The 141,833-nt window shown below is 31.0% G+C and overlaps 1 protein-coding gene across 2 annotated transcripts; it reads right to left on the bottom strand.

Annotated features, from left to right (window-relative positions):
* Positions 1-20,980: 20,980 nt before the first annotated feature.
* On the bottom strand, positions 20,981-85,939 carry LOC143190903 (very long chain fatty acid elongase AAEL008004). 2 transcript variants are annotated; one of them, XM_076395495.1, is made up of 9 exons: positions 85,702-85,869; positions 69,701-69,885; positions 54,377-54,434; positions 48,819-49,009; positions 44,362-44,442; positions 44,194-44,250; positions 38,262-38,504; positions 24,128-24,301; positions 20,981-21,701 (listed from the first exon to the last, which is right to left on the bottom strand). In XM_076395495.1, the coding sequence occupies exons 3-9, from the start codon at positions 54,432-54,434 to the stop codon at positions 21,513-21,515; spliced, it is 993 nt and encodes a 330-aa protein (XP_076251610.1). In that variant the 5' UTR covers positions 69,701-69,885; positions 85,702-85,869; the 3' UTR covers positions 20,981-21,512. The 2 variants fall into 2 exon arrangements, with proteins under 2 accessions (XP_076251610.1, XP_076251609.1); XM_076395494.1 differs by lacking the exon at positions 69,701-69,885 and having other exon boundaries at positions 85,702-85,939.
* Between the last annotated feature and the right edge of the window lie 55,894 nt (positions 85,940-141,833).

The following is a 141,833-nucleotide window of genomic DNA, read 5'->3' as shown; positions in this document are numbered from 1 at the left end:
TCCACTATGTAAAATTCGACATTCCTCAAGGTCGCTACAATACTCCCGTGCCAGAATTTTACATACAATTATTTTAAGCAAATAAAATTACAAAAATGTATAGAAAAAAAATCAAATACAAAATACTGATATACCAAACAAAATGTGCTGCATGAAAAGGGTTTTGAAACATATTATAAATCGAAACGGTTATGGTTGGTACGGTTGCGATCTGGTACGGCTGTGGATATTTTCCGGTCCTACAGATACCGTCGCTTCATCGTCGTTTATCATCGCTATTCATCTCCAGGTAATACCGCTGCCATCCGTTTTATCTATTCTGTATTTTCCACATTTTTATATTACTTCAATAAATAACGTTCACATAATGTAAACACCACTGTTTTATTTCGTTTTACCTTCATTCACTGAGCCATATCATTTACCCTAAATAGTTTTACATTAACCTTAAATAAAAATCTTACTATAATATAATTTTATGAAATAAATTCAAATGATTTAATTGTTTTTAGTCTTGATTCGCTTTCAATAAATGAGAAATTACTTTCTTCTTTCAATGTAATGTCATAGTATTACATCAGTACAATACCAATCCTTATATGTTAGTTACGCAACAAAAGGCATAGTTTCCTTAAAAAATATTTATTTTAATAAAACGTAGATCACATTCTTACGCACGTGATATATTCGTGTTTATAGTAAAAGGGAATATGAATTAATAATAATCTATTAGAGATCAGGCTCAGGGTCTAAATATACCAAATTAATTGACATCTTATTTTAGTATCAATGTCGTATATAAAACTTCCTTGGCATTTTGTTAGTAATTACATTGTCAATATCTGTTTTGCAAGGAAACTTTCTACGTCATTGTATTTTACATGTATTAACAATTATTATAAATTGAACTCTAAGTTTATCCATATTCAGTAACTACAACAGAGGTCTTGGAATATTTTGCCCGTTGAACTTGACACTGCGTTCATCATTCATATCTAATGACGAAACAGTTGTCCTTCATCTTTCACCTTGTCCAATTCCTTAGCAATGGAAATCTTTCTGGAGGCCTAGTAAATGGCTACAACTTGTGTATAAGGTGCCATTATTTTCGTCGTATTTTGTGTGTTTATTATACAGAGTGGGCTATTTACTCGATTATTTATGATGATGATGTTGAAACTAAATAATTTTACAGTTTTTTTCAATTTAATTATATTGTATAATTCCTGTGCTCACTGTGCTAAATAATCGAAGAAAAATAATATTATCAAATATAATTTATTTATTTTTTATCGTGATTATTAGATTTAATGTCGAATGTATTAAGCAAATAAATAGGTTCAGGAAGTAAATAAGAATATTAAAATTTGGGAAATAACACATTTTATTTAAAAAATATTAAATAAAACGAAATAATAAAAATATAATTAATATATGTCAAGCCATTTTTATAAAAACATCATATTACAGATCACCATTATGTTTCATAAATAAAAATACCCAAATATGATAAATAATTGATTTAATGTTGTAACTATATATAAGGAGGAAAATGAACTTTGATATTTTCTTGACATAACACGTTTTATTTAAAAAATTATTGAATAAAATTAGATAATAAAAATAATTTCTATATGCCTTCCTATTCTTATTAAAGCACCATATTTAAATAAATTTACATATTGGAACAATTAACAAGAACTACAAGAACCATATAAATAAACATTGCCATGAAAAAGACTAAATCGTTTAGATCAAACACCACCGATATAGTTAAAACCAAACGATAAAGCGACCGCTATATATGAAAATAGTAAAATTTTCCTAAAAATTTCCAATTATTATCGCAACTATTCTTGATCCAGAAACCTCATTAATGAACTGACTACCTCGAGCTTTTGATTAACATTATTTCATTGTTTTTACAAAACAATAATATTATAATAATGTATTGTATTTTCCTTGTCATTGGATCATATATTGATTTTCGTTGATTGAGCTTTACATTTTGTTTATTTGATCCAGGTCTGCTTTTGTTAGCAAATTTAATTATTTCAAAGTATCATTGTACACTGTTACTACATCTTAGCAAAAATAATTTCTTTTCTGATTCTCTGAATATCACATTCTTCCACTTTTACTCTCAACAAATTCTAGCTAGATCTTAGCTGTAAAATAAAATTTAAATCATTACTAAAATATATTATGTTTAAAATAAATATTTAATTATTAGCAGTTACTACAATTTTTGCTACTACTATGATGGACAATCTCCTTAATGACTTGACTGCTTCCAACACAACAAGAATCATTTTATAATCTGTTCTTGTTATCATTAAATTTTGGGACATGTTGATACCAAATTCCAGGTGGTTGCAATTGATGTGGAGCGGGGCTTGCGCGACCATCCGCTCCCTCTACCTGTACTGGGTTTCCGAGTCCCTGTACCGTAACTAAATTCTCTCTATGGTGTACTTGCATATTGTAAAGCGAGGAAAGACAAAAAAGACGCAGGCGACATCACAGGACTACACAAAACTGGGGCCCCGGGATCATTACACCCGTACTATGGCCGCGGACCATAGATCAAAGTCTACACCCCGCAACCACAGTTGACTGGGCCTATTGAAGATGATCGCCGGTTAAGGATCAAAGAAATCTCATCAGAATTGGGTATCAGCTATGGAAGTGTTCAATCCAATTATGTCTCCAAATTATCGTTTATATTTGATTCCCCCCGTATAAGAATTTTTATGTTTTATAACATTTTAATCTTTCACTCAGTTATAATCATGATATGGCTGAATATGGTTTATAGAAATTAAAATAAGGCTTCATTAAGAGTAACATATATTTTAACATATTTAAGATATCTTATAGAAACGCAATTTGACCTCAAGACGAATAACTCAAGCGTTCACCATTCCGCGATTCTGATTATGAATAATACGTTAATACGAGTATTCTCCAAATTAATTTCTTATTATATAAACTTGCATTTTAAGCTCTTAAAGTAATATGATAGATGTGCACACAACATTATGTTTTCACGAGCTGAATACATAAAATGTATTTATATTTAATATGTGTGAGGAAGCCAAAATAACAATTCTTAATCTTTGGTTCCTTAACTGCCTGTTACAAGCTCCATTGAAAGTTTATTTTTAAATGGTCGATGACGTCGATCCAATATTGTCCACATTAAATATACGGCGTAAAAATTACCTTAATTATACGAAAATAATGTGAATAAATGAGGAGATACATTATAAAATGGACATCGGTTCGAATATTAATACATAAGATAAGATTTTTGACGTAGGTTCTAGTGACGTACATTATTTTTACATAAAATATAAGAACTGCGAATGTTTTAAATTATTTCATTACCACTTTTGTAAATTCAAGGTTTTCCACATCGTTATCATCAACCCAATGGCGATTCTTGGAGGGAGTATTCGTCCTTGGCCGCGACCTTGGATAGTCCCAATAAATATTTCTTGTGGATGATCTCTCTTCCTGTCAAAAGGTCGATTTTGCTACAGAAGCCTGCGGGAGACTCGTTAGCCTTTTATTGAACTGGCGCACAATTGGTTATATTGCGCTCTCTCTTTGTCTACCTCTAGTGTATAATCGGCCATTAAAAAATGAACCGAGAATCATCTAGAATATTTAGATTTTGTGATGCATTAGCAACTCTATAATATTAATAATTAAATTAATGTGTTATTATTAGTGTTGTGAAAGGAACGGCAATAGCTAAGAACTGAAGAAAATAAGAGAAAATTTAATAAAGCTATAAAAGAGCTGAAAGAGTTGATTCAATAGGGATAAAACCAAGGCATTGAGGAATACTTACATTAGAAAATATGACACCAACTGACACTACAGCTATCTACAGCGTCTGAGCTATCTCAAGATGACGAAAATAAAATTGCTAGCTTCCTAAAAAATTCACAATCAAAGAAGCTCAACAAATAATAATCATAGAGATCAATTGTAAAAAAGCAACTGGATATGATCTAATAACCGGAAAAATATAACAGGAACTATCAGAAAAGGGGGTAAATTACTAACATTCATATTTATAATGATTCGCAAACAAGGAAAAACACCAGACGATGTCCTACCGGCCTAGAAGTATATTACCGATAATCTCGAAAGTTTTGAGAAAGTGTACATAAAGAGGTTCATTTGTATATTAGAAAAAAAAAAGATAAATCCGGAATATCAGACTTGTTAACAAAATAAATATGGACTTAAACGCCAAAAGATATTGTTTAGCTGCCTTCCTAGATATGTCTCAGACCTTTAACAAAGTATGACTTACAGGATTACAGGTTAAATTAAAGAAACTTCTCCCTCATCTGGATTATGAGCTACTAAATTTTTACCCCCACAGATCGATATTCTACAGTAAAACAAGGCGATGAACATACCGAATTACATGCAATATATAGTTCTGCCAGGTAGTGTACTGGGTCCGGTACTATATTTTCTGTACACAGCTGATCTACCTACAACAAAAGAAACCACTGTGGCAACATACGCAGACGACACTGCAGTCTTAATCCCTCATGAAGATTCATTCATCATTGAATGATGCATCATTGAATCTAAAACACACCTAAATCAAATACAAATATGGCTGAAGAGATGGGGTATAAAAGCCAACGAAACAAAATTCAGTCTTTTAACTTTTACGTTGCGTAGAAGAATATGTTCACCAGTCTATATCAATAATTGTCATCTTCCGCAAGTAAAGGATGCTACACCTTGGTATTAATCTAGATCGACACTCGCCAAACGGAAACAACTCGGACTTAAACTTTACCAAATGATAATAGCATTAGATAATAAGATGTTATTGTACAAATGTATAGTCAAGCCTATTAAGTTATCTGGAATCAAACTATGGGGAACAGCTAGCGAGTCTAATATATCTATCATACAACGGTTCCAAAATAAAGTGTTGCGTGCCATTGTCGATGCTCCGTTTATGTTTCAAATGAAGTAATTCAACGCGATATTCCTCTAGTTCACCAATAACGAGTGTATTTCAACGTGTTTGTGTGAATTATTTCGAGAGAGTTTCAGTGCTTCCCACTGTAATCGCTAATCAGCTAAATATGCGAAGTGACGGTGAAGTGAGTGGACTAAAATGTCTAACACCATTCGATCTGATTATTGGACATATATAAACTTTAGAATCAGCTTTAAAATAAGATTAATTAATTAAAATAGTATTTTAGTCATTAATAGATCACATAATGAAGTGATTTTCTACATACCATGTATACATATTACAAACATAATATAAAAAAAAGAGTAATAATAAAAAATATGTACATAAAATATATATTAGTTTTAAAATATGGAAGAACAAAGATAAGTACGGAATGTAAGATTAAGTTTTATAAAGTTAAAATATCCAAACAGCATCAATTTTGTTTTTAGTGGATCTCTCTGGTTAATAGAATAACCAATTGGATAGGTTTTTGAGTAGTATTAGAAGAAAAAATCAACTTGAGAGACCAGATATAGACTGAGGAAGAATTTGCTTTTGAGGTGGAGAAATTAAGCATATTCAGCATTCAGTGTGAAAAATATCCCAGAAATCCTAGAACTAATATCAAAAAAAAAAGAGCGAGATATCATGTCATTTCGTAAATTATTCCAGGGCTCAGTAAGATAAAACTAAGTTGAATTATCTTATATTTTAACTGAGGCATGAAATTAAATAACTAAAAAATGACACCCTGAGTGAATTTCTGCGTTAACTTGTTAATAATGCTAGTGCTGAGTATTGGCTATGGAAAGATACCAGAAACATAAAGCAAATATCATGCAAACGCGTTTGATAATAAATTGGGAAAGGAGCTGGGCAAGAGACAATCAGAAGAAGGCTACACGATTTGCAAACTACCTCGAGAGATTGTTTCAACTCCATATAGTGGACGAGATTAAACTACTTCCCTGTGCTACTGAACAGGAAAGGATTAAAATTTCATTTGTCACTTTGACCGAGGTAAAGAAAGCAATAAAAAATTGCATTTGCAAAGAAAGGCTCCTGGTGTTGACATTATTACTGGGAAAATATTAAAAGATAAGAAGAGCACTAATCAAGATCATCAACCTAATAAATACTTCATTCAGATTATAATATGTGCCAAAACTGTGGAAGGTGGTTGAAGTAAATATGATTCCTGAACCAGGAAAGCCACCTTATTAGACAGCGTCAAACCGGCTAATATCAGCATTGCCTATAGTGTCCAGATTATTTGAAAAACTTCTACTGAAACGGATAAAACCAATCATTAAGGAATATCATCTTATTCCAAATCATTATGTACTATTAAATCGATTATATAATATAATTTTATTTGTTATTGACAAGTTCGCGTATGCGACTTTTGATCTGTCTTTGCAATTTTTGCCAATGTTTAAACGTAAAAAGATGTTTATGTCTGCTAAAATGTGACTTTACGGTCACAACAATGTATTATGTTTATGTATTATGTATACTCTATTCACCTTTTCAAAAAAACTTTTTGGTGGAATATTTTTGTTTTTAATTTAAATAATTGTTTTTAAGTATAAAATCTAATATTCAATGACAAAATAATATTATATAAAACAGGTTATTTATAGGTTTGTAAATATAATCTGTTGAAATTTCATTAAGCTAATATTATTATTGGATTTTTGTTTTCATTTTATAAGAAAATATAGAAACCTTTATGTATCAAGCAAAGTGTCAAAAATCCTTATAAATGAAGTTGTAGCGACCTTGAGGCATGTCGAATTTTACATTATGGAATAACTGTCTACAAAATACCCAGAAATATAATCCCAGATGTTGAACACGGGCGGGGTGCCAGCAGCGCCAACTAGAACCCGATAACGAATAGCTGGCAACCCCGAGACGTTTATCTGGGATGTTATTGAAGGGTATTTCGATTCATTCAGTACTCGATTATCGTTTGGTTTAGACTTGCCACCATTGAGTGCCCAACAGGTAACTCCGCTGCCATCCGTTTTATCATTTGTATTTTTTATCAATATTAAGCTGACTTTTGACTTAACTTTACTATATCCACTGCATATATTTAATTATGAGCCTCCCAACACGCCACGTGTATGCAGAGGAAGATCTTCCATAAGAAGCTGTTCGCGGTTTTACTTATCCAGTTTCAAACAGATAACGACAAGTTTGTTCGTATAATTGTAAAAAATTGTTTGATTATTATATTAAAATTGTTACATTATTATATTGAAGCTAGAGATGAGAAACTAATAAGAACGGTTTAGCAGAATGATTTTTTTTATTATTTGATTCATACAATTGTAAGTGCATAAGTAACCACACTTAAACAACTGTTAAAATTATTTAAAGGTCCATTTTTAACAAAGCTGGTGATGATTGTTTAAAATCTTTTAAAGGAATCCTTACTTTGAAGGATGACCAAAGTAGGACATGAGTGCATGACAAAAGATCAGCAAGACATTTCCGGAATATGTGGAGAGAGTTTTTTCATGTATAAAATCACTTCATTAAGTTATCTCGTGTCTATATATGACCAATAATCAGATCGGATGGTGTTAGACGTTTTAGTCTACGCACTTCACTGTCACTTCGCATATTTAGCTGGTTAGCGAGTACATTAGTATGTACTGACACTTTTTCGAAGTATTTCACACAAACACGTTGAGTTACACTCGTTATTGGTTCTAGAGAAATATCGCGTTGTATCACTTCTTTTGAAACATAGTACGGAGCATAGGCAATGGCACGCAACACTTTATTTTGGAACCGTTGTATGATGGATATATTAGACTTGCTAGCCGTTCCCCATAGTTGGATTTAATATGACCAAATAGGAGTATAGATTTATACAGTAATATCTTGTTATCTAATAATAACTCGGATTTTCGCTGTGCTTGCGGAAGTTGACAATTATTGATCTATGTTCTTCTACGGTGTGTAAAATTATATGAGTGGATTTTGTTTCGTTGGCTGTAATACGCTATGGTTTCAGCCACATTTGTATTTAATTTAATTACTGGACCCAGTACAGTACCTTACGGAATTCCTGAATATATTGCATGCAATTCTGTATGTTCAGCGCCTTGTTTTGCAGTAAAATGAAATTTTTGCAGTAATCTGTTAATAGGTAAGATTTTAGTAGCTCATACTCCGGATGAGGGAGAAATTTCTTTGATTTAACCTGCAATCTCGTATGCCATACTTTATCAAAGGCCTGATATATGTGTAGAAATGGAGCTGAACTATATCTCTTGGAGCTTAAGTCCATATTTATTTTGTTTACAAGTTGTACTTGTTCAACTGTTCCATGCTTATTGTGAAACCCAAATTGGTGTTCTGGAATGATATTTCTGCTTTCTATTATATAATTGAGCCCATTTATATATAGTTTCTCAAAAATTTTCGAGATTATCGATAATAAATATATGAACAACTCTTTTTATATCAACTTTGTGTAATCTTATCGACATACCTACTACAGGACTTTAAAATTCAACAGAAAACTGACAAGAATGAACTTATAATATTCATATTCATATTCCTCAAATAACATTAAGCAATAAAAAAGTAAAGTTAAAAATGTATTTATTAATATATTTATTAATTACAAGATTATCCAGTATCAAAAACGTTCAAATTTACGTGCTGCTAATTTACGTTATCTTAAAAAAAACAAATTGAAAATTGCAAACCTGAAATATATTAAAAAGGACGAAAACAAGGTATTTAACATCGTCATGATTAACGTCAACCAGTGTTAGTTTCTTGTTAAACAGGAAAAGGCTCATTTCAATTTAACATTTTTTTGACAAATAGTCAACATGGCGTTCTTCACGTATGCAAATTATGTTATAACAACATAAAATAGCGTAAAACTGATTATATTATTATTATTATGGGTAGGTGGAAAACTAATTTAAATTTTTAATGCTAGAGCACAATACATCATATATTTATTCAAAACGTAGCCTTTATTTGAAAAGGTTACTACTTTTGTAATGAGTTAGTAGTGATTATAAAATTAGTAATCGGTTATTGGTAGAGATTCATTGAATTCATTCATTATTTTTCGTTCATAAAACAGTAATAATCATTGAATATATATGGTTAAGCAAAAAGTAATTTCTGTTTTTCTTGTATATCTTCAGTAATACTTGAAGGAACACTGCATTAGATATTAAAGTAGCGTAATTCGTTTCATCAAATAACAGTTATTGCCTTTTGATAATGTATATTATGGAAGCTAATTTTTCATCATATTCTCTTTTTATGATTTCCGACATCTGAAGAATACAGAGGTAAAAAATTGTTGAAAATTGTATGGTGTTAAAGAACGTGTGGCAAAACTCTCACTACCATTTTGATTGCCTATAACTTTGCTCAAAGGAAAGATATGTAAATATGGTTTCCATAAAAAGTTTACTTGACCTTTACATTTTTCTTTCCTTATGGTGACCGCTATTCGCTATTTAAGGCTTTTTTCATTACATGATGCAACATCTGAGGCTGAATTTCTTTAATTTCGTGACGAATATAGTCTTTAAGATGCTGAATCGTTTGGAGCTAATTCATATACATTTAAAAAAAAACCTATAAGAAAAAGTTTGGTGCTGTTGAATCCGGAGATCTGGCTGGCAATGCTAAATCGCCACATCGCAAAATTAGTCTTCGTGGAAAAATGTCATTCAATAATTGAATTGTTGAACGAGCTTTGTGTGCTGTGGTTCCATCTTGCTGAAACCACATGTCTTTTAGTCCTTGCTCTTCCATTTCAGACAAAAGAAAATCATGTCTTGGTACCGTTCAGCAGTAACTGCAACACCAAACCTGTCCAAATCAATTTTTTGTTACGGCAAATCACTTGGCAGATGCCCAATTTAGAATTTTGTTTGAGAAGAATGAGTCAAATACCTCGACATTTAAATTAGAAACATGACGTTTGAAAAAACCAGGGCATATCAGATTCACAAATTGTTATGGTTAGGCTGAAGATACTCCCAACATGAATTTCGAAGTGATTGGTTTATCAATGTATTATAAAGCTTATTTGGACTTGGGGACTGGGACTCAAACTTGGGGCTGTACTAAAACAAAAGTTCTTTGATTAATTAACAATGCTCATCGCTGCATAACCAATGAAGAATACCATGACAAAGTTATCCAAAATTTCGTCTTAAAACATGAAATAACGTTACTAAATCAGATCAACGTGGAAGCAATACAGCTACTGGAAAACAGGTCGTAAATAAGAAGATTGAACCGAACCAAATCACACAAAGTTAACTTTATCTTAAGTAGTCTCATTTAGTTTTAATTTTAAAAATACACACTAATTTACTCATCTGTTATAACAGGTCAATTGAAACAATTCGAATCCCCGACCTGACACATAGATGGCGTTACTAGAATTAAATCCATATGTTTTTTAGTACTCAATATCCATATGTTTTTTTTAACACTCAAAAGAGGCGTGCATAAATTTGAGAGCTGTCGGATTTATGTAGCTTGTGAATTATAGCATTTTCAGTGAAGCAACTATTGTTATTGTGATAAAAATGGAAAAAATTTTGCGTGTGGATAAAATATTGCTTTTTGAAGGGAAAAAATACACTTGAAGCAAAAACTTGGCTCGATGCCGAGTTTCCGGACACTGCCCCAGGAAAATCAACCATCAAGGATTGTTAAGTTGTTAGTGATGAAAATATTTACAAAATCTACAAAATGATTTTGAATTATTGTAAATTGAAATTTAATGAAATAGCAGACGCTCTAAAGATATCAACTGAACGTGTATATTATATCATTCACGAATATTTGGGTGTGGGAAAGCTCTGTGCAAAGTGGGTGCCGCGCGAGCTCACTTTTGACCGAAAACAACGACGAGTTGATGATTCGGAGTAGTGTTTGAAGATTTTTTCGTCGATATGTGACAATGGATGAAACATGACTCCATCATTTCACTCCGAAGTCCAATTGACAGTCATTCCAATTGTACTGCACACGACGAACCCGCTCTAAAGCGTGCGAAAACGCAACAGTCGGCTGGCTAGGTTATGGCGTCTGTATTTTGGGATGCGCATGGAATAATTTTCATTGACTACCTTGAAAAAGGAAGGACCATCAACAGCGACTATTACATAGCGTTATTTGACCCTTTCAAGGACGAAATGGAAGAACCGGAAATCCGAATGAAAACGGCCGCATTTGAAGAAAAAGAAAGTGCTGCTTCACCAAGACTATTTATCTCTCTTAGCATCAGAAGAATACAGCGAAGTAACCAAACCAAATTTTAACTTTAACTAGTCTAATTTAATTTTAATTTAGAAAATAAATGCAGATATATTTATCCCACACTTGTCCAGTTTGTACATTGATATAAGTACAACAGAATAATATGTTAGAAATATATTAATTTTATAACTAGTAAGCAGGACTGTACTAAGCAGGACTGTACTAAGCATGTCAAATGTAAGATGCAATAAAAAAAAGTATAATTATAAGTTATACAGTTTTATGACATTACAATATCAATAATATACATAATGGCGACATTGGCTGTGAAACAAGAACTGAACTTTAAAATTTAGACCAATTTTTAAAAGTAATTTCATGTATTGTAATATTGACGTCACTACTACAGTAACCAATGCATACTAGAGAGAACCCATTTCGTTCCCAAACAGCTAATTTAAGAGACAATTTTACGCAAATTACTGTTTAAAATACTTTATTGAACATAATAGGGATATAATCATATCCATGTGTAACTGGTAATATGCAAATTGTATTAGTTATGTTACGTCTGTCTAAAAATGTCGCAATTTAATGGCGTTAAAATCGTACCTGTCAAGTAGTTTGATCATTGTTAATTGGTGAAATAAAATTCTAGTAAAACGTTTTATTTACTTAACCGTCTGTTGATGTTTGAGGAGTACCATTAATCTTAAGAATATATTACATATTAACGAGTGTTTTATTTAAACGAACACATTGTCTCAGATATTCTTGGTATAACTGGCAATAAATCACTTTTTGAGCAAATATCACATTATAAATAAATATGCTGAGAATTCCTGATGGGTTTATAATCTACGTATAAGGTTGGTGAAAAATAATGTCGGTTTTCCCTAATAGTTGGTTTTAACACAGCAAGTCATGGAATATCTCTAGTAATACTTATTCAATGACGCCGTGATGGTAGCTCGTTTGAAACGTCTTCTCCGATATATTGTATTACTTTTCTATTTGTTGTTTATCGCCTCTTATGTAGGTACGTTGGTGAAGGCTGATACCACATCAAAGCAAAATCATTTTGATATTGATTTGGTTTCACATTGATATTTTCTATGTCTTTCTGTAAGATGCAATCAAAAAAAGTATAATTATAAGTTATACAGTTTTATGACATTGCAATATCAATAATATGCACAATGGCGACATTGGCTGTGAAACAAGAACTGAACTTTAAAATTTAGACCAATTTTTAAAAGTAATTTCATGTACTGTAATATTGACGTCACTACTACAGTAACCAATGCGTACTAGAGAGAACCCATTTCGTTTCCAAACAGCTAATTTAAGAGACAATTTTACGCAAATTACAGTTTAAAATACTTTATTGAACGTAATAGGGATATAATGATATCCATGTGTAACTGGTAATATGCAAATTGTATTAGTTATGTTACGTCTGTCTAAAATGTCGCAATTTAATGGCGTTAAAATCGTACCTGTCAAGTAGTTTGATCATTGTTAATTGGTGAAATAAAATTCTAGTAAAACGTTTTATTTACTTAACCATCTGTTGTTGTTTGAGGAGTACCATTAATCTTTAGAAAATATTACATATTAACGAGTGTTTTATTTAAACTAACACATTGTCACATATAGTCTTGGTATAACTGGCAATAAATCACTTTTTGAGCAAATATCACATTATAAATAAATATGCTGAGAATTCCTGATGGGTTTATAATCTACGTATAAGGTTGGTGAAAAATAATGTCGGTTTTCCCTAATAGTTGGTTTTAACACAGCAAGTCGTGGAATATCTCTAGCAATACTTATTCAATGACGCCGTGATGGTAGCTCGTTTGAAACGTCTTCTCCGATATATTGTATTACTTTTGTGTTTGTTGTTTATTGCCTCTTATGTAGATACGTTGGTGAAGGCTGATGCCACATCAAAGCAAAATCTTGGTTTCACATTGATATTTTCTATGTCTTCGATAAAGTTGCTTAAATTCTTAACAAAAGATCTGCTTCGTTGGCATAGGAATTTAGTAGGATTTAAGAATTGTTCTATTTTCCACTATAATCTTTTCTTTGGCGTCAAATTTGATCGTCACTAAAACCACTATACTTTCTATAGACATTGAACGTATCTCATCCAGATGTTCCTTTAAAATAAAGAAGTAAAATATAGTTGAAAGATTATTTTAACAAAACGTAGAGAGTAGTGTTGGGAACAATCGACGGTTTAGTAATTGACTACTTTTTACTATCGATTGTTTCAGTCGCTATTTTTGGTTCGACTGATTTTGTTACTATTTATTATCGACTATTTCAGTCGTTTACTTTTAGTTAATATTTTTGATTCTACTAGTTCATTCGACTGATTTTTAACAATGTGGCTGTGTCGTCTTAGACGCGACCTTGAAAGTAATGTGTCAAATTTATGCTTATATAGATTTATATGTAATATACGTGGTTTTATGTTTTTTGTAGTTTGCTTATATATAACTATATATAACTATATATTGAATAACTATATATTGTAAATTAATATAGCAGCATTTGAGAACGCTAATTCTCAATAGTAATATATAAAAATAGTAATAGAGATAAATAGTAATATACTTTTGACTACATAATAGGTAATACTTTGGACTGGTATAATAGGTAATACTTTTTTGATAAACTTTCACAATTTTTGGCCAAGCCTTTTGTTTGTCAAAACTTTTCTCCTAAAATCTTGAAAACTAAAATTAGGTTCCAAAGGTTTGAGAAAATGCGTTAAATCCAAAAGATTTGAAGAAGTTTTTGCAGTAGCAGTTCTTAAATTTCTTTTAAAAATATTAACGGTAAAGAGGTGAATAAAATATATTAAATATTTGTAATAAATGCATTTTCTGATAGGAAAACTCTACTTTAATATTCAACAATTTATTTTGATACTTGGCTATTCAGAAGAGCACCACAGTTTTTATTTGTTGACGAATGGACTATCTTAACAGAATATGTTCATCTTTTAAAGCCCATTGAAGTAATAACCACCGAGTTTTCTAGTGAAAGATATCCCACGATGTCTTTAATTATACCGTTAATAAGAGGACTGCAACATTTCATCAAATCCAGGATTTTAACAAGTGAATGGGGAAAAAACTTACAAAATTGTATATTAGATGTCATCAATAAAAGACTGGCAATTTTAGAAATGAACATGATAAGCGCGAAATCCACATTTTTATTTCCTAGATTTAAAAAGCAGGATTTGGTATTGCAAATAATGCTGAGGTGATACCAAAAGTTATCACAAAAGGGGTATCTTCCATTCTAACTTCAAAAAATATAAATATAGCTCCACAATTCTAAATTCAAGACACAACTATTGATCAAGAATTTATTGATATCTAGAGATATTTTGATAAAAAAAATGGCTAGAATGAAAGAAGTAATTACTCCAAATACTGCAGCAACTTTACAGATCAAGCAGTATTTGGAAATGCCATTTATTGGGCGTTTAGAAAACCCATTGGATTTTTGGCAAGCCCATCAAATGACACTACCTGAATTATATCAGTAAAATATTCTTCTATACATTATATATATATATATATATATATATATATATATTATATATATATTTTCTGTGCAAATAATTAACGATCGTAGAAATCGCCTCACTGGAGAAAAGTTGAACATGACAATATTCCTGAACAAAAATTCAACGTTGAAAAATAAATAAAACTTTTATTTAAAAAGGGTCTGGTAGTTATTGTACGATAATTTTTAGGTTCGCCATGGATTTTTAAAGTAAGAGACAGATGTATATATTACATCTGTCTCGCTTATACTACTGTTGGAAAATATAAATACATTCCAAGAATTCCTACATCTTGGTCTGACATCACGAATGGAAAAAGTACATTCGAACCGTGCATTTGACTGAAAATAGTAATTACTATTTTCATTCGCTATTTTTTTGACTATCGACTGTTTCGACTTTTTTTTCGACTGTCGACTTTTTTCAGTCGATAGTTCCCAACGCTAGTAGAGAGTATTGAAGGGAATTTCCCATGAATTAATTGTGAGAACGTTTAGCTCTCTTTTTATACTACAGGGCGTGACAGTCACCATTATGAACCCGGAGAAATTTAAAATATATTAATAATAGGGGAAAGATAAAAATATCATAAAAGTAAAATCTTTAATATTTGAAGTAAATAACTGGGAAATACATGAAACATTTTAGAATTTTTATATATTAGAAATATGAAAAATGTTTATGACAATAGTAATAAAATTTTAAATGGGAATATATCCAATTTTCAATTTTTAGAGACATTAAATATATTAGTATTCAATAAGTTCGCTTTCATTGAACAGGAATGAAAAATGGCGTATCTCTATAATAAAAATTCATATGAATGTAAGTGTAATAATACTTTTTGGTGATCTCCTAGATACTATCAAATACAAAATGGACATAATATAAAAACTATCAAATATTATAATTTTTTTTTTCAGCAAATATGAAAAATTTTGCATTATCATAATCTTTAAATGTTTTGTTTAAGACCATTTATTTTTTAATATTTTTTTTGATATATAGGGTGGGGCAAAAGTCCAGTTACCATTTTGATTGCGCGCCATTTTGGTTATGTGACGTTTAGTTCAGTTTCACTTTAACCATTGTGTTGTGTAGACGTCCAAATTTTATTATGGATAAATATACGCCACAAGAATGAGTAGAATTAGTGACAATGTTTATTGAATTATTATTGATATTATTATTAATTAATTATTGATTATATTATTAATTATTGCATTCCATTATTGCCATGCAGCGGAAATTGCGTCAATGGTAGCGGATCAAAAAGCAGAAGCATTTGCTGAATATCTAGAAAAAACTTTCTGTTCAAACCAAACGAAACTAATATTAAACATAATTTGCCTGACATAGAAGCTGAAAATTTTTTGATGAATGAATTTTCATAGTCACATCGAAAGAGTTAACCAAAGTTATTAGAACTGACATTAACCCCAGGAAATCAACAGGCTGGGATTTAATAACAGGAGAATTACTGCAAAAACTACCAAGAAAGGGAATTATAAAACTCACCAACTTGATCAATATAGCATTTAGATTAAAACATGTCCTAGACATTTGGAAGATGGCGGAAATTATAATGATCTCAAAACCTGGGGAGTCACCAAACGAAATAAAATCCTATAGACCTATATCACTGCTGCCAGTAATATCTAAGGTTTTTGAAAAACTCCTGATGAAAAGATTAAAACTGATCATAGAGAGAAAAAAACCTAATACCAACACAAGTTTGGGTTTATTAGCAAGCACTCAACAAATGACCAGGTCCACAGAATAATATATGTTATTGAAAAAGTATACGAAAGTAAATAAGTTTCCTCAGCTATACTCTTAGATGTAGCATAAGTCTTCGATAAGGTGTGGCATGAAGGCCTTGTTCCTAAACTACAGAAAATGCTACCAAAACAACACACCAAACTATTAAAATCATACGTTTCAACCAGAATGTTTAGAGTCAAACAAGAAGGAAGTGTACTGGGACCAATGCTTTATCTACTCTACACTTGTGATATATCACAAACAGAAAATATTACGATGGCTACATTTGCTGATGATACTGCGATTATAGCTGTCGGAGACAATAGTGAAGAAGCCCCACAAAAATTACAACAGACAGGTGACATTATAAATAATTGGACACAAGCTTGTAAAATAAGAATTAATGAAAGTAAATCTGTACATGTGCAGTTCACCTATAAACAGACCGTACAAGCACCAATAACATTAAATAATACTATCATTCCATATAGTAACAACCCTAAATATTTCGGAATGAATCTCGATGCAAAACTTCGCTGGAAGGAACATATAAAGAAGAAAGGAAAAGAACTGGAATTGAAATATAGGAAAATGTACTAGCTAATTGGAAGAAAATCACAATTATCAGTACATAATAAATTGCTATTATATAAGCTAATACTGAAACCTATATGAACATACGGAGTTCAATTATGGGTATGTTCTGTAAAGAGTAACGTACACATTTTTCAGAACAAAGTCCTGATAGGTATTGTGGGTGCATCCAAATACTATTGGGCTGATTACCTACATGGGGACCTTCAGATACCCACAGTCAGTCAAGAAATCAAGAGAATTGCAAAGGGGCATGAGGAAAGGCTCCATTCTCATACGAATATTGAAGTTTGCAACTTTTGGATCCCACCAGAACAGGACACATACTCAGAAGACTCAAACCATCTGATCTTCTGTAGTGTAGTGAGGTGCATATATTAAAAAATTCAGCAGTGACATGTATAAGCATTATTTCACTAGAGACTGAGATAGGGCCGATGGATCCTCCTAGTTATATACCTAGATTTACGTTATCATAAAGACACACAAAAATGGTAGCGGGACTTTTGCGCCACCCTATATATTTATTATAAGTATATGATTGTACATTATTCATATAAAAATATATATAAGTGTTTTATCCTTTACAATTATATGGACCTTCGTAATCCACCAAAACAAATAATTAATTATTCCTAAGTACAATATCTTGTTGTATAGAATACTTTATAGCCACCTTGTCTAAAATGCAAATTATGAACCTATTGGATATTATTATTTAATTAATTAAGTTTCTTCTAATATAGAGCAGGACACCTTGAGAAATAATGCATTTTATTTAAACAACTTTAACTTAGAACACAAGAAGAAATGCATTAAGAAAGCATTTAAACATTTTAGTGAATACTACGGAATACATGTAATTACCAAATTTTCCAGTATTTCTGCATTCTAATGAACGGAAATTTATTTATTTCAGCATTCTCTTTTGCTTTTAAAATGCTGGCCACTTAAGTATAAAATAAAAAACTGAAACTCCGTTTCACAAGGGCCCATTTAACATATCCTTCTATACTGTCTATATTTTGTGTTTATGTTATAATTAATAAATAATAATTGAAGGTTATGTTGCTGAATAATTCTTTTCATACATGATCAAACGGCTTTCAATGTTTCTAGGCTTCATTTTATACAATAACACCATCTTTTGTTAATTCTTTAAAATCAATTTATATGCCTAATTCAAGCAGGAAGGGTTTCGAACATTACGACAATGACATACCCATTGTTATGTCATTTCACAACTTTTCCAAAACGACTTTGGATCGATTATTGCTTTTCGAATATAAACCAGTGGATATCTTGTACTATATATAGAAAAGTGGATTATTTTTTATTAATATTTATAGAAACATAAAAAACAATTTAAAAAAATATATAATACAGTGCATTAATATAATGTTAATAGTGATAGATGCAAATTAACTTGTTGTAAATATATTCATTGAATATAGCTAATGGGCGATTAAGTATAGTTAAAAAAAATATATTTAAATATTAGTTAACAGTAATTTGTTGTACTAGCGCATTCGTCAATTTAACAGCATTTGTTTTCTGACGAGACATTTTTTTGTTCTAATTAATCTCTAATTCTGTTCAATAATTTTTATATTCTTATTTTTCGCTATTTTTATTCTTTATAGTTTGTAGAAAAGTTCATGCCAATATAATCTTTGTTACTGTTGATTCAATTCAATATTAGTTTTAAAAATTAACACGTACATTAAACAAACCTTTTAAAATCGTTTTTCTATGAAATTATTAATAAATAAATGCGAACTGAAGCTTAATTAAATATTGAACATGTTAATGAACGTCATTTATTAGGAAAATCTACATTTTTGCATTTATTTAGACAATAATTAGTTAATACAAACCTATTATATGTTCGTATGTTAATATTTTAAAATTCGCCATTATATACGTCAATGAAGGTTTGTCAAAATATGCAATATATGAATTGTTTATAAATGGATAGGTAAAATGGTAAAACATCCAATGTCAGAAATATAGAGATGAATAGAGAAATTGTCAAATTTACCTTTTTTTGTTAACCTGTCCTTTTTTACCAACTAGAATGTTTCTTGGTTATAACTTCTACTTAACGTGGACTTTGAACCACGGTCCTCGACATTAAACTTCTTTCTTTCTTTCTTTCTTGTCTTATGGACAATCGCAACTATAAACAATCTCAAACATAAAATTATAAACCATGCCCTAGCGGGATTCGAACCCGCGACTATCGCAGCATTAGGAGGACTATCCCATCGCCTTTATCATTGCACCAACCAAGCCAGCAAATTTAGCTTTTGATCCTTGATAGAGTAGGACTACTGACTGGGTAAGACCGGATGTCTTCTGGGATGGTATCTAAGTTGGTTACTCGCCAGTCGGTAAGCTTAATGCCGAGGATCATGGTTCGGAGTCCACGTTAAACTGTAGGTTCAGTCCAGGTAAGCCCTGGTTGGTAAAAAGGGGACTTTTTATATTCTCTTCCATACCTACTATCTTTCGAAAGTTCTTGCAGCTTGGCGAGGTTGCTTATTACTTTAGCGGTAGATGCCACTTTTTTTTCCTGTATTTTTGATTACAAATAGTTGAACTTCTGTCCTTACTCTGGTTCCCGTTAAGATATACAATAGCAGGCGATTCGGCAGTTGTCAGTCAATACTTTGGTTTTTTGTTTATTAGTTCTCAAGCCATATGGATCTTCAGTGCGAATTATATTATGAAGAATGAAGAAGCCTCAGTGTCTGTATCGGCGAATATAGCATTATCACCAGCGAATATAAAAGGAGTTTGTAGCATCATATTAAACGCCATGTCTATTTTCATAAAAACTTTTCGCACTATTGTATCCAATGTTATGAGGAAAAACAAAGGAGAGACATCTTCTAGGTAACAATGGTTCGGACCTCACATAGATTTGGCGAATCATTTTGAACTGTCACATAGCTGACGGAACCATCCTAAGACGTCTGAAGATGTTTAATTTTTAATAACATGTTGAGCTTTCAAAGCTCTCCAAAAATGAGTGCCATTGTGGGTAGTCTAAAGCAGAGCGAAAATCAATAAAAACGACAATCCATGCTAGCGTAGCGATAAAATCTTATCGACACAACCTCGATTGAATCTAAATTCCGCTTGCTCTTCCCGGCTTGTACCTCAATAGTTCTTAGACTGTTTGCTCTTCATATCCTCTTTTCAGTAGGATACAATTTTTAGTGGAGTTTGACATAGCTTCTTTCTGAAACGAAAAATAGGTCTTCAGGTCTGGGGTATTCTCAATCTGTCTGCTTGGTGCCAATAGGAATGTTTAGATCTAAATCCAAACTTCTTGTTTGGCAGAATGTTTTGATCTTTGAAAGACGGTGGAAAGGGATGAAGAATGGCTCTTTCAGCAATTTCCTAAGGGACTAAGCAAACTAATTGGCACATGCCTCCTATGACTCCTAAATCATCCCCTATGACTACATAGTCATAGGGAATGATTTAGCTCCTTTTTAGGGATTTTAGTGATGTGAGTGTAGTGATTTTAGGTATGCTTCCAAGAAGCTGGTAAGTACTATAATATTAAGATGGCGTTGATTATATTGGATAACTCTGCTAGTTTTTTGTTTTATGCTCTGCTAGTTATAAGTCTTTTTGGATTAATATGCATAAAGAAGAATAATAAACTTGTATATTCTAACACAAAGTCTATCCTCTCCTACTATATTTAAACAGAGGTCAACGAAAAAAAACAAGTATTTGTATAGAATATAATTTATTATAAAATTATTGGTTCTATAAGTAAATAAAAATATTGAGCAGTTCATTTAAGTTACCAATACAATAAGAATATCGTGATGTAGAGGTCCTACCTATGTTTTTTCCAAAACAATATGTACAACAATATGTATAATCTAATTTTCTGGTATCAACACTATCGAAATATTCTGATAATTTTTCGTGATACGAAAAAATTAAATCCTTAAATGCATGTTTGAGTTAATATAATAAGTCAAATATACAAATCGATAATATAGATAACATCCTACTACCAAAATTTACCCTTTGTAAAACTAATATATTGCACAAACTAACTTTTTAGCATAAAACATAAACTCACTAAAAGAGTATTTATACAATATATGACCAGAAGCACTATGTAAAGACAAATCCATCTTTCCACGAACCTTCTTGAAGGCCACTGTGTAAAAATTGATAACACCATATTGAAAATATAGTAGTCTTTGGGGCTAGCCACTATTTTTTAAACTTTTACTATATAAAACACGTTCATTTTAACTTAACACGATCTAGAAACGCTCTGTTCCTGAGTTTGTTGTCGGAATTGGTAGTGTAGCCGTTATATATCTTGTCTGAATCCATGTCTTCGTACAGGGCTGTTTGTGATATGAAGCAGATGCCTGTTTTGGAACTTTGGGTCTTCTTCGTTGTCGATGTAGTTTCAACATTTCCATTTGACTGAAACAAGTTATATATTATATTAATCATAATACACAAGAAGTATATAAATATAAAATATAAATAAATATAAATATTAAAAAATAAAAAGGCTGTAATATTAATTAGGTTGATAGACAATGTAAGCCCTTAGTTTTTTAAATCTATTTATTTATTTAGTCGCCTCAACTTATATATCTTATATATTATAAATTATTTGGTGACGACAACGAGTCTTGGGTTAACAGTTACATTATGCTAAAATATCAGGTCAGTTGAAAAGTTCCCTGCCTGACACATAGATGGCGCTACTAGAATTAAATCCATATGTTTTTTTAGTTAGCTTTAACTCTCAAAATATGCGTGTATAAATTTAACAGCTGTCGGATCATTAGTTTTATAGCATTTTGAGTGAAGCAAGCAAGCTTTTCTTATTATGAAAAAAATGGATAAAAAGAAATTTCGCATGTTGATAAAATATTGCTTTTTGAAATTGCTATTGAATATAGCCGATATTATTTATCATAACGCAAAAAAAAATATGAAGACCACATAAACCTTTTATGAAAATAAAACTTACTTATCATTTTTTTTTGAGCAAAGTTATAGGCAATCAAAACGGTAGCAAGGTGTCCAACAGAACAATAGTAATAAATTATATTGTAAACTAAGATTGCATTAAGCCTATCTATGTAATATGTAATTCATTTTAAAAAAATTGCATGATTATTGATGAAAAGTGGATTACGTATGGCAATACTGTGCAAAAAGTTGGGGATGAAGCCAAGTGAAGCTTCATGAACGGTTACAAAACCCATACTGACGCCAAGGAAGATGATACTAAGCTTTTGGTGGGATCGTCAAGGAATTCTTCATCATAAGCTTCTTAAATATGTCTAATTAAAAATTAAATATAATTATTTACTGTCAACAACTAGTGCGGCCGAAGTAGAGGTTAAAAGGATCGATCAGAATTGATCAGTAGAAAAGGCGATATTTTCATGAGATCAATAGACATGACAACATTGTCTTGGCATTGGTAAAATTTGATAGAGATGCTGATTCCTCGCACGTTCTGATACATTCACCGTGTAGACTGAACCTTACCCCTTCCATCATATCATTTATTATCATTTATGCAAAACTCTGTTAATGAAGCCATAATATACTTTATACCTGAATAGGCTTTAAATGTGTGAAAAATCGTATATAACCTGTTTTTCGTTGAAGTCGTTCTTAATAATCTTTTAAATTATTATAATAATTCATATTAATTTTTTCTAAAATATGTACTACATGTTTATTTAGATTAAAAGTTCAGGTGACTGATGATTTCGATAACTTTGGATTAGATCGATTTCAATATGACGATGAAGGCCTGACAAATGAGTCATGTGTTCAACATCCTATAGCTTTTTATAATGCGCAAAAAGGTGGACAATTAATTAAAGAAAATAAGAAAATACGCAAAATTATTTGACCAATAATAAAAATAACTGTGTTTTCTATTTACTTCAAATTTGACTTAAATTTCCCCACACCCTATATAATAGGATTGTAATTGGAATTCTATATAAGGGGATGCATAATATTTCATTCAAGGTAGTTCTTTTTTGGCATTTTGGCTGATTTAATTGTAAACTTGGCCTATTTGACGTAAGTAATATGAATTAATATAGTGAGCTATAGACTAACTAATATGGATTAATAATGGCAAAGGTTATCTACTATCTCATGCATCTTCGGCAACGCCATCTTTCAAATCATATGGCGCATAAAGTAAAGACGCTTTCACAAGATCGTAAATGGACGTTCCAAGGATTTATTCTTTATTGGTAATCATGATTCTTATTAAATATTTTTGGATTTTTGTTTATAACAGAACTATTGAGATATTTCTTGCTTCTCCAATGTATCTTCTCAGTAAAGTGAATAAATTAATATTGGATTTAGGTAAAAATATGTGTCGTATAATTTTTGATTGATCAAATCAAATGACGCTACCTGTATATTTGGAATGTTCTATAGACTGTTACCTTTCAAATGCTCTATAGTGTGGTTCAATTGACTCAGTGTTACTAGAGATATACTACTATCAACCATTTATAAGGGAAAATATAATTTACTATACGAACCTATTTTATTGTTGTTATTACTAAGTGCTAAAATGTATAAAACATTTAACAGATGACACGAACCATTATATCAATTATATCATTATTTCATTTAATAATTTTTAAATGAATTATAACTTTTATACCACAAAAAAAGTACCGATTAAATTATGCCAGTAAAAACATTAAATATATAATAAGTGATATAAAAAAATACACGTTCTAAAATACCGTGAGCATAAATAAATTACATATCTGTCCACGATTTATGATATCAGATCATAATAATACCTTTTAGTTGCGATGGTGGCGCATCTATATATTATTACTTACCTCTACCTTAACTTTTTTGTCTTTCGACTTCATGTAATTCTCCTTGTAGAAGTTCGAGAACAAGAAGTAGAACATCACGGCGTGCATACCGATCCACCATACGAACGCTTTGGGGTAGTCGCAGTTAATGAACAATAGTTGGAAGGCATGCAGCATAACTAGAACGAATTGGACCTGAAAAGTTCGATAACTGTTAGTAAGCTTATAGCACGTTAATTTACTTAGTACTATGCTAATTTTTTACCGATATTGTAGAAAAATTCTGTAGCATCGAGATTCCATGATTTTTAGTAGACCTATTACCGCTTCAAACTTGAAGCCTTTTGAAATAAGAATTATGATAGCCAAAAAGAAACCGTCCTCATATGAAGCAGGTGAAAACAGTGAGTAATTTTTTCCGTATTAACATAATTTAATACAATTATTTAATACATTTAATACAACTATTTATTTTATTACATATATAGCTAAAAGCTATGAGATATGGTCTTTGAGGCATGTAGAACATTTCATCGTACACTGTTAGGCAATATAGGATTTAAATAGTATAATACCACGAAGCCACGAAGAGGTCCAATGGAAATTCTAGACATTGCTTTTAAAATAATTCAGTTTTTAAAAGCATGTAATAAAATCAAGGAAGACGTATTATTTCAATTTGTGTATTTAGATGAGAAATGGATATTTCAGAATGGGACATTGGGTAACCCGTGGTAAGATGATAATAAAAATAGTGATGAGACAACAAAATTTGATGGAAAATAATAAATGTTGGAATAACAATTGATTAGACTTTATTAGTCATAACATTTATTAATAATTCATCGCAGATATATTGAAGAATAATGTTTCAAGTTTTCACAAAACAAGCTAGAGAGAGTTTGAGAACATCTTCGGTTTGGGTAAACTAGATCAAACACATTGAACAAGTAACTGACAAATGATGGAATTGTGAAGAAATGTTTGTTGTTGGTGTTGAAAATAAATTAATAGCTTAGTTATTCACTTGAATGAAACTTTTCGAATGTGGGATTATGATTCAATGTTGACAATTTCCAACACAGAGTGATGAGAATGGAAACAAGTAAAGGTGAGTATATACTTAATATATGAACTGTTGGAAGTTGTATTGTCGAGTGTGAACGGTTTATGTGTATAGATGTGTGTAATTGTTCAGAATTATATATGAGCATTAGGTTATAATATATGAGGAGAGTATGAATACTAACTGTTTTGTACAAATGGTAAATTCATTAGGGAGAATTCAGTGATTAATTTTATCAAGAATGGTGTACACCGGCAGTAACAGAAGAAACAAAAAAATATAGTGATATCAAAATGACTTGACACACGGAGGAAACACACCATTGAAAGAAACAATAACTAAACGTAAAAGGTAAATCTGTAAATAATGAAAGTAAAATTTACTACTTGGACATACAATTGTTAATTAGGTGGATTAGGCATCCAGAGGATACCACTACATAAAACGTCCCTAGAACTTTAACCTCTAAACATTTTTGTTTCATTATTTGTTGTGTTCTACTTGTATCGACTATGTAAAATTAACATTTTGGCGGCCCTGTTTTATATATATACTAGCGACCCGCCCCGGCTTCGCACGGGTGCAATGCTGATACTAAATTAAATACACTACAGAAAAAATATGAACGTTGTATATAAAAACATAGCGGCCCGCTCCGACTTTGCACGGGCATAAAATATATATGCCTATGTCACTCAATGAAAACATGATTAAAATCGATCCAGTATTTTTGGTTCATTCATTACTGCCCTTGGCCTGCACGCATTAAATTTGGAGTAAAACAATTCCTCTTCCCCTATACTTACTATGAAGATTTCCTGCTATCTTTGGAATATCTAAATTCATACAATTTTTATTACATTACACATTTTTAAACGCAAATTTTAAATTTGTAATATCTCCGAAAATATTTGTTTAATTTACATGCTGTAAGGAACCATATTGATCTATATTAATTGCACACTGTATTTAAGGTACTTAATTCGATAAGGATTAATGCCGTATTGCTTAAAATAGCTTCGTAAATAAGCCATTTTCTCACGTAAAAAGTAAACAATAAAAATGGTTAATGTGGGTTATCCCTAAAAGATAAACATATACCATCGCGGACTTTTTTGTAGACCTTTTTATGGTGTACAATACTGTAGTACATTAATTTGATCTAACTCGTAGGGTTAGGCAGCGTTTTTGCTAATTGCTAAATAAGCCTAAAAATAGGTTAATTTACGACATCACGTTAGAAACCTCTAAAATTAGCAATGTTGCCTTAGTATATTATGCATGTATTATACATATAAACCTTCCTCTTGAATCACTCTATCTATTGAAAAAAACCGCATCAAAATCCGTTGCGTAGTTTTAAAGATTTAAGCGCACATAGGGATATAGGGACAGAAAAGGCGACTTTGTTTTATACTATGTAGTGATATATGCATCTGTATATAAATCTTGAATAATTTTTTTTCACAACTCGGTCGAAAGTACGTACTTTCATCACTAGTAACAGGGAAGAAAGTTAAACATTTATTCCCTGTAAGAAATACACCCGTGCTCTTTATAACGGCGGGAGGAAAGAATTTCTTATGCGTGTTTATACTAGTAACTATTTATTCTGTCGGTTCGCTACAACAAATTGTTTACCACTGTCATTAACGTTGCTACCTCTAACATTAAAAATAATGATCAATGTTGTTTTGTCGTCACTCGATTCAATAATCCAGAAAAAATGAACAATACTTTATCATCTAATGAATCTACGGACGAGGAAGATGTTATACGAAATGTTGATGCAGAAGCGCGATTGATAACAATTACTGATACGTTGCCGAAGAAGTCTATCGATGTCGGGGGCAAGCATCAAAAACATGCTCATCAAAATTTAAAGTTAAATTAATAAAGTACTTTTGACGGGCTATGAAAAAAAAATCACGTACACCACACGGGCCAAAAGTTGAAATCTTGGTCTTGCTCGTCATTATGCCGAAAATTCAACTTTCGGCCCTTGTGGTGTAATATACTATTTGCTGGATGAAAAGTATTTGTAGATGGGGAAACCAGTGACATGAGCATGAGACAATCAGAATTCCCAGGGAGATATATCGGGCCATTAAGATGGATATTGAAACAATTCATACTTTGGGCTTTTTCAACTGCAAAAGCAACAATAATTTGAGACCATTGTTTTCTATAAACATTAGTTTGTGTTATTCTTTAATTGTCTCTGAGCCACCTTGTATTATATGGAAGATGTTTTATAAATATTAGTGCCATCTACCGACCAGACCGGGAACTTTTTATTCATCTTTTGAATATGATTTAGAGGAAATCAGAAAATACCTGATGCCTATTTATTAACGAGGATTAAAATTATCCAGTTAATGTGATGGCGATGAAAAGCAAAAAGCGTATTTAAAATCACTAATTATTTCGTTTCCATATTAATTAAGAGGTAAATGGCTGGACTGCTAATATATGTTTAAAGTCGTTTGGGCTTCTCAGTGCTTAATGAAAATATTTTATGCAATATCATAAATGGAATCATTATGAAATACCAATGTTTATACAGAAATAAATATAGTTTAACATGGAAATTGGTTTAATTTCAATTCGTTTAGCATAAATATATGGAAATCATTTGGAAATACTATAATATAAAAATTTTTACGCTTAAGACGTTCGTTGCCAATAACGCTCTAACGCGTAATCTATATCTTTCATGGGACATACAGTTATGTCGGCATTATATGAAGACTATCGACGAGTCATTTATGTGCTTGGATCCGATTTTTCCTTTTTGATTCAAATGTATTTTAGAATTGCATATGGCGGGAAAATTATTGATATCCCTCTCGCTCTAAAAGTGGGAAAATAATATGAAACGTGCCTTAACTTTATAATAAATATTCAGGCAAACGTATTCCAATTTACGCCATTTTTGTATGAAGTGCATGTCCTGGATATCCTGGTTACTGTTTAGACTTGCCAGCCGACTGTTGCGTTTTCCCACGCTTTGAAGCGGGTTCATCGTGTGCAGTCCACTCGGATGACCTTCGATTGGACTTCGGAGTAAAGTGATGGAACCATGTTTCATCCATTGTCACATATCTACGCTCGGTCTTGTATCTCAATCGAGTATCTCGATTTTTAGAGTGTCTGCTATTTAATTCAATTTTAATTTACAGTCATTCAAAATCATTTTGTGGATTTTTTTAATGTTTTCGTCGGTAACAACCTCTTTTGGGCGTCCACTGCATTCATCGTCTTCGGTGCTCATTTCACCACGTCTAAACTTAGCATACCAATCCTTGATGGTTGATTTTCCTGGGGCAGTGTCCCAGAACTCGGCATCAAGCCAAGTTTTTGCTTCAACTCTATTTTTTCCCCTCAAAAAGCAATATTTTATCAACATGCGAAATTTCTTTTTATACATTTTTTTCACAATAACAAAAGTTGGTTCATTCAAAAGCTGTCAAATTTATATACGCATATTTTGAGGGTTAGGGCTAACTAAAGAACATATGGATTTAATTCTAGTAGCACCATCTATGTGTCAAGCCGGGGACCTTTCAATTGACCTGTTATATTTAGCTTTGCTACTTATATTCCTCGTATAGAGAGATAGTAACCAATACACTCATCTTGAAAATTTTTTCTCCTATATTATTGATACCAAATACTTGAGATTCAACACTTGTTTTAACTAGATTTCGTTTAGATTTATAATAGCGCTAATAGCTTTGATATTCTCTTTATTAATTATGAGTCCATATGATTCCACGTTGCGAACTATATCATGAAGAATTCTTAGAAGATAAATGGTGGCGAATTGCATACATTTTGAGAAATAAACACCTGCGTATATTTTAACACAACCTTGGATTTCAAATGAATCGATGATGTACTTTTCGAATTTTTGGATTTTGCACCTGCGAATATTTTTATTTAGATAGATATTGATGCTGAATATTATTAAATATTTTTAAAATCAATCAATGTGTAAATATGTGGTAATATGCGTTACATAATATTTTAACATTTATCTGCGATCTTACTATATTTGCTTAATATTACAAAATCAATTTAAACAAAATGGTTTGTTGTTCCCATTTTAAAATATCCACTGTCAAGGCAATACAACACTTGTTTTTTGTAAGAAATTTTTACAAACATATTTTCACATGTATACTGGCAAGAGGTTATTGATAGTTATAGTAATATTTTATAATATATACGGAGCGTTACATTAACATTTTTTATCAATAAATATTTTTAATTTGTATAATTTTAACATCTTCTAATTTATTTGTTAAACCGTTAGTATGTTTTAATTAAAATATGGATTATATATATTTTTTGAAATAATCTTTCGTTTTAGGTAATTTTTTTTATATTGATGTTAATAGTGCTCAAAAAAGAGTCGGTTTATTCTTAGACAACGTAGGAAGAAAACCTTTGAACTTCTCTTTGAGATTGATTAAAAAAATAATATTATCGAATATTGCTGTCAGAAAGCAATGGGATTACATTCAATGTCAAACAAAATGGGATTAGTTATGTTTGACGAAAAACTATGAAAATTATTGCAGTGTTCTGGAGGATAGAGTTTTGGTACACATACATTTTATGTCATACTTGTATTCTTTACAGATGTTTTAATAAGCTAAGTAGAAATTAACAAGTATTTTCTGATTCTTTGTTTGATCATCCTCTCAAAATCATTATTATTACCCAAATTTCAGTTTAGTTTAAGAGAAAACCCAAAGTTTTCCTTACTCTAAATTTCAATAGTCTACGGCTGCAAAAATATATTCAAATTCTATTCAAATTCCAGTAGACTATGTTATCTCTTTGGTGGTCACGCATGTTGTTCTAACACCAAGGAATTCGAATCTAACGTCAACCTTTCTTGATGTCTTCTTTTCATGATAAATAATTTAATTACGGTTAGCTAATTAAATGTATTTTAAAGAAAATAGCCTTACGTTATCGCCGGAATCCTACCGACTGTGCAACTTTCAGTAGTAATTCATAAATGCAAACTTGGTATATTAAATTTTTCACTGTTGACTCACGTAAAGTGCAATTATCGAGCTTCTTTTGTTATACAGTAATACTGAGCGATGTATTGATATTTTAGAGAATTTTATCAACAATTGGCTGGTCAGCATGAGGATCATCTTTAAGATAGAAATTTCAGAAAAAAAAAGAGCAAATAACTCAGATGGTGAGATTGACTAAACCACTCGTCTGTATAGAAACCGCATAATTTCGATGAATCTACAGTGATTTATACGCTCTTTTGGTAAGTAAAAAAAGCAATATAACGATGAAATTACCTACTAGAATGCCCATTTTTTTCTGAGTAAATGAATGATTTTTTATATTCAGAAATTTAATAAATGTTTCAAATGTCCAACTTGCTAATGAACTTGAAGTTCATTTATTAGAAAATTCGACAGATTTATCAGGCTATGTTAATCCGTTAAAAGAAATGGTTTCTGCATAAATAATTTTGTAACTAACATTCATATAGTTTCCGAATCAAACCTTCTTACTGCACGACCAAATATTACAGAATATTTCCTAATAATCCTTCAGTATATTTCTAGGATCTAAATCTAGGATATAATCGAAATGGAGCTAAAGATTTCTATTAATAATAAAGGTCATAACTGATGTCGGTCATCTCAGTATGAATCCTCAGTCAAGGTTATTTATTTTCACACTATTTAGATCGATGAAGACATCGGCTTGAAAATAACTTTTAGCCTAATAAAGGCCATAACATTCTAATTATGGGGCTTTCAAATTTAAACCGATTGGCAAATATGAGATTATTCAATATGTTTTATCCGTATTACTTTAATTTGTTTTTTAACGGTACTAATGTTTGTTGAACAGGCGTGAGGCTTGGCATAAATCTGTCACTGTATTTTTTGCAATGGAACTCACTAATGAAGAAATTCATATTTTTGAAAGGTATATCACCAAAGTTCATGAAAGAATATTAAAGTAAACCAATATATTTAGTTTTAAACACGGTTGTACAAGTATTGATGTGCATTAAATGCAACAATAAGTTTGTTTCCTTCCTTTTCCTTCCTTTTCCCATGACATATTGATTAACATCTTTAAATGTATATATATATATATATATATATATATATATATATATATACATGTATCATATTATAATTATTAATTAAATAACTCATTTTTCGGTATTAATTTACTTAAAGGAAAGAGAAAATAAACTGTATTCAATTTACAATTAAATAAAATAACTGCGTAATTTATTGAGTAAATATTCTAATACTAAAACGAGAAAAATAAAATATTTTTATTCAGTTATCATAACGATTATTATGTACATATTTTATTTTAAAATGTTTTTTTTTGTTCAAAATCCAAGTTTGATTATTTTTTAATTTTTACTGAATTCATAATCGGTTCATTTTTTTTGTTAACAATATTTTAATTAGTACTCGTCTTGATTATGTGGTGATAAATACAGATCAGTAGTAATAAATTAATTTGTAAATTAAGATTGTACTAAGCACCTATAATATAAGATATAATTAAAATTAATACTGATTAATCAACTTAGAAAAAGTTATACTAGTTGAGATACTTTTTGGCTTAAAACTGAGTCTTCATTTTATACCATTCAGCTTAATTTTTCTTTATATTCCCTGTTAGCTCGTGGTTGGAAGTTAACAAATATCCGGCCCAACAAAATTCCATTTCTTTCAGTTAATTTGGGATAATTCTATGGCAAATGATACATTTTTCTATTTAAATATTTAAAACAGTCGCCATATTTGGGCACAGCCTTTATATAATGTTTTATTAAGCCTAAACTTATATATAAACTGGTAGAAAAATCTTTACTAAAGAGTTTTTTGTATATTTTAGAGTCTCCTTTTACCAATGAGGGCTTATTTAGACTAGACCTACAGTCTAACGTGGGCTCCGAACCACGGTCCTCGGCATTAAGCCTACCGACCAGCGAGTGACCATCCGGTCTTACCCAGCCTGGTTACTGGCGTAACTGGGATCATTTTCCTTGTCGGATTTTGCACTTTTGCCTATGGACAGCCACAAATGTTAAACAATCACAACAACATAAATTTATGACCACGCCCCAGCAGAATTCGAACAGTAGGAGGGCTGTCCTGTCGCCTTTACCAATGCGCCAACCAAGCCGGCTAAATCCCTTTTGTCGAACAATGGTGCACAGCATGGTGACAACTTTTCTTCACGACAGTCTCCACTCCTGAGCTGGGTAACTAATATGGGGTAAGTTTTTCTTTGAATGTACCGAATGCAATTGGCTAGGGAACATAAGTACATCTAATGTGTAATATATATAAAACTAGTTTTTGATATCACTGCATAGTATAAAACAAAGTCGCCTTTTCTGTCCCTATATCCCTATGTGCGCTTAAATCTTTAAAACTACGCAACGGATTTTGATGCGGTTTTTTTCAATAGATAGAGTGATTCAAGAGGAAGGTTTATATGTATAATACATGCATAATATACTAAGGCAACATTGCTAATTTTAGAGGTTTCTAACATGATGTCGTAAATTAACCTATTTTTAGGCTTATTTAGCAATTAGCAAAAACGCTGCCTAACCCTACGAGTTAGATCAAATTAATGTACTACAGTATTGTACACCATAAAAAGGTCTACAAAAAAGTCCGCGATGGTATATGTTTATCTTTTAGGGATAACCCACATTAACCATTTTTATTGTTTACTTTTTACGTGAGAAAATGGCTTATTTACGAAGCTATTTTAAGCAATACGGCATTAATCCTTATCGAATTAAGTACCTTAAATACAGTGTGCAATTAATATAGATCAATATGGTTCCTTACAGCATGTAAATTAAACAAATATTTTCGGAGATATTACAAATTTAAAATTTGCGTTTAAAAATGTGTAATGTAATAAAAATTGTATGAATTTAGATATTCCAAAGATAGCAGGAAATCTTCATAGTAAGTATAGGGGAAGAGGAATTGTTTTACTCCAAATTTAATGCGTGCAGGCCAAGGGCAGTAATGAATGAACCAAAAATACTGGATCGATTTTAATCATGTTTTCATTGAGTGACATAGGCATATATATTTTATGCCCGTGCAAAGTCGGAGCGGGCCGCTATGTTTTTATATACAACGTTCATATTTTTTCTGTAGTGTATTTAATTTAGTATCAGCATTGCACCCGTGCGAAGCCGGGGCGGGTCGCTAGTAGTAGCATAAAAATGGGAGAAATTTATGGATAATACGACATTTTATTATTATTTTTGGACTCAGTCTTATTGTTTTGTCTTTCATGACTTTTTCGATCAATAACATTTTAGTGATAGATCTCTCATGGTAAGTGAATGTTAAAATGTTACTTTGATTTCAATGTAATGAATACCATCGCTCGATACACAGAGATATATGGGGATTTGTTTATTATTGAAGCCCTATATATATTTTTTTTTTATTATTACTCTTCGTGAGTCCACAATCTGCCCTATTGGCAATAAGTATTTCTTCTGTTTATATTATATATACATGGCATGTAGAAAATCACTTCATTAAGCAATCTTCTGTATAAAATATTATCTTAATTAATTAGTCTTATTCTAATGCTTATTCTAAACTCTACATATGTCCAGTAATCAGATCAGATGGTGTTAAACGTTTTAGTCTACGCACTTCACTATCACGTCGCATATTTAGCTGATTAGCGAGTACATTGGGATGCACTGACACTCTTTCGAAGTACTTCACACAAACACGTTGGATTACACTCGTTATAGGTTCTAGAGGAATATCGCGTTGTATCACTTTATTTGAAATATAGTACGGAGCATCAACAATGGCACGCAACACCTTATTTTGGAACCGTTGAATGATGGATATATTGGATTTGCTAGCGGTACCCCATAGTTGAATTCCATATGTCCAAATGGGCTTGAGTATAGACTCATACAGCAATACCTTGTTATCTAATGATAACTTGGATTTGCGCCCAATGAGCCAATACATTTGATATAATTTTAGTCCTAGTTGTTTCCGTTTAGAGAGTATGTGCTTCTTCCAGGTTAGGCGTCGATCTAAATGCATACCAAGATATTTAACATGGTCTGCTTGGGGGAGTTGGCGATGATTGATATTTACTGGTGGACATGTTCTTCTACGCAGGGTAAACGTTATATGCGTGGATTTTGATTCATTGGCTTTAATGCGCCATGTCTTCAACCATAATTGGATTTGCTCCAGGTGGGTTTGTAGGTTTATTGATGCTGTGACTGGATCTTCATGGGATGCTAAGATTGCTGTATCGTCTGCATATGTTGCCACAGTAGTTATTTTTGTGGTGGGCAGATCAGCCGTATACAGAAGATACAGTACTGGACCCAGTACACTACCTTGCGGAACTCCTGAATATATGGGATTTAATTCGGTATGTTCATCGCCTTGATTTACAATAAAATGTCTGTCAGTGAGATACGATTTTAGTAGCTGATAGTCCGGATGAGGGAGAAGTTTCTTTAGTTTAACCTGCAAGCCCGTATGCCATACTTTGTCAAAAGCCTGAGATATGTCTAGGAAAGCAGCCGAACAATATCTTTTGGCATTTAGGTCAGCGTTTATTTGGTTTACAAGTCTATGCACTTGTTCTATAGTCCCATGCTTATTGCGAAAGCCAAACTGATGTTCTGGAATAATTTTTCTTTTTTCTATTATATAGTTTAGTTTTTTTATGTATAACTTCTCGAAAACTTTCGAGATTATTGGTAATAAACTTATAGGTCGGTAGGAGGTCACATCTTCTGGTATTTTTCCTGGTTTAAGTATCATTAATATTTTAGCTACTTTCCAGATACTAGGGAAGTAATTAATTCGTAGCATAGCATTAAATATATATGTTAATAGTTTTATAGCCTTTTCTGATAGTTCTTTTAAAATTTTGCCAGTAATTAAGTCATAACCAGGAGCTTTTTTAATATTAATCTCTCTCATTATTGTATGTTTAACTTTTTTGACCGTTAATTTCTCGTGCGGTAAATCCATTTGAAATGGCGAATCTAGAAAGCTAGTAATTTTATTTTCGTCATCTTTATGTAGCTGAGACTGGAAAGGTTTAAAAACATTTTTTAAGTGTTTTGAGAAAATGTCGGCCTTCTCTTTATTGCTTCTCGCCCAATTATTTTCGCTTGTTTTAATAGGTGGGTTATGCTGCTGGGATCTCCTAAGCTTTTTTGTTGCTTTCCACAACGAATAGTCTGTAGCCTCAGTTGATGTCAAGTTTTCTAGGTATTCTTGAATGCCTTGGTTCTGTTCGATTTGGATTAGATCTCTCAGCTCTTTTATGGCCCTATTAAATTTTCTTTTATTCTCTTCAGTCCTTTGCTGTTGCCAATTTCGTCGTAACTTTCTTTTTTCTGCTATCTTTTTCTGTATTGTACATGATATATGTGTATTTTTTCTTGGAAATGTTTCAATGTTGGGAGTCGCGGAATATGCTGCCTCCTGTATATTTTTTGTAAGATTTATTGCTGCTATTTCTATATCCATTTCAGTTTGTAACGGTAAGTTTAGAGAGATATTTTGGTCTAAGTTTTCTCTAAATGAGGGCCAGTTAGTTCTATTATTGCACAGAGAAGGGGGTTTATCTTTGATGGTAATTTTTGAAGAAATTGTTACTATTATTGGTGAATGATCAGAAGACAGGTCGAAACATGATTCTGCTTGACACTTTTTTGGATCAATATTTTTTGTAATACAGAAATCTATTGTATCTGGTTTTTTATTTCTGTCTGAAGGCCAATATGTTGGTTCACCAGTAGAGATATGTTGTAAGTTATCTATCCTTATGGCTTTGAGCAGTTCTCTACCTTTTGACGTTATTATTCTTGAGCCCCACATTAAATGTTTTGCATTATAATCTCCTCCTGCTATAAATCTATTACCTAGCGTACGGAAGAATTCTTGAAATTGTTCTGCCTTGTTGTTATGTTTGGGTGGGCAATAAATCGCAGAAATTGTTAATGGTCCATGGGCTTCCTCTATGGTTATACTGGTGGCTTGCAGGTAGTCTTTGCGGAATTTTTCTTTTTCGAAATGCTTTATATCATCTCGAATTATTATGGCTGTACCTCCATGTGCTTTATCATCAGGGTGATTTGTATGATAAAGCTTATATTTAGGAACTTTCAAATAATTTTTGTCCGTAAAGTGTGTTTCGGAAACCATCATAACGTCAATATTTTGTTCAATTACGAACATTTTTAGTTCCCTGGCATGTTGTTGGAGCCCATTGGCATTCCAGACGGCGATTTTGTAGCTATTGGTTTCAGGCATTAGGCAAGTTTGCTTACGACGGTTGTGAGTAGACCAAGCATCGTACTCATTTGATCCATTAGTTTGGCCATCATATTTTCCAATCTTGAGATGTTGCTAGTTTCAGTAGGTTGAGATATTGTCTCTCGTTTTTGTGCTGAACCATTTTCAACTATTTGGGCATAAGTTATGTCTGGTTGACTTGTTCTGGTGGGTAGTGGTAAATTGGTAGTAGTGGATTGTTTTTGTTGATGCCTTTTTTCCCTTAAGGCAGGATAGAGTTTCTGCTGTAGTTGCTTGTGAACTGCGCAACCCTTGTAGTTCGCTGGATGATTTCCGTTACAGTTGACACATTTCACTTTTTCATCGCGAACTTTACGAGTACAATCTCCTGTCTTATGTTCTCCTGCACATTTTACGCATCTATATGATTTGCGACAGTAAGTCTTTGTGTGCCCGTGCGCTTGACACCTTGTGCATTGTGGTATAATTCTTTTTATATGTGGTGGTTCGCATTTAATAATATTATTTTCCAATTTGGTGATTTCATACACCGCCTTATTGTTTCCATTAGGTTTTATGTCTATATAAAACATAGGCAGAGGTTTTTTTGTCGTGTGATGTCGTATATTGTGAATATTTACGACCTCGTGGCCTTTTTCAGCTAGTGCTACCTTGATGGTGTTAAAGTCCGTCCCGTGATGTAATCCTTTTAGTACGAATTTAAATGTTCTCTCGGATTTTGGCCTGAATGTATGGTATTGGGTGTTTCTTTCATCTAATTCTTTTATAAGAACTTTAAAGTGATCCGCTTCGAACAATTGGATTTTAATTGTTTCATAGCTCACTGTTTTAATTGTATAGTTCGTAGTAATGGTTTTTAATAAATCATGGATGTTTTTTATTATTCCTACCTTATAGACTGTTATTGGTGGTGGTTTGGGAACAACTTTTTCAGGGCTTGGTTGTATGTTCTCTTCAATTTCTTCCGACAGGTTGCTAAAACTGTTTTTTGTCTCTATCGGTTTCTGCAACCAATAGTCACTGATTCTTGTTTGTTTCCTCGCGATTTCTTCTTCTGGACTTCTCAATCGTTTTTTGTTAACGACTGTAGTCCATTCTGATGGTGGAGTTTGCGTTATTGCTGTTTGTTCTAATCTTATATCAAAGTGTGCAGGTGATTTGGTTGAATCGCTATTGTTTGCCATTTTTTAATTTTTAATATTTTATTTAATTTACTTCCAGAGGATAAAAAAAATAAAATAAATACATTGTTTATTTCACGCACTTCATTTTTCACTTACGTTATTTTAGCACTAGTTTTTTTACTATAAATAATATAAATGAATTTCAAAAGGACTGTTGTAAAATAAGATGAAATTATTTTAAACACTAATAAAAATGAGATGCAGTCCTTTTGTCTGGTCACGTAAACACGTATTCACTACACTTTAGGTCCACTGAGAGACGGATAGCCGCATCTGTTATGCGTTTTTAACACTCACTTAAAAAACCGTAATAAAATACTGGGTTTTTTTAAAGAAAGGTATCTTTTTATAGCTTGGACCGTATTGAAAATACGTCTTCACCCTACGAAGGTTGGAACTGAACTAAGCCCTATATTAAAAATCCTGTAGGTGTAAATTTATGAATAATTATTTCTATATAAAAAAATGTAATATAATTAATAAATAAAGAACAACGTATAATAAATAACAGAGTGGACCATTCAACTTACCATTTGAATTGCTGTCAAATATTTTTTCCACCAAAGATACTTTTGGTATTGGGGTCCCAAGGCTGCGATGAAATAGTAGGTGTACATAATAATATGAACGAAGGTGTTGAGGAATCCGAAGAAAGTCGAGTGACCGCCTGGGGTAAACTTGACACCGAACCATACCGACAGTGGCATAATTCCGTGATGTATAACGTGCAGCGTAGAAACTTGAGCAAACTTTTTCCTCATAACGAAGAAGAACTGTAAAAAAATTAGTTTAAATTAGAAATACGATACATATAAAAAAATATCAAATTTAATATGGCAATAAAATATGTATTAGGTTGGTAATAATGTAAATCCTTCAATTTTATACTAATATATTTCTTTTTAGTACAGCTTTTATCTATAGGCCTATAACTTAATTTTAAAGGATTTGCTAACAAATCATTTAAAATAAAAAAACCTTTTAAAGGATAGACTAAAACTTCATGCCGCTAAGGTTTCCGTATGAGTCATTTCGTCAATTTTTTGTAGTGTATTGAAAGTCTCTGAATTTGGTTTGAATTGTGAATTGTGGTTGAAAGGTTGGCAACGCTGGTGGATTGGTACCATGCGGTTCGCAGCTATAAAAGATCACCACGACGATGTCTCGCTCACTTTTCTTTTCTCTACCCCCTTGTAACAGTACCACTTCCACAGCGCTACCGTACTTTCTTTACCTTAACATAATATCCTGTCTATTTTCCCGTCGACCACATGTATCATTCAATATCGAAATAAACAAGTTTTTATTCAACTAGTGTTTTCAGTTCCTGTGCGAATTCCTTCCAAAAATAGTAGTGAGTATTCCGATAAACGACCGCATCGACAGCCACACATTCCGACCGACCGACCAGACTAACATTCCTACAATTGGTGACCTCGACCTGATCGAAGTGCCTAACGGCTAAACCAGCTCAACATAAGCCATTTTGAAACGTAAAAGTGGTAATTCTGACACCGAATACAAAATGCGTTCTGGACAGACAAAAACACGAGGATTTGAAGATATTAATCCATGATTATTGTGAAACGCATGAAGAACATACAGTATTGTTGGGAGTAACATATGGAGAATTTCTAATTACTTGAGGAACATGGGAATGATCCTAAAGCTTAGATATTTTGTGCCATATGAATTAAAGTTACGAGACATTGAAAGGGCTTGGTGATGTGTAATATGCTCCTTCAAAGTAAAAATCAGGACAGGTTTTTTGCATCGTGTTGTCATTGGTGACGAAAAATGGATCTATTACGATAATCCGAAGCGAAAAAATCGTGAGGGTCATCTGGTCATGCATGAACAACAATGACAAAGCCAAATATCCAGCTAATCGAAGCTAATGCTCGGTATTGGTGGGATCAAATTGGTGTGGTATACTATCAGCTGCTAAGATATGATGAAATCTTCTACAACTCAACTTATCACACTCGACCACATGTTGCAAAACCGGCGAAAACACACTTAAAATAGGAGATACTACCCTATCCGCCATATTATCCAAACCTTGTTCCCTCTGGTTACTAATTGTCTTGACATATAAATCGTGACCTCTCTGAGTAGCGCTATATATATATATATATATATATATAATAATAATAAAATCAATTTGGTGTGGTATACTATCAGCTGCTAAGATATGATGAAATCTTCTACAACTCTTCAACTTATCAAGCTTGACAACACTCGACCACATATTGTAAAACCGGCGAAAACACACTTAAAATAGGAGATACTACCCTATCCGCCATATTATCCAAACCTTGTTCCTTCTGGTTACTACTTGTCTTGACATATAAATCGTGACCTCTCTGAGTAGCGCTATATATATATATATATATATATATATATATATATATATATATATATATATATATATATATATATATATATATATATATATATATATATATATATATGAATCGAATTTCTGCGCATCTTAAGTTTGTTTTCTGATAATAAAAAGTAGTTTAATTCTTATTGCCTTATGCTAATATAACATCCTTTTTATTTAGCATCAACATCAGTATGAACTAACGTGATAGAATTGGACTTCCGAACCTCTTTGACACATTAGTCATTAGCATATTTTAATATATATTATATATAATATTGCATATTGAATGTATTTAAATAATAACATTAGAAATTTAAATTAAATTAATTATTATAATCATACTTGTGATTTATAGTTTTTAGTTTATTGAAAGTATTGAGTTTATTGGGCCTTGATGATGCACTTGGACCATTCCTATGTTTATATTTATTGACCAAATTTTGATCGATCAAGTTTTTTCTTCATTTTACGTAAGAAACCAAGAATAGAACGTTATTAATCAACAATCCAACCATTTTGATGTCGTTAAATTTGATGTTCTTGAAGTCGTTTGTTTTCTTTTGTGGTCATTATACTTACTAATGCAGTTTAACATATTTATATGAAATTTCAATATTCCTAATTTCTATGGTTCAAAGGTGGGAAAACACCAAACAGGTTATTATTTTCGATTTATCTTAATATCTACCAGTTCAAGATATACTTAAATATTATATTGCAATTAATTATTTTATTTGTTTATATTGGAAATAGGAATGTGAATTTTGATGTGTGTTTGTTTGTTTGTGTACTTCCGAGGTGGTCCCATGGAGGAAAACCTTAAATTTCAAAGGAACGTACAAAGTTTTCACATATGTTTTTATCTGAAATAATTAGATATTTGTGTATAATGTTATTGCCTTATTGATATAGCGAAAGCCATTCAGTTTGTTTTTAAGCAGTAACCATATCATTTGAGATATCGTAGAAACATAACATGCTACTATTTCTGTGGTGTAAATGTTCGAAAGCTAAGCTCACACGCGGAAGTCGCGGCTTCGATTCCCAACGTGAGCAAAAACTTTTTTGTTCCATTTTGGTTAAAAAATTTGTCAAATAAGACTAGGTAGCGGACCCCGGGACCTGAAGTGTTCCTTTATATTATGTTATACACATTATATATATTAGACATATACACATAATTAAATTACGAACAAAACAAATCTAAATTGTCCAATGTATCATTGTTATGATATACAGAGAAACTAGAGATTTAACCTTAAAATATTTCGCGACGTTCAATATCTAGATGTCACTACTATGAACTAATTATTTAATCGTTATACTAAGAATCGCGAAAGCATTTGATTGGTTGATTCGTTCCTATGGTGCGTTGTTTTTCTTATTTTGGGCGTCGTTTTCTGAGTGATGAAGTATAGAACAAAGCTTTTAATGATTTCCTACGTTTTTCTGCTCGTTTAATGCATATTCGTTCTGGTGTATAGAAAACCAAACAATGAGATATCGTTATCCTTTCAAGAACTTGCCGACTCTTATTTAAAAATTAGATAGGTCATGTAATACTCCCAAATTATCTGGATCAAGCATGTGTGGTGTGTAACTTAGCATTGTATATATATATATATATATATATATATATATATATATATATATATATATATATATAAATTCTAATTTAAATAATATATTTGAATAAAAATGTTATCAAATATAATTTATTTTAACATTATAGTACATCTAAAAAATACAGTTAATTATACAGCCACAATAGTTTATAGGTTAGAATTATAACCTCTTATCACTTTGCATTTGTCTGACAACTGGACTACTTTGACAAGCTCATTCGTTTACGCGTTCCAACCAATCAGAAAAAATTGCTTCTCTTTTTAACTGAAATAAAATGAGAAGGAAAATAATGTCCGATTCTAAAACGAATTTACAAATTGCGACAGGCAATACATTAAACATCTTGATGACGTATGTACTTTGAATAGACCATATGTGTATATATTGGCCAGAGTATAAACCAAAAATCTGTTCAAATGGAACAATATCAAAAATATGAAGGTAAATGTGACTACACTGGAAAAAGGTGTGTATCGCAAAGTCAACCAATATATGTATAGTGTCAAACTGCTTTTTAAGAGATTAATTTATTTAAAAAAATATGTTTTGGCTACATATCCAAATCATTATAATGTTGCGTGAGGCTATGTAACCAAGACAGTTTGGGTTTTCGTTTTGGATCTATTAGAAAATATATGCCCCAAAAATTATGTAAATTGTTTTTATTGAAATGTTTGTGTCTAATCTGTTTACTCGTCGGTAAATTCTGTAGACCAAGCTGAGATAAAGTTTATAAAAGCAAATCAAGAACCACACTTAGCAACTCCGTTAAGATTTATTTCGTATGTGGGTCTTTAATGTATTTTTTTCTGTTAAAAATCTGTTTTTAAATTTTAGTGAGTTCCTTATTTATTTTCTGAAGTCGGTTCTATTTTACTGTTAAAAATATTTTTTTTTTCAACTTATTGTGCAATGTTAACTAACCGAATAGTTTAAATGTTTATTTAATTCGGTACAGTATTTAAATTTCATTTAACGAATTATGTGAGAATATCACATCGGCAATACCACGAAACAGTGGAACATTACTGATTTATTTTTATTTCGATATTCCCTAAATAGTATGATCAATTCAATATAGTCATATAGTCATAGTCAAGTAATGTCATATAGTCAATATAACAGGTCAATTGAAGGTTCCCGGCCTACCATAGTAAAACACATTTTTTGGCAAAATTATCTTTTTTTATTCAACATAATTCCCTTCAAGGGTGAAACACTGATTATAGCGACTCTTCAACTTTTCGATACCATTTTTGTAGTACGATTTCTCTTTTGCTTCAAAATAGGCCTCAGTTTTGGCGATCACCTTTTCATTCGACGAAAATTTCTTCCCAGCGAACATTCTTTTGAGATCTGAGAACAGGAAATAGTCGTTGGGGGCTAGATCTGGAGAATACGGTGGATGCGGAAGCAATTCGAAGCCCAATTCATGGATTTTTGTCATCGTTTCCACTGACTTGTGACACGGTGCATTGCCTTGGTGAAGCAGCACTTTCTTTTTCTTTAAATACGGCTATTTTCGGCGATTTCGTCCTTCAAATGGTCCAATAACGCTATGTAATAGTCGCTGTTGATGGTCCTTCCTTTTTCAAGGTAGCGAATGAAAATTATTCCATGCGCATCCCAAAATACAGACGCCATAACCTTGCCAGCCGACTGTTACGTTTTCCCACGCTTTGGAGCGGGTTCATCGTGTTGCGTGCGCCGTCCACTCGGATGACGGTCGATCAGATTTCTATCGGAACACTGCTCAGAATCATCAAGTCGTTAAAAACAATTTTGGTCAAAAGTGAGGTCGCGTGGCACCCACTTTGCACAGAGCTTTCTCATACCCAAATATTCGTGAATGATATGATGTACACCTTCAGTTGATATCTTCAGAGTGTCTGTTATTTCATTAAATTTCAATTTACGGTTATTCAGAATCATTTTGTGGATTTTTAAAATATTTTCGTCGGTAACAATCTTTTTTGGGCATCCACTTCGTTCACAGTCTTCTTATAAATTGTGTTTTAAGCGGTTTTTTACATTTTTCATTGACATCATCATATTTTACTAACTTTAATCATCAGGAATTCTTAATTTATTATTAAAAATAGGCGGTTAGAAATTCTTTCGATCCTATCTCTATAGAACTCTCTTAATGTTTGTGCAAATCTGTTAATAATATAAGTTGGCTTTCAGACAGACCCAGAAATCTTAGAAATTCTACAGTTACCGTATAGCGATTATATTAATTATAAATTCATTTTTAAATACATGAAAAAACTCATTATTTAATTACTATATTTATGCTTCAGTAATTAGCAAATCTTGCAAATAAACATCATCAAATTATATCGTTCTAAAATCGTTCGTAGTAAATCTTTTAAAACTTTATGTATGATTATGCAACTGCAGTAGGTTTATTAGTTGAACGAATTAACACTTGATCTACTTACCGTGTCGAAAAATTCCGTAAATTTCGAAATGTAGTACCACCAGCTGGCGTGGGCCATCTGAAATAGACGAGAATGTTGTAAATCATATTTTGATTATGTCTAATAACTTCATTAAAAACACATTTAGGACAAGTTTTGATATGAAGAAATATTGCATATAATACTTACTCTTAACGCTTTGGGTGACATGGAGTAATCAACAGGCTGACATCTATAACTATATCCATTTAGCCATCCGCCCATACTAGCCTGCATAATAAAAAAAACTTTTATTAATATAATCAATGTTTATTACATTGTTACATTAGAAATACTATAGCGAGAAGTTGGAACAAGCTTCCCATGGAGAAATAAAAGATTTCTTAAGCATTTTGGAATTGCTATTTTGAGATATTAGTACATATTATACATAGAGTCCATTTGGAAAGTTTATATTTTTAAATTTAGATTAATTAATTATAAACTATTTATTACTATATATTAATAACAATAATATTTTTGGTAAATTTTTTTTTATTCAACATAATTCCCTTCAAGGGTAATACACTGATTTTTCGATACCATTCTTGTAGTACGATTTGTCCTTTGCTTCAAAATAGGCCTCCGTTTCGGCGATCACCTCTTCATTCGATGAAAATTTCTTCCCAGCAATTCGAAGCCCAATTCATGGATTTTTGCTATCATTTTCACTGACTTGTGACACGGTGCATTGTCTTGGTGAAGCAGCACTTCCTTTTTCTTCAAAGGCGGCCGTTCCGTCCTTCAAACGGTCCAATAACGATGTGTAAATAGTCGTTGTTGATGGTCCTTCCTTTTTCAAGGTAGTCAATGAAAATTATTCCATGCGCATCCCAAAATACAGACGCCATAATCTTGCCAGCCGACTGTTGCGTTTTCCCACGCTTTGGAGCGGGTTCATCGTGTGCAGTCCACTCGGATGACTGTCCATTGGACTTCGGAGTGAAATAATGGAGCAATGTTTCATCCATTATTACCTATCGACGCAAAAACTCTGGTTTATTACGCTTTATCACCTTCAAACACTGCGCCGAATCATTAACTCGTCGTTGTTTTTGGTCAAAAGTGAGCTCGCGCGGCATCCACTTTGCATAGAGCTTCCTCATACTCAAATATTCGTGAATTATATGATGTACACATTCGGTTGATATCTTTAGAGTGTCTGCTATTTCATTCAATTTCAATTTACGGCCATTCAAAAGCATTTTGTGGATTTTTTTAATGTTTTCGTCGGTAACAACCACTTTTGGGCGTCCACTGCGTTCACCGTCTTCGGCGCTCATTTCACCACGTCTAAACTTAGCATATTAATCCTTGATGGTTGGTTTTCCTGGGGCAGAGTCCGGAAACTCGGCATCAAGCCAAGTTTTTGCTTCAACTGTATTTTTGCCCTTCAAAACGCAATATTTTATCAGAACGCGAAGTTCATTTTTATTCATTTTTTTCACAATAATAAAAGTTGCTTCACTCAAAATGTTATAATTCACAAAGTAATGATCCGACAGCTGTCAAATTTATACACGCATCTTTTCACGGTTAGGGCTAACTAAAAAATATATGAATTTAATTCTAGTAGCGCCATCTATGTGTCACGTCGGGGACTTTTCAATTGACGTGTTATAAATGCTTTTCTACGTTTTCGTGATATAACTATGTTAAACATGAATTACAACACATAAATATTACAGTTTATCGCGAAAATAATGCCAGCGTTACTCTTTACAAATGTTTTTCTTTAAAATACTTCAAGACAAGACGTTCTGTACCAATTACGAAAAAAATTAATCACAACCGGATCTATTTACAATGTTATTTGAATTTAGCAGATGAAACTAAATGAAAATAGGAAATTTCATTGTTGAGCGGTGTTATAGAGGACCATTTACGCGTAATTAATTTTAATTCAATGAATGCCTGAGATCGATTATATAAAGAACCGCGAATTATATATAGTATATGGGCAAAATCTATATATAAATTTGAGGTAAACGGCGAATAAACATTTCATGCTTGTGCTTACGCGGTCAGAATATATACAGGCATCGTTTAGCTCTCTGTTATACATTCTACGTGATATCGGAATTTATTATGTGGTATTTCAAGATGTATTTAAAAAAAAAATTAAATATTGAATGAATTTTATTTCTTCAAAAATCGAATCTCGTTATTATTTTCTAGTGAATAATAAAACTAACATTAATATTAATAATGTATTTTATTCAAAGCATTGTCCATTAATATCATAGACTGTTTTAACTCGAGCTCAACAACCAGGACCTATCCGAAGTATAAATTCCCCAGACGATCTAGAAGAAGCTGTCTTAAAGCTTGCTCTAGATATCCAAACAGCCGCAGACAGAGCTACTGAAACATGCAACTCTACACCTTTTCAAATTAACCGTCCTAAAGAAATAAAAGAAGTAATCAGGTACAGGAATCGATTAGCGAGAAGAGCTCGTGAGTTATTGGTTTGTTGCTATAGATTTTATAACTCATACTCTAACAATACCCGAAATATACTAGATTCTCATAGCTTATTATAATATAATAATTATGTAATAAGAAATGTTTTCAACAAAGCGTATAAATTGTAAATTTTATAGCAGTGGTCAAAAATATCTGGAGAAAAATATCAGTTCTAATTATAATGGAATAAATATAGGCCGACAACATTAACATTTATTTAACTATGTGTACTTTTGTGTTAAACGATTGTATAACATATGTTTATAAAAAAATATGGAAATTTATATTCAACTCTTTTATTCGTAAAACTTTTATTATCTTACACAAACGTTACAACACAATATCTTGTCGAGAATTGGCATATACATAGAATATTGTCAAAAATAAAATTAAAATTATACATAAACCACAACAAAATTACGACATTAAGAACTAGTTGTTTATTGTTATAATTTATTTTATTTTTTATTAGAACATGGTGCTATTAAGCTCGGAGTTCTTGTTATCCAAAGGTCAACTAGTAAGAGGGTTAATAGAATACAATATATATAGTTCCATTGTTTCGAATTTATCCTTCAAAAATTCTGTTTCTGTATATCGTTGTCAGCCAAAGTCCGAAATTAGAATAAATATTGACTTAAAATAGAAACAGAATATTGAACTTAATAGAGGAGTGTTTCTATACATTTTTAACTCCCAAATTTCTCCAAAAATTGAAAGATTATTAGAGCTTTATGCTAACATACTGAAAAAAGAATATATTTTTACTTAGAAGAAATTGGAATATGAACCAATATGATACATTATTTATAGAAAATTAGTTTTCCTCGAAAATTAGTTTTCAAGATCTAAGCTTATATATTATATAAGATTAATAATAATTATATATCATCGTCATTGATAAAGTAGTGTGAATATTTAAAATCACTGAATTTGGATGTTTCGCCTCTTTGCTATATTTTCCAGACATTGCTCGATCGGATTCCGGAGAAACAGGCACTGTCAATCAATTGAAAAATTATAATGTTAAAAATAATTTTAATTATTAAAAAAAAAAGAATTTTATCAATTTTTGATAATGTTTTTATCACTTAATAAATTCTGGGCCTGGCATAATCTTCAAAAGAGTCCCACTATCGAAGTTTCAATGACCATATAGCGTTTAGTCCAAAAATTTCACTGGTTAGAGTTCAATAATTTATTAATGTTTTTCAAACAATATATTGTGTGACAAGTAGATGATTAAATTCGTATCGTGTTTCGAACTTACCTTCACTTCATTCACGTTTTTATTATCTTTAGTAGTTCCATAATCTGCCCTTAGGGTAATAAGTATTTGTTATGTTTATATTATATATACACGACATGTAGAAAATTATTTCATTAAGTGATCTCCTGTTCAAAATCCTATTTTAATTAGTTAGTCTTATTTTAAAGTTTATTTTAAATATTTTCAGTAATCAGATCGGATAGTGTTAGACGTTTTAGTCTACGCACTTCACTGTCACTTTATATATTTAGCTGATTAGCGAGTACATTGGGATTCACTGACACTCTTTCGAAGTACATCCTACAAAGAGGTTGAATTATACTCGTTGTTGGATTTTGATGAATATCGCGTTGAATTACTTCATTTGAAACATAGTACGGAGCATCGACAACGGCACGCAAGAATTTATTTTGGTACCGTTGTATGATGGACATATTTGGTGTTCTGAAATAATCTTAATTTTTTCTGTTATACAATGATTACAATTTGAAGCCTATTATAAGATTATTTTGAAATCAAAGACAAAATTCACTAGTATAAAAAAAATAATGGTATAAATAAGAGTGGCTGGACTGAACGTATACATTTTGAAGAGAAATAGTTTAGTGATTAAAATTGTTGTAAAAAAAAATAAAAAAACAAGTTGTTGTTTTATTTTTAAATCCAGGACTTTTTGAAACGTGTGTTATCTAAATAATCCAAAACATTGGCTGATGTAATTGATCAATCAAGTATGATTTATATTACATTGAAATAATGAATGTATATCAAATATCGTATTTCTAAGTATGTATGTGAATGATTATTTAATAGAAAATAAGAAAATGTCAACGGTTCTATTTATATATCAAATTACCATTATCTTACTCACCTCATAAAATAACCAACAACTGAATAAGACTTGGAATAAATTGTAATATATTAGGATTTGCTTCAGCTGGAACGGTTTGCGGTTCTCCATCATTTTTGGACCCCAGATCTTCACGATGTATACGTATGTAAGGCACATGCATAGTGTTGGCAATGGTGAGCTCATTAAGAACCAGTCTTTAACCCTGACATCTGAAAAAACATTATTGCGTTTTAGTGATACAATTTAGTTAAAAGCCAAATGTTATATTTCCTTTTTATTTGAAAGGTTATGTATATAACTTATAATATTTTTCAAACACATAAAGATCTATGATACCTCCAACATGTCAATACCTTTCTATTTTGTAATAATTCTATTTTTTAAATTTATTAGACAATTTAGGGCAATTTTATCATTTATTTTTTAATTACCTGGTTATAACGCCATAAAACATTAATATTTTAATGCTTGCAACCTTATAAAAAAATAAATGGCCATTATAACCTCGTTAGCACAAAAAATATTCATAGTTTAAAAAATTGGGAAGTTAAAAATGTTTTCTTTTTACTATTAATGGTAATTTTGCCTTGTCATTTTCATTTCATTACAAGGACCTTTGCTCATTTCTAAATATTGCATTGATATAGTATATGCGCGTTCCATAAGAAAGCAGAACTTAATATAATAATAGCAATTATAAATAAGCATATCTAATAAGGATATAAATACAATCCAACAAATAGATACAATATTTGGGAATAGTTGTCTTCTTTTATGAAAGATGTGATAGATATAAATATATTTCAAAATATTTTGTTTATTCTAATTTTTATTTTAATATTTTATTTATCTATTGTTTATGTGTGTGTCTTAATTAGATTACTTCTTTTATTTAATTTATTTCATTTATTGCAATGTATATACGATATATTATTTCAATTTTCTGTACTATTTATCTGCTATGTATAGGATAGAACTCTCCAAAAGAATCAGACCGAACGAAATAATAAATCACAAAGCTTCAAATCTTATGTTATCAATTTATTTCATATTTCCGATTAACTAAATATTATATTTACACTTTTCTAAAAAAGGACCACATTTGATTTATATATTGATATTTGTTAATCTTTTGAAATATCTACAAAATCATAAAACTATTGATATAAACTTAAACTATACAAATTTGACCATTTTTCATTCTTACCTTACCAACTGATCAGTTTAAAGCAACAGGTACGAGCAACAAATTAGATTTGTTTTGATCGTAATTTAATTTTGTGTATATGACACAAAATTATGAAATAAAGTTGCAAAGAGGTAAATAGGTTTAGGTAGAGATTAAGCTAAAATAAATTTATATAGTAAAATATAAAGTACGTGTAACAGGTAGGTTAAGTAAGGTTTTTCGGTCCACAATTGAAGGAGAAATCGGTGAACACCGGTACAGTCGAACATGAAACTTCCTCCTTTTTTGAAGTCGATTAAAAAATGACAGTGAGGATTTTATCTACTACAAAACAGGCATAAAACTCTTCTTGGCGTTTATTTTTAGATATTCCACAGTTCAGTTCGTAGCCAATGCAGTACCAGTAACATAATATAACATAACAGGAAGCGAGACAGACCATTTATATTTTGGACAAATCAGTGTTCGGATATTTATGAGAGTCGAGATATGGTAAAATACTTTTTTCCTATATAATTATATATGGTTTTATTGAAAATAAATTAAGTATCCGAAAACCGGAATTTACTACAACTATGATAAAGAAGAAAATTAAGTGGATCCGCAAATATAAGGTTTTCATTGTAAGACCACTGATAAATAAATATTGTGATTTCTAGTTGAAGAATTCAAGTGATTTAGACAAATTTTTTGGGAGAAATTATCATCTCCATCATCTCCATTGATAATTTTAGTCGCGCATTGTAATATTTAAAAATATATTCCCCTATTCATTATTTTTCAACCACTGGACGAATTTCGAAGAGTTGTTTTTCATGTAATTGGTGCTGCGATCTTTATTTTCCAAGAAATTTGTCATTGGAACCATCTCTTAAGACAAATACCATGCTTTTTTCTCATTTACCATATTAACGCAGTGTTAGCCCAATAGCAACGTTTATTTTGATACCATAATATTAATCGAAAATAGTTTATGGTTATTTATTTAAATTATAATGAGAATATAAAAAATCTGACGTATATTCATTAGACTCCGTATAATTTTGTTAAGCAAATACCTTGTTAAATAGTTTTGAAACAAAATTAAATAATTATTAAAATGAAATAATATTATGTTTGCATATCGTCTCATATTTATTGTTTGACGCTAGTCAGTGAAAATAATTTGCAGTAAAGTGTCATCACATTATATGCGAAATTCCATTGCTGTTGTCAAAAAGTTCCTGGTTATAAAACGGACAAAAAAGTCAATAATTCGACATATAATAGTAAAGATTATTATATAATAATTTAAATAGAAAATAGATAAGTCAAAATCGGTCGTATGGAGATTAGATTTGTGTATAAATTTGACTTAACTTTGTCTAAACTTAGCATACCAATCCTAGATGGTTGATTTTCCTGGGGCAGTATCCGGAAACTCGACATCAAGCCAAGTTTTTGCTTCAACTGTATGTTTCCCTTCAAAAAGCAATATTTTATCAACACGCGAAATTCCTTTTTATCCATTTTTTCACAATAACAAAGGTTGCTTCACTCAAAATGCTATAATTCACAAACTAATGATCCGACAACTGTCAAATTTATATAGGCATCTTTTGAGGGTTAGGGCTAACTAAAAAACATATGGATTTAATTCTAGTAGCGCCATCTATGTGTCAGGCCGGGAACTTTTCAATTCACTTGTTAAGTACGTATCATTTTTGCCATGATAGTTTTATATTGTCTGGCCATAATTATTTTTAATGTTTGTTGGTCCCAATTAATTAACTTTAGGATTTGTATGTTTTAGGCGTATTCCTCTTCGCCTATGATGTTTTGCCATGCTTGGTGAATACCGTCATTATCATGGATACTATTGCTCATCCATTGTTAAACAATATCTGAGAGATCACATGTTTCCTTTTTCTTTCACATGTTACTGAAGTATGACCTTCAAGACTTATATAAACAGAAGCTGTGTTGCCAACAATATGTAGTATATTGTATGGTCTTCAGATTATTTTGTCTATACACTGTATATATCACTTTAAAAACATCTGTTAGGGCAAATCTAAATTTTTTTTCTAATCTTATTCTTTTTTTTCTCTACAGTACTTTTCTATATAACTAAAAAATAAAGAAATATTGGCAAAGTTTGGAATATTTATTTTAAAATACGTGTTAAACGGAAACACAAACGATTTTACAACAAAAAAAAGCACGTTGCTCAATATCGATAGTAAATTTTACTAGACAAAACAAAGAAACTATTAGTACCTCCTACCGATTTGGACATCTATGATGAATGAAAAACGTAAATACAGAATGAACTTTACAAGGCCGCCGAGCTGCGAAAGATCCTTCTCCTAAATATCAATGATTTACAGTCACAATTACACCACCAAAGGCAGATGAAATAAATACCTATAATAAATCGTCGACACCAAATCTTGATATGTTGGTCAATAATGTTATGTAACGAAATAGTGAGCAAAAAAAGTGTTTTTGTTTTTTAAGTTGATGGTTGCTTGATTATATCTTCTATAAATAATTGAATTAGATATATTAGTTTGTTTTTAAAAACGTAATTATGGGAAATATTTACAACGTTGTATAGAAACCTTGTTGAGTGTAAATCAACAACTATTAGAACCAGGAAGCACTTATTCACTTGAACAGGTATATGTCAAGAAATTTTGGTAAAAATAAGGTGCAATTAAAATATTTGCAGTCGTTTTAAACAATTTTTTTCATCTTCTTTTTTGATGATATGGTAATACCGTGTTGATGGACCTTCAACAACTCGAAAACGTATATCAGTCAGGTTATACTGTATCTAATGAAATGATAATACAAGTATTCACGGGTTTGGACCTGAGCAACCAAAAGCTTTGCTCTATCTTAAAATTGGTTTTAGTTTTCGAACGTTGTCTCTGTGTTTTCACATAATTGGAGACAAAATCACAGCAAAAAAAAGTTTCAAAGATGTTTAATGCAGTGGTGATAGTTTTTTTTAATCCCCTTTTAATCTGATTTTTTATAGATATGGAGTATCCGATACATTTTATAGAAAAAAATTTGTTATAATAATAAGCACTGTTGCGACGTAATCACGTTTATGTTTAAGAAAATTATGTAGTTTTAATTTTAGGGAAGTTATAAATGTTCTTATTATTATTATCATTTTTATAAGTATTATTATACTTATTGCTTTTTGAACCTAATGGTTCAAGGCAGGCAGTATGTTGCGACGCAATTTTAGTTATTCATATTTAAGGAAGTCATTTAAATTTAATTTTACGAAAATTGTACTGTTTTTATAGCCTAGGAGCCTACTTTATTAGACCATTTAACAGTTTTTCGATAAAATATCAATATATGAAAATTTTGGGCATCTCTATGGCATGATATCGAATGTTAGGTGATAACATACCAACCAAGGAAGGATTATCCCATCGACTCGTTGTCTAGTGTTTTGTATAATGGGTTTTCAAGTACCGAGGCTAGACGAAGCCTATCAGAAGTTATACCTTATGACACCTATAACCATCAAGATGATCCAAGATAGTGGAATTTTAGAGAATTGCTTACAATAATTGCCTTTCCCTCCCCGAAATTGTGAACGAATCGTAATAAGGAAAATGATTCCTTGAACCAACCTTCTTAGGCCCCATCAAGAACCCGAGGGGTAAGCTTAGATGGTAAAACACAATGCAACGACAACGAAAATCAGAATTGTTGAATCAGAAGAAATTTTTGATAGGAAAATGTAGTGAATGTATATTTTACTGAAGGTTTTCAACTAAGAAGAAGTCAAAATGTACCAGAATTACTAAATAATTACAAGAATTGACAAGAAAGAATTACTGAAGAGTTGACAAAAAAGAATTACGGAAAAATTGAACCAGAAGACCAGAAGCAGTAGAAAGCCGAAAGTAGTAGAACTTAAATAAAACAACTCGTCTTTGGATATTAATTTACTCAAAGAAGATAGACAATAATCTGTATTTTTTACATAATTGTTTTCTCTCCAACATCTTAACAAGAACTTAATAATTTTTAACTAAGCTATGTATATCCTCCATTATTCCATTAACTTTAAACAATGACAATAGGGGCAAAAATAAACCGTTATATAGAAAGACAAATTAAACTTTCAATTACAATTTAAAATTTAAATATCACTCTTTAAAATATATTTTTTCTTGGTATATACGTTCACAACTTCGACTATTAACCAATCGCTATTAGGAAGCGACAATCTTAAGATCAATGCCGTATTATTGAAATGCTATCTTCTGTTTTCGCAATTTCATTAAATATCGAATGACCTTTGATATATTATATTAGGCACACCTTAAACATTTTTATTGTGTCAACGATAGTTTTGTTTTGTAATACTCACCACTGTAGTCCATCACATTTTGATAAGCGTCTAATATTGGATGAAGCAATATGGCCATCTAGAAGAAAAACAAGTATATTACTATAAACTAATTATAATTAGTATTTATAGAAAAATAAAGAAAGATGAAGAAGTTCTCTACGTAAACATTCAGTCATTTTAGGCATTCATAAAGCATGTCAATTAAATAATTATGATTAAAGAAATACATTCCCATCGTTAAACAAATATTTTAGTGTAAAATTTAAAGGAAACTTATTATTTTATGAAATAATAATTAAATATTATGTTTGAAAGAAAAATCTTAATACTGATACAGTATCAAAATAAATAAGATAAAACTGGGTATATATATATATATATATATATATATATATATTTATATATTTATATATATATATAGATAGATATATATATATATTTATATATTTATATATATATATTTATATATATATATATATATTTATATATATATATTTATATATATATATATATATATATATATATATATATATATTTATATATATATAGTTTCTCAGGTTCTTCAATGAGTTTCTCAGGGGTTTATTGAATTCAATTCTTTTAAGTTGATCTTTCACTACAAATATTACAATATATTATATATAATTAAAATGTGAATAGAAATCTGTTATTTATTCATTTACCGATTATAAGGACGTGATTATTTTTCAAATTTTTCTATTTTTCAAGAAAAAAACGTAAATAAGTACGAATTCGCTCTATTTATTTGTTTAAGATCAAAAATATATTTAATTTGGAGCCTTGTGCATCGTTGACGATTAGTTCTTCTTCATAACTCTCACAAACATTTCGGTTTTGAGGATTCAAAAATATTGAATTATATATTATGAATAGATGACAGACCTATTATTATTGAAAAAACTGGCAACGGTAGTGATTGGATTTGTAAAGACATTGTCTAGTTTGACTTTAACTTAAATTAACTTAAAAGCTTCAAAACTGCAACAGATTCTTCAAAAATTTGTCATTCACACTAGTAAAATGACAGCTGAAGTTGAAGTAATGATTTAATTTGCAAAGCTTTTGTCTACCTTCACTGCAAATTCAATTTGAATATATTTATCGTCCAATTATCTTATTTATCTATCGTCTTATAGCTTCAAAACTGCAACAGATTTTCATAATAAAACACTGATCCTTTTTCTTGTTTGTTAAAAAACTTAAATTATTAATTTCAATTAAATGACATCTGATGTGAACATCATGATTTACACTAGCAGAATGACAATTGAAGAATATGAGAGAACATACGATGCTCCAGCCACAAAATATAGACAGAATGGGAATTTAATACTAACCATAGTTATATATATATATATATATATATATATATATATATAAATCAAGAACTGACTGCTTTTTTTAGTTCTACTCACTTAGATTATCATATAATTTAATTTTTTCGGTCGATTTTCAATTTTTGTTTGTAATTTTCAGCTAATTTGATTCTTTGTCGCCATTTCTATAGCACTAAGTTAAAAATGATTTGTTTCATGCAAAAATGCAAAAATACAGAAAACGCGTATTATTTTCCTGGATGTGAAGGTTTAAATTATTTGTTTTTTGCATTTAAGACTAGACGTTTATAGACCCAAATGTTTGGACATTCAGGATATTGCTTATCCAAGATGCAATTCCTAATTGTAATTTGAATATTCACTAAGTCTTTCATTAAGATCTACATCGATAATTGAATTATGTAATATGTCGTTATACATAATATACCTGTTGAAAGGGAATATATGAGTACACGTTCAATATTAAGCTAGAAGTTGTTCGATCCACATTAGAATCTCTTAGAAAAATAATTATAAACTAAAGTAGGTTTCCTGTTCTTTTTCTTCATTATTTAACCCAACTGTACTACAGCATGCATGCTAGGTTACAAATAGTTATAAATATTATATTAAGCATCAAACTACTTAAATACAATGACATTTGAATACTAAAAATATCTTTATACCCTGATAGCAATATATAGCGCAGTAGCGAATAAAACTTCAATTTTTCTTTCATCAATGAAACACAAAGCACACATATTCGTTTGTATAGGGTGTTCGAAAAATGTCAATTAAACACCAAACTTGTAGTGATGTAAGGTTGGACATTAGTGGTAGTGGCATACATCTTCAATTTTAAATAATTCTATTAAAATAATCAAGGGGTATTAAATCATACGATTTTTATCATTGAAATCAGATAATACAGGACTAAATGTCTAATGTAGAAATGTAATTATTTTGTTTTGTTGCTGTTTTGTTGAAGTCTATATTAATATCTTTCAACTTAGAAGAAAGAAGATACAATAATATCTAAAAATATGATACATTGTATATTCATTTATTTTTCTACTATGTACTTGCTACATAGCTACTATATACATATACTAGTGACCCGCCCCGGCTTCGCACGGGTGCAATGCTGATACTAAATTAAATACACTACAGAAAAAATATGAACGTTGTATATAAAAACATAGCGGCCCGCTCCGACTTTGCACGGGCATAAAATATATATGCCTATGTCACTCAATGAAAACATGATTAAAATCGATCCAGTATTTTTGGTTCATTCATTACTGCCCTTGGCCTGCACGCATTAAATTTGGAGTAAAACAATTCCTCTTCCCCTATACTTACTATGAAGATTTCCTGCTATCTTTGGAATATCTAAATTCATACAATTTTTATTACATTACACATTTTTAAACGCAAATTTTAAATTTGTAATATCTCCGAAAATATTTGTTTAATTTACATGCTGTAAGGAACCATATTGATCTATATTAATTGCACCCTGTATTTAAGGTACTTAATTCGATAAGGATTAATGCCGTATTGCTTAAAATAGATTCGTAAATAAGCCATTTTCTCACGTAAAAATAAACAATAAAAATGGTTAATGTGGGTTATCCCTAAAAGATAAACATATACCATCGCGGACTTTTTTGTAGACCTTTTTATGGTGTACAATACTGTAGTACATTAATTTAATCTAACTCGTAGGGTTAGGCAGCGTTTTTGCTAATTGCTAAATAAGCCTAAAAAAATAGGTTAATTTACGACATCACGTTAGAAACCTCTAAAATTAGCAATGTTGCCTTAGTATATTATGCATGTATTATACATATAAACCTTCCTCTTGAATCACTCTATCTATTGAAAAAACGCATCAAAATCCGTTGCGTAGTTTTAAAGATTTAAACGCACATAGGGATATAGGGACAGAAAAGGCAACTTGGTTTTATACTATGTAGTGATATATATATATATATATATATATATATATATATATATATATATATATATATATATATATATATATATTAAAATCTCATTTTACCGACGAGTCACTATTATAAGGCTTAAGCCTACCTTAGCCAGTGATCAACTTAGAAATCATCTCAGAAAACATCCAGTCTTACCCAGCCTGGTTACTGGCGTGACTGAGATAATTTTCCTTGTCGGATTTTGCATAATATATATATATATATATATATATATATATATATATATATATATATATATATATATATATATATATATATATATATATATATACCTTTTTAAGGTGCAAAAATTTCATTCCCTTTTATTTCAACGAATAACAAAGACAGCAAGATCAAAATCAAATCGAAATTCCTTTAAAGATTTATTAAGTAATTGTCCCTTGCCTCTCTTCTACCCTCATTGTTATCAACTCATTACAAATTGTCAGTATTCAAACTGCTTTTGGATTGCCGCTACTTTACATACATTTTGGGACACTCTATATGATTCCAATAGTTATACAGCTGGCAGTGACAATAAAATGCGACCATTTGCATTCGCGCTAAGCTTCTACTCGATTGATTCTTGCTAAACATAGATTTAGCATTGGTCAATGTTTATTATTTGTTTCGCGCTATAGGGAAAAGTAATTAAAATAATTAGATTTATAGCATTCGCGAGTGTTGTCATCGTTTAGAAAAATACCGTACATGAATTTATGCAGGTGGTGGCTGATTTACAATTGTAATGCCGTCATTTTTTTTTATTTAAATAAATACTCGACATAAAACAACATTTACAAGGATTACGATTACTAGTGATCTATGATTCTTTCAATATTTAATCTTGTGTAGGTTTTTTACAGCGAAAAGATTGAGGAAGTTAGAAAAGTTTATTTATAATAATATCGTCAACCAACCTCACAATTCCAAAGGTGGTGAAAGTGAATTTTCTTTGTTTATATTTTCTCGATATTGTTTTCCTAAAACACAGACAGACATATACCATCCTTTTAAGGATATCATAAATCGTTCCGAATATACATGGTATTTAGAATTCCATCTGGTAGGTCGATATTTTAGACCTCTTAATTTTAGGTCGTTATATTTTTAAAAAAATGGTATTGAACAATAATGTAAAGGAAGTTGGCGGTATTCCTCTTCTTTTCAATTGTAGAATGTTTCGCCTTTGCGAATACTTAGCAACATTATTTGCCAGATATGATCTTAACACGTCAAAGGGACGTTAGAACTTGCGTTGGGAACTATCGACTAAAACAGTCGATAGTCAAAAAACTAGCGACTGAAAATAGTAATTCCTATTTTTAGTCAAATGCACGGTTGGACTGTTTTCTTTTCAATTAGTGATGTCGGACGAAGATGTACGAATCCTTTCCTGTAAAAATTGTGAGAGAGGAAAGGACGGAGATAATTCCTTGGAGCAGTTAATTTTATATGTGGCTTATATTTTCCAACGGTAGTATAAGCGAGATGTACATATTCCTTCACGTACTAACTATAAAAAAGAAAAGGAAAAGAATAATTACTGAATACTATTAACAAGCAATTAATAATTTAATTTTAAACGAAGTAGAATTACTTTTATATTTGGAGGTTCTGTGGATCTAACAAAAGGAATGGAATTTTCTATGGAATGGAGTAATACCCCACAAATGTTTTATCGTATTTTAATATGTTAATTACTATTTTTAAATAATATTCTATAATAAATATAGACAATATAATAGAACTTAAACAAAACCTAAAAACTAAAGATGTACAACAAACATAAATATGTACAATTTCAACCATTAAAGACCTAAAAGGTATGCACATATCCAGGGAGATACCACTACTTAAAATGTAAAAATTAAAATATGTGTCTAGAACTCTATCTTATGGGTGGCGTGGAAAAGAGTTCAATGTAAATATAATAAAACAACTCGAACCTACAAAATATTATAATTTTGTTTTTAATTGTAGTTTTAAGTCCTTGGATAATATATGCATTAGATGTACTATAATGTTAAAATCACTACATAGTATAAAACAAAGTCGCCTTTTCTGTCCCTATATCCCTATGTGCGCTTAAATCTTTAAAACTACGCAACGGATTTTGATGCGGTTTTTTTCAATAGATAGAGTGATTCAAGAGGAAGGTTTATATGTATAATACATGCATAATATACTAAGACAACATTGCTAATTTTAGAGGTTTCTAACGTGATGTCGTAAATTAACCTATTTTTAGGCTTATTTAGCAATTAGCAAAAACGCTGCCTAACCCTACGAGTTAGATCAAATTAATGTACTACAGTATTGTACACCATAAAAAGGTCTACAAAAAAGTCCGCGATGGTATATGTTTATCTTTTAGGGATAACCCACATTAACCATTTTTATTGTTTACTTTTTACGTGAGAAAATGGCTTATTTACGAAGCTATTTTAAGCAATACGGCATTAATCCTTATCGAATTAAGTACCTTAAATACAGTGTGCAATTAATATAGTTCAATATGGTTACAGCATTTAAATTAAACAAATATTTTCGGAGATATTACAAATTTAAAATTTGCGTTTAAAAATGTGTAATGTAATAAAAATTGTATGAATTTAGATATTCCAAAGATAGCAGGAAATCTTCATAGTAAGTATAGGGGAAGAGGAATTGTTTTACTCCAAATTTAATGCGTGCAGGCCAAGGGAAGTAATGAATGAACCAAAAATACTGGATCGATTTTAATCATGTTTTCATTGAGTGACATAGGCATATATATTTTATGCCCGTGCAAAGTCGGAGCGGGCCGCTATGTTTTTATATACAACGTTCATATTTTTTCTGTAGTGTATTTAATTTAGTATCAGTATTGTACCCGTGCGAAGCCGGGGCGGGTCGCTAGTAAATTATATTTGAATACAATATTTTTGTTTAATTATTTTATTTAGATTAGAATTTTTTTGTATCTCAAACCCAAGCAGGATGTGATACCTTGACCACTGAACCGATCCAGCAATTTGCTAAGTGTAATATGTAAAATATCAAAAATCGCCATAAATAATCGGTAAAAACTGTTGACTTTTAACGATGATTTATTATTGAATGGACGGAACCTCTTGTCGTTAAATGTTGTGCATTTTCAAATGGTGCCTTAACAATTTATTCAATGGTCATTAATTTAATGACATTATTAAAATATGTTTCCTGATCTCGGTTCAAGAATATCTAACGATCGTGTTCACTACTTTGCATTTAATTTTGTGTAATGTAGAGTTCGACTTGCGATCGATTCATTTTCAAGGTTTTAACACAATATTTCGGACCTTGAACGTGTCTTCGTTGTGATTCACATCAATTAAAATTTTCAATTTTGTAGTAAATATATACTATAGACATAGGGAAATAGAGATTCAACATTATAGGAAATTTTGGAGAAATGTTTCTCGACGTCCAACATGTATGGTACTTGACATATTACTTGTTTTAATCGCTATGTTATGAGCCGCGACGGAATCTGATTGGTCGCTTCATTCTATGGTTTGTTTATTTATTTTGTACGCCATTTTCAATGTGCCTCATATAAAGAACATTGCGACAGCTTTTTATAACGTTTATAGATTAAATTTTTATTTTATTAGTATATACGTAGTACGTAAGTTGATAGTTGATGGAATATTTGATGTATTGTAAGGATTTTTGTCTCTTTATGTTTACGCAGTCTCTCTTGGTGTTTTTTTCGCATACTGTTTAACTCCGTTGATTGTTGGTACCCTTAGATCGTTGTGGATGCTTTTTTAATATACTATGAGTTACTAATTACCTTTACCTCTAACAATATTGCGAAGAAGTTTTTTCGTAAGTTTAGCCCATGTTGATCATGAATTACCTCATAGTTACACACTGAAGGTCCACACTGGTGGTTAAGGTTATTAGTTTAGCCACAAGGGTGTTAGACTTTTTGCAGATTGATAAACTTGTTAGTACATAATTTAATATGTGCTTATATTTTCCAACAATAGTATAAGCGATATGGAGATGTACGTATTCCTTCACGTACTAACTATAAAAAAGAAAAGGAAAAATATAATTACTGAATACTATTAACAAGCAATTAATAATTTAATTTTAAACCAAGTAGAATTACTTTTATATTTGAAGGTTCTGTGGATCTGAAAAAAGGATTAGAATTTTCTATGGAATGGAATAATACCCCACAAATGTTTTATCGTATTTTGATATGTTAATTGCGATTTTTAGATAATACACAATAATAAATATAAATAATACAATAGAACTTAAACAAAACCTAAAAACTAAAGATGTACAATAAGCATAAATATGTACAATTTGAACACCTAACGGTATGCACTTATCCAGGGGGATACATACCACTACTTAAAATGTAAAAATTAAAATATGTTCCTAGAACCCTACCTCATAGGTGGCGTGAAAAAGAGTTCAATGTAAATATAACAAAACAACTCTAACCTACAAAATATTATAATTTTGTTCTTAATTGTAGTTTTAAGTCCTTCGATAATATATGCATTATATGTACTATAATGTTAAAATAAATTATATTTGAAAACAATATTTTTGTTTAATAATTTTATTTAGATTAGATTTTTTTGTGTCAAAGCCAAAAAAAAAGTATATAAATAAATTTTGAATAGACTATATGCCTCAGCAAGATGTGATACCTTGATCACTGCGCCAACCGATCCGTCAATTTCCGTGTTTTTTTCCATACTGTTTAATTCCGTTGATTGTTGGTACCCTTAGATCGTTGTGGATGTTTTTTGTTAAATAAACTATGAGTTACTAATTACCTTTTTTACTAATTACCTGAAGGTCCACACTAGTGGTTAAGGTTATTAGTTTAGGGTTAATACTTTTTGCAGATCGATAAACTTGTTAGTACATAAGTTGTTTGATTTTGTAAAAGTTTTTTTTTCTTGGAATTAAATCCAAATTAGCTATTATTATATTAAAAAGTGAACGCCTTAAAAATATTATATGAAGTGTCATCCTGTAAAGAATTTTCGAGGCCATGCGTTCCCATTCTTAATCAAGGTAGAAATAAAGGAAATGTTCTCATTTAAATTTAAATTTATAGATTTAAGTTAACACAATTAATTTAAATAATTTTAATCTGTTTTACCTTCAATTTTATCTCAACTGTAGGAGTATATAACATTGAAAAGCATATATACATAAGCAAAAATAAATTTAATCAGTTTGAAGTAAAACAACACATCATTATCTGATATTTAGATTAAGCCATCTCCTAATAACTCTATTCTTTGTAGTAGTTTTAGTGAAGTAATATTTGTTGAAAATCAATGTAATGTACGCAAGTTCATGAAAATTGTGGTCAAATTGAACGAATTGCGTTGTCACTCTCCGTATAGTCCTGATTCAGTTGGCAGTGATTACAGGCTGCAGAGATTGTTTCAGAGAAAGATGTTTAGATGAAATAGAGAAGTGATTAACGCCTACTTTGACAGAAAAGACAAATATTTCTACGAATAAAAGGAGCGCTGAACTGTATATATTACTCCTGCAGGACATCTTGGTGAATAATGTTAAAAGTTACTATTTTTAAACGATTTCAAAAAATGAAGAAGCTTCTATGTTGAGCTGTGTACATATATATTTTTAATGTATGTTCGCTGATTTCTCCGTCAGTTATGGACCGATTTTCAAAATTCTTTTTTATTCGAAAGGGTCGAAACTTCCTAGGTGGTCCCATTGGAACCAAGTTAGATTTTTTTATCTAAAATAATCATATATTTGTGTATAATGTTACTCCTGAACTGATGTGACGTAAAATCGGAAGTAGTTCAGTGTAAAAGCAATTCAATTTGCTTTTTACGTACTAACCATATCATATGAGAAGTAGAAATATTGCAGGCTGTTGCTTCTATGTAAATTCTAGTAAATATTTGACACTAACAAGAGAACATGAAAGAGACATAGAAACAAAATGAAATTAAGAAATAAACAAATCTAATTTGTTGCTCGGAAATGATAATCGACAGACTATCGACTGTTTAGTCATTCACTACTTTTTGCTATCGACTGTTTCAATGACTATTTTTGGTTTGACTGATTTAACTACTTTTTACCAGTGACTGTTTCAGTCGCTATTTTCGGTTCGACTGATTTTTTTACTATTTACTATCAACTGTTTCAGTCGTGTACTTTTAATTACTATTTTTGATTCTATTAGTTTAATTCGACTGATCTTTAACGTTCTGACTCTGTCGTCCTAGCCGCGACCTTGAGAAAAATGTACCCAATTTATGGTTACATAGATTTATATGTAATACATATAGTTTTATGATTATTTTTTCTAGTTTGCTTGTAAATAACAATATATATTAATATAGCAGTATTGTGGAACGATATTTTTCAAGATTATTAATGTAATAGGGTAAAAAGATTAAAACTTTGAATGATAAATAGTAAAAATACTTTTGACTGCTTTTATGGCAATAATAGATAGTATTTCAATTACTCTCTGGATTTTTGTTAAAAAAATATTTCCGTTCAGTGATAAATAAAGCATTTACTTACATTTTTTACATTTTTAATTATGTTATGAATTAGTATTTTTCTATGATTAGGTATATGTTTAATTTTTATTTAGTATTTATGGTTATTGTACATCTTTAGTTTTTAGGTTTTGTTTCTATTGTATTATCCATATTTGTTATAGTATATTAATTTAAAATATCAATTAAGATATTAAAATACGATAAAACATTTGTGGGATATTATTCCATTTCATTGAAAAAATCCATTCCTTTTTACATATTTACAGAACATTAAAATATAAAAGTAATTTTACTTCGTTTAAAATTAAATTATTAATTGCATGTTAATAGTATTTCGTAATTATTTTTTCCTTTTCTTTCATAAACTTAGTACGTGAAGGAATATGTATATCTAGGTCTCGTTTATACTACCGTTGGAAAATATAAACACATATAAAATTAACTGTTCCAAGCAATTATTTCCGTCCTTTCCTCTCTCACATATTATACAGACAAGAATTCGTACATCTTCGTCTGACATCACGAATGGAAAAAAAACAGTCGAACCGTGCATTTGACAGTTTTTAGATTATCGACTATTTCGACTGTTTTCAGTCGATATTTCACAACGCTAGTATTAAGCTAAATTATAATACAATAATTTTTGACATGATATACATATAGTTATTTCAAATATCCTATCGTAATCTTTAACATTCTTAAAAAATTAGACAAAATCGAGAACCCAGCGTTGTGCATTAAAATTCCGATTTGATAGTGCAAATAATCCAGTAAAGCTGAACGCAAACCTGTTTGGACGTCTATGCCCATTCCTGAAATAGTTTCTCTTATATAAACGTCCTTGATACTAAACGAACTTTTAACTTTACATTTCCTTTAGAATTTTGCTTAGTGCTGCTATCGTAATTATATAAAAAAAAACTTTGATAACACGTTTAATCTATTTCTTAGATATTTTAATAATTTCGCGGAAATGAAATTGATGAATATTCTTTTTCGGTAAAGAATTTGAACAATGATTAGAACCAGAAATCAGAGGGATTCACTGTGCACACAGCTTACTGAGTGTTATTATTAAGCATACAACTTCTACTAATTATTCATTCATTGCCATACTAAATTACCTTGTCTAAATAGCAGATTTCGACTGTGAAAAAATAAAATATTGTACAAACATATAAAATAGAAATTTTACTGTCTGACATAACAGGTCAATTGAAAAGACCCCGGCCTACCATTGTAAAACACATTTTTTTGGCAAAATTGGTTTCTTTTATTCAATATAATTGCCTTCAAGGGTGATACAATGATTATAGCGACCGTCCAACTTTTCGATCCCATTTTTGTACTACGATTTGCACTTTGCTTCAAAATAGGCCTCAGTTTCGGCGATCACCTCTTCATTTGACGAAAATTTCTTCCCAGCGAGCATTTTTTTGAGGTCTAGGAACAGGAAATAGTTGCTGGGGGCCAGATCTGAAGAATACGGTGGATGAGGAAGTAATTCGAAGCCCAATTCGTGGATTTTTTCCATCGTTTTCACTGACTTGTAATACGGTGCATTGCCTTGGTGAAGCGGCACTTTCTTTCTCTCCAAATGCGGCCGTTTTTCAGAGATTTCGTCCTTCAAACGGTCCAATAACGCTATGTAATAGTCGCTGTTGATGATCCTTCCTTTTTCAAGGCAGTCAATGAAAATTATTCCATGCGCATCATAAAATACAGACGTCATAACATTGCCAGCGGACTGTTGCGTTTTCTCACGCTTTGGAGCATGTTGATCGTGTGCAGTCCACTCGGATGAATGTCGATTGGAGTTTGGAGTGAAATGATGGAGCCATGTTTCATCCATTGTCACATATCATCTTCAAACAATGCTCCGGATTATCAACTCATCGTTGTTTTTGGTCAAAAGTGAGCTCGCGCAGCACCCACTTTGTACAGAGCGTTCTCATACCCAAATATTCATGAATGATATGATGTACACGTTTAGTTGATACTTAGAGTGTCTGCTATTTCATTCAATTTCAATTTACGGCCAAAATCATTTTGTGGAGTTTTTTAATATTTTCGTCACTAGCAACCTCTTTTGGCCATCCACTGTGTTCACCGTCTTCGGTGCTCATTTTACCACGTCTAAACTTAGCATACCCATCCTAGATAGTTGATTTTCCTCGGGCAGTGTCCGGAAACTCGGCATCAAGCGAAGTTTTTGCTTCTATTTTTTCCCCTCAAAAAACAATATTTTAACAACACGCGAAATTCTTTTTCATCCATTTTTTTCACAATAACAAAAGTTGCTTTACTCAAAATGCTATAATTCACAAACTAGTGATCCGACAGCTGTCAAATTTATACACGCATCTTTTGAGGGTTAGGGCTAACTAAAAAACATATGGATTTAATTCTAGTAGCACCATCTATGTGTCAGGCCGGGGACTTTTCAATTGACCTGTTAGCGATAGTTATTATAGGCTATGGTTTTAATGACAATACTTTTAATATTAGAAACATAAATGTAAAAAAGACTCCATGATATCCACTATATTAATAAATATTTTTTATAAATGTGAATTAATTATAACAGTTTTTAAAAGGTTAAAAACCTCTATTTTTTTTAATACATTATAATATGAAAGGGGTCAATTTTTTTGCATAACTACATTCTGTACAAATAATGTTCCATCTGATACCAAAATCATTAAATAAGAATAAACGGTTTTACCATCATAAAAACGATTTACCAAATCGTTCTAGCTAATTTAAATACCGAATTTCACATTTAAATGACCATCTATCCAATCTATAAATATTTAGTTTCAATTAACATAGTTTATATTAATTTTAGACGATACTTTGATTAATGTAAAAAGGTCAAAACTGTATTATAACATTTTTACATACGAAATACTATTTTTTATCGTTTTTGTTATGTATTTTATGGATTTTTTTTATTGATGATTATATATGAATTTATTCAACGGTACTTGTACTTTATTCGCTATTGTTTAAATTAAACGATGAATTCTTTAATGTATGCCAATAAATTAATAATACATTGTTTAATGAATATTAAAAACGAAGAATAACAATGATATAGGTATTAGTGATGACTTTAAAATATTATAGTAGCTCAGGAATGTAAGCGTCATTCATGCTGACTGTTATTTGTTTCAAATTTTGTAATAAAAGGACTGAATATTCTCAGTATAATTAATTAAAAAAGTCTGAGCAAATTCTTATGAATTAATAATATTTTATTTGATTTTAAGTTCCTCTTGTTTATTATATTTTAATTATAACTTGTGTATTGTATTGTTAGCTGGTTAAAATTAATTAATGAGAACGTTATTGATATTTGATATGTTTCATATTATTTAAACATTTTCATGATCAATTTGTTTCTCTGCATATAGAAAGAGTTCAGTCTGTTGCTTCTGATTTGACTTAATCAACTTAGAAGAAATTTTAATGAAGTCATACAATAACGCCCTTGAAAATAAGAGGGCATGGAACATTCTGTACATATAAAAGTGGTGTTAGTAACTTATTCTCCAAGAAGTTCCAAAAGGTTATTATCATTATATTTTCTGTTTCTACTTACTAGAAAAGAAAAGTGCAGTTTAAATTTATCTAAAATTGGCTGGTGTTTATGGTGATGAGTAGCGAACCCCATTCTCTCGGCAACATTCGCTTAATAGTATAAAGCAGCCGTCATAGGAAACTTGTGAAGATCATATAGAGTATCTAACAGAAGCTGAAGCTTGTAATTCAGCTTGAAAATTTTTTAATGCTGATGAATTATAACATTCGTTCATAATTCTACTCAATAAAAGTAAAAATAGGAAATGAGTTTAGACTTTAGACAGAAGCTGAAGCTTTTAATTTAGCTTAACAATTTAATGGTGATGAATTATCAGTTTTCAGTTCAGTTTTCTATTTTTCTATATTTCTATATATTTTCTTTCACAATGTTTGTATTAAGCTAAATTATCATATCATAATTTTTGACATAAAAATACATATATTTCTAATATCCTATCGCAATCTTTAACATTCTTACAAAACGAGACAAAATATTGAGAATCCAGCACTGTACATTAAAATTCCGATTTGGTAGTGCCAATAATCCAGTAAAACTAAACGCAAACTAGTTTGAATGTTTTTGCCCATTCCTGAAATAGTTTCTCTTCTATGAACGTCCTTGATACTAAATGAACTTTTAACTTTACATTTCGTTTAGAATTTAACTTAGTGCTGCTATCCAGCAAACATTTAGCTGCTTTTTTTCAAGTGCAATGAAAGTAAACGACATTTTGTTAATCAATTTTGAAATAACCGAAAGATTTATTTAAAAATTGAAAATAAATCGTTTCAAGAGGAGAATATTCTAAAAGACAATAAAGTAATTTTCAATAACAAATTAACGGTTGTCAATTTATGCTCTTGTACATCTTTCAATTACATCGTTTAACCACATTGCAGATTGAGCATAAGAAATAGTAGTATCAAAACTACTGTTCGCGAAAAATATCCCTCAAAATGAATTCACAATTAAGTGCGTATAACTTTCTTTAAAATACCTTTCTTTGGCATCGTTACTGTATCGGTTTAAGTATCTCAAGGGCGCCCTACAATATTTTAAGAATGGATATAGCCATCAAAACAAGTTTACTTCGACCTTTGGTCGTTTTATTTACATTTTGATCGACATTCTCACGGCATACTACCGAATTATCTACCAAAAAATTATTGAAAGGTTGTCTGGTAGCTTGTTTTATGAATCATATAGTCGCAGTGAACAATTTGTAAGTATTTTTAATTAGACATTTTATCGTCTATCGATGGTATCACGACCCCTAATATAATTATCGTTAAAACCCCCAAACAGTTGTGTATTTTTGTTCAAATGTAGACATTTCTTATATGTTAAGGTGGGAACCAGTTAGTATAATTTGAAGATAGGTAATTTATTCACAGCAATAGGATCACTCATATGTAAGTATTATTATATCAAAAGTGCAATTAACGTAAAATCGAGATAAATAACACTGTTAATAATATTTTAGGTTAAGCCTCGTTTGTTTTGTTTAATGTGTATATGAGTCCCAATAATTAACCGACATCGAAAAAGGAGGAGGATGTATGTTCGACAGTACGTATTCTTTTAAATTTATGTTCGTTATTATTATTTTTAATTATCATTATAAAATTTTCAGTAGTCATCTAGCCTATTGGCAAATATTTTGGTACAAGAATAGGACAACATCCCGTTGCAAACTGTTGACACTCTACGAAATCATTCCGCAAGAATTGCAGCTATTTTAAACACAAATGGTCACTCGATACTTAACAAATAAATATTGTGTATATGGCAGGTATTCATAATATTTCGCATATCTTTTGTATCTTAAGTTATAGCTATTTATATATATTTTAAAGTCTCCTTTTTACCAGCGAGGGTTTATCTGGACAGGACCTACTGTTTAACGTGGACACCGAACCACGGTTCTCGGCATTAAGCCTACCGACTGGCCAGTGATCAACTTAGAGAAACTATCCCAGCAGACATCCGGTCTTGCCCAGCCTTGTTACTGGCCTGACTGGGATGGTTATTCCATGTCGAACTTTACACTGGCCTATAAAGACATTTACAGTTACAATAAAAAGTACATCCATACCTCATCAGGCCTATATAAATAAAAATATTTCTAAAATTAACAAAAAATTTGAAAAACTAAAACGAGATTTTGTTGAAAAATAAAAACAATACCTAAAATAACTTGTCTCTAATGGTTCTTGAACCTTGCTCTCCATTGGCCACGAACAAAAAAAAAGAGTCATAGTCCACATCGGATTATCCCCAGCGACATCAAAATAAAATACCATTACAAATTTTGAATAGCAAATATTCCGTTAATTATTGAACTGATTATATATGAATGTTAATTTAGCCATTTATATGGAATATCCACGTCAATATTTGTCCATAATCTATCAAAATTCATGTATTAATCAGCATATCATCGACATTAGCACAAGTTTGTTTAAATTTAGATGGTATACAAATGATGGTCACAAAATATTACTCAGTTAGTTCTTAATGGCTTTATTTCATGTTTTATTCAAATAATGGTCATAATAATTACTGGTAATTGTTAATAACATTAATTATTGGTAATATAATAATAATATAATAATTATTGATAAAAGATGTGGTAGTTTTATTCTTGGAAATGAGTACAACATATTTTATTTAAAGTATCATAAACGTTTCCATCAACTAGAACATATGGCAGTCATAGTAATCTGATAGGTCTTTGTCTGGTGAATAGGGCGGTTGGTGTAGGTATTCTTATTTAAGCATATCTTCGTACATTTTCACTGTTTTTACGCATTATTACATCTCGAGAATAAAAAGTTTATTATTCAATTACTTCGGTATTACACAATAGACATGTTCTCTTTTTACTGTTAGGCGAGACGATTATCAATATATCTCATCCCTAATCAGCAATATCATCCCTAATCAGCAAATGGGCAAATTGGGTGCTACTGATTTATAGATGTACAGAAAGTTATTTGATGGCTTCAGCTTGCAATTTATCGTCTTTACGGGTATATACTTAATAACTCAATAATCCTAAATAGAAATTTCTTTTGTTACGTAGAGAGATGACAAAACAATCAGTTATTATTTCGCATTTTGCAATCGTTGGTCAAAATACAACAAACTGCATATAATGTTTTAAACCCTTCGCCATTTATACCAAAAATAATATTAAATTCTCCATTACAGTAATAATATCATCCTTAACACTCACAAAAATTGAAAACGTGGAATGGAGAATATAGAAAATATATGTAACTATACCTAAATAAATATACCTAGATTTTTCATTAATTTGGATAATGTTATTGCTTATTAATAATATAAAACTCACTAATGTATGAAAGTTATTTATAAATAGAAGCTAATAATTATAATATAAGACAAAATTATTTAACATTTTATAATTATTTAGATTAAATGGTAAAATAACGGAAAATTTAAAAAATGTAAATATAATTTACGATTGTCATGTAAGTATCTCTTTTTATATTAAATCCACAATACGAGCTTAACTTATATTATAACAGGTCAATTGAAAAGTCAGCGGCCTTTCATAGTAAAACAGATTTTTTGGCAAAATTAGTTTTTTTAATTCAACATAATTCCCTTCAAGGGTGATACACTGATTATAGCGACCCTCTAACTTTTCGATACCATTTTTATAGTTCGATATGTCCTTTGCTTCAAAATAAACCTCAGTTTCGGCGATCACCTCTTCATTCGACGAAAATTTCTTCCCAGCGAGCATTCTTTTGAGATCTGATAACAGGAAATAGTCGCTGGCTTATATAGATCTTCATGGATTTATGCCCAATCTTGGTGAAGCAGCACTTTCTTTTTCGTCAAATGCGGCCGTTTTTCGGAGATTTCGTCCTTCAAACGATTCAGTAACTCTATGCAATAGTCGCTGTTGATGGTCCTTCTTTTTTCAAGGTAGTCAATGAAAATTATTCCATGCGCATCCCAATATACAGACGCCATAACCTTGCCAGCCGACTTTTGTGTTTTGCGACTCGAATGACTGTCGATTGGAGTTAGGAGTGAAATGATGGAACCATGTTTCATCCATTGTCAGATATCAACGCAAAAACTCAGTTTATTAAGCTTGATCATCTTCAAACACTGCTCCGAATCATCAACTCGTAGTTGTTCTGGTCAAAAGTGAGTTCACGCGGCATGTACCTTGCACAGAGCTTTCTCATACTCAAATATTCGTGAATGATATGATGTACACGTTCAGTTGATATCTTTAGAGTGTCTGCTATTTCATTCAATTTCAATTTACGGTCATTCAAAATCATTTTGTGGATTTTTTTATGTTTTCGTCGATAACAACCCCTTTTGGGCGTCCGCTCTTCGGTGTTCATTTCACTACGTCTAAACTTAAGCAACTTTTCTTATTGTGAAAAAAATGGATGGAAAGGAATTTCGCGTGTTTATAAAATATTGCTTTTTCAAGGGAAAAAATACAGTTGAAGCAAAAACTTGGCCTGATGCCGAGTTTTCGGACCCTGCACCAGGAAAATCAACTATCTAGGATTGGTATGCTAAGTCTAGACGTGGTGAAATGAGCACCGAAAACGGTGAACGCAGTGGACTCTCGAGAGAGGTTGTTACCGACGAAAACATTTAAAAAATCCATAAAATGATTTTGAATGACTGAAAATTAAAACTGAATGAAATAGCAGACACTCTAAAGATATCAACCGAATGTGTACATCATATAATTCACGAATATTTGAGTATGAGGAAGCTCTGTGCAAAGTAGGTGCCGCGCGAGCTCACTTTTGACCAAAAAGAACGACAACTTGATAATTCGGAGCAGTGTTTGAAGATGATCAAGCGTAATAAATCCGAGTTTTTGCATCAATATGTGACAATGGATGAAATACAGTCGGCTGACAAGATTATGACGTCTGTATTTTGGGATGCGCATAGAATAATTTTTATTGAGTATCTTGAAAAAAGAAGGACCATCAACAGCGACTATTAAATAGAGTTATTGGACCGTTTAAAGGACGAAATCGCCGAAAAACAACCGCATTTGAAGAAAAAGAAAGTGTTGTTTCACCAAGACAATGCACCGTGTCAGGTGAAAACGATGGCAAAAATCCATGAAGGGTTTCGAATTACTTCCTCATCGACGGTATTCTCCAGATCTGGCATCCGACTATTTCCTGTTCTCAGATCTTAAAAGAATGCTCGCTGGGAAGAAGTTTTCGTTGAATGAAGGGGTGATCGCCGAAAACTGAGGCCTATTTTGAAGCAAAGGACAAATTGTACTACAAAAATGGTATCGAAAAGTTGGAGGGTCGCTATAATCAGTGTATCACCCTTGAAGGGAACTATATTGAATAAAAGACTCAATTAACCTGTTATTATTTTTAAATTATTCACTTTACTGTGTTATCAGAGAAACATTATTACCTTAATTAATTGTGCTCGAATTTCGAGTAGAGGGCGATCACTAGTTCATCAGGATATTCAGATATCATCAGGATATTCAGATAGATTCAAACCTTTTACATATATTAAAATTAGGCTGACGCACCTCTGGTTGGATTAAAATATTTTGCCGAAAAACATTTTGTAGGTTAACGATGTACTAAAATCTCGGGCCGACTATATTTGGGAATAACTCTAAAGAAAGCTAGAGTAGTTGATTATACTTAATACGGAAGACTATTGTGACTCGTTTCTTTATTTCTACTAAAATTGTAGTAATATTTTCGTTCGCCTTTCCTAACTATCGAAGGTTTTGCGACTATCGATTAGTACGATAATTGTTCCCATCACTATATATTATAAAAAATAATACCTACTAAAATCGACATTCAACCACAGAAATGAAATATTTGGTAATTTATCGTTAATTATTACATCATTATATTATAATTAGGATATTATTTCCATATTTATGACTAGAGCAATAGGCCAAATAATATTATAGTAATAAATAAATAAGAAATACATGATTGGCAAACACGGCAAGGAAAAGTGTGCGTATATACCTACCAGAAAAAATGTGTGCGTATGTCGCAACTCGTTAATAAACCGACGCCAAGAATTCCGATTTTACATTGAGCAAGTCTCGTTCACTCATTCGGCTTTGCACTTTTTGTTTCGTGTTGGCTAGCAGGTTACGTTGCTGAATGTGAAAGTGGTAATTGGTTCCAATCGTTTCTTAGATAGATAGATGCTCGGCTATGATTTATTTTATTATACTAGCAGGGTCATCAGTTAACCACACTTTTTTTAGTTTGATGAATAGATTTAACAATTAATAAGTGTGTTTTTTTTAATTATTCGGTATCTTCTATATATTAATGAGTAGTGTCTATTTCTGGTGAATCCCAACAATATTCGGTAATCTTCGTTTGCGCATAATTTTGCGCGATTTTCAAGCAATCGAGAGGCACTGTTGTATGTATCTCTGTCTAAGGCTATAGAGAATGTACAAGTAGCGGTCAAAAAAATCTACAAATGAACTAGAGACTTTTGACTTATTGGGTGCAAATATGGGGTTGCACTAAAACATCAACACAACCAGTAATCCAGCGCACCCAAAACAAGCTCCTACGATTAATTGCCTTAATGCTTATCGCTACGTAACCAACGAAGGGCCGCACCATGATCTCGGAATAAAATAGATACACGTAGTGATTCAAGATTTCTTCTTAAAACATGAAACAAGATTGCTAAATCACAGCAATGTGGAAGCAATACAGCTACTACACAACACGCAAGAATTCAGATCACACGAACTAGTTTAGTGTCTAAGTGTATTTATTTAGCTTAAGTAGATTAGTTTTATTATAACTTGGGAAATACATACTGATGTATTAATTCCGTACACGCCTTGTCTAATAACGCAAGTACAACAGAACAGTAGTAATAAATTAATTTGTGAATCAAGATTGTACTAAGCATAGTGAATGTAAGATTTAATTAATTAACAAATATTTTAGGCGACCTTGTGACAGTAAAAGTAGAGACAAATGTGACTAAATGTCATCTAGAGTACACATCATCAAAATCGCAGCTCAACAACCATTTAAGTTTAGTTTGATTGAATATTTTAAAGGTTGGAGATCCCTATTTTAGCAAAAATAAATAAATAAATTCCAATAAAACGAAATTCGACCAAATCAAGCAACCAGCAATAGCTGTCTGGTGGCTATATAACTACTGATCGGCTTATCTTAAGAGACAAAAATATATAAGCAAATCCTTCAAATATTTTAGGTTCTAGCCGAGGCGCTGCCAGCTCCAAATCTAATATTATAGATTATTCGTCGTTTCTGTTGTACGTAAATCAACTACGGAGACTATATCAAAATCTGGCAACGTTGTACCGCAAAATCCCGGCTGGAAAAAACAAATTTCTAAATTTGAAGCACGTATTTTGTGATATGAAACGACATTAAAATGGAAAGTGAATTTGTTAAAACATTAGTTTCGGTTGTTTCCGTATTGTTGAAATCATTCAAGTGAAATTGTATTTTACAATTTTTGTAGAGAGAACAAATGAATGTGACTGCTTTATGAAAAACAATCCGAATTCTGCGAAAATGTCATTCCAACATAGATTAACAAAATTAGAATATCAAAGACCGTCTCCCTTCTTAGTTTTGTAAAATATTTGGAATACCGAAATCAGCCTTTGATTAAATTTGATGTCTGGTAAACAGAGAACAGCAACGATAGTAATAGATATGGTTCTGGAGACATACCATATCATTATACTAGAGATAATTCTAAAGATTATTAAGATTTTTCTGTAAATTTTAGTGCTATTAACTTCATTTGATTCATTTTAGGTTTCTTTAGTAAATGCATTATTTAATTGCACAAATGAAATGCAAGAATATTAACAATTAAAAAATAGCTTCGTAGAATTTTAATCATTTGTTGATGAGTTGTTAATTCTCACAGGACACATAAGACAAAGTAGAAAGCAGTAGAAGCAATATGTATGAAAGCATAGAAGGTAAATTAAGGACAAGCAATCTGCAAGAGTGGAATAAAAAATGATAAAATTTTATTTAAAAATATAAGAAATTATTCCCTTAATCGGTCTTGTCTATTTATCGTTTATACAATATATATTATAGTTGAGAAATATGGATAAAATATAAAGACAATGTGAATAATAATAAAAGTAATTTAAATATGCAGCCGTTAAAATGAAGCGAATAGGACAAATAGTAGAAATTATTAATCATTAACAGTAACTTTGTAAACATTTTAAAGCATTGATAAATGTTAAAATGTTTAACGATTAATGTTATAATATATGTGATATGTGAATATGTGATATGGTATTTTATTGTTTAAACTATGTATCAAACTTTACTTTTACTTTATAGACCTAAGTTTCGAAAAATCAAAATTTAATTTAATGATTGTAACGTGTTTTGTAATTTGTTTAATGCAGTTCACGTATAATCAGATCACACATTCACCAAAAACAATTAAAAATACTCTCATTCCATAAAAAAAAACAACATTAAGATCTCGGAATGAATCTTGAGGTAAAACTAACTAGCTGGAAGAAACATGTAAAAAAGAAATGCAAAGAACTGGATCAGTACATAATAAATTGCTATTATACAGACATACCATGGCGATGTTCCTAAAAAACTAATACAAAATACTATACAAGTTTCCCAGAGCAAACTCCTACGAAGTATTGTATGTACACTGTGGTACTACAGGACTGGTTACTTATACCAGGACCTTCAGAAACCGACTGTCACTTAGGAAGTCAAGAGAATTGCAAGGAGACACAAGGACATACTCCATTTTCATGTCAATGTTGAAGTAATACAACTCTTGTATAACACCAGAATAGGACACACACTCAAAAAAGAATCAAACCATTTGATATTGTGTACTGTAGTGAAGTGCATTTAATAGAAAAACAGCTGTGTCAATACATAATACAAATATATACAAAACAAATGTTATAATAACAGTACTTGATGAAGTATTGTAATTTCAGGTGATTTTATAAAATTTTATTCCAATTTGTATATTTTATTTACCTAAGTATTTTGAGATATTTTAGTACAATACTGGATACCTTTACACAGACTTGGTAAATGTTTAAGAAAATAAAAAAGCATGTGTCATCAAATGTTTGAATTGTGTTGTAATTACTAGTAGCTACGTAAAATTAACCTTTTAATATCTCAGTCAAAGATGTGATGAAAATAAAATAATTTTTAGGCATCCAATAATGCGACTTTTTATTTTTATTGACTGACTGCGATTGATTGGTGATGTGAACAACAACATAAGCAAGGAAAAATATTTTACATTTGCATATATTTCGTAAAATGTCAAAAATAAAAAACAGCAACCCAACAGGAAATTTTTTCAACATGTATTGCTAATCGACTTGGATCATAACATTGCCACCTGTAAAATATCAAGTTAGCTACAGGTGTCTAGTTCGAAATGGTTGAAATAAAAATAGATAAGATTGCAAAATTGCGTAGATATTTCTCATAAGAAACCATATGCTGTATATGTTCAGAATGATGAAATAAAATAAGTCTCTGAAATAAAATTAAATATATTTTTATAACATTTGTCATTTAACATTGTCTTGTTGATTTTCAAAATATGTTACAGTATTGTACATATCCTCTAAAATATAGGTATTGTGTTAGTACCAATTAACTCGATCATTTTTTAGATTTCTCTGAAATTATATGAGATCTATCCAGAACAAACATTTTCTTGTCATTCAAACTGATGCTGCATCTTCCCATCTTACAGATGATTTTTCAGTATCAGCTTTAGCATAATATTAATAACATGTCAGATATATTAAATCTGTTATAATCCTTATAAATATTAAATAAGAACAAACAAAAAAAGTTATGTTTAAACATTTCCATATACTAAAACTGTGTTGACATACCACTTCTCCGATTAAAATATTTTGCCAAAAAGCTATTGTAGGTTCACGACGCACTAAAACCTCAGACCATTTAGTTTCAAAAATACCTCTAAACACAGCTAGGTATCTCGTATGAATGTTAGTCATGGAATTTACCTAGCTGAAGACAAATTATGTTAATTACATAACATGTGAATATTTATCATAGAAAAACATATGGTACTAAATCCGGTTTTAATAATATATTTATAATGGAAAAATAAAAGGATTACCATGTAAAATAGTCCCAAAATGGTTATTTATGACACGATAATAATATTGAAATGAATGTACTACATTAATTATTACATTTTAGCTCTGACCTCTTTCAGTAAATTTTGTTATATGACGTCAATAGATTCAAAATAGCAATTTAAAATTCAGGAGTAAAGGTTCCTGTTGAGTGTCAATTCTTTTAACAGAACACTAATTAAAAGATGGGGCAAAAGTACCGCTGCCATTTTGATTGCTCGTTATCTTGGTTATCTGACGTTTAGCTCAGTTTTGCTTCAACCATTGTATTGTGTAGACGTCCAAATTTTATTATGGATAAATATACGCCACAAGAACGAGCAGATACTGACAATATTGTGTGCCTCACAAAACCACAATTTATCGACTATGTGCGAATTTTCGATAGTGCGGTACTACAACAGACAGGCCTCGCTCTGGAATACAACGACCGTCTCGTAACGCTGAAAATTAGGATCTTGTGAGCGATAGTGTTGCAGACTTTTCAGAAACATCAATTCGGAGACGTGGTTCGCAGTTACACATTTCTGCAAGCAGTTGAAGGCGAATTTTGAAAACTGATTTTAAAATGTTTCCATACAAAATACTATTAGTCCAAAAATTGCTACCGGGGGATCCTGATGAACGAGTTGAGTACAGTAGTGCTAAGTATCCTAAGGCTGTCTGGTGTAAGAAGAAGATTTTGATTGAAGATTTTTCATCTAAATTGATAATGAGCGATAAATGCCATTTTCATCTCAGTGGCCACGTCAATAAACAAAACAGTCGGTTTTGAGGAACACTGAATCCTAAATTAATTTATGAAACATCATTGTATCCAATAAAAACAACTGTATCGGATGGTATTCATGCTGGAAACATCATATTTCCACGAAGACTAATTTCGCGAAGTGGCGGTTTAGCGTGGCCAGCCAGCAGATCTCTGGATGTAACAGCACCAGACTTTTTTTATGGGTTTTTTGAAAATCAAAAGTTTATGTGAATAAGCTCCAAATGATACCACATCTTAAAGACAATATTCGTCACCTTCGTAGCCTCAGATGTTGCAGATGTCATGAAAAATGCCTTAAAAAGAGGCGAAAGTTGCATAGCGAATCATAGTTGCATTCAGCCGATATAATTTTTCAATCATAACGAAAAAAAAATGTAAAGACCAAATAAACTTTTTATGAAAACCATATTTACTTATCTTTCCTTTAAGTAAAGTTATAGGCAATCAAAATGGTAGCGGGACTTTTGCCCCACGTTGTACAAATAAATTCGTTGAAGAACACACAATTGGTCTTAATATTAATTGTTAACTAATTTTCGACATAACATCATTTTGAAAATAAAATATGTTGTTATTTTGATGAGTATAACTATTGAGTTAAGTTCATGAAACTCATAATTATTTCCAATCCCTCTTCCACTCTACTAACTACCTCTATTTCTAATAAATTCCAAAAGGAAAACAACAATTTAAAAAAAAATGAATATTGAAAGATATTAAATATGCAGTTTTCGTCCGCAAAACTATGAAACTATATACACTTCTCAACACTTCTCAAAAGCGCTTTAAGTTGGTTTGTAAACCAAATTAATACTTACTTCACAGTAATTCTTTAGTCACTTAATTATTCGTACCATTTACAGTTGAAAATCCTTCTAACCAATGCCAACTATTTTTACTATCCCGCGCACGATATTCATCTGATTTAGCTCCATTGCTTTTTTGGTTACATTCTATTATTTTGAGTCTTTTTCAGATTATGTTGAGAACTTCTTGATCATAATGATAAATGACTTTTTTCTGAGCTGACATACATTTTTTTAAATTATTACACAAAATTAAACTACTTAAGCTAAAGTTAAGAGTAACATTATAACAAGTTCGTGTGGCTTTTTTGCCCAGTAGCTGTATTTTTCCACCCTTATTTCCTGTTTTAATGCAAAATCTTGGATCACTTCGTAAATCTATTTTATTTCAAGGTCATCTTGTAGCTCTACATTGGATACGTGGCGATAATCATTGATAATTAATAGTAGAACTTTGTCTTGACAGCGTTTACAGCGACTACTGGTTGGTTTGATGTTTTAGTGCAACCTCATAGGTCGAAATTGCCTCTTTGATGATAAATCTCTTTGACTTTAGATCAAGTTGAGAGTAACTTCCGACTACCCTTCAATGTATTCGCAATCAGGTGGTTGGTGCAATCTAACATGTCAGTGTGAATGCATTGAAAGTAATTTTCTATGTCCTCATAAAATTAACGAAAACATAAAAATAAATATCTTAAGACCGGTGAACTTGCTATAAAAGTTCAGTGACTTTATGACTTGATGGTGTGAATCAATAATGGCCGATATAAATAACAATTTTAAAAAAGCGTCGCAAATATTGTTGGTTCGGATTAGGATAAATATCTCTCTGAAGCAGGTAAATTTTAAGCCAAAATTTATTTGATATTTAAATGTGCAGATTTAACCTTGTCTCCTCAGAGGTTACATCGGCCAGGGGAAATAAAATATATATTTAAAAAATATATTTTTTAATAAAAAATTAACCAAATAAATTATATTCTCAGACCCAACCCACAAAATGATTTTGAATGACCGTAAATTGAAATTGAATGAAATAGCAGACACTCACAGGGTATGAGAAAGTTCTGTGCAAAGTGGGTGCCGTGCTAGCTCAACTCACTTTTGACCTAAAACAACCACGTGTTGATGATTCGGCGCAGTGTATGAAGATGAGTAAACGTAACAAACCCGAGTTTTTGCATCGATATGTGACAATGGATGAAACATGGATCCATCATTTCACTCCGAAGTCTGATCGACAGTCATCCGAGCGGACTGCACACGATAGACCCGCTCCAAAGTGAGGGAAAACACAACAGTCGGCTGGCAACTTTAAGGCGTCTGTATTTTGGGATGCGTATGGAATAAATTTAATTGACTACCTTGAAAAAGGAAGGACCGTCAACAGCGATTATTACATAGATTACTGGACCGTTTGAAGGACGAAATAGACGAAAAACGGCTCCATTAAAAAAAAAGAAAGTGCTGCTCTAAAAAATCTATGAATTAGGCTTCGATTTGCTCCCTCATTCACTGTGTTCCCCAGATCTGGCCCCAACGACTATTTTCTTTTCTCAGATCTCAAAAGAATGCTCGCTGGGAAGATATTTTCGTCGAATGAAGAGATGGTTGACTGAGGCGTATTTTGTACAGATCAGATCAAAGTACAGATCCTACTACAAAAATGGTATAGAAAAGTTGGGGGTCGCTATAAACAGTGTACCATCCCTGAACGGAATTATGTTGAATAAAAGAAGTCATTTTGACAAAAAAACGTGTTTTGCTGTGGTAGGCCGGGGACTTTGCAATTGACCTGTTACAATGACAGTGTTATGGTTTTACCAGAAAAGTGGAAAAAGATTATCGTTAAAAATAACCCTCTATGACACACTATTTTTATTTTTTATATATAAATTTAGCTTGTTCCAATTAATTCAACATCTCAAAAACAATTACATATGTCTGATACTTCTATATTCACTTACTTATTTCAAATATGACAAATATAAAATTATTAAGTGATAATTATACCAATGTATAGGATTTTTTAAAATTTGATTTCAAGATTTTTAAAGTTTTTAAAAATTTGAAAATGTTTTCTCTCTTAGAACAACCGTAATTTGGCAAGAAACGTTTATAAGAAATAGTATACATCGCAAATTTACAAATTTTAAATTAGTTTTACCTTGATACGATAAGAAAATATATAGGGAAGGCTCACAACAAATATCAAGTAAATTTGTTCAGTAGAACTTAAAATATTTTGTCAACAGTCTCCAAAAAAAGTAGTTTCCGGAAAAGCCCATTTGAAATTTCCTTTTAGAAAATTGATTTTGTCCCCTTAAGACGAGACCTCCGTAACAATCAATGAATAGATCGTAAAAATTACTTTATTTCAACATTTCTAATCTGAAGGGATAGATGAAACACTGATGCTGAAATGTTTTATCATTATCCGTTCTTACCTCTTTAAGAACACGATTTATTGGACCCAGATTTATAACACATATAATATCAATAATTTTCAAATAAAATAATATTGGGCTTCAAACATAATGTGTCAGTTTAATCACAATTAATTCAAAGTGACATCGTTTCATAAAAATAACCTTATGACCCAATATTTAGAAAAAAATTGATTTAAGTATTAATTTTTTAAAAAATATATTTTAACATCTCCTTTTGACACCAACTATGGGTTTATCTGGACTGGGCCTAAAGTTTAACATGGGCTCCGAACCACTGTCCTCAGCATTAAGCCTACCGACTGGCGAGTGACCAACTTCTCAAAGAAAAGAAATCATCCCAAAATCATCCTTGTCTTACCCAGCCTGGTTACTGGCGTGACTAGGATCATTTTCCTTGTCGGATTTTACACTCTTGCATAGAACATTCACAAATTTTAAACAATCACAAACATAAATTTACGACCATGCCCCAGCAGGATTCGAACCCGCGGCTATCGCAACAGTAGGAGGACCGTCCCACCGCCTTTACCACTGCGTCACTAAGCCGGCTAAATATTAATTTAATAAAACAATACATGAAAAGTAAAAAAAAATAACTACATTTTTCCACATATACATGATTAAAAATCGATAACTATAAATATATAATTCAGAAAACAATGAACTTCCCAACAAAATATAGTAAATTAAGCAAAAATGATCTGGCGTAATACTGAAGCTAGCAGTATTGATATTTCCTTAAATACTAAATAAACCTTAATGACAAGTCTGATAAATAATTCAGAGTTTTAAGGTTGATTAGGTGATTTAAATCGATATCGTTTGTTCACAAAAATATTATTAGATAACCTAATAGTAGTAATACATAGAGTAATACATATATTTAGATAAATAAATACTAATTGAAGTAAGTATATATATATATATATATATATACATACAGCATTATTTGCATATATTTTTACTCTTTACAAACATATATTTCTTGGCAAATTTTTAATTTTCATTCAAACAGAAACAGTAAATGTGAACTGTATTATACGAGAAAGTACAAGGGATTCTATTATGTGTAGTTGTTAAACCTCAGAAAGCTCGAGAAGGATAATTTTTGCCAAGTAGAGTTTATCTATCTGTCAAGTTTACTTTGCGAAATTCCAAATAAGTTGCAATGAAAGGCGTATGTAAAATTACAAATATATAAAATAAATATAATAAGCATTGTAAATTAGTACTGTCAATAGTCTAAGGCTTGTTCCACTTGAAGATGGTGCCAAATTTCAGACTGACCTTTAAAAAGTTGGTCAATTCTTACAAAGAGTAAGTAATATTGCAGCTTTCTTCGATAAAAGTAATTATATTATGTTAATAATGTAGATTATGTTTTCATATTATTCTAAATATTTTATTATAATAAATAATGTTTGTACAGAGTATTATTAAATGAATACAACTGTGAAAACTAGTATAAGTTACACTAATTTGTACATAAATATTGTCAAATTATCACGTATTACCCTTAATTTGCATGACTCCCATAATTAACGAAATCATGTGATACGATGTAGTAATGAAATTAATAAGTCAAGAAAACTGAAAATTATATTTGCCAGAATTAGTAACAGGCCAATTGGAAAGTCCCCGGCTTGACACATAGATGGTGCTACTAGAATTAAATTCATATGTTATTTAGTTAGCCCTAACACTTAAAAGATGCCTGTATATATTTGACAGCTGTCGGATCGTTAGTTTGTGAATTATAGTATTTTGAGTGAAGCAACTTTTGTTATTGTGAAAAAAATAGATAATAAAAAATTTCGCGTGTTGATAAAATATTGCTTTTTGAAGGGAAAAAATACAGTTGAAGCAAAATCTTGGCTTGATGCCGTGTTTCCGGACATTGCCATAAAAAAATCAACCATCAAGGATTGGTGTACGAAGTTTAGACGTGGTGGACGCCCACAAGAGGTTGTTACCGACGAAAACATTAAAAAATCCACAAAATTATCTTGAATGACAGTATATTAAAATTCAATGAAATATCCGACACTCTAAACATATCAACTGAACGTGTACATCATATCATATACGAATATTTGGGTATGAGAAACCTTTGTGCAAAGTGGGTGCCGCGCGAGCTCACTTTTGACCAAAAACAACGACGAGTTGATGATCCGAAGCAGTGTTTGAAGATGATCAAGCGTAATAAACCCGAGTTTTTGCATCGATATGTGACAATGGATAAAACATGGCTCCATCATTTCACTCCCAAGTCCAATCGACAGCCATCCGAGTGGACTACACACGATGAACCCGCTCCAAAGCGTGGAAAAAAGCAACAGTCGGCTGGCAAGGTTATAGCATCTGTATTTTGGGATGTGCATATAATAATTTTCATTGACTACCTTGAAATAGGAAGGATATTCAATCGACAGCGACTATTATATAGCGTTATTAGAGCGTTTGCAGGACGAAATCGCCGAAAAAGGGCCGCATTTGAAGAAAAAGGAAGTTGTGTTTCACCAAGACTACGCACCGTGTCACAAATCAGTGAACACGGTGGCAAAAATCCATGATACTATTTAAAACTATTTATAATTTCCAAAACTATTTATTACAATGAATTGAAAATTTTGTAGCATTAAAAATTGATTTAACTCGTAAACATTTTTTGTGGTTGTAGAAATTCTGAATGGTACACAACCATTTGATGTTGCAACCCTAAGTGCATAAATATCAAAGAAGCGGCAACGAAGAAGCATTCTTCATCATAACAATGTAAGCTCTCACACATCAGCTGAAACAACCACCTATTTGGGTCATATCCTCCGTACAGCCCAGATTTGGCTCCAAATGACTTTTTTATTCCGTAAATAAAGAATACATTTCGAGACCAAAGTTTTTCGGCATCTCAAGTACACCTTAACACATTCAAAAATAATGTTTTGGAATCAAATCCTCAATCACCTCCCTCAGAGTGGAAAATTTTTTACGAAGATTGTTTAAGGTGTATGCAAAAGTGTATTTATCAACATGTACAATACTTGGTTTTATTATTATTAGGCTCAACATATTAATATCTATCATTTAATTTAATTAAAAGTTGGTTTATAAAAACCTAAAAAAAAAAACAAGAAAAAGCACCGTTAGTGCCACTTAATAAATTCTAAGTGATTATAAGATGGATAAACAATAATCCGTAAAAAAAACTTCTTAAGCACAGGTAAATTAAACAATACCAGACAAAACTAACGGTGTTTTCTACATATAATTTGAATATTATCATTGCTAATTAAGAATAAAACATAGAAAACAGGTGTCATTAAGATATAAGAACAAGAAAACAACGGAATATCTGTCTAAAAACAGTTTATAATATTATTAGATTCAAATATATAAGGCATCATGTCAACGGTTTTAGATAAAAGTGAAAGCGAATCAAGCGAATATATCGTGGAAGAAAACAGAGTTTTAATTGCATTGGCTATTATTTATTGCAACGAACTAGAAACATTCTTTGGTAGTCGAATTATTTGGTAGAGAGATTCTGATAAAAATAAATAATATCCATTTTTGTTGACTTTAAAAGGTTAAACTGTAAATGTAAACATACCTTTTTTTATCTCAGTATAAAATCGTCGGCGAAATATCCACTTGTTACGCCAGTTTCTCGAAAAGACAAAAAACCAAACACTGTTAATTAAAACGACACCGAATTCGTACAGATAACCTGTCCTGTGCACAATTCTTGTTCATGTACGTTATAACCCAATAAAGCTCGAACTCATAGTAAGGCAGATCGTTTATAAACTGCCTCCCCACTAAGCGCGCCCGGCAATATTTTGATCTTCGAGGATTGGAAGGAGCGTTTTTGATCTTCGCTGCTTTTTTTTCTCGATGCATGCGAGTTTTTTTGTTGTTGTTGTTACCTTTTTCGATGGAAATAAGGAAACGTTATGTGTTGTTTTTTGTAGGAAGTGATGATAATATGATTTATTATTCATTAAATTTTACACGATAATTATTATAAACACTTATGCAAAATTAAGGTAAAGTTCAGGGTTAAAAAAACAGTTTTATTATGTCTGGTAAAGTATTTGATAATTTTATATAATCACTTTTTATATTTTAAATATAATATAGTTCAATTTCACCGGCATATCACGGTGCCAGTAGGTCTGAATCTGTTCTATGTTCGACTGTATATTTTTTATGTATGTTCACCCATTTTCTCCATCAATTGTGGACGGGTTTTTAAAATTATTTTTTTTTATTCGAAAGAAAACTCTTTTTACTCGAAAAAAAATCGAGGGAAAACCTCAAATTTCCAAGGTACGTACAATGTTTTTACATATTTGTTTATATAAAATAATCAGATATTTGTACATAATGCTATTGCTGAGCTGGTGTGATGGAAGACACAACTCCTCACCTGTTAGGAGTTAGAGAATATGTCTTTAAAGATTATGGGGACGTACAGACAACTAATTGTATACACTAAAATTATTATATTTTTTTATATATATATTTTAAAGTCTCTTTTTACCAACTATGGGTTTATCTGGACTGGGCCTAAAGTTTAACTTCCTCAGCATTAAGCCTACCGACTGGCGAGTGACCAACTGGGAAATCATCCCACAAGACATCCGATCTTACCCAGCCTGGTTACTGGCTTGACTGTGATCATTTTTCTTGACGGATTTTGCATTCTTGTCTAGGATAGTCACAAATATTAAACAATCGCAAATATAAATGTACGACCATGCCCCAGCAGGATTGGACCCCGCTACTATCGCAATAGTAGGTGGACCGTCCTATCGCCTTTACCACTGCGCCATCCAAGTCGGATAGAAGTCGGAAGTATTGATACTACTAAATGTTAAGTTGATAGATCTCCATTCGAGATTAAATGTATGAAATATATAAAACAGTAACTGGTTTTTTCAATATAAACATAATTAATGCAATCATTTCAAAGAAAACTCTTAGTCTGGAGGGTATCCATAGAATACCTACGCAGCTCTTTTAGGTATATTTGCCATCCCTTCATACACTGTTAGGAAATATAGGATTAGTGTAAAACATAAATAGTGTAAAAATAACTTCCAGGCACTTCTCTTAACAGAATACTGTTTTTAAAAGCATATAATAAAATTAATTTAATGGAATATTGCCAAGATGCTAATAAAAAGAATGTAAATATAATGAACATGGAGAAATGAATCATAAGTTTCTGATCTGATTTGAAAATCAGCTGATAAAGAACTAGGAAGAACCATCAGTTATTGCTATGACCAATACACCAGATCATAGCACACTGGTGGAAAAGATCCGACCAACAAATGGATCGACAACGGTTATAATTAAGGAATGGTTTGCATAACATAAATTAAGTTTTCACAACATCATGTTAAAGAGTCATATATTGCAAATTGTTTGATTCAAATTTTTGTCAGCTGAAGTTTTTTGATATGTGGAAAGAAGGATTGTCTACAATGACAACACCCTTCGGTTTGGATTGGAAAAGTATCTATCAGTTATTTTGCCAGTAAATGACGCTATTTTTAAAAATAATTAATTGTGTACTAGATGCTCACGAAGGCAATATAATAAGAGTTCGTTAAATAACATTAAGAGTTCTGGTGGATGAAATCAATCTAGATGATTTGAAAGAGTAAAAATGAAAAATGTTGCATTGGTTACATAGAATAAGGATAATGTTAAATATATACATATAAGAAATATATAAAAAAGAAAAAAAGAAGCAGAAGTCAACATTCAAATATGTAATTAACTTTAATATATTTACAAGTTTTTAGTGGTAGTACTTATACAAGTTTTTTTATACCACCTTTATTAGATACGCTTAGTACAATCTTAATTTACAATTAATTTATTACTACTTTTCCTATGTACAATTTAATCTACCGTCAAGATGGATTCCAAGGTATTTAGCTGATTCTGAAGCAAATTTGTCAGTAATATTAGGTTTCATATTTTTCAGTTGTCGGGTTGTCAGAGTTGTCGGGCCTAGTGTTAACAAAAGCTCGTACAAGCTCTCGATTTGTATTTGATTTCATGAGATGCCTTTCGAAATGTAAAAGTCCAGTAAGTGGGTTCACGCCTTTAAGAAGTAATTCGTTTCCTTTTGTAAGTGTTATTAGTCGTGAGCCACAGGATGTGTGTTTAACACTAAAGTCTCCCCTAATAATAAACCTTGGACCCAAATTTAAAAATTAGTCTCTGGATTGTTATATCTAATACAATAACTTTTGAGTGGATGAACGAATGATGCGCTTATACATCTATGAATATTCCATGGACAGTTTTGAAGTACATGCTATACTATGGCTTCAGTGAATAATTATTACTAGATATACGCAACTTAAGGAATCTGTTTAAGAAAAACCGAAAATAATTCTTCTTCAACCTGCAATACATATTTCTTGATACTTTACAGCATTGCATCTAACAATTTTTTTCATTGATAGCCACCTCAACAGAATTGTATTTAGCGAATTCAATATTCGCTTATATTGAATGAACACTAAATCTAGCAAGATTAGGCTACCTGCTGAGCCGTCTACTACTTGCAGAATGTTAATCAATATTATCACTACATAGTATAAAACAAAGTCGCCTTTTCTGTCCCTATATCCTATGTGCGCTTAAATCTTTAAAACTACGCAACGGATTTTGATGCGGTTTTTTTCAATAGATAGAGTGATTCAAGAGGAAGGTTTATATGTATAATACAAGCATAATATACTAAGGCAACATTGCTGATTTTAGAGGTTTCTAACGTGATGTCGTAAATTAACCTATTTTTTTAGGCTTATTTAGCAATTAGCAAAAACGCTGCCTAACCCTACGAGTTAGATCAAATTAATGTACTACAGTATTGTACACCATAAAAAGGTCTACAAAAAAGTCCGCGATGGTATATGTTTATCTTTTAGGGATAACCCATTAACCATTTTTATTGTTTACTTTTTACGTGAGAAAATGGCTTATTTACGAAGCTATTTTAAGCAATACGGCATTAATCCTTATCGAATTAAGTACCTTAAATACAGTGTGCAATTAATATAGATCAATATGGTTCCTTACAGCATGTAAATTAAACAAATATTTTCGGAGATATTACAAATTTAAAATTTGCGTTTAAAAATGTGTAATGTAATAAAAATTGTATGAATTTAGATATTCCAAAGATAGCAGGAAATCTTCATAGTAAGTATAGGGGAAGAGGAATTGTTTTACTCCAAATTTAATGCGTGCAGGCCAAGGGCAGTAATGAATGAACCAAAAATACTGGATCGATTTTAATCATGTTTTCATTGAGTGACATAGGCATATATATTTTATGCCCGTGCAAAGTCGGAGCGGGCCACTATGTTTTTATATACAACGTTCATATTTTTTCTGTAGTGTATTTAATTTAGTATCAGCATTGCACCCGTGCGAAGCCGGGGCGGGTCGCTAGTACATGTATATAAGCTTATAAATATTATGTGAAAGAAAACAATATTGAAGTCATATATCTAAAAAACAGAATTAATTCAATGTTTTTGAACTAAAGTTGTGTCTTACGAACAACATATCCAAGTTTTTCTACAAGAAACATGTAGTTGTTTAGATTAGAATCAGAAGTCAAATTCAGATTGTACTGTTAACATTTAAATTAGATTCTGCTAATCCCGTGGATAAAATTATTTAGAATCTCTCCTCAAAAGTATATTGATTACATTAGTAAGAGATTACCTTATTTGCGGATTCCGTTATCAAAATACCATTAATTAATTATGCCGAGGTATTAACGAAGTGCAGTTACTTATTAAGTGCTGCAGTATGTCATTACATACCATAATGAGATCTTACACATTGCTGTTAAATATAATAATAAGTAAGTTAATATCTGTATTAAATTGGTCTTTTTATTTAATTATTTTAATTAGTAGATTCCAACATTATTTCAACAAATTATTCATTAACACCTTTGAATATCATATTCTATGTTTACCTTATCGGCGTAAAAATGTAGTACCTATAACATCGGTAACTGTGTAAATAGGGTTCTTGATACCGATAAATAATTATAAATAAAGTCTGAAAAATCTTAGACTGTTCAGGTTTTAAAGGTTTCATAGAATGTTTATATTTTTAAAATTATGTTCATTTTAATCCTTTCTGTTATATAGTTATATAGGATAAGACGTTTCTTGACAATTTGACTACTTGACCTCTTTGATTTTAGATCAAGTTGAGAGTATCTTCCAACTAACCAGTATAGTATGTTTTATTTTGGTTATAATGTGTTTTGCTTTTTATCTAACGTGATACTTCCAATTTAGTCTACCATTAAGATGGATTCCAAAGTACTTAGCTGATTCTGCTTGCGGAATCGGGCATCCATTGAGTGATATAATTAAGTTTTAATTATTTCGCCTCAATGCAAAATTAACGTGGACAGATTTGAAGCTATTAAGTTGAATTTTCCAATCTTTCGTCCATTTGTAGATTTTGTTGACTGCCACATGCACTTTTTCTATTGCCCCAGGCAGAGAAATATCTTTAGCCATAATAATTGGGTCGTCAGCAAAGGTTCCAAGAAGTGTTTCTTTTGTTGTTGGAATGTCAGCAGTGTAGAGCAGATAAAGGAGAGGTCTTAAGACGCTACCTTGTAGAACTCCAGCCGAGATATTTTTAAATGTCGAGGACGCTATTTCGTGCGATAGTCCAAATTTCCTTCCAAATAAATATGACTCCAGCAATTGACAATAGTTACGCGGTAACAATTTGCTCATTTACAATCTTCAAAAATGCTGCTATATTAATATAAAATATACTGTTATTTACAAGCAAACTAACAAAAAAAGTCATAAAACTATATATATTACATATAAATATATGTAAGAATAAATTGGGTACATTTTTGTCAAAGTCGCGGCTAGGACGACAGAGCCAGAACGTTAAAAATTAGTCGAATGAAATAAGTAGGACTAAAAATAGTAACTAAAAGTACACGAGTGAAAGAATCGATAGTAAATAAGTAACAAAATTAATTGGACCGAAAATAGTGACTGAAAACAGTAAATTGAAACAGTCACTGGTAAAAAGTAGTAAAATTAACCCAAGCAAAAAATAGCAACTGAAACAGTCCATAATAAAAAGTAGTCAATTACTAAACAGTCGATAGTCATTTTCAGTCGATAATTCCCAACGCTCATTAAAATAAAATAGAATAAAACTTGAAAAGATATTATTTTATTTAGAAACCATTAACACATTTACAAACATTACAAGTAAGGTTCATTTTCGCATTTTCCCTCTTAGGAAGAATTTGGAAGATTTCTCTGAAGCGCCTAATATTACTCTAACATCATTGAGACCTTTCGTTTTCCTTTTCGATCACATTAATTTCATAATGAAATCATTTACCTTACTCATCACTCACATCTTCCAAATTTCCCGGAAAGTAGTCGAAATGGGAATGAATAAAATCTACTTTTAGGTCTATTAGGCAAGCTAAAGCTTGAAAAGCTTTTGTTGCTCTATATCGACCCTTCTTTTTGAGAATCAGACCTAAGCCCTCTATTGTTTGCTCCTACAAAAACACCTTCCTTCAGCTTTGCTTCCTTGAAAAGACCTTGAAACTTTGAAACTATGTAGTTGAAGCAATCTCCATCTTTGCGAAGTGATTTTACAAATTGCTTTATGCTGCATAGAATTTTAAATGCATTCATCAAACCTTCAATAATGATGCAATGAACTAATTTGTCCTCTTAGGCAGAGTAAGGAATGTATTATTTCTCGCGATACCTAAACCTAGAGGGAGACAATCTTTTGACCTAAAATGACAAGAAAACATTCAATAGCAAATTTTTATTGGAGATAAGTAAGTACTTCCACAAAACACATATAAATTAAAGGTTTTTTTGTTCCAAATGATAAATTCGATTGAAGAAAGGCATGCTATTTAAAAAGAATTTATAATATTTCAAATATTATTCAATTCATTTTGTTTCCAGTAAACTTGAGTAAAATTAAAATGTATTTTTTCAAATTTAAATCTAAAAATTAAATGAGATATTACGTGTATTTTATAAATACAGAAATAACTAGCTTGAAATGTGGTAAACAAACAGTTTTGATATCTAGCTGTCTAATAACTCTTGACTATTACAGGTGTGTAGTTAATTTAGGCAAAATGCGTCATATTCTTAAACCTCTTTAGGAAACAAATAAATAATATATATTATTGTAGAAAAAATATCATATGAAGGTTATACTGGAGATATATTTAGCAATGAAACAATTGTTTTTGAAATTCTAAACTGAAGATATCGAAATAACTGTTTATTTTAAATTATTTTAGGGGCCAATTCATATTTAATAGTTGCGATTCTTTCAAGCAATAATGAATTGACTAAAGAGAGACTGGGAGTGGTAAGCTATAGAATTCTTTCTATAAATACAGTTAAAGGATAATATTTTTTTGTCAATTCAGAAATCATCACTCTATATGAAATATGAAAAAATATATGTTTCAAGAATGTAAAGGTTAATTAATAAGGTTTGTATAAGTGCCATCATGTTTATTGTTTTATTTTTCTAAAAATGATACATCTTTCTTATGAGATCTCTCGTTCAAAACTACATTAACATTATAAATTACTTCTTAATTAAATAGTGCTGACGTCAAAAATTTTGATAATATGCATTAGTTGGTTTATTAATTAGACTATATGTAAGTAATTTTGCATGAAAATGACAAGGAAATGAAAACACTTTTGCTCTGTAAACTTTCCTATATAAATGACTCTAATTTCTATATTCTAAAGGAAGTAAATTCAGAGGTTTGAAAACTGAAAATTATAATACATGTTTCTGCGGAGATTCTTTTGAAACAGATGAATATGTGCCTTCGACTACATAGTGATAAGAACCAGACAATATATCACCAAAAAGACTAAGAATTAAGTGTATTTGTGGTAATAATACAAGCAAGAATTGTTACATATATCTATAGGATTCTGCTATTATGTTATATTATCTAGATGTTATTTAACTATACTATAAACTTATTTTGATTTATTTTTGTGCGAAGCTATCTCTAGACTTTTTTATTCATCAGCACTAAGAAAAATAAACTAATTAAAACTATTATTAAATGTATACAACATCCTGAGCAAAGGCAATAATAAGTACGTTTTGCTTTTTTCGGTTGATGAAAAATTTAATAGGATTGCAAGGAGAAAAATGTTGCATGGCTACATATAAGATGAATAGTGTCCAATTTAGTTCGTAATCAACATTGTAACATATAATTGCTATTCAAATATTGTATTTTTTACTATGTTAGAGACAAATGACTTTCTAAATTATAGTGTTTTACTTTTTAACATTTAAAGCAATAACAATGCACAATTATTTTGAAAATGTTTTATACAAATGTTATCAGTACTATTTAAATAAAGTACTTTATTACAATTCTATTTTTTTAATTTCCTCCTGTAGTAAAACAACCCGCTTGGCGCGCCCTCTGGTAGTTTAGAGGAACAAAACTTTATTAAAATTTTATACCTAGGAGATCGCATTTTAAGTTTGTCTATTCTATGAAACCAGCTGCCTTGATGGCTTGTAATATAAACTGTAGCACCTAGTAGTTTTAAATAAAGTATTTCAAATTGTTTACTAAATAATAAACATTTTTTCAACAGACTTTTTTTGAATATAAACTTTCTTTGGTCGAATTCTTAAATTAACTTATTGAACAATTTAGTACGCTATTCATTTTCTTATTTAACCAGTGTTTCAAAGTTGTTAATCTTAAAACATAAATTTACGAATTGTTTTAACATCTACGTTATGGTGGGAAATATTATGTAAATTGATGACACATCGCTTTTTTCGGCTTCTCTTATTGTACCATTATTCCAACAGGTGTTGATTACATTAATACTAGTGATAACTCTGTGGTCAAAATTCCAAAATTCTCTTAATAGAGTAAATGGAATAATTTAAAAACGATATTTCACAAAAACTTGTTTTTACAGAATATAAGATCAGAAATGTATTTGATATATAACATTAATTAAAATAATAATCGTCTGTTTATTAAAACAACGAATATAATTACATAATTTACTTATACAATTTAGAAATGAATAGTAAAGGAGTATATTGTTCTTTGCTGATTTATTCCACTCTTCGATCTGGGCCTTGCAGATAACTCATCTTTAATTTGCCTTCGATGTCGTTAGTCTTTCTGGCGCTTTCTACATTATCTTATGTTCCCCATGGAAACTAGTAACTCATTAACAAATGAGGAATTAAAATTCTATGAAGCTATCTTGTAATTGTTAATTTTCTTTGCAACATTCATCTTAACTCTTGATCCACAAATTAATTAATTAATATTACTAAAATTTACAGAAAAATTTTAATAACTTTTAGAATTACCTCTAATACAATGATATACTATATCTCCAGAACCATATCAATTACTGTCAGTCTTTAGTCTGTTCTCAGTCCACCAGATATCAAATTAAATCATAACCTGATTTCAAATAATCTAAATATTTTGTAAACAACGAAGACAGACGATTTTTGTTATTCTCGAATTTTGTTATTCTATATTGGGATGAAATATTCGCATATCTCGGGTTTTCCTTTCACAGCTGTATATACCTTCCGACATTAATTTGCTCTCTACAAAAATGTAATATATAGTTTTACTTGATCACACATTTGTGTTTGATTTAACATTTGTGATTGACCTTAGGCAAAACTGCTAAATACGGCAAGAAAAATGATCCCAATCATGCCAGTAACCAGGCTGGGTAAGACCGGATGTCTTCTGGGATGATTTCTAAGTTGGTTACTCCCCAGTCGGCAGGCTTAATGCCGAGGACCGTGGTTCGGAGACCAGGTTAAACTGTAGGTCCAGTCCGGATAAACTCTCGTTGGTACAAAGAGACGTAAAATATTAAAAAAAGTAACGGCGAATAATATAACAGTTCAAGCTGACAGCGCCTAAAATATATGTTTATATACTTTGTGTCATCGATCTGACGGCTACTCCTGGTTGCTTGATTTTGTTGCGTTTTTCGTTTTATTTGAATTTATTTATTTGTTAACTCTAACTAATTATCTCTAACTTTAAAATATTTTTTGTCTACATATTTTATTAGATCACGCGACTCCACAACAAACACCTCGATATTTCATTCTGATTCTCATTCTGTTTCATTTAATATGATTTTTTTAGTATTGCGTAAAATTATCTTTATATCTTTTGCTGTCAATTTAAAAATCCCCGGCCTACCATAATAAAACACATTTTTTTGCAAAATTAGTTTTTTTTATTCAACATAATTACCTTCAAGGGTGATACAATTATTATTGTGACCCTCCAACTTTTCGATACTATTTTTGTAGTACGATTTGCTTCAAAATAGGCCTCAGTTTCGGCGATCACCTCTTCAATCGACAAAAATTTCTTCCCAACGAGCATTCTTTTGAGATCTGAGAACAGGAAATAGACTCTGAGGAGCAGATCTGGAGAATACGGTGGATGAGGAAGCAATTTGAAGCCCATTTCATGGATTTTTGATATGCTGCATTGTTTTGGTGAAGCAGCACTTTTTTTTTCTTCAAGTGTGGCCGTTTTTCGGCGATTTCGTTCTTTAAACGGTTCAATAACGCTATGTAATAGTCGCTGTAGATGGTCCTTCCTTTTTCAAGGTAGTCAATGAAAATTATTCCATGCGCATCCCAAAATACAGACTCCATAACTTTGTCAGCTGACTGTTGCGTTTTCCCATGCTTTGGAGTGGGTTTATCGTGTGCAGGCCACTCGGATTTCTGTCCATTGAACTTTGGAGTGAAATTATGGAGCTATATTCAGTATGATGGTTGATCATTTTCAAACACTGCTCCGAATCATCAACTCGTCGTTGTTTTTGGTCAAAAGTGAGCTCGTGCGGCACCCACTTTGCACAGAGCTTTCTCATACTCAAACATTCGTGAATGATATTATGTATACGTTCAGTTGATATCTTTAGAATGTCTGCTATTTCATTCAATTTGAATTTACGCTAATTCAAAATCATTTTGTGGATTTTTAAATGTTTTCGTCGGTAACAACCTCTTTTGGGCGTCTGCTGCGTACACCGTCTTCGGTACTCATTTCACCACGTCTGAACTTAGCATACCAATCGTTGATGGTTGATTTTCCTGAGGCAGTGTTCGGAAACTCGGCATCAAGCCAAGTTTTTGCTTCAACTGTATTTTTCCCTTCAAAAAGCAATGTGTTAGCAGCACGCGAAAACAAAAGTTGCTTCACTCAAAATGCCATAATTCACAAACTAATGATCCAATAGCTGTCAAATTTATACACGCATCTTTTGAGGGTTAGGGCTAACTAAAAAATATATGGATTTAATTATAGTAGCGCGCCATCTATGTGTCAAACCGTGGACTTTTCAATTGACCTGTTACGTCTAGTAATTCTGATTACAAGTCAGACTCTTGCCAAGTCGGCTTGAACTCAATACTATTCGTTTCTTTTTTATCATCTTAATTCTAACCTTTAAAATGGACTTTCGATATTATCGATTATATACTAAAATCAAATATTCATCTTCATCAAGTAAAAATAATTCAAACCTGAAATATAAATGACCAGATAGCAGCGTTATTTTGTTATTTGGTCGAAAAATTTGCATACCAGTTGGTTCTTCTAACAGTTCTAACCTTAAAAGGACCTCCGGTTTTCTGGTTCTTGTTCGAAACTTATCTATGGTTGTATCGAGTGTAATTTCGCATACGCGAGTAATAAATTAATACATAATGAGTTGTTTTTATGATTTTGCCGTACGTAAAAGAAATGTGACTCGACAGGAAATTATAACAATCCAAATAGTTTTCAAGGTGTTGAAAATTATATAGTTTTGTCGACTGTTTATAATTTTATATTGAGTTATTTTATTATTATGGTATTAAAAAAACCATATTATGTCTTATTAATGAAAAACTATTTTTCTACCATTAACTAAGATTTTTGTAATCTTTTACATCTTGCCAGTTTCTATTAAGAATTAAACATTTTTTTATTATTTAATTATTACATTGTTAGTAGTCGTTTCCGACTAACCTACAATTTGTCTTTATAATAACTTAAATCTAGGTATAGAACTACATCAGCCCTATCTCAATCCCTGGTGAAATAATGTTTATACGTGTCGCTGTTGTATTTTTTATTACATGCACCTCACTACACAAGATCAGATGGTGTGATTCCTTTGAGTCCTGTTCTGGTGGTATCCAAAAGCTGCAAAACTTCAATATTCTCATGAGAATGGAGTCTTTCCTCAGGCCCCCTTGCAATTCTCTTGATTTCTTGACTGACTGTGTTGTCGATGTAGGTAATCAGTCCTATAGTATTTGGGCCCACAATACCTCTCAAGGCTTTATTCTGAAAAATTTTGTATTTTATTTATATTACTCTTTGCAGAACATCCCTATAATTGAACTCCATATGTCCATATAAGTTTCAGTATTTTCTTATATAATAGGAATTTATTATGTACTGATAATTACGATTTTTTCCAATTAGCCAGTACATAAGAATTAACCATAATAATATTCCAGTATAACATTTATAGTCTATTCAAAGTTACTTTGAATATACGTCATAAAGATGTTTAATGTATTGCTTGCCGCAAATTTATAAATTCGTTTTACCCGCTAAGCTCTCCCCCTTTTCCAGGCCGAAACGACCTCATCCGTCGCTACAGTCATAATTTTTGTACATACAACAGTATCCAGTTGTGACTTAACTCAAGTTCGCTAATCAATTGAATCGCCGGGCCCTCGTTCCCAATAACGGCTGCCCGATCAGCGGGTGCCATATCCCCAAATTTAATGCAGTAGCAGTAGTGATCCACAGGGGTCAACTGTGAGGCGGTTTCGGTTTAGTATATTGGTAAGCCCAGAGGCAGTCCCACATAACCCTGTTCAATTTGTCACTCCAGGGCAAGTCTCCGCGACCAGGTATGCGTCATGCATTCTACCGCCTGCTTTTTAGGCCAGAACAAAAAAAAACTTGGTTTTAGAATCAGAAAATACTTACATTTTCATATTATTCTGGTTAAAAATGAGACGAACTTGTAACTGAACTAACCCGCCAAAATCGTTCGGTTGTCAAACGTATACAATTTTTTTAAAACAATAGTGATAAGAGGTTATAGGTGTTATAGGTTAGAGGTGTTCCAGCTGCACTGAATATTAGTATGGTCACGATCACTGAAATATTTCAAATAATAAAAAATATAATCAAGTTCAGTTCGATTCATTATCAGAGATAAAATATATGAAATTTATAAAAACAGTGAGTAGTTTTTCCATACAAACATAATTTAACACAATTATTTCAAAGGACAGTTAGTCTGAAAAGTATCGAAGATGTCTAATTGAACTTCCGGATATTGCTTTAAAATGAATACAATTATGAAAAGCATAATAAAATTAAGGAAGACTTATTATTTCAATGTATGTATTTAAATAAGTCATGGATATTTCAGAATGGAACCCAATGGTCACTCATGGTAAGATGATAATAAAAATAGTGTTATGACAACAACAGTTGATGGAAAAAGGTAAATGTTGAAATAACAATTAATTAGGTTTTATTAGTCATAACATTTATTAATATTTCATTGCAGATATATTATACTTCATGCTGGGAACAAGGATGACAAATAACGCCTTAGATTTGGATGAACTGGATCAGACATATTGAAGAAGAAATTAACAAATAATGAAACTTTCTGAATATGATATGATTCAATGCCGCCAGTTTCTAAGACAGGGTGAGGAGAGATGATGGAAACAAGTAAATGTGAGTCTATAATTAATATATGATGACTGTAGGAAATGTTATTGTAGAGTGTAAAAGATTTAGGTGTGATTTAGATATGTGTGTGAGCATTTCTTGAACATATGTCATTAGAGGTAAAATATGGCATGTGTGGCAAATGCATTAAGGAGATTTCAGTGATTAAATGAAGTTTTATCAAAAAGGTGTATACAGGTATTAATAGAACAAATGAAGGAGAAATACGCGGCCTATAACTCTAACTCTTAGGTGGTATGGAAAAGAGTTTAATGTAAATATAATTAATCACAACCCTAACCTACAAACTATAATAAACGGATACTTAATTGTAGGTTAAGTACTTCGGTAATATAGGCATTAGATTTACTATAATGCTAAAACATATTATATTTTATAACAGCGTTTTTGTTTAATTATTTTATTTACATTAGAATTTTGTTTGAGTTGATACGGCAATATTACGACGTTTAGACATTATAAATTTAGTTGGTTAGTTAATAATATTGTAGATACATAAATAAGTTTAGGTAGATCTTAAGCTAAATTGGGTGTATACAGTAGAATATAAAATACGTGTAGTAGATAGGTTAAATAAGCTTTTTGTTTCTTTTTGTTTAGTTATTACAACAATTTCATTATTTAGATGTTATTTTACCGGCTTACAATTGGAATTCTGTCAAATGCATGGGGAAAACAATGGCTAAACATAGATAATGTTTTGAACAAGAATAGTATACCCTAAGAAAACCTTGAATTCGCACTTCTTGTTAACGGAAAAAAACTTATTTACTAAATATTACGAAAGCAAATCACTATACAAAGCGATGCAATATTACGAATTATAGCAAAACAAGAATAGTTTATTTGAGATTATAACTCCAACTCATAGGTGGTATGGAAAAGAGTTTAATGTAAATATAATTAATCACAACCCTAACCTACAAACTATAATAAACGGATACTTAATTGTAGGTTAAGTACTTCGTTAATATAGGCATTAGATTTACTATAATGCTAAAACATATTATATTTTATAACAGCATTTTTGTTTAATTATTTTATTTACATTAGAATTTTGTTTGAGTTGATACGGCAATATTACGACGTTTAGACATTATAAATTTAGTTGGTTAGTTAATAATATTGTAAATACATAAATAAGTTTAGGTAGATCTTAAGCTAAATTGGGTGTATATAGTAGAATATAAAATACGTGTAGTAGATAAGTTAAATAAACTTTTTGTTTCTTTTTATTTAGTTATTACAACAATTTCATTATTTAGATGTTATTTTACCGGCTTACAATTGGAATTCTGTCAAATGCATGGGTAAAACAATGGCTAAACATAGATAATGTTTTGAACAAGAATAGTATACCCTAAGAAAACCTTGAATTCGCACTTCTTGTTAACGGAAAAAAACTTATTTACTAAATATTACGAAAGCAAATCACTATACAAAGCGATGCAATATTACGAATTATAGCAAAACAAGAATAGTTTATTTGAGATTATAACTCCAACTCATAGGTGGTATGGAAAAGAGTTTAATGTAAATATAATTAATCACAACCCTAACCTACAAACTATAATAAACGGATACTTAATTGTAGGTTAAGTACTTCGTTAATATAGGCATTAGATTTACTATAATGCTAAAACATATTATATTTTATAACAGCATTTTTGTTTAATTATTTTATTTACATTAGAATTTTGTTTGAGTTGATACGGCAATATTACGACGTTTAGACATTATAAATTTAGTTGGTTAGTTAATAATATTGTAGATACATAAATAAGTTTAGGTAGATCTTAAGCTAAATTGGGTGTATATAGTAGACTATAAAATACGTGTAGTAGATAAGTTAAATAAGCTTTTTGTTTCTTTTTGTTTAGTTATTACAACAATTTCATTATTTAGATGTTATTTTACAGGCTTACAATTGGAATTCTGTCAAATGCATGGGGAAAACAATGGCTAAACATACATAATGTTTTGAACAATAATAGTATGCCCTAAGAAAACCTTGAATTCGCACTTCTTGTTAACGGAAAAAAACTTATTTACTAAATATTACGAAAGCAAATCACTATACAAAGCGATGCAATATTACGAATTATAGCAAAACAAGAATAGTTTATTTGAGATTATAACTCCAACTCATAGGTGGTATGGAAAAGAGTTTAATGTAAATATAATCAATCCCAACCCTAACCTACAAACTATAATAAATGGATACTTAATTGTAGGTTAAGTACTTCGGTAATATAGGCATTAGATTTACTATAATGCTAAAACATATTATATTTTATAACAGCGTTTTTGCTTAATTATTTTATTTACATTAGAATTTTGTTTGAGTTGATACGGCAATATTACGACGTTTAGACATTATAAATTTAGTTGGTTAGTTAATAATATTGTAGATACATAAATAAGTTTAGGTAGATCTTAAGCTAAATTGGGTGTATATAGTAGACTATAAAATACGTGTAGTAGATAAGTTAAATAAACTTTTTGTTTCTTTTTATTTAGTTATTACAACAATTTCATTATTTAGATGTTATTTTACCGGCTTACAATTGGAATTCTGTCAAATGCATGGGTAAAACAATGGCTAAACATAGATAATGTTTTGAACAAGAATAGTATACCCTAAGAAAACCTTGAATTCGCACTTCTTGTTAACGGAAAAAAACTTATTTACTAAATATTACGAAAGCAAATCACTATACAAAGCGATGCAATATTACGAATTATAGCAAAACAAGAATAGTTTATTTGAGATTATAACTCCAACTCATAGGTGGTATGGAAAAGAGTTTAATGTAAATATAATTAATCACAACCCTAACCTACAAACTATAATAAACGGATACTTAATTGTAGGTTAAGTACTTCGTTAATATAGGCATTAGATTTACTATAATGCTAAAACATATTATATTTTATAACAGCATTTTTGTTTAATTATTTTATTTACATTAGAATTTTGTTTGAGTTGATACGGCAATATTACGACGTTTAGACATTATAAATTTAGTTGGTTAGTTAATAATATTGTAGATACATAAATAAGTTTAGGTAGATCTTAAGCTAAATTGGGTGTATATAGTAGACTATAAAATACGTGTAGTAGATAAGTTAAATAAGCTTTTTGTTTCTTTTTGTTTAGTTATTACAACAATTTCATTATTTAGATGTTATTTTACAGGCTTACAATTGGAATTCTGTCAAATGCATGGGGAAAACAATGGCTAAACATACATAATGTTTTGAACAATAATAGTATGCCCTAAGAAAACCTTGAATTCGCACTTCTTGTTAACGGAAAAAAACTTATTTACTAAATATTACGAAAGCAAATCACTATACAAAGCGATGCAATATTACGAATTATAGCAAAACAAGAATAGTTTATTTGAGATTATAACTCCAACTCATAGGTGGTATGGAAAAGAGTTTAATGTAAATATAATTAATCACAACCCTAACCTACAAACTATAATAAACGGATACTTAATTGTAGGTTAAGTACTTCGTTAATATAGGCATTAGATTTACTATAATGCTAAAACATATTATATTTTATAACAGCATTTTTGTTTAATTATTTTATTTACATTAGAATTTTGTTTGAGTTGATACGGCAATATTACGACGTTTAGACATTATAAATTTAGTTGGTTAGTTAATAATATTGTAGATACATAAATAAGTTTAGGTAGATCTTAAGCTAAATTGGGTGTATATAGTAGACTATAAAATACGTGTAGTAGATAAGTTAAATAAGCTTTTTGTTTCTTTTTGTTTAGTTATTACAACAATTTCATTATTTAGATGTTATTTTACAGGCTTACAATTGGAATTCTGTCAAATGCATGGGGAAAACAATGGCTAAACATACATAATGTTTTGAACAATAATAGTATGCCCTAAGAAAACCTTGAATTCGCACTTCTTGTTAACGGAAAAAAACTTATTTACTAAATATTACGAAAGCAAATCACTATACAAAGCGATGCAATATTACGAATTATAGCAAAACAAGAATAGTTTATTTGAGATTATAACTCCAACTCATAGGTGGTATGGAAAAGAGTTTAATGTAAATATAATTAATCACAACCCTAACCTACAAACTATAATAAACGGATACTTAATTGTAGGTTAAGTACTTCGTTAATATAGGCATTAGATTTACTATAATGCTAAAACATATTATATTTTATAACAGCATTTTTGTTTAATTATTTTATTTACATTAGAATTTTGTTTGAGTTGATACGGCAATATTACGACGTTTAGACATTATAAATTTAGTTGGTTAGTTAATAATATTGTAGATACATAAATAAGTTTAGGTAGATCTTAAGCTAAATTGGGTGTATATAGTAGACTATAAAATACGTGTAGTAGATAAGTTAAATAAGCTTTTTGTTTCTTCTTGTTTAGTTATTACAACAATTTCATTATTTAGATGTTATTTTACAGGCTTACAATTGGAATTCTGTCAAATGCATGGGGAAAACAATGGCTAAACATACATAATGTTTTGAACAATAATAGTATGCCCTAAGAAAACCTTGAATTCGCACTTCTTGTTAACGGAAAAAAACTTATTTACTAAATATTACGAAAGCAAATCACTATACGAAGCGATGCAATATTACGAACTATAGCAAAACGAGAATAGTTTTTTTGAGATTATAACTCTAACTCATAGGTAGTATGGAAAAGAGTTTAATGTAAATATAATCAATCCCAACCCTAACCTACAAACTATAATAAATGGATACTTAATTGTAGGTTAAGTACTTCGGTAATATAGGCATTAGATTTACTATAATGCTAAAACATATTATATTTTATAACAGCGTTTTTGTTTAATTATTTTATTTACATTAGAATTTTGTTTGAGTTGATACGGCAATATTACGACGTTTAGACATTATAAATTTAGTTGGTTAGTTAATAATATTGTAGATACATAAATAAGTTTAGGTAGATCTTAAGCTAAATTGGGTGTATATAGTAGACTATAAAATACGTGTAGTAGATAAGTTAAATAAGCTTTTTGTTTCTTCTTGTTTAGTTATTACAACAATTTCATTATTTAGATGTTATTTTACAGGCTTACAATTGGAATTCTGTCAAATGCATGGGGAAAACAATGGCTAAACATAGATAATGTTTTGAACAAGAATAGTATACCCTAAGAAAACCTTGAATTCGCACTTCTTGTTAACGGAAAAAAACTTATTTACTAAATATTACGAAAGCAAATCACTATACGAAGCGATGCAATATTACGAACTATAGCAAAACGAGAATAGTTTTTTTGAGATTATAACTCTAACTCATAGGTAGTATGGAAAAGAGTTTAATGTAAATATAATCAATCCCAACCCTAACCTACAAACTATAATAAATGGATACTTAATTGTAGGTTAAGTACTTCGGTAATATAGGCATTAGATTTACTATAATGCTAAAACATATTATATTTTATAACAGCATTTTTGTTTAATTATTTTATTTACATTAGAATTTTGTTTGAGTTGATACGGCAATATTACGACGTTTAGACATTATAAATTTAGTTGGTTAGTTAATAATATTGTAAATACATAAATAAGTTTAGGTAGATCTTAAGCTAAATTGGGTGTATATAGTAGAATATAAAATACGTGTAGTAGATAAGTTAAATAAACTTTTTGTTTCTTTTTATTTAGTTATTACAACAATTTCATTATTTAGATGTTATTTTACCGGCTTACAATTGGAATTCTGTCAAATGCATGGGGAAAACAATGGCTAAACATACATAATGTTTTGAACAATAATAGTATGCCCTAAGAAAACCTTGAATTCGCACTTCTTGTTAACGGAAAAAAACTTATTTACTAAATATTACGAAAGCAAATCACTATACGAAGCGATGCAATATTACGAACTATAGCAAAACGAGAATAGTTTTTTTGAGATTATAACTCTAACTCATAGGTAGTATGGAAAAGAGTTTAATGTAAATATAATCAATCCCAACCCTAACCTACAAACTATAATAAATGGATACTTAATTGTAGGTTAAGTACTTCGGTAATATAGGCATTAGATTTACTATAATGCTAAAACATATTATATTTTATAACAGCGTTTTTGTTTAATTATTTTATTTACATTAGAATTTTGTTTGAGTTGATACGGCAATATTACGACGTTTAGACATTATAAATTTAGTTGGTTAGTTAATAATATTGTAGATACATAAATAAGTTTAGGTAGATCTTAAGCTAAATTGGGTGTATATAGTAGACTATAAAATACGTGTAGTAGATAAGTTAAATAAGCTTTTTGTTTCTTTTTGTTTAGTTATTACAACAATTTCATTATTTAGATGTTATTTTACAGGCTTACAATTGGAATTCTGTCAAATGCATGGGGAAAACAATGGCTAAACATACATAATGTTTTGAACAAGAATAGTATACCCTAAGAAAACCTTGAATTCGCACTTCTTGTTAACGGAAAAAAACTTATTTACTAAATATTACGAAAGCAAATCACTATACGAAGCGATGCAATATTACGAACTATAGCAAAACGAGAATAGTTTTTTTGAGATTATAACTCTAACTCATAGGTAGTATGGAAAAGAGTTTAATGTAAATATAATCAATCCCAACCCTAACCTACAAACTATAATAAATGGATACTTAATTGTAGGTTAAGTACTTCGGTAATATAGGCATTAGATTTACTATAATGCTAAAACATATTATATTTTATAACAGCGTTTTTGTTTAATTATTTTATTTACATTAGAATTTTGTTTGAGTTGATACGGCAATATTACGACGTTTAGACATTATAAATTTAGTTGGTTAGTTAATAATATTGTAGATACATAAATAAGTTTAGGTAGATCTTAAGCTAAATTGGGTGTATATAGTAGACTATAAAATACGTGTAGTAGATAAGTTAAATAAGCTTTTTGTTTCTTTTTGTTTAGTTATTACAACAATTTCATTATTTAGATGTTATTTTACAGGCTTACAATTGGAATTCTGTCAAATGCATGGGGAAAACAATGGCTAAACATACATAATGTTTTGAACAATAATAGTATGCCCTAAGAAAACCTTGAATTCGCACTTCTTGTTAACGGAAAAAAACTTATTTACTAAATATTACGAAAGCAAATCACTATACGAAGCGATGCAATATTACGAACTATAGCAAAACGAGAATAGCTTTTTTGAGATTATAACTCCAACTCATAGGTGGTATGGAAAAGAGTTTAATGTAAATATAATTAATCACAACCCTAACCTACAAACTATAATAAACGGATACTTAATTGTAGGTTAAGTACTTCGGTAATATAGGCATTAGATTTACTATAATGCTAAAACATATTATATTTTATAACAGCGTTTTTGTTTAATTATTTTATTTACATTAGAATTTTGTTTGAGTTGATACGGCAATATTACGACGTTTAGACATTATAAATTTAGTTGGTTAGTTAATAATATTGTAGATACATAAATAAGTTTAGGTAGATCTTAAGCTAAATTGGGTGTATATAGTAGACTATAAAATACGTGTAGTAGATAAGTTAAATAAGCTTTTTGTTTCTTCTTGTTTAGTTATTACAACAATTTCATTATTTAGATGTTATTTTACAGGCTTACAATTGGAATTCTGTCAAATGCATGGGGAAAACAATGGCTAAACATACATAATGTTTTGAACAATAATAGTATGCCCTAAGAAAACCTTGAATTCGCACTTCTTGTTAACGGAAAAAAACTTATTTACTAAATATTACGAAAGCAAATCACTATACGAAGCGATGCAATATTACGAACTATAGCAAAACGAGAATAGCTTTTTGAGATTATAACTCCAACTCATAGGTGGTATGGAAAAGAGTTTAATGTAAATATAATTAATCACAACCCTAACCTACAAACTATAATAAACGGATACTTAATTGTAGGTTAAGTACTTCGGTAATATAGGCATTAGATTTACTATAATGCTAAAACATATTATATTTTATAACAGCGTTTTTGTTTAATTATTTTATTTACATTAGAATTTTGTTTGAGTTGATACGGCAATATTACGACGTTTAGACATTATAAATTTAGTTGGTTAGTTAATAATATTGTAGATACATAAATAAGTTTAGGTAGATCTTAAGCTAAATTGGGTGTATATAGTAGACTATAAAATACGTGTAGTAGATAAGTTAAATAAGCTTTTTGTTTCTTCTTGTTTAGTTATTACAACAATTTCATTATTTAGATGTTATTTTACAGGCTTACAATTGGAATTCTGTCAAATGCATGGGGAAAACAATGGCTAAACATACATAATGTTTTGAACAATAATAGTATGCCCTAAGAAAACCTTGAATTCGCACTTCTTGTTAACGGAAAAAAACTTATTTACTAAATATTACGAAAGCAAATCACTATACGAAGCGATGCAATATTACGAACTATAGCAAAACGAGAATAGCTTTTTTGAGATTATAACTCCAACTCATAGGTGGTATGGAAAAGAGTTTAATGTAAATATAATTAATCACAACCCTAACCTACAAACTATAATAAACGGATACTTAATTGTAGGTTAAGTACTTCGGTAATATAGGCATTAGATTTACTATAATGCTAAAACATATTATATTTTATAACAGCGTTTTTGTTTAATTATTTTATTTACATTAGAATTTTGTTTGAGTTGATACGGCAATATTACGACGTTTAGACATTATAAATTTAGTTGGTTAGTTAATAATATTGTAGATACATAAATAAGTTTAGGTAGATCTTAAGCTAAATTGGGTGTATATAGTAGACTATAAAATACGTGTAGTAGATAAGTTAAATAAGCTTTTTGTTTCTTCTTGTTTAGTTATTACAACAATTTCATTATTTAGATGTTATTTTACAGGCTTACAATTGGAATTCTGTCAAATGCATGGGGAAAACAATGGCTAAACATACATAATGTTTTGAACAATAATAGTATGCCCTAAGAAAACCTTGAATTCGCACTTCTTGTTAACGGAAAAAAACTTATTTACTAAATATTACGAAAGCAAATCACTATACGAAGCGATGCAATATTACGAACTATAGCAAAACGAGAATAGCTTTTTTGAGATTATAACTCCAACTCATAGGTGGTATGGAAAACAGTTTAATGTAAATATAATTAATCACAACCCTAACCTACAAACTATAATAAACGGATACTTAATTGTAGGTTAAGTACTTCGGTAATATAGGCATTAGATTTACTATAATGCTAAAACATATTATATTTTATAACAGCGTTTTTGTTTAATTATTTTATTTACATTAGAATTTTGTTTGAGTTGATACGGCAATATTACGACGTTTAGACATTATAAATTTAGTTGGTTAGTTAATAATATTGTAGATACATAAATAAGTTTAGGTAGATCTTAAGCTAAATTGGGTGTATATAGTAGACTATAAAATACGTGTAGTAGATAAGTTAAATAAGCTTTTTGTTTCTTTTTGTTTAGTTATTACAACAATTTCATTATTTAGATGTTATTTTACAGGCTTACAATTGGAATTCTGTCAAATGCATGGGGAAAACAATGGCTAAACATACATAATGTTTTGAACAATAATAGTATGCCCTAAGAAAACCTTGAATTCGCACTTCTTGTTAACGGAAAAAAACTTATTTACTAAATATTACGAAAGCAAATCACTATACGAAGCGATGCAATATTACGAATTATAGCAAAACGAGAATAGCTTTTTTGAGATTATAACTCCAACTCATAGGTGGTATGGAAAAGAGTTTAATGTAAATATAATTAATCACAACCCTAACCTACAAACTATAATAAACGGATACTTAATTGTAGGTTAAGTACTTCGGTAATATAGGCATTAGATTTACTATAATGCTAAAACATATTATATTTTATAACAGCGTTTTTGTTTAATTATTTTATTTACATTAGAATTTTGTTTGAGTTGATACGGCAATATTACGACGTTTAGACATTATAAATTTAGTTGGTTAGTTAATAATATTGTAGATACATAAATAAGTTTAGGTAGATCTTAAGCTAAATTGGGTGTATATAGTAGACTATAAAATACGTGTAGTAGATAAGTTAAATAAGCTTTTTGTTTCTTTTTGTTTAGTTATTACAACAATTTCATTATTTAGATGTTATTTTACCGGCTTACAATTGGAATTCTGTCAAATGCATGGGGAAAACAATGGCTAAACATACATAATGTTTTGAACAATAATAGTATGCCCTAAGAAAACCTTGAATTCGCACTTCTTGTTAACGGAAAAAAAAACTTATTTACTAAATATTACGAAAGCAAATCACTATACAAAGCGATGCAATATTACGAATTATAGCAAAACGAGAATAGTTTTTTTGAGATTACTGTTATTGACCTAAAAATAATACGGTTCGTAAATTCGGAAAAGAAAGTTGTGAAATTATGCATGGCTTTTATTGTGTGAATTGATGTATATTTATCAAATGAATAACTTGAAACAATAACGTATTTCAAATGAACAAATACGTTTTTTTAACTTGTTATTTTTATTATTATTATATGTACTTGTTATATAACAATATTTTATCATCAATTGAATTTTTAATAATATAATTATATATATTATTGTAAAAAAACACCATACTATGAAATTTGATAATTTCACTACTCACTTTTACTCCGTTATAAAATAATTATTAAGCTTGAAATTCTATAAAACATATTTTAAATAAATTCTAACTAGGTCAACTAGATGATATTCCGTCTAAAACTACTTAATGTATTGTTTTACAGTTTCGCAGCTTTCAAATGTCTCTTTTTGTCTTAAGGATGTTTTATTTAAACTAAAAAACTATTCTCGTAATAGTTTTATTTGTAATATTGTAGCGCTGGATTGATTATAGATATAGATTATAGATGATTATTTTAATTTTTCTTAAAAAATAATATGTCCGAATTATTTTTGAGGGACTTTATTTTCAAATCATTATATCGATTTAATTTTTTAAAATTGACGTTGACAGAACTTTATCTACGCATAACTAATGTTTAAAGTTCTGCCCACCTATAACCACTAATATTTCGTTATATCGTAACAGTAGCCATCTGCCACCGACATAATCCTCAAGCATTAATAATATTGTATCAGTATCTTTTTTTTCTTTTCTTCTATACCAGCTGTGTACTAGGTAAGCGTTATTAGCAAGGAACCTTTAATTTCTTTCTTTTATTTGAAGAAATGTACAAATGAGAAACATATATATATATATATATATATATATATATATATATATATATATATATATATATATATATATATATATATATATATATATAGAAGATGGTAACGTTAAATTAAGCGAGATTATAGAGTAAAAAAATCTAATACCTCCACATCAGTTTGGGTTTGTGAACAAATATTCGACCTACAGTTGCGTAGAATATCGGATGTAAAAGAAAAAGCCTACAATGGGAAAAAGGTATGTTCAGCTATATTCGTAGATATGGCACAAGCCCTCGATAAGTTATGGCATGACGGCCTTGTTCATAAGCTACAAAAATATTACTGAAGCAACACACTGAACTATTAAAATCTTACATTACAGCCAGAATATTTAGAATAAAACACGAGGAAGTTTCTACTCTACAATAAAGAAGATAGAGCAGGTCTACAACAAGGAAGTGTATTTGGGACCAATTCTTTACCTACTCTACACGTGTGATATACCGCAAATGGATAATAGCACGATGGATAATCAGACCGAGGAAATACCAATAACTATGTGAAGTGTATTTAATATAAAAACAGCAATGTTAATACATATGCAATATTACACCAGTTACTAACATAGGGCCATAAAGCTCTTTTAGCAAACTTGGAAATGGAACTAACTTAGTGGGCTAATAGGTCTGTAGTCTCAAGGTGATGACTTAGCTCCTTTTTTGGGGATAACTCTGCGATGAATGCAGATGTTTCCATGTGGATAAAAAGTGTTGCAGCCTCAGAATGGCGTTGATAATATTAGTTAGTTCGGCGAGCTGCTTGTAGGGAAGATTTTTCAGTTGGGCTATCGAAATATTATCGAAACTCGAGGCCTTCTTATTCCGAATCTTGCTGATCATTTGCGTGAGTATTTTAGGAGTAACTAGATGGTTTAAAAGATAACTCGGAGGCACTTGCGAATGAACGGAGTTGGCCTTCGTAAAGATGGAGGCGTTCCATTTGGGCCTAATAGGTTTTAGCGAGGAGCTCGGTCTTTTCGTGGTCGGTGACTGCAAAAGTTCCTGTCTCCGCTGACCTTAAGGGGATATGACGTTCTGCGTTTTTCCCACGAGGTTTTTAGAGAGTCGCTAGATGAAGGGCCATCCAACCTTTGGTTCGCTCCGCTAGAAATGAGTTCCATTTCTCGGATCGACTATACAATAGTACGGTGTTTATCTAGAGGGAATGGGGACAGACATAAAGTGTATATATAAAATAATAAATTAATAAATAAATAAATTTAATAACACAAGTAGGGGGGTTAAAAGCATAAATCGTGTATATACAATTTAAAACTAAACACAAATACAGGACTACAAACACAACCATAATGAAGACAAGTTCTATCCAGATAGCACCCATACCAGACTGATAATGGTTATTTAGTCAGTAACACTAAACTTGACAGAGGCTAAATGCTATGGAGAAAATCTATCTCTCGTAGAAACCCAAGGAGTCTGTCTATTTTCTCCTGTTAAGGCATTTCTAAAATTGTCCAGTCCATATTTAGTTCTAATCTGGGTGAGCTGTGGACAGTTGTTCAATGTGTGGTACACTGAAATAGGGGCACGATGACAAAACTCACAGTAAGCAGGCGGGCTCGACGTCATCAACTGACAGTGCGAGAAACGAACGGAACGGTGACGAAGGGAAAGAACGCGAAGAGAGGAGAAAAAACAGCTTTAACCCCAAAGAGCCTATTGTGAATAGCCTCCTGGACCCAAAGACGTTGTACCTCGTTATTTGTGAAACAAGAAACGAATGGGATCAGGTCGGTATAGACACAAACATCCGTGATGGGGAGGGGAGATGAGGGTGCCGATTTAGCTGCACTATCCACGTACTCATTTCCCGGTATACCAATGTGAGAAAGGATCTACATTAAACTTGTCCTGATCTATGCTTCTTATTGATTTTAAACAAATATCGCGATGTATCACTTGAGTCATGGGTATAGTATACTTGCTAGTAGTACTTACCACATAGTTGTATTACATATGATCAAATAGATCTAAGTATTGATTAAAGCAATACCTTGTTATCAAAATATAATTTGTCTGAAAGTTTAAGACTAAGTTGTCTTTGTTTAGCAAATATGTGCTTCTTTAAAGCAGAATCGATCTAGATACATACCAAGATATTTAACATCATCCAGCTGCAGGAGTTCAAAATTATTGATGTTCTTTCTATCCAGAGTAAAAGTTGCATAGTTAGATTTTATTGAGGTGTATTTAGAGCTTCGGTCGTGCTATTATTGGATATTCAGGTAATGTTAAGCCTACCGTGTCGACTGCATATATTGTTATAATAAATTCAATATCAGACCCTATACATTGCCTTATAGAACTTCTGAATATATCGGATGTAATTTAGTGTGCTCATAATATTTTGTCGTTTTCGACGATTTTATCGTCAATTCATGACTATACAATTGTGTTTTTGTATTTAAAACTGAACATTGTTTACAAACGACGCGGACAAACATAAATGTGTATATATATAAATAAAATTAATATAATAAATTAAAATTTGATAAACAAAGCTTTATGTATAGACAAAATGAATGTCAATAACGAAATATCAACGTTCAGAATGACAGGAAGGTGTAAAACAGATGAAGGATACAAAAATAATTATTAGGAGTTAAGGGAATGATTCATATAAGTTAAATTCTATGATAATAATTAATATCTCATAGAAATTCCATAAAAACTATCACTACAGAGTTTTCTATAATTATTCAGACAGAATCTTATTCTAACTGAAGAAAGGCGAGGTCAATCGCTCAAAAGGTGAAGGACGGAAATGGCGGAATGGTCACAAAACTCACAGCTTGCTGGAGAATTCTGGGGCACATTAAGTGGCCAATAAACAATCTCAGTCTATTCAGTTTCCCTGCATGGGAACGGAAAAAATACCGAAAAAGATATCTTGATATCAAATAGTTTGCTTGATCCATCCTTTAACAGACCAATGAAAAAGTCCCCAGCCTGATGCACAGATGGCGCTACCAGAATTAAATCCATATCATTTTTCCATTTTTTAGTTAGCCCTAACCCTCGTGTATAAGATGCGTGTATAAATTTGACAGCTGTCGGATCATTAGACTGTAAATTGAAATTGAATGAAATAGCAGACACTCTAAAGATATCAACTGAACGTGTACGTATTCGTATTCGTGTATCATTTACGAATATTTAGGTATGAGAAAGCTCTGTGCAGCTCACTTTTGGCCAAAAACAACGACGAGTTGATAATTCGGAGCAATTTGAAGATGATCATTTGAAGATGAGACAATGGATGAAACATGGCTTCACCATTTCCATCCGAAGTTAAATCGACAGTCATCCGAGTGGACTGCACACGATGAACCTATGAAGCTTTAGCAAACAATCAGTCAGCAAGAGGAATCCTGGAAGTATTAGGAATTTGGAAACTAAGGGATGATTCTACTTCCGTCCACGGAAGCAATCCAGCGAACTATAGGAGCCAAAAAGGATCAGCCGTTTTCTGTATGGTTAGGTAGACGAATAATTTAGGACCTGATGTAAGATGCATAGTTTAGCGGCGACTGTCGTTCCCTGTTCAGCGGGAAAATAGCTCAAATATATTGTAAAAGAGAGAGGGTAATCCATTGTTCATAGTCTTATTATATTTTACCATCATATTCACCAGATATTATTTCATTCGATGAGAAAACATGATTGAAAATGGAGAAAAGTCCTAAAAAGGTCGAATGCTTCAAAAGTGACCAAGAAAATACTAAAATATATATTTTCTTTGTACATTTTATCATGATAAAAGTCTGAAAAAGTACTAATAGTATTGTGACGTGAATATAATTACAGTGTATCAGATGCGATATATCATAATTTACATCAGTTTTTACATAATCTTCAAATAATTCAGAATCTTAATACATGTATCAAAAAACTATTAACAATAACAATAAAAAATAATTTTACGTAAAATGTCACTGTATACCAAATCTGATGAATATTGTTAAATACAGTTTTCATTGTTAATACGAACTTTAATTATAAGTTTGTATGTTACTAATAGAAATGTTATTTTTTTAATTAAAGGCTAATTCTCTTATGGTACTCTAACTTTTCATTATTTATATCAATAGACTCAGGCCTATAACAAAAAAGAACAGGCATCGAATCTTTTAACCTTAATTGAATTGTACAAAGGTTATTTATCATTTCATTAAAAAAACTAGAGACCATAATCCCAAACTTCTTGCTAATATGCATAAAAAACCTTACGTTGTGACACTTTAATTTGTGAAATAAATAACCAACCTGTTTATTCGTATAAAATAAAAATTCTAAATCGCTGATACTAAACTGGTTGTAGAGTTAGCTGGTCGTAAGAAGACCTGTCTTGCGAAAAAGTTTATATTTGCCAATGGTTAATGACGTTGACTCTAGCAACCAAGCAAGCGAAATATCAGTATAAAACAGTATAAAATTTCTCAGTCACTGTAAACATTAAATTATACTATGAAACTACCTTTCAACCTTCAGGTAATATTTGTTACAAATTCATGACATTTATTACAGTACTTTTAACTTTACTTTTAACATCATAAAATAATATACAAATATCCTCTTTAACATAATCTAAAAATTTAGACCATTAAGAAAACATTTTCCAGAAAACTCGTTAATTAGTACATATTATTAGTTATTTATTAATATATTATTACTAGTCGTGACCGACTAACTTGCAATTTATGTCTACAGTGATTTAAGTCCCCAGCCTGACACATAGATGGCGCTACTAGAATTTATCATATGTTTTTCAGTTAGCCCTAAGCCTCAAGAAATGCGTATATAAATTTGGCAGCATTTTTAGTGAAGCTAACTTTGTTATTGTGAAATAAATGGATAAAACGCAGAGGATACCGAAAAGAGATTGTTATCGACGAAAACATTAAACGAAATCCACAAAATGATTTTGAATTACCGTAAATTGAAATTGAATGAAATAACAGACACTCTAAAGATATCAATTGAACATGTATATATCATTTACGAATATTTGGGTATGAGAAAGCTCTGTGCAAAGTGGGCGCCGCGCGAGCTCACTTTTGACCAAAAACAACGATGAGTTGATGATTCGGAGCAGTGTTTTTGCGTCGATATGTGACAATAGATGAAACATGGCTCCACCATTTCACTCCGAAGTCCAATCGAGGGTCATCCGAGTGGACTACACACAATCAACCCGCTCCAAAGCATGGAAAAACGCAACAGTCGGCTGGCAAGGTTATGCATCTGTATTTTGGAATGCGCATGGAATAATTTTCATTGACTACCTTGAAAAAGGAAGGACCATCAACAGTGACTATTACGTAGCATTATTGGACCGTTTGAAGGACGAAATCGCCGAACAACGGTCGCATTTGAAGAAAAAGAATGTGCTGCTTCACCAAGACAATGCACCGATGGCAAATATCCATGAATTGGGCTTCGAATTGCTTTCTCATCCACCGTATTCTCCAGATCTGGGCCCCAGAGACTATTTCCTGTTCTCATATCTCAAAAGAATGTTCACTGGGAAGAAATGTTCGTCGAATAAAGAGGTGATTGTCGAAACTGAGGCTTATTTTGAAGCAAAGGACAAATCGTCCTACAAAAATGGTTTCGAAAAATTGGAGGGTCTCTATAATCAGTGTATCACCCTTGAAGGGAATTATGTTGAATACAAACCTAGTTTTGCCAAAATATGTGTTTTACTATGGTAGGCCGGGGACTGTTACAGTGAGTCCGATTTATTTTCGTTGACTTTTTGAAAGCAACTAATATTCCTTAATAACAGTTTGGCTTGGGGAAGATAATTCAAAATAAACCACACTATTTCTGATCAAAGCATAAACATATATTGTTCAATTAAAAAACCTTAAGAATTTTTGTTATGTTTTCAAGGTTACCACATAAAATTAAATGTTTTCAATATAAACTAGTTAATTATTAACGCTTAACGAATATGAAGAAGGATATCGCCGAAAAGACTGTGTGACCTATTTCCATAAAACTAGATCATTATAACGTACGCTTTTTTCATATATATTTAAATATCAAACATAATTAATTACGAAACCACGATAATTAATGCAAGACAATGTCATTGTCAACCGGAAATAAATAAAATATTATTATTTGAATACTAGGAACCTTGCAAGTCCAAGAATTAGTTAAAATTATTTTAGAAACGAATGCATCAATTAATATTAAAAAAAAACTATAATTGCCTTGGGAAGTGAGTGATAATCGATGTTTGTTCAATAAGTTTCTGCAATATCTATTGATATTTACAATATCTATACACTATTTGATATTTCAAAAGAATATCACGAAAATTAAATGAAGAACTCTATCAATATTCAATCGCTTGTCACAAAATATGTAAATTATGCAGCATTACAGCTCGAGTGAAAAGTTCCCGACGACCAAACGTACTTACCAGACTTAGCATCTCTTATATTATAATTTATTTAGATCAATTAAATCGATACAGCATCGTCAAGATTCGAATTCCAATTCGAATGTCATTATTTGCCATGCCTAGTTCTTGAAGTGAGAGGCTTATTTTTTTCTAGTTTATGAATTATTTCAATGGAAAATTCAATAATTCTTTCCTGTTTCTCCAACTTTGCTATGATTTTTAACAGCAATTAGTTGAGGGTTGCTTCTTTTTCCTCTGTGCCTTTTTATTTGTTGGCGTAGGTCAATTTACTATGGACTTGATTATATCTTTTCGGTTGTTTCTTTTAGTTTAATTTGATTGACTTTATTCTCTCTTGTATCATTTTAGCAACTACATATCCTCTTTAAAATACCGGATGCTCCTCGGAATACAGATTATACATCTTACTTTATCTCCTTTAGATATTTTACAGTCAGCAGTAATTTATTTGCCTGAACATTTTATACATCTATGTTTTCTTTTACAGAATGTATGTGTGTATTCATGCAATTGAAACCTTTAGCGATTCGATTTTCGATTTTTTTTAGAAAACTCTAATATGTCTGACTATCCACCGCACAATATACCACTGAAAGTTAGCACAGTAGTTATGTATCAAAATCTATCTAAAATATTTAAAGAAACGTTAACGATCAATGTGATTCACGCGATGATAATCAAATGGAAGTTTAAAGATGAAGAAGTTCTCATTCCGAAGATTCCGATGATTCAAACGATAAAACGCTAAAACTAATTTGAAAATCTAAAAAATGCATGTTTCCCTCATGATGAATTGTAGATATTTCACGTGTCACCAAACCGTCCGCTTTATTTGTTCTTGCACCTAATAACAAAACGAAAAATGTCGTATATCACAAGGTGCTTCACTGAAGAGGATCAACCCGAGTGCAACCTATACAGAAAAATATATAGCTTGAATAAAGCCAAAGTCTTACTGACACGCCATTAAAACACTTGAGTTTTTTAATTATATTGAGATTTATATATATTCTAATAAATTATTATAGTTTATAAATTGTTGGTATTACTTTTATTACCCTAATGAAATTTTAAATTAAGTTTAGGAACAAGGTTCTTATCGTTCTGAAGGGCAGTGTTCTTGGTCCATTGTTATATCTATTGTATATAACTGACCTACTGATCTCAAGAAACACTACTGTTGCAACATATGCTGACGATACAGCGGTTTTATCATCACACGGGGATCCAATATCAGCCACAACAAACCTCCAACTTCATCTTAACAAAGTCGAATTGTGGTTGAAAACGTGGCGTATAAAAGCAAATGAGACAAAATCTACCCTTGTGACATTCACCCTTTGCAGAAGAACATGTCCCTCAGTAAAATTGAATAATCATGAACTTCCGCAAGCAGACAACGTTAAATATCTGGGAATGCATTTCGACGTTTGCCATGGAAAAAATCATATAGTTACAAAACGCAAACAGCTTGGGCTTAAACTAACCCAAATGTACTGTCTGATAGGGCGTAAATCTAAATTATCATTAGATAACAAAGTTTTGCTATATAAGTCAATATTTAGGCCCATTTGGACCTAGGGTATTGAACTGTGGGGTACTATTAGCAAATCTAACATAGATATCCTACAGAGGTTCCAGAATAAAGTGTTGCGAGTCATCGTCGATGCCCCATATTACGTGACCAACGAACTGATTCAGCGCGATTTCCCCATAGAACCCATAACGAGTGTGATTCGGAGTGTTAGTGCGAAGTACTCTGAAAGATTATTGGTGCATCCCAATGCACTCGCCGAACAGTTAAATATGCGCGATGACAGTGAAGTGCGTAAAACAGATGAAGGATACAAAAATAATTATTAGGAGTTAAGGGAATGGTTCATATAAGTTAAATTCTATGATAATAATTAATTTCTCATAGAAATTCCATAAAAACTATCACTACAGAGTTTTCTATAATTATTCAGACCGAATCTTATTCTAACTGAAGAAAGGCGAGGTCAATCGCTCAAAAGGTGAAGGACGGAAATAGCGGAATGGTCACAAAACTCACAGCTTACTGGTGAATTCTGGGGCACATTAAGTGGCCAATCAACAATCTCAGTCTATTCAGTTTCCCTGCATGGGAACGGAAAAAATACTGAAAAAGATATCTTGATATCAAATAGTTTGCTTGATCCATCCTGTAACAGACCAATTAAAAAGTCCCCGGCCTGATGCACAGATGGCGATACTAGAATTAAATCCATATCTTTTTTAGTTAGCCCTAACCCTCAAAAGATGCGTGTATAAATTTGACAGCTGTCGGATCATTAGTTTGTGAATTATAGAATAATGAATTATATTTTGAATGACCGTAAATTGAAATTGAATAAAATAGCAGACACTCAACTTATTAATAGACACATTTAATAATCTCTAGAATAAGCTAGAACAGCTTCTAAAAAAGTTAGGATGGATTTTAAAATAAGTTAGAATAGTATCTAGAACAATATTTAGATTATAAGTTGTAGAGTAGATCACTTACTGAAGTGATCTTCTCCATGACAGGATAGTTATATTATATCTGAAATCATATAATAATACTTGTTGTCTATGGGTAGATTGTTGACGTTCTAGGAGATAAAAAACAACAATGTAAGACGATATTTATTGATTATAAATAGTAGTATAATTATAAATTATATATTTTGAAAACTGATATAAAAATGATAATAAGTAATGATTGCAGCTTGGGCATATATTTAATTAACTAAATAGTTGAATCGATATATAACACGCTACGATATTATTCAGTGTCAACTATATTATTCAATATTTGGAAGTGATTATTACAATAAACATTATGCAACATAATGGGTTATACGAGAAATTTGACCAAGAAAGTGTGTGTGTGTCATTAGTGTGAAGGTTAAGTACGCGTAGTGATTTATATTACAGTAGTTGAGAATAGAAACATCTAGTTAACTATGCAGAATAAATGAATGCTTATCGCATAGTGCAGTCTTTTGAACATAGGTATTTTTCATGAATTGTTTCTTGTTTTTGCTTTGGCTAAGTTATCTTGATACATCATAATATTTTTAAAAGTAGAATTAAATAAATTAATAATTATCACTACATAGTATAAAACAAAGTCGCCTTTTCTGTCCCTATATCCCTATGTGCGCTTAAATCTTTAAAACTACGCAACGGATTTTGATGCGGTTTTTTTCAATAGACAGAGTGATTCAAGAGGAAGGTTTATATGTATAATACATGCATAATATACTAAGGCAACATTGCTAATTTTAGAGGTTTCTAACGTGATGTCGTAAATTAACCTATTTTTTAGGCTTATTTAGCAATTAGCAAAACGCTGCCTAACCCTACGAGTTAGATCAAATTAATGTACTACAGTATTGTACACCATAAAAAGGTCTACAAAAAAGTCCGCGATGGTATATGTTTATCTTTTAGGGATAACCCACATTAACCATTTTTATTGTTTACTTTTTACGTGAGAAAATGGCTTATTTACGAAGCTATTTTAAGCAATACGGCATTAATCCTTATCGAATTAAGTACCTTAAATACAGTGTGCAATTAATATAGATCAATATGGTTCCTTACAGCATGTAAATTAAACAAATATTTTCGGAGATATTACAAATTTAAAATTTGCGTTTAAAAATGTGTAATGTAATAAAAATTGTATGAATTTAGAGGAATTGTTTTACTCCAAATTTAATGCGTGCAGGCCAAGGGCAGTAATGAATGAACCAAAAATACTGGATCGATTTTAATCATGTTTTCATTGAGTGACATAGGCATATATATTTTATGCCCGTGCAAAGTCGGAGCGGGCCGCTATGTTTTTATATACAACGTTCATATTTTTTCTGTAGTGTATTTAATTTAGTATCAGCATTGCACCCGTGCGAAGCCGGGACGGGTCACTAGTATATTATTTAATCAAAACTGATATTTGAGTCTGTTCAACTCTAAGTATCTTATTATAATCTAGTACGCCTTCTAATATTTGTATATTTTTACATAATTGTTATTTGACATAAAACATAAATATTGCATAAAATACCATTTCATATTGCATAAAGAATGATTAAATATATCAGAATGATCTTGTAGACCATGAACAGCATTGTAATGTTGTTCTAAGTAGGTGTGATGACTAATAAAATGTTACTATGAGTGTACGTAGATTACTTACATATACAGGGGGTGGACAACATTATCTGAACACCTTTTAAAAGAGCTTCAATTCAATAGTGTCTGGATAATTTACAACGGAATGTATTCCCATTCTAAACTAAAGTAAGACTAAACCTTTGTGGCTGTGGGTATAGGCGCATTATTATCTTAGAATATGGCACCGTTCGACAGCAATTATAGTAAACACTTCATCATTGAGAATATTGAGATATTCATTCGCAGTTAGCCGGCCAGTGAATGAGAGGACCGGTTATATATATTCCATACTTGACTGTAGGAAACCGGCAGTCCGAACCGTAGGGTTCTTTTGGGGTTCTCCATACATAAACCCAGCCATTTGTAGTAAACAATGTCAACGATGATGCATCGAACCATACCACATTCTTCCAATTTTAATTTTAAATCTTATGATCATTGCCCCAATTCTTTCTCAGTTTAATGTTGGCTTCCATTATAAAGTGTTTCTCAATCGCAACTTTTTTATGATTGTTACTATTGCGGAGCTCCCGCCATTTATATAATAGATCAAGGTCCTCGGCCTACCATAGTAAAACATAGTTTTTTGGCAAAATTATTTTTTTTATTCAACATATTGATTGTAGCGACCCTTCAACTTTTCGATACCATTTTTGTAGTACGATTTGTCCTTTGCCTCAAAATAGGCCTCAGTTTCGTCGATCACCTCTTCATTCGACGAAAAATTCTTCCCACCGGGCATTCTTTTGAGATCTGAGAACAATAAATAGTCGCTGGGGGGCACATCTGGAGAATACGGTAGATGAGGAAGCAATTCGAAGTCCAATTCATGGATTTTTGACACGCTGCATTGTCTTGGTGAAGCAGCACTTTCAGTTTATTCCAATGCGGCCGTTTCCTCCTTCAAACGGTCCAATAATGCTAAGTAATAGTCGCTGTTGATAGTACTTCCTTTTCAAGGTATCCAATGAAAATTATTCCATGCGCATCCCAAAATATAGACGCCATAACTTGCCAGCCGACTGTTCCGTTTTCCCACGCTTTGGAGCGGGTTTATCGTGTGCAGCCCACTCGGATGACTATCGATTGGACTTCGGAGTGAAATGTTGGAGCGATGTTTCATCTATTGTCACATATCGGTGCAAAAACCCGGGTTTATTACTCCGAATCATCAACTCGTGGTTGTTTTTGGTCAAAAGTGAGCTCGCGCGGCATTCACTTTGCACAGAGCTTTCTCATACCCTACCATACCCATAATGTTCGTGAATGATATGATGTACACGTTCAGTTGATATCTTTAAAGTTTCTACTATTTCATCCAGTTTCAATTTACGGTCATTCAAAATAATTTTGTGGATTTTTTTAATGTTTTCGTCGGTAACAACCTCTTTTGGGCGTTCACTGTATTCACCGTCTGCGGTGGTCATTTCACCACGTCTAAACTTAGCATACCAGTCCTTGATGGTTGATTTTCCTGTGGCAGTGTCCGGAAACTGAGCATCAAGCCAAGTTTTTGTTTCAATTGTATCTTCTTCTCAGCTTCTCTTCTTCTCAGACTTCTCAGATCTCTGGGCGAAAAACAGAAGCCAATTATATTTGCCTTTTTGAAGTGCAGTGCTTCAAAAATATATGTTAATCTGTTTCGTGTTTTATAATACTCTGATTCTGAATGTTTATATTGCCAGTTGGATTGGTAATGAGAAGGCATCTGCTAGAATCAGTAATAGAAAAATGACACAGTTTTGGTCTGAATATAGGCTCGGAAATGTTTGATGAAAGAGAATAGAAGTTGCATTATTTGCAATAAATGTATTTAAAAAAAAACAGAAAAAGGTATAAGTAACAACCGCAAATTCAGGAGAAAGGAACCAGGGTTAGCAATACGCGAGAATTGGTTTCATGTAGTCCAATTAGTTCTATTCTTGGAATATTGTAATCTTAAACCTAACTATTAACTATATTCCTGTTCATCTTCACTTTGACTATCTGTAATTTAAGATTACACATTATGCAGCGGTGAACATGCAAAGCAAAAAATTCTGCAGAGCAGAACAAGAATTATAAATATCAATAATCATGAACTTCCGAAAGCAGATCATGTTAAATATATGCAGGATGCATCTGGATCGACGCTTAACTTTGAAGAAACAAATACTAATACAGCGTAAACGAGTTGGACTTAAACTGAACCAGATGTACTGGCTATAAGCATAAATAAGGGCATAATTCTAAATTATCCTTAGATAATAAGGTATTGCTGTATAATTGTCAGGCTTATATGTAGGTATGGTATCGAACTGTGGGATACTACAAGCAAATCCAACATAACCTTCTTTCAGAGGTGATATCCCCACGGAAACCGAAACCATCGAAAGTATCAGTGTAAAATACTCTGAAAAAGTGTAAATGCACTCGAATACGCCAAACAATTAAATATGCGCGATGTCAGTAAAGTGCGTAGGCTAACACGTTTGGTACCATCAGATCGGATTAATAGACACATAGAATAGTTTTTAAAGGGTAGTAATTAAATTAGGTTCTAGTTTAAATCTTTTACATGTCATTTTATACATATAAAAATTTAATTTATATAATATTCAAATGCTTATTGCACATTGGGCAGATTATGGAATGCTAATAGAATAATTAAAGTAGTTATTCAATCTATACAGTCGCTAATCACGAAACGTCCAGAATTGTACTGTCAACACTTTTACACACATGTTACTTTTTACGTTAAGTTACGTTTTCGTTATTTTTGTTAATTTATTTGAAAAAATCTGTTGTTGAAGGCCCTCAAACACTTTTAGAAGTTTATGGTGACACTGTTCCGTTATATTCCAATTATTGGTTTCAATGTAAATGATTTAAAAGTGATAATTTTGATGTCTATTTTAATAGGCCGGCCTGAAAGTTAGTTAAGAAAATTACTATAATTCAAAGAGAGCATATTAGTTGATGAATCAACTTGTTGATGGATGAGGCAAAATGGATAGCCATTTTCACGAACTGACTGAAAATTATTAACTGTTTCTACACCGCAGTTTATTTGATTGCCAGGTAAAAAAATAAAAGTTTTATGTTGTGTATTGTGACTGATCATCTACTGCGACAATTCCAAATGCAAAAAGTCATGAGTTGGTTCAAGAGAACCCTCCTCACCGACTCCAAAGTGAAATATTCACGGTTATAAAATGTTGATGTGCATATGATGGGATCAGCAACGTATACTGTATTTTATATCCTCGTAAAACCGAACCAAAGTGTTACTGCAAATGTTTATCGCGTCAATTGAAAAAACTGAACAACTTATTGGTGCAAAAATTACCAGTTGTAGCGAGTGGCGAGAGACAGGTGGAAAGTCATCCCCTTCCATCACAATTCTCAGTAATACGTTGCAAGAGTTGTGAAGGATACACTGTTGCAGCTCCAAAGGGAAGTTCTGCCGTACCCAACGTACACATCAAGCTATGCAAATACTGAAAAGGGGCGAAAATGAATCGATGAATGGATCGCTGTCAAACCATATCTTTATTTTGACATGGTATCGCTATATCGCTATGTTTCCAAAAATAAGGGAAAAATTATGGAAATCATAATGATTAACATATATTGCGCCAATTTTTCTCAATAAGTCCGTATTTAAAATGAAAAAATAATCAGAATGGATCGCGAGCACTTAATAGATATGTTAAAACCGTATCACTTTGGCTATACCATAAAATATTTAAAAATATTTTAAACAGGATTTTTTTCCAATTCAAATTGCTATAATTTATACACATTAAATGGTTTTTAATTATTTTAAGTGGAAAAATATGAGCATGAAAATTGGAACGTAATAAATTACAATTCCATTCATTGTTTTCAATGGAATATATATGTCACTGATTTTTCATGTAAATATAAAAAGTCATCATCAATACATCACGTGTCGAAATTAAATATTGTGCGAATAGACCGGTAATATGTCTCACAGTATGTTAATAATTACGTTATTTTATTGATGACCATTATTAGATTTTAATAAAACTTTTATAAATAAGTTTATGTAAGTGCCATCATCATCCTCGTCATCGCCAATTAGCTGTTTTGTTTTTTTCAAAAACCACTCAATGTTTTTTATTTGCTAATTTTTGATCCGATTAGCAAGCACATTGGAGTGATTGATTGATTACGAATATTACTTAGGTTGTGAATTGGAACAAAATCCATAATTCATAACACAAATTTTCAATTTTGGCATATATGGAAAAACAGAGCCTAATATGTAAAATTTCGATAGCATATTACTGGGAAACTATAAGAGATTACTTAGAGAACAATTTAGCGAATGACTACGTAATCAGCATGCCGAATATTACTTAGGTTGTGAATTGGAACAAAATCTATAATTCATAACAGCAATTTTCAAATTTTGGCATATTCAAAAAAATAGTAGATATATTTTTATATATATTATATTATAATTTTTTTTTGTTCAACATAATTCTTTTCAAGTGTGATATACTGATTATAGCGACCCTCCAACTTTTCGATACCATTTTTGTAGTACGATTTGTCTTTTGCTTTAAAGTAGGATTCAATTTCGGCGATCATCTCTTCATTCAGGAGAGAGAACAGGAAATAGTCGCTGGGGATCAGATCTGGAGAATAGGGTGAAGAACAGGGAAGCAATTCGAAGCCAAATTCATGGATTTTTGCGAAAGTTTTCACTGACTTGTGACATGGTGCATTGTCTTGGTGAAGCAGCACTTTCTTTTTCTTCAAATAGGGCCGTTTTTCGACAATTTCATCTTTCAAACGGTGCAATAACGCTGTGTAATAGTCGCTGTTAATAGTTCTTCCTTTTTCAAGGTAGTCAATGAAAATTACTCCATGCGCATCTCAAAATACAGACGCCATAACCTTGCCAGCGGACTGTTGCGTTTTCCCACGCTTTGGAGCGGGTTCATCGTGTGCAGTCCACTTGGATGATTGGACTTCGGAGTAAGGAGCCATGCTTCATCCATTGTCACATATCCACGCAAAAACTCGGGTTTATTACAATTGATCAGCTTCAAACACTGCTCCGAATTACCAACTCGTCGGTGTTTTTGGTCAAAAGTGAGCTAGCGCGGCACCAACTTTGCACAGAGCTTTTCTCATACCCAAATATTCGTGAATGATATCATGTACACATTCAGTTGATATCTTTAGAGTGTCTGCTATTTCATTCTGTTTCAATTTACGGTCATTCAAAATCATTTTATGGATATTTTTAATGTTTTCGTCCGTAACAACCTCTTTTGGGCGTCCACTGCGTTCACTGTCTTCGGTGCTCATTTCACTACGTTTAAACTTAGCATAGCGATCCTTGATGATTGATTTTCCTATGGCTGTGTCCGGAAATTTGGCATCAAGCCAAGTTTTTGGTTCAACTGTATTTTATCCCTTTAAAAAGCAATATTTCGTCGAATGAAAAGGTGATCGCCGAAACTGAAGCCTATTTTGAAGCAAAGCACAAATCGTACTACTGCTGTCAATATATATTGGGCTTGTTTCTTTTCTTATGATTCTCCTTTGTCTTTCTCTTCTTTTTTGTACTCTATTGTATCCATCGGTGTATCTTTTACAGTGTATCTGCCTCACTTGTCTTACTGGCAGCATTTTGTTTGCCACACGTTGCAAGAAATTGATAGAGTTGGCATAGTTCTTTGTTTTGAGAACATGGTTTTGTATAAAATCAATTGTAAAAAGTTCTCTAAGTTAGGTTTTTGATTGTGATTGTATTTTATTTATAGTTCTACTCACTCATGATGTGAAAGGGTTAGTCAAAGTCCAGAAGATCAAATGATCGATTGGAAGGTATTTTGGTGAGTCCAACAAAACCAGGCCATACCTTAAGCATAGGTCTCCCTGGCTGGGTATTGAAAACCCAAAAATAAATACAGATCTGCGGAACTATTAGCACCATCTCTTGTCAAATATCAACAATTATTCAACAAGCTATCATAATAAGCCAATAACCTTACTGTCAACTTTAAAATGTTCAGCTAAATAGCTCAAGAATTGACGTCACTAAACACGGAAATAATTAACTGTCTGTGGGTAATAATAATGATATTTTCATTCTGAAGTTTAAAAGTCATCTATTGCTGCAAATTATGAAACTAATGATTATAGAATACTAATTATTATAATCGATATTAACATATGGATGTTTTCATCGGAATGGAAATTGTTGTAACTGTAATTTTATGAATATTTTTCGAATATTTGTGGAATTTTAATTATCATCTACGGGATGTCTCAAAATTTACACAAATTTTTAATTAAACCGAAAACTGTTTTTTTTTGTTAATTTTTTAAAACTTTTTGACAAAGTGACGCTTACCCATCCCTTTTATAGCCTTGTATGAAACTTATTTATATTCATTCATTCATTATTCACCTTATTCTAATTAAAAAGAGACACAGTGCTCTTTGATATGTTCGAATATGTAACCCAATCAACAAGAAATAGTCGTCTGGTTGTCAAACGTCTGCAAAATCTTCAATATATGAATTATAATAACTACAGCTTATAAACCGACAAACGTTGTTTTAGCGTTTTGCTTGTTTTGATATATTTAAAATCGCTGCTTATTATTACTCTGATTGTAAATACCCAAGAAGGACAGAACGGATTACGTTTCTAATCAGTTACTTCGAAAAAGAACGTGATAATGGAAGCCCTCTCTTGTCAGTAAAATTCTTTAAGGAGGTAAAAATGTATTGTAGCTGCACTGAATATTAGCATGGAAACGGTCAGTGAAATATCTTAAAAAATGAAAATCTTGGGTTGATCTAAAAGGAACTGTCGTCATATCAAGCGGGTGACCAATCAAGATCAGCTTTATGTTAGTTCTGCACGTTAAGTTGAAAAAGCTTTTGCCCCATTTGCACTTTCAGTTGCTGAAATCGTACCTCTCAGACTGATATTTTATTGTAAAACGGTACCGACCTCACGAAATACTACTATTGCAACATATGCTGACGATACAGCGGTTTTATCATCACACAAGGATCCAATATCAGCCACAAGAAACCTCCAACTTCATCTTAACAAAGTCGAATTGTAGTTGACAACGTGGCGTATCAAAACAAATGAGACAAAATCTACCCATATGACATTCACCCTTTGCAGAAGAACACATGTTCCTCAGTAAAATTGAATAACCATCTACTTTCGTAAGCAGACAGCGTTGAATATCTGGCAATGCAGTTTGATAGCACAAGCTTTACAAATATACTCTCTAACGAAAGTAAAATATATGACTTGGATGTATAATTGTTAATTAGATAGATTAGACCTCCAGGGGATACCATTACATTAAAAAAAGCCTAGAACTCATGGATGGAGGGGAAAAGAGTTCAATGTAAAATATAACACACAACACAAACCTAACCTACAAATTATTATAACTGTATAATTAATTGTAGTTTTAAGTCCTTCGAAAATATATGCATAAAATATGCTATAAAATTAAAATAAATTATATTTGATAACAGTGTATTTGTTGAATTATTTTATTTAGATTAGAACTTTGTTGTATGTCAAAGGCAAAATGAACTAAAACTCAGAGTTGATGCGGCAAGATTATTAGGTTTTGACGTCGTCCATTGAGATGACGTGAGTTCACTGTTTTATTGAACGGACTATATGTACATAATATGTATGTACTTTATATATATAATATGTATTCTGCGTTCTACTGTTTTATAATATATGTATTTATATCAGTTTCACTCCTGTTTGTTTCATAATTATCAATACCATAATAACGTCTTCATATTTATATTCTAGGATTAAATTAATGAACTATATTTCTTTGATTAATATGATGGTACTGTTAAATTTATTTCAAGAGCTACTAAAATAGCATCACCTCATCATCTTTTCTAACTACATATTTAACATTTCCATATAAAATGTGTTTTATGAAAAGAATGTATTTGGTTTTTAAGGTCAGGTGTCCGGTGATCTTTGTATCCTGGTCAAATCGGTCGCACCGTTATTTTTCTAAAAGGTTTTACATAATTTTTGCAGCGTTATATCGTTTGACGAATTTTGCGGTATTTTATCCCACATGTGTCTACGTAGATAAGAATCAACCATTAATTTTTTACATATTCTAGTATTACTATTAGCGTTATTTTTTTGATATTTTGTCAAGTTTGACGAAAAAAATTAATCAATTAGTCTTCAGAATGACAATGAATATTGAACAATGAATAATAGTTAAAATGGCGTCATGACCTTTTGACATTTGCCGCTTGAAGATTTGTTCTAGCCAAAAATTAAAGTATTAACATTGCTGTTTATGCTTTCTATTGAGAACACTTCGCTCTACTACTATATTTATTTTTACTGATCAGATGTTTAAGAAAGTTTAATGCTCAGAATGAAAAGATTTTTTTATTAATACATTGTTACAAGCTAACTTTGTAGCAAATTGTTTTTAAAGTATGGTAAATTCAAAACTAAGTATATTTCAGGAGAACACATCGGTCCTTAATTAGTTCCTATAGTAATAAAGTTCTCGTATTAACATTGCTGTTTATGTTTTCTATTGAAACACTTCACTCTATTACTATATTCACTATACTGTCAAATGGTTTAATCCTTTTTAGTATAGTCTATCCAAAGTTGGTGTGAACATACGACATCTCAATTTATGACGTTAGAACGGTGCAATGTTGCCTCAGCTGCACTGAATATTAGTATGGATACGGTTATTGAAATATCTCAAAAATGAAAAATATAACCTTGAATTCACCGAAAAGAAACGTCGTCGTAAGAAGCGGATGACGAATCAAGATCAGCCTGATGTTAGCTCTATCAAGATTAAATTTATGAATTGTAAGAAACAGTGAGTAGATTTTCAATAGAAACATAATTTAATACAATTATTTCAGAGGAAACTGTTAGTCTAAAAAGTATCTAAGAGGTCTAATGGAACTTTCGGATATTGCTTTTAAAAGAATACAGATTTTAAAAGCATGGTATAACATGAAGAAAGACTTATTACTTCAATTTATGCATTTTTGCAGCGATATATCGTTTGACGAATTCTGCGGTATTTTATTCCACATGTGTCTACGTAGATACGAATCAACCATTAATTTTTTACATATTCTAGTATTACTATTAGCGTTATTTTTTTAATATTTTGTCAAGTTTGACGAAAAAAATTAATCAATTAGTCTTCATAATGACAATGAATATTGAACAATGAATAATAGTTAAAATGGCGTCATGAACTTTTGACATTTGCCGCTTGAAGATTTGTTCTAGCCAAAAATTAAAGTATTAACATTGCTGTTTGTGCTTTCTATTGAGAACAGTTCGCTCTACTACTATATTTATTTTTACTGATCAGATGTTTAAGAAAGTTTAATGCTCAGAATGAAAAGATTTTTTTATTAATACATTGTTACTAGTTTTTGTAGACTATAAAAGCTAACTTTGTAGCAAATTGTTTTTAAAGTATGGTAAATTCAAAACTAAGTATATTTCAGGAGAACACATCGGTCCTTAATTAGTGTCTATAGTAATAAAGTTCTCGTATTAACATTGCTGTTTATGTTTTCTATTGAAACACTTCACTCTATTACTATATTCACTATACTGTCAAATGGTTTAATCCTTTTTAGTATAGTCTATCCAAAGTTGGTGTGAACATACGATATCTCAATTCACCGAATATTAGTATGGATACGGTTATTGAAATATCTCAAAAATGAAAAATATAACCTTGAATTCATCGAAAAGAAACGTCGTCGTAAGAAGCGGATGACGAATCAAGATCAGCCTGATGTTAGCTCCATCAAGATTAAATTTATGAATTGTAAGAAACAGTGAGTAGATTTTCAATAGAAACATAATTTAATAAAATTATTTCAGAGTAAACTGTTAGTCTAAAAAGTATCTAAGAGGTCTAATGGAACTTTCGGATATTGCTTTTAAAAGAATGCAGATTTTAAAAGCATGGTATAACATGAAGAAAGACTTATTAATTCAATTTATGCATTTAAATGAGACATAAATATTTCAGAATTCGACGAATATAGTCAATGGTCACTATACTCATGGCAAGATGATAAAAACGGTGTTATGATAACAAAAGTTGATGGAAAAATATTATAATATTTATTAATAATTCATTGCAGATACTATGTACCTCATGCTGGAAACAACAATGTTTAATAACACCTTCTGTTTTGTTTAACTTGATCAGACACATTGAAGAAGAAACTGACAAATAATGCAATTGTGAACAAATGCTAGATGAATTGGATACTCACTTGAATGAAACTTTCTGAATATGATATGATTCAATATTGCCAATTTCTAAGACAGGGTGAGGAGAGATGATGGAGACAAGTAAGGGTGAGTATATAACTAATATATGATAACTGTGGAGAATATTATTGTAGAGTCCAAAAGTTTGAAATGACGAAAATAAAATATATGTTATTACTTGGATAAAATACATTAATTGGATATAACTGTGTACTTAATTGTACTTTTAAGTCCTTCGATAGTATATGCATTAAATCTACTATGATGCTAAATTAAATTATATTTGATAAAAGTATTTTTGTTTAATTATTTTATTTAGATTAGAATTTTGTTGCATGTCAAAGTCAAACTAAACTAAAACTCAAAGTTGATACGGCATAAGTTGAGTTTAGTTGGCTTAAGAAATTGTTCATCATGAGTTACTCAAACCTGACCCAACCATCTCATCTCATGACTCTACTGTCAATAGCTTCAGTTAGTTCTGCAGTGATGATATTAAAGTTTTAAGTAAAAAGTAACAAATCTATTTTGTTTTCAAACCCAACGTATTGAAAATATAGAATCGCAGAAATGCTAAATTGATCTTAGAGTCTGCAACTATTGTATAATTTTTGAAATGCCTATATTTTGAGGGAAATGTCAGTGTCAAACATTCGCAGCAAGAAATGGAGCGTTTTACTTTTGAGAGGTATTGGGAAGTATTATTTTGTTCAATAAGTTTTGTTGATCGATAAAAATAGAGAGTGTGAACAAAACACAGTGAGCGTGTGCCATAAGCCTCCAGCCAATGGTAACTAAATCTGAGAAATAGGGTGGATGTTGCAACAGCTTGTGCTATAATTTACTGATTTCTTGGGAAACTTTTTAGAAATCTCTCAGAAGATATGCTATATTGGTTAAAAACATGTTTTCTTCTATGAACTTCTGATCCAAAATGTCAATTGATGACATTGAATGAGAAATATATACTTTTCGTTTAACTAACTCAAAAAATTTTAGTCTTTTGGACTTTCTTATCAGATTGGTTTAGACGTACCACCATCGACTGCCCAAGCCTCGTCTCCAGGTAACACCGCTGCCATCCGTTTTATCTAATTGTATTTTTCACATTTTTTTATATAGCCAATAAATAAGTACTATACATCATTAAGGAGCATGATAGAACTTTGACTTTCACTTGTTGGAGTAATCGTTATTGATGACGCTTCTCTGGAAGCGCTGGTCTCTTCAGCGAGTGTTTATTTCAAAAGGTCACTGCTTAGTATTTTCTTCTGGATGCCCTAAACTATGAAGTTGAATGTCTCCAGGGGATCCCCAAGGGGATTTAAGAACCTGTTTATAATTCAAGGCTGGAGCTGTTAGTTCGGTTTCTTATATTTCATATTTAGATCATTTATTATGTAATTATTATGTGATGTTCAGCCATAATATATGTGATCTGTGATTAATGATCTTTATACTAATATAGATAATGTTAGATACCCCAATATGGCGCAACGACCTAGTGAAGATCATAACAAAAACAATGTAGTCAAAAATACGTGTAATAACTTGTATTTTCATATTAAATTTTCTGCTATATATTATATATTCGTATATATTTCCATAATTTTATAACCAAATAACAAAATAAGTATTCGATGCAAATAATCTTAAGAAAACACCTTAAAATATTTCAAATGTTTACTGTCATCATTCAGAAATGTCAAGTTTTATATTCCTGTTTGACCAGCTCTTGAATTTCTTAGTACTGCTGCTCCTGTAGTCAACTGGTAGGCTACTACCTTGTTTTAAATACGGCGGATCATTTCAGCATTCCTCAATATTATTTATTATAAATTTGATGACGATTATGAATTATACAATATATATATATATATATATATATATATATATATATATATATATATATATATATATATATACATATATTTTAAGCATTAGCATAGGATTTTTTAAGCGTCCACTGCGTTGGCCGTCTTCGGTGCTCATTTCACATCACGCCTTAACTAGCATACCTTTGGTCTTAATTAGCATACCATATATCTTTGGTGGTTGATTTTCCTCGGGCAGTATCAGGAAACTCGGCATGAAGTCAAGTTTTGCTTCAACTGTATTTTTCCCTTCAAGAAGCGATATTTTATCAACACGCGAAATTCCTTTTTATCAATTTTTTTCACAATAACAAAAGTTGCTTCACTCAAAATGATATAATTCACAAACTAATGATCCAACAGCTGTCAAATTTATACACGCATCTTTTGAAAGTTAAGGCTAACTAAAAAACATATGGATTTAATTCTAGTAGCGCCATCTATGAATCAGGCCGGGGACTTTTTAATTGACCTGTTATTAACGACAATGTACGTTTTAATTATATTTTGAAAGGAACGATATAAAACAAATGATTTTAATTTTCTACTCCATAAATCTTTTACAGCTACACATTTCATATTCAACAACTGTAATTTTGTATTTATCTAAAAACTGAAGAGTTGCCTTAAGTGTATGAGATGATAAGTCTGAAAATTTAGATATAAGGGCAGCGTCGTGCATTAGATGATGAGTGTCTAGGTGAACGATAGTGTCAGAATTGTCGTTTTTTTCTCTTTCTATTTTTCCTTCCGGAATATTTCATTTCAAATATCACGTTAGTCAAAATACAAAGTAGATCAGACTCAAAACGAAAGAACTCTATTGGTTAGTCTGAAGAGATTCAGAACATGACCTAAAATCAAAGAGCCTGGTTTATTAGTCAATTATAAAGACTATTTAGACTTATAAGGTGCAAAATATGGCACTAGCCTAAAACATCAAACCAACTAGTAATCCAATGTTGCAAAATAATTTGATAACCCACATTATAAACCACTAGCAACATCAACAAAGTATGACTTATCTGATGAATGAAATAATAATATTCAATTTTATAATACTGAAAAATCATTATAACAGCTTGACGTCAATTTATAATAACCTCCCCAGAACCTATTTGCTACCAATATTTCCATACCAATTATAAAAAATTGATATAATTAGTATAACATTAATTATAACCATATTACCAAATATTAGCAATTTATTCTAATTTAAATGCGCCGAAGGCTGTCATCATTTTGACGAGCAGAATGAATAAGTATAATAAAAGGATAGCTGACTGGTGTTTATATATTTATTTACACTGTAAAAAAATTTATTTAAATAATGTTATATAATTATCGGCGTTTAGATAAACATTTCTTTAAAAGGAAAATGTCACTAGTTATCCAAAACTAGTTTTTTGTTTGTTTTGATATCTACAGGGGATAGACAAAATAATATGTTCAGATTTCAAAACAAGATTCTTGCAACGAAAATATAAATATTTTAATTTTTCATATTTTTATAACGTTTTGATATAATTATGTGCAATATTATTAATCATTAATAGATATTAAATGCATATAAATCATTCAAAATTATGTTTGAAGTAATAACTAAATTACAAGGAAAAATAGGGTTATTTTCTCAGAACCAAAACCTATATCCTGTGACATGATTCCGTTCGTCGTCAAGCGCTGAAAGTCATGTAGAAACATTGGAACTAAGCAAAATGCATGCGCAAGACAACTTACAATAATGACAACAAACACAAAATATGGTATAACATCAATATGTTTCTGTCGAAAGTAGTAAAATCGTTTTATTAAGACAATATTTCCTTCTCATTTTATTCTATTTAAAAAGTGATAGAATGCTCTTTGAGAAGTTCGAACATGTAACCGAAGTTGTCCATTGATCAAGTGTCTGCAAAACTCTTCAAAATATTATAATTACTGGTTATAAACCAGCAAACATCGCCGCGGTTTTTTGCCCGTTACAGCGACACTGAATATTAGTAACGGTCACTAAAATATCACAAAAAATAAAAAACAATATAACCTTAAATTCACCAGAAAGAAACCGTCTTTATGCGAAATAGGTGACGAGTCAAGATCAGCTTGATCTTAGCTCTATCAGAGATCAAACATACGAAATGGATAAAGATAGAAAGTAGTTTTATCAATCGAAACATAATTTAATACAATTATTTCAGAGAAAATTGTTAGTCTGAAAAATATCCACAAAAAGGCAAAAGATATACAGCTATTTGAGAGATGTAGAACATCCCTTCATACATTGTTGGGTAATATAGGATTTAAGTGGTGTAAAGATAGCCAACGAAGGGGTTTAATGGAACTTCCAGACATTGCTTTTAAAAAAATACAATATTTAAAAACATATAACAAAATCAAGGAAGAATTATTATATCATTTTGTATATTTAGATGAGACATGAATATTTCAGAATGGTACATTGGGTCACTCATGGTAAGCTGGTAATAAATATAGTGTAAAGACAACAAAAGTTGATGGAAAAAGGTTAAAATAACTATCTATTAGGTTTTGTTAGTCATAACATTTATTAATAATTCATTGCAGACATAAGTTTTTCATCATGCTGGAAACAGAAATGGTTTTACTCCTGATGCAGAATTAGTGTTTTCCTCTAAGTCCAAGGGTGACTACCATGAAGAAATGAACCAGAACTAACTGTTTTGCAGATATGGCAAATGCGCATTAAGAAGAATGCGGTGTTTAAATGTAGTTTTATTAATAACTAGCGACCCGCCCCGGCTTCGCACGGGTGCAATGCTGATACTAAATTAAATACACTACAGAAAAAATATGAACGTTGTATATAAAAACATAGCGGCCCGCTCCGACTTTGCACGGGCATAAAATATATATGCCTATGTCACTCAATGAAAACATGATTAAAATCGATCCAGTATTTTTGGTTCATTCATTACTGCCCTTGGCCTGCACGCATTAAATTTGGAGTAAAACAATTCCTCTTCCCCTATACTTACTATGAAGATTTCCTGGTATCTTTGGAATATCTAAATTCATAAAATTTTTATTACATTACACATTTTTAAACGCAAATTTTAAATTTGTAATATCTCCGAAAATATTTGTTTAATTTACATGCTGTAAGGAACCATATTGATCTATATTAATTGCACACTGTATTTAAGGTACTTAATTCGATAAGGATTAATGCCGTATTGCTTAAAATAGCTTCGTAAATAAGCCATTTTCTCACGTAAAAAGTAAACAATAAAAATGGTTAATGTGGGTTATCCCTAAAAGATAAACATATACCATCGCGGACTTTTTTGTAGACCTTTTTATGGTGTACAGTACTGTAGTACATTAATTTGATCTAACTCGTAGGGTTAGGCAGCGTTTTTGCTAATTGCTAAATAAGCCCAAAAAATAGGTTAATTTACGACATCACGTTAGAAACCTCTAAAATTAGCAATGTTGCCTTAGTATATTATGCATGTATTATACATATAAACCTTCCTCTTGAATCACTCTATCTATTGAAAAAAACCGCATCAAAATCCGTTGCGTAGTTTTAAAGATTTAAGCGCACATAGGGATATAGGGACAGAAAAGGCGACTTTGTTTTATACTATGTTGTGAAGATGTGTACAGGTAGTAACAGAAAAAACTAAGGAGAAATATAGTAATATCAAAATGACTTTCAAAGGAAACATTGCATCGAAGGAAACAACTAAGCGTAAAAGGAAAATATGCTATCTAATGAAAGTAAAATACATTACGTACATACATTATAATTATAATTGTTAATTAGGTGGATTAGGCCTTTGGGGGATACCGCTACATAAAAAACGCGCCTAGAACTCTACCTATACTAGCGTGAAAAAAAGTTTAATGTATATATAATAAAACAACCCTAACCTATAAATTATGATGGCTGTATAATTAATTAGGGTTTTAAGTTCGATAAAAATAAACTATAATATATAACATTTTTCTTTCATTATTTTATTTATATTAAAATTATGTTATATGTCAATGTCAAAATGTATCAAAACTCAAGAGTTGCTACGGCAACATTGCGACATTTTGACAGGTCACGTTGGTACAGGTAAATGAAATCAGAATTTAACACTCTCTTGAGTAATATTATTTCGACAAAGACAGTACAACGGGAGCTCCACAAATCTAACATTCATGGAAGGGCTACGATTACAAAACCCTCTATAATGGAAACCAACGCTAAGCTGAGAAAGATGATGATTAGAAGAATGTTATGTAGTCGGAGGAATCATTGTTTATATTGTTCCTACAGCCGGTCAGGTTTATGTATGGAGAGGCCTAGGATCCGGACTGCCTGCTTCCTGCAGTCAAGAATGGGGCAGGTTTCGTTATGTTTTAGGCAGAAATATGATAGTGTTCAGCTGGTCCCCTCATTCACATCACTGGCCGACTTACTGCGAATGAATGTCTCAAAATTCTCAATCATGAAGTTATTGCTTGGACTAGCATATTATTGCCAAACACTGCTCTATTTCAAGATAATAATACGCCCATACGCACAGCCAAAAGGATTCAGTCTTGATTTTATCATCAGTCATTTGTTATCAAACATTTTCCCTGGCCAACACAATCGCCCGACCTTAACATAACAGTTATGGGGAGTTTTAGAGTAGAGAATGAGAAGTATATTTCCATCTGCAGCATCATTGAGGCAATTGGTGGATAATTTCATACAAGAATGAATCTATTTTAGAAAGAATTAGAAAATCATCTGTTTTCCATCTGACCATAACACCTTTCTCTTAAAGAAACGGAGAGAGGGATGTACGTAGATCATTTACGTCGTACGTTTTATTATGTACTTGCTGTACTTGCTGCAAGCAATCAAGCATCTCAAGCTGTCTTCTATAGTCTACCAAATTAACAGACAATGCATAAGAACAGACAAATGTAAATATTTCGCAATGTTGCCGCATCAAATTGGACTTTTAGTTTGTATATGCCATTCATAACCCCTAATTATTATCACAAACGTTTTAAAGAATTTTGTATACATTTGACAAATAGGGTTGACCACTGCCAACAGAAATTGAATTTTATAAATTGATTATGTTACAGTATTTTGTCTCTTTTTAACTAGGGTAAAATGAGAGTAAAATGAGAAGGAAAAATTCAATCCCAGTTTAAAACGATTTTATATTTCTACAAACTGCATTTGACAGCACATTCTACGTCACCTATGACGTGTATTGGCTGTTTTATTGGAAGGATTATATAATACGTTTTAATGTTAATAGCAACCACTAGAATCGTTGGTCTAAGAACCACTTATTCAATGACTTATGACGCTATATTAGATGATACCCGAACTAATTTAAGCAATAGCATTTTGAAAAGACTAAATTTAGTTACTCATACAGATTTATATAATATTCAGAAAGCAAACCAATGGAGTTCCACAGATACAAAACCTAACAGTGACGCTACAAGTGTTGAAGCTGCGACCAACAACAGACAGTAACTGACATCAATAATAATGTGTGTTGTTATATAAGCGACAATCTTAATTTTTTGGATACCGACCCTACTTTAAAAGAAGAGGATTTTATGTTAATTATAATAAATGAAGGACAATATGAAATATTAAAAGATATTTTTGTACTCTTTGTGATTCCACACTCTGCCCTATAGGCAATTAGTATTTCTTATGTCTATATTATATTTACATGGCATGCAGAAAATCACTTCATTAAGCGATCTTTTGTATAAAATATTATCTTAATTAATTAGTCTTATTCTAAAGCTTATTCTAAAGTTTATATATGTCCAGTAATCAGATCAGATGGTGTTAAACGTTTTAGTCTACGCACTTCACTATCACGTCGCATATTTAGCTGATTAGCGAGTACATTGGGATGCACTGACACTCTTTCGAAGTACTTCACATAAACACGTTAAATTACACTCGTTATAGGTTCTAGAGGAATATCGTGTTGTATAACTTTATTTGAAATATAGTACGGAGCATCAACAATGGCACGCAACACTTTATTTTGGAACCGTTGAATGATGGATATATTAGATTTGCTAGCGGTACCCCATAGTTAGATTCCATATGACCAAATAGGCTTGAGTATAGACTCATACAGCAATACCTTGTTATCTAATGATAACTTGGATTTGCGCCCGATGAGCCAATACATTTGATATAATTTCAGTCGAAGTTGTTTCCGTTTAGAGAGTATGTGCTTCTTCCAGGTTAGGCGTCGATCTAAGTGCATACCAAGATATTTAACTTGCTCTGCTTGGGGGAGTTGACGAAGATTGATATTCACTAGTGGACATGTTCTTCTACGCAGGGTAAACGTTACATGGGTAGATTTTGTTTCATTGACTTTAATGCGCCATGTCTTCAACCATAGTTGTATTTGATCCAGGTGGGTTTGTAGGTTTATTGATGCTGTGACTGAATCTTCATGGGATGCCAAGATTGCTGTGCCGTCTGCGTATGTTGTCACAGTAGTTATTTTTGTGGTGGGCAGACAGAAAATGTCAGCCTTCTCTTGATTGCTTCTAGCCCAATTATTTTCGCTTGTTTTAATAGCTGGGTTATGCTGCTGGGGTCTCTTAAGCTTTCTTGTTGTTTTCCACAACGAATAGTCTGTAGCCTCAGTTGATGTCAAATTCTCTAGGTATTCTTGAATGCCTTGGTCTTGTTCATTTTGAATTAGTTCTTTCAGCTCTATTTAAAGATATAATATAACAAACAAAACACATAATATATAAACTTAAAATGATAAACAGTAAACTTAGTTAAATTTGAAGTTTGTTTGAGTTTCAAGTGAGATTTTAGGTTAATTGGTGAATTCTAAATATATTTTATAATCTTCAAGTATACGAATATTTTACAAGAACTATAACTTTGTTTTGTTATTGTAGTATTTGTATATTGCTAAATAATTACATTTAAAAGTTCTTCGTATTATATTTTTTATATTATAGGAGATGAAAAATGTACCAAAACATTTTAACTTTAGTCTCGACAAAAATATTAGGTTAATTTGTGAATTCGAGATAATTTATTCTGTTTATATTATATTCTTCAAAAGCGCATATAATTTGCAAGATAATTTTCTAAAACTACAAGCATTGAAAAAAAATCAATTACTGTCAATATCATGTCATATCTTTTTATTGTTTAAATGTTTTGGATTTAAACACAAATTATTATTCATTAACCTTCAAATATAGAACATATAAGTATAACAATAATAACTTCAAAATAAAAATATATACAAATAACGTTAGTTCGACGAAACGTCAACTAATAACATTTATTATCATCAATTTTTAGCCATCTTATCTCATTCCATTTATTCATCCATCAATTTACCAATGAAAATACATAAATCGTCAAGAACTAATAATAAATCCAACTTAAAAAAGCATCACGCGCCTCCTTTCAAACATAGACATATTAAAATATTTAATCCAATATATTTATTATCAGAAGAAATCCAAGAACGATTGAAATTTTATTGACCTGTGGCCGGAGTCTTGAATCACTAGGAGTAATTTAAAAATATATATTAGAATATAATAAATAAAAGGTAATAAATACAATAACAATACAATTACTAACCTAAAACCAAAACATATGTCATAACAAGATTTTTAAAAAATAAGCTGAGACGACTTCAATGTTCCGCCCACAACACGATTCCTTTTTTGTTTATTTCGTTCTAATTAGCATTTTGTATTCCGATCAAATTCTTGCGACAAAACATTATAGTTCCAGTGACATTGAAACTAATGTATAGCTGCGAAATATTTTCAGACCGCGACCGTAATTATGCGTTGTTTTAACGGACCTACATCGACGTTCTTCTTCATTAATATTGTGGACGAAATTTCAACGCTGATCTTTCATAGGTGCCACCCACAAAGTGTTTTGCCGTAAAAAGTTGCATAAAGTACGGTCATTAAAATAGCTGAAATGGTAATTAAATCCTCGAAGAAGTCACAATGTAATTAGTATGTCACGGTAGCGGCGTAATATGATCAAATATGGTATTATAGTGCTCGAATATTTATTGTATTAATATGTAAATACCGATAATTTATTACATGGTTAAATTATTTATTACAAATATGTGTGTAAGTAGAATTTAAAATTCAAAAAGTATAAAATATGAAGAATGTTTAAAATGCAACTAAATTTTTATCGATATGTCAAACTGACAGCGAAATGAAGTGGGGTTAGGCATAGTCGATATATAATTCGATTATTTGCGATGTATGCAACCTGCAACGCACAATATATTAATTTTTTAAATTTCATATTCAGCATTGTTTCATAAAATATAAAAAATTAGAAGTAGAAAAAATATGAACAAAAAACATTTTAATTTAAAAAAACAGTAAATAAACAAGCAAATATATTATTCATCAAGTAGTTTCAACCTTAACATTATTATATTTAAGCCAAGGTTGGAACGTAGGGCCTATTAAACAGACAATAGGGAAATAAGCTAGATATATTATATGATTGGCTAACTGAACAATTTATTTAAACAAACAAATTTATTAAAAACTAAATACCAAAATAAATAAAATATCGAACA

This window comes from Rhynchophorus ferrugineus, unplaced genomic scaffold (assembly GCF_030347505.1).
Source record: "Rhynchophorus ferrugineus isolate W39M unplaced genomic scaffold, kcgeb_rfMv2 rfM2, whole genome shotgun sequence".
In the NCBI taxonomy this organism is placed as follows: Eukaryota; Metazoa; Arthropoda; class Insecta; order Coleoptera; family Curculionidae; genus Rhynchophorus; species Rhynchophorus ferrugineus.
Note: the sequence above shows the minus strand (reverse complement) of the source record. Positions and strands in the feature narration are given on the sequence as shown.

Excerpts from the sequence above, each read along its gene's own strand:
- LOC143190903 (XM_076395494.1), bottom strand. The coding sequence starts at position 54,434 with ATGGCCATATTGCTTCATCCAATATTAGACGCTTATCAAAATGTGATG. Across the intron at positions 24,302-38,261 it reads ATTTGACAGCAATTCAAATG|GTCCAATTCGTTCTAGTTAT; the intron begins GTAAGTTGAATG and ends CGAACTTTTCAG. Across the intron at positions 21,702-24,127 it reads ACAAAAAAGTTAAGGTAGAG|TCAAATGGAAATGTTGAAAC; the intron begins GTAAGTAATAAT and ends AACTTGTTTCAG.